The sequence below is a fragment of the Indicator indicator genome, chromosome 12, assembly GCF_027791375.1.
Source record: "Indicator indicator isolate 239-I01 chromosome 12, UM_Iind_1.1, whole genome shotgun sequence".
Taxonomy (NCBI): domain Eukaryota; kingdom Metazoa; phylum Chordata; class Aves; order Piciformes; family Indicatoridae; genus Indicator; species Indicator indicator.
The window spans coordinates 3960903-4104375 of NC_072021.1; the positions used below are offsets into that span (position 1 = coordinate 3960903).

At 49.3% G+C, this 143473-nt stretch overlaps 1 protein-coding gene across 1 annotated transcript; it reads right to left on the bottom strand.

The window, feature by feature from the left end:
• Positions 1–1676: 1676 nt before the first annotated feature.
• On the bottom strand, positions 1677–81759 carry SDC2 (syndecan 2). The gene is made up of 5 exons (XM_054385400.1): positions 81698–81759; positions 14294–14405; positions 7062–7195; positions 5372–5507; positions 1677–2820 (listed from the first exon to the last, which is right to left on the bottom strand). Exons 1-5 carry the CDS (start codon positions 81755–81757, stop codon positions 2657–2659), a joined length of 606 nt encoding a protein of 201 aa, XP_054241375.1. The 5' UTR covers positions 81758–81759; the 3' UTR covers positions 1677–2656.
• Positions 81760–143473: the final 61714 nt, after the last annotated feature.

Genomic DNA, 143473 nt, shown 5'->3' on the forward strand with positions numbered 1-143473 from the left:
CTGACAATTCTGTGATTCTATGATTTACAACAACATTCATCACACCCTTAAAGAAAATTCAGTCTAAAAGTGGCCTTCAAAAAAAAAAAAAAAAAAACAAAACCAAAACAACCAAACCAAACCAAAAAACCCCAACTGGATGTCAGACTATACAAATCAAGTATTAGTTTAGGCATGGTAGACTTTATTTTGGCACTTGAACAAATGCTTTTATTTTACAGCAGTGGCACAGCATTTGCCAGAAATGTTCTTTTCTTGGCATAGTTATTTCAAGCAGTTATTTTACTAATTGAGTTTCACTAAAATATTGCACAGTAAGATAAACCTGTTAAAAATTCTTACCCTGTTTTTTTTTTTTCTTTTTTTACTTGTTGAAACTTGGTATGGCTTTGGAAAAAAAAAACAAACAACAAAACAAACAAACCAAGAAAAAAACCCAACACCCAAAACTTGCCAGATTAAGTGATTTAAAAAGCAATATATTAAAATTATATATTTTAGCACAGGACAGAGTTCATTTGTTCCTAACTGACCACTGAGCTTGGGACAGCTACACATACAGGTTATGCAACCCTTATCTGAAGAGCCCCCAGCTCTTATTTACATTAAAGACATTGCCATTTCTGAGAAGCAAGTTCAGCTTTGATGTTCTGAACACTTCTGGTTTGGAAATCTTAAGAAGTTAAGAACTGAGGAGAGGTTAAACAGAGCAGAAGACGAAGCCATTTGTCTGTTACAAAGCATAATAGGAGGAGGCAGACTATCATCTTCTCCACCTGCCCCTCTACCCAACAACTACCTGCAGTCTAAGAGCCTTTTCTCTTCTACTTGGGACATTTCTTTCTTCTCTGATGAAGATATTCCACTTGTCTCAACTCTTCTGCTGGAGTCTGAGCAGAACAACCCCAAATTCTCCAAAAGGCCAGGGAAAAACAAAACAAAACAGAACAAACCCCAAAACAAACCAGAACAAGAAATTAACACCCCCATCCCCCCAATATACACAAGAAATGAGCCCAGGAACTCCTCTGAATTTTACAGTCCAGAAAACAACATTCTGAGGAAGAACACCTCTGTGGCAATACTGCCTTTACATATAAGGTGAAGGTCAAATGACTCAGACATCAGATGCAAGACTCACACATTCCTGCTTTTCTCTCTGCCACTCCAGCAAGAAACCTGCTCTGGAGGCTCAGCCTGCTCCTTTCCCCTCTTTTATTTGGGTGGAGGGGGAGAAGGGGTCTTAAGATTTCACCGTTCTCTGTGACATCAACACATGAAAGCAAAAAGCAGACAAACCAAAAAGCATAGAAAAAGTCTTAACCACGAGGGAATTTCTCAGTATTAGGCCACATGATTTATTCAGTAGTGTTTATGCTCCCAAATTACAATGAGGTCTATCCATGTAAGACTACAAAAGTTAACCATTTAGAATTGTCTGTGCTTTATAAAATACCAACATTTGGGTTGGTTGGTTGGATGGTTGGTTTCTGGTTTTTCCTGTCTGTTCTATACTCATTGACACCGGAGTTACAGAGAATCAGAGGCACTTCAAAGGCTTTAAAAGACATTTTGACAACTGAAATGCATTTTGAAAGAACAACAACAAAAAAAACAACCCACCCCCCCCCACCCCCCAAAAAAAAAATTTCAAACACCTCCCCCCTCCCCCCCAACTTGTACCTTCAGCTTGCAAAATAATTACCAAACACAGTGGCCATAGAAAGCTGCAGCAACTTCTCCAAAATACTGTTAAGAGTCTTTGGGTTTGCTTAGGTTTCTCAGTAGCTTACTCCCAAATCTTCCTCAGGAGGAGGTTTGTTTAGTAAGAAAGGAGTTTGTAGCAATAATCTGATTTTTTTTCTTTTTTTTTTTTAACCACACAGGAAAAATTTGCTGTTACCAATCTCACTCCAAGCTAAAGGCTGAAAAACAAAAGCAACAACAAAAAAAAACCAAACCCCAAAAACCCAAAAGCATCAAAGTGAGATTTCTGAGACTTGAAAATTACACAAAGTGGAGGTTAAAGTTGACAGAGCTGAAGGGAAAAAAAAAACCAAAAACAAAAAAAACCAAAAAACAAATTCAACAAATTCCATTTACACTCAAAGTTAGCTGAATGAGCTGAGGATAAATTGCACCAGGACAATTAGGGAAAGGAAAAGAAAAACAACAACAACAAAAAAACAAACAAAGGAGGCATTTTTGTTTTGTTTTGTTGGAAAGAGATAAATTAATGCAAGAAAAACTAAACCTCTGAGGGGGACAAAAATGAAAAACGATTTTCATTGCCCCATAGGATAAAAGCAATAAATTTAATTTTTTTTTCCTTCTTTTTCTATTAAAAAAAAAAAAAAAAAGCTTCAGTGGGTTTTTCCAAAAGAATTGCTTTGCCACTGTTCCTCACCACTGCAAATGTTAAAGGGGGGGAGGGTTTAATTTGACACTTTTGTCAAGAAGGGAGGGCAGGAAAAGCTTTAAATAGGATGGGATTTGCTCATATAGGATTTGCTCTGTAACGGAAGGGTGGAAACAAACAAAACAAAACAAAAAAAAAAATCTTCATTATTCTAGGCAAAAAGCTTTAAAAAAAAAAGAAGAAAAAAAAAAAGAAAGTTCAGTGATCTCAGAAATAGAGACACTAAAATAGGAATTTTTATGCATAAAACTCCTTAGTGGGTGCCTTTTGGTAGGCGGCGCAGGATGGTTTCCGCTCCCCGAGGTCGTAACTGCCTTCGTCCTTCTTCCTCATGCGGTACACCAGCAGCAGGATGAGGAAGATGGCAAAGAGGAACCCGATGACTCCACCAGCAATGACAGCTGCAAGCAAAGAAACACAGGGTCACAAAGGTGCTACAGGATCACACAGAATGGCCTGGGCTGGAAGGGACCGACGAAGGTTGTCTACTCCGACCCCCTCTGCACTCAGCAGGGACATCCCCAACTGGATCAGGTTCTCCAGAGCCCTGGTGAGCCTCATCTTGAATATCTCCAGGGATGGAGCCTCAACCACCTCCTTGGGCAACCTGTTCCAGTGTTCCACCACCCTCATGGTGCAGAACTGGTTCCTCACATCCAATCTAAATCTGCTCTTCTCCAATTTCATTGCCCATCATCCCGTCCCTACCACCACCTTCCATCAATGAAACACAGTCACAAGGTGTCATAGAATCACAGAATGGTCTGGGCTGGAAGGGACCACTGAAGGTCATCCAGTTCAACCCCCCCCTGCAGTCAGCAGGGACATCCCCAACTAGATCAGGTTGTCTAGAACTCTGTTGAGCCTCACCTTGAATATCTCCAGGGATGGGGCCTCAACCACCTCCCTGAGCAACCTGTGTCCCCAAAACAAGGCTACCAGCATCTTTCATCTAAGAAACACAGAGTCACAAGGTGTCATAGAATTGTCTGGATTCTCCCCAAAACAAGGCTACCTTCTCATCTCAAACAATGAGTTTGCCATGGACCTGATGGAGCAGAACCAGAGGAGGGCCATGAAAATGATCACGGGGTTGGAGCTCCTCAGCTGGAAGGACAAGCTGAGGGAGCTGAGGGTGTTCAGCATGGAGAAGGCTTCATGGGGGATCTTAGAGCTGCCTTCCAGTTCCAGAAGGGATCCTACAGGAAGGCTGCAGAGGGACTTTCCATGAAGGTGTCTAGAGACAGGCCAAGGGGGAATGGTTTGAAGCTGAGGGAGAGCAGGGTGAGACTGGAGCTGAGGAAGAAGTTCCTCAGTACAAGGGTGGGGAGACTGCGTTACATCCATCATGCACGTGCAAGTGTGTAGAAAAAATATCAACTCCAACTGGGTTCCAAGAGCAAATCTGCCTGCTTTTACCTTTGTGGATATTAAGACTTCTTCACATTTTGATGTTCATAAGAAGATGTGGTCCAAAACTGCATGATTTTAACATCTCCCTTCACCCCCACCAAGGACATGGGGGAAAACTACACTTGCAAACACTGCTCCTATGCCCAAAACCCCTGACGTGTAGTGAAAATATAGTGGTGGCCAACCTGTGCCTCCCTGGGTTATGCATGGAAATAGACTCTCTGCACCCACCACCTTCCATCCACCCACCCCTACATGGAGTTCCTCCCAGGCAGTGTCCACTTCCATCAGAACAGAACAGACAGTGCTGTGCTCTTGGGATGTGGGGGAGCAATAAAGGTCTGCACTGCAAGCACCAACCCCAGCTGCAGCTCCCTTTGTGAGCTGTGGAAGCTCCAGATACTCAGCAGACAGTTTCTGGGTGTCCAACCAACAACGGATTTCCCTATGAAGAAACCCCAGAAGCTGCCAGTCTTGTTCTCACTCAATCAACCACAGGCCACCTGCCAGGAAGATGTTCAAGAATCTACCAGCAGCTGAGTTTGTGTGACCTGAGAGGGATCCTCTCTGCTTTCTGTTCAACATCTTCATCAATGACATTGATGAGTGTCTGCTCAGAGTGTCTGCAGATGATACCAAACTGGGAGGCTTGGCTGAGACACCTGAAGGCTGTGAGGCCATTCAGAGACTTGGACAGACTGAGAGCTGGGCACAGAGGAACCTACTGAGGGTCAACAAGGATGAGTGCAGAGTCCTGCACCTGGGGAGGAAGAATAAACTGCAGCAGGACAGGTTGGGAGGGGATCTGCTGGAGAGCAGCCCCAAGGAGAAGGACCTGGGAGTGCTGGGGGGACAACAAGTTCTGCATGGGACAGCAATGTGCCCTGGTGGCCAAGTAGGCCAATGGGGTCCTGGGGTGCATTCAGAGGAGTGTGTCCAGCAGAGCCAGGGAGGTTCTCCTCCCCCTCTGCTCTGCCCTGCTGAGACCTCACCTGGAATATTGCATCCAGTTCTGGGCTCCCCAGTTCAAGAGGGACAGGGATCTGCTGGAGAGAGTCCAAGGGAGGGCTACAAGGATGCTGAAGGGACTGGAGCACTGCCTGGGGAGGAGAGGCTGAGAGCCCTGGGGGTGTTTAGTGTGGAGAGGAGAAGGCTGAGAGGGGATCTGATCAATGTCTATCAATAGCTGAGGGCTGGGGGTCAGGAAGGAAGGGACAGGGACAGCCTCTGCTCAGTTGTGCCCTGGGGTAGCACAAGGGGAATGGGTATAAACTACAGCAAAGGTTCCACCTCAACATGAGGAGGAACTTCTTCACTGTAAGGATTCCCAGAGCCCTGGAACAGGCTGCCCAGAGAGGTTGTGGAGCCTCCTTCTCTGGAGCCCCATCTGGATGCATTCCTGTGTGACCTGCTCTAGATTCTATGGTCCTGCTCTGGCAGGGGGGTTCGACTCAACGATCTTCGGAGGTCCCTTCCAACCCCTAGCATCCTGGGATCCTGTTTTTCTGGGCATATGGACCCTAGCCAATGCTGCCTCACCTGCCAGAACTTCTGTTCTCTGGAAGAGGTTTTCTGAGTGCTTCTCGGTGAACACGTCGGTGTCATCCCCCGGCTCCTCGCTCTTTTTCTTGCCACTTGTCTCAGCTCTTTCCTCTTTATCAATTTCTTCAGGTGTCTGCAAGCACAGAAAGGAAAACAGCATCACTGACAGCCAGGGCTCACCAGCAAGCAGTGCTGACTGCAGCCACGAAGCTGTGGCTCCACCAACACCAACAAACACAACAGCTGAGAAGCTTCCTGACCACAGGGAGCTGTGCCAGACCTGCTAACCGGATCTGTTTGTTGTCACCACGTCAGAATGACAAACACCACTTAAAAATCCCCCCCCAAATATTGCCTCTCTTTGTCAGAATGAGGGCATCTGAATTAAGTAACACTTCTGAAATGAATACAGAACTGTATGCATCTGAATCCAGCTCTATCTAAATACAGAACTGAACTCATCTGAAATGAGCACCTTTGAGGGGACCTCAGACAACGGTATGGTGGGAGAAATGGTGAAGAGGACCTGGCAAATGTTCAACTCCAGCCAAGCCAAGCAGTGTTCTGCATGAAACTGTCCTCCTCAAAGGAGAAGGTCTCAGTTGCTATGGAAAAGGTACAGCTCAGACTTAAAGGTATGGTGAGAAACTGCCTGGTGCATCAGGAGAGATTCTTTTTTGGCAACTGTCTTCTTTCTTGTGAAATCAAAAAGGAACCTAATGAGGGTCAGCAAGGAGAAGTGCAGAGTCCTGCACCTGGGGAGGAAGAATAAACTGCAGCAGGACAGGTTGGGAGGGGATCTGCTGGAGAGCAGCCCCAAGGAGAAGGACCTGGGAGTGCTGGGGGACAACAAGTTCTGCATGGGACAGCAATGTGCCCTGGTGGCCAAGAAGGCCAATGGGGTCCTGGGGTGCATTCAGAGGAGTGTGTCCAGCAGAGCCAGGGAGGTTCTCCTCCCCCTCTACTCTGCCCTGCTGAGACCTCACCTGGAATATTGCATCCAGTTCTGGGCTCCCCAGTTCAAGAGGGACAGGGATCTGCTGGAGAGAGTCCAAGGGAGGGCTGCAAGGATGCTGAAGGGACTGGAGCACTGCCTGGGGAGGAGAGGCTGAGAGCCCTGGGGCTGTTTAGTGTGGAGAGGAGAAGACTGAGAGGGGATCTGATCAATGTCTATCAATAGCTGAGGGCTGGGGGTCAGGAAGGAAGGCACAGGGACAGGCTCTGCTCAGTTGTGCCCTGGGGTAGGACAAGGGGCAATGGATGGAAACTCCAGCACAGGAGGTTCCACCTCAACATGAGGAGGAACTTCTTCACTGTGAGGGTCCCAGAGCCCTGGAGCAGGCTGCCCAGAGAGGTTGTGGAGTCTCCTTCTCTGGAGACTTTCCATCCCTGTCTGGATGTGTTCCTGTGTGACCTGTGCTGGATTCTATGGTCCTGCTCTGGTATTGGGGGTAGACTGGAAGATCTCCAGAGGTCCCTTCCAACCCCTAGCATCCTGGGATCCTATGAAATCCAGACAGCTCTGGGCAGACCTTCTACTGGACATGAAACACGTAATGGGTTGCAGTAACAGTAAGTAAAGTTCTTGGTAGCTTTTTAATCCACCTCAATCAAAGAAAGTTCCCATCAGGCCCTCAGTGGGGTCCAGCTGACCCATTTGAAGTGGAGTTGCCCTCCAGCCACACACCTTTGTTTGTGCAGGCACCTTGGTCTGCATCTTCACCGTGGTTGTCTCGGCCCTAGATGCATCACTCGTTGTTGGTAACTTTGGAAGTGCTCTGGATGTTGTTATCACTGAGCTATCCTCATCTTCTTCAGCACCTAAAGACCAAACAAAACACACACAAAAAAAGAAAAAAAAAACTAAAAGAAGTGACACTTCATTGACCTGGGAAATCCTTGCAGACCAGTTCCAGTTTTGATGATGCCACCAAGGTGCTTGCTTGCACAGCCCACCCTAGGGAGGTAGCCCTAGATGCCTGCTAAGATGAAGATGCAAGTGCAGAGTGCCCCAAGCTGCCAGGGGGATAGTTACCCCAGGGGATCCCAGGAAAGTGAAAGGGAGGCCATCAGCTGGTAACCAAGAAATCACCATGATCAGAGGGCTGGAGCACCTCTGATACAGGGACAGGCTGAAAGAGTTGGGGCTGTTCAGCCTGGAGAGGAGAAGAGCAAGGAGGCTGGGGAGGGGTTTGGAGAGTATTATATGAGGAGCAGCTGTGGGGGTTGGCATTGTTTAGTTTGGAGAAGAGAAGGCTCTGGGCAGACCTCAGAGCTGCATTTCAGTATCTGAAGGGGACCTACAGGAAGGCTGGGGAGGGACTGTTCAGAAGGGTCTGTGGGGACAGGATGAGAGGCAAGGGTTGGAAACTGGAGCAGGGCAGATTCAGGTTGGACATCAGGAGGAAGTTCTGCACAGTGAGAGTGGTGAAATACTGAACAGGCTGCCCAGGGAGGTGGTTGAGGCTCCATCCCTGCAGACATTCAAGTCAGACTGGATGTGTCCTTGGGCAGGCTGATGTAGTTGAGGTGTCCCTGCTGAGTGCAGGGGGGTTGCACAAGATGCCCTTGGAGGATCCCTTCCAGCCCAATGCAAGCTGTGAATCTCCCACAGTGGGGGAGTGTGGGCAGGGGGTCCTGCACACCCAGAGGAAGGGAGCTTGAACACCTCAGACATCTGGGGGGTGCACATAAGGCTTTGTGTGACTGTGGCACAGGGGGGGTCAGGTACAGGAGGGGAGCTGGGAAGCTGCAGTTGCATGTTACCATTTTGTAAGAGGCTGGTATGGTGGGTACCTGTTGCACTGATGCTGTTCAGCCTAGAACTATAGCTCAGGGACTGCCAGTTAATGACATCACATAAATTAAGCAATCAAAAAACATCTTTGATCCTGACTTGAATTAAATTCCCCATCTAAGCAGCTTCTCCCTGTAACACACTGCTTTAAACAACAAGATTTCCCCTGAGCAGCAAATCTGTTAAGCCCCAGACACAGAACCCCAAGTAGCTGCTACCCACAGCAAGGCATCATGTCATAACTTTGTGTGTCAGGCACCAGAAATTCATGGTTTTAAACTCCACATAATGCAGAAGGCACAGAAAACTCCCTAAAGATGACCTTAAATTTCATTTCCTCTACATTCAAAAAGCCCAAGTGGAGTCTGAGGGCTCCTTTAGAATAAGATAAGATAATAAATGTCCTGGAAGGAAGAAGACACAGGCAAGAGGCTAAATTATTGCAAGAGCAGAAAGCCCCTTCTTGGACCACTCCTTATGAATCTCAATGAGTTCTGCTCACTACAGACACAAGTTGGCCAAGGAACTATTGGGTAATAAGTGCAGCAACTGTGCACAAGAGTAATTCCTAACAAATAAAGAGACATCCCCTTACAAGAGAATGAGATGACTCCCTCCTTCTGCTCTGCTGAGACCCCACCTGCACCACTGCCTCCAGTTCTGGTGCCCCCAGCACGAGAGGGACGTGGAGCTACTGAAGAGGGTCCAGAGGAGGCCACCAAGATGATCAGAAGGCTGGAGAACCTCCCCTGTGGGGACAGGCTGAGAGAGTTGGGGCTGTTCAGCCTGGAGAAGAGAAGGCTCCAGGCAGACCTCAGAACAGCCTTCCAGTACCTGAAGGAGGCTACAACAGAGCTGGGAAGGGACTTTTGACAAGGGCTGGGAGTGATAGGATGAGAGGGAATGGATTGAAGCTTGAGGAGGGCAGATTGAGACTGGAGATTAGGAAGAAATTCTTTGCAGTGAGGGTGGTGAGACACTGGAACAGGTTGCCCAGGGAGGCTGTGGATGCCTCCTCCCTGGAGATATTCAAGGCCAGGTTGGATGAGGCCTGGAGCAACCTGGGCTGGTGGGAGATGTCCCTGCCCATGGCAGGGGGGTTGGAACTGGATGACCTTGAAGGTCCCTTTCAACCTAAACCATTCTATGAATCTTATTTTAGCAGGGAAAGAAACCAGGCTGCAAACGTGAGTGCAACAGCCAAGATTTGAACTCAGGATCAAGAATTACACACATTTGGAATCCAAAAGAAGGGCATTAACAAGACAATAACTAAACCAACTCTGTACTGTGAAAAAGGAGATTTGGAATCATTTAAAAAAAAAAAAAGAAAAAGAGATTAAAGCACAGAGTAATGCTGGAAAAACTTCCAGAGGTACCAAAATTACACAGTGCAACCTCCAGAATAAAGACCTCACACCAAGAATGAGGGATTTGCCTGAAATGCTACCCAAAATCAAAAAACCAACATCCTGCTTCAAAACAGAGGTGAGGAAAGACATCCAGCAGGAAAAATGCTCTGGCTATGCCTCAAGAGTTTTCCTTGGGAAACAAAAGCCCAAAGGATAACTCAAGCCTGCTTCACCTTCCAAAGCTCCTCCACGTTGCACAAGGCTCTCACAGCCAAGGAAATGAAAATTGGTGATCAGATTAGAGCTCTGATGAGCCACACTTGGAGAAGGCAGAACTGTATTTTCTCTTTATGAAATGATAAGTTCCATTTAAGCACAACTGCTCCTCCAGATCTGAAATGCCATCTTTGCTTCTGGCCACAGTTGTGTCTGCCAGAGAAAAGGATGAGCACTGCAGGTCTGAACCTCTCTGCCCACACAGGATCACAGAACCACAGAATGGTAGAGGTTGGAAGGGACCTCCAGAGATCATCCAGTCCAACCCCCCTGCCAGAGCAGCATCACCCAGGGCAGTCTGCACAGGAATGCATCCAGGTGGGCTTGGAAAGTCTCCAGAGAAGGAGACTCCACAACCTCTCTGGGCAGCCTGCTCCAGGGCTCTGGCACCCTCACTGGAAAGAAGTTTCTCCTCATGTTGAGCTGAAACCTTCTCTGTTCAAGTTTGTCTCCATTGCTCCTTGGCTTACTCCTGTGCACCACCCAAAAGAGCCTGGCCCCCTCCCCTTGACCCCCACCCCTCAGCTATTGATAGACATTGATCAGATCCCTCTCAGCCTTCTCTTCTGCAGACTAAACAGCCCCAGGGCTCTCAGGCTCTCTTCACAGGGGAGATGCTCAAGTCCCCTAAGCATCCTCCTGGCTCTCCCTTGGACTCTCTTCAGCAGGTCTCTGTCTCTCTTGAACTGGGCAGCCCCAAACTGGACACAGGATTGCAGCTGTGGTCTCAGCAGGGCAGAGCAGAGGGGCAGCAGAACCTCCCTAGCCCTGCTGGCCACACTTTTTGTGCTGCACCCCAGGATCCCATTGGCTCTCTTGGCCACCAGGGCACATTGCTGTCCCTTGCACACCTCCAGTCTTTCTACACCTGGTGACTAATCTAACTCCAGGACTTGTTACTAGTTCTGCACCAAAGGTACCCAACTCCCCTTCTGTATAACTCAGGGAAGTCCTGACAGCTCCAAGCCCACCAGGACACCTGTCCTTTAGGTCTGACTCAACACCTGGCTCTGACACCTGTCCTTTAGGCCTGACTCAACACCTGGCTCTGACACCTGTCCTTTAGGCCTGACTCAACACCTGGCTCTGACACCTGTCCTTTAGGTCTGACTCAACACCTGGCTCTGACACCTGTCCTTTAGGTCTGACTCAACACCTGGCTCTGACACATCCCAATGGTTGCTGCTTTCTCATTAGGTTCATCTGGACAGATCTCTGCTTGGCATGGAGTAGGTCTAAACAAGAGGAAAGCATCTCCCTTGCTAAAGAGACAGCAGCATTTTCAGAATTAGCTGTAAATAGGACTGAAGGAACAAACCCCATCCCCTCCCTAAAGCTCTGCAGAGCACAGCAGTACCATCACACACACTGTCATCTTCATGTGACACAGAATCCCCCCTCCTCCCTTAATCCTAAGAAGGGAGGTAAGCAAAAGCCTAGAGTGGCATGGATGTGATTTCCAGCTAGGCTGTTGGGAGGAGTGGTGTGAAAAGGGGGGGAGCACAAGAGCTTCTCTTCTTCCTTTTGAAAATACCACAGACTGCTCAGAAGACTTCTGGAACTGGCCAGCTTGGCTGCTGGTGCTGTCTGTTAACTGCCTGGAGTCCCTCAGGAGTAGACACTGGCCTCTTAATGAGGGCACCAGCATCACCCTGCCCTCATCAAACCACAGCCCTCTCCTTCCACCAGAGTGGAGGCCCTTGACCATCACATGCTGTCTTTTATCCACTGCAGCTTCTTCAGGATGCCCAAGTGCCAGCTTGGAAGGAGTCAGAGCAGCTCCAGGTTGTGCTGTAGCACTAGAAATGTCTCAGTTAGCCCTCAGTCTTGTGTTTATTAGTTGCCCCTTGGATTATGAGAATGCAAATGCTCCTTCACACTTTTGGTGTCAGGAGATCAAGACTGTGCCATCACTGGACACCACAAACAGTCTAAGGTGGTGAGCACTCCTACTGGCAAAAGAACTCAGGCTGAACACTTGGCCAACAGGGAGACTTGGGCTACAACAGTAGCACACAGCCTCACACAGAATCAAAGAATCAACAAGGGTGGAAGAGACCTCAGAGGTCATCAAGTCCAACCTATCACCTAACACCTCCTGACAACTAACCCATGGCTCCAAGTGCCATATCCAAGCTTGTTTTGAACACCTTTAAGGACAGTGACTCCACAACCTCCCTGGGCAGCTCATTCCATGGCCAATCTCTCTTTCTGGGAAGAACTTTCTCCTCACCTCAAACCTAAACCTCCCCTGGCACAGCTTGAGACTGTGTCCTCTTGTTCTGCTGCTGGTTGCCTGGGAGAAGAGACCAACCCCCTCCTGGCTACAACCTCCCTTCAGGTAGTTGTAGACAGCAATGAGGTCTGCCCTGAGCCTCCTCTTCTCCAGGCTAAACACCCCCAGCTCCCTCAGCCTCTCCTCACAGGGCTGTGCTCCAGACCCCTCCCCAGCCTTGCTGCCCTTCTCTGGACACCTTCCAGCATCTCAATGTCCTTCTTGAATTGAGGAGCCCAGAACTGGACACAGCACTCAAGGTGTGGTCTAACCAGTGCTGAGTATAGGGGAAGAATGTCCATGAGGACTTAAGAGGCTATGAAAGAGAAGAACCAAAGCAGGACACCATCACCTTTTTTTCTCCTCACAAAACACCCTCAGCCCATTTCCAGTGTCAAATGTGTCAGTGCTTCCAGTGATATGCTGATGCTACTTGCAGCCCTTCAAGGGCGTTCATGGTGCTGCTGGTAACTCCTGTTTACCTCCACAGGCCTGGTGGCAGCTAACAAATTCCACAGCAAAGAAAGAAGTCAGAATGCTGTCACCTTGGATGTGTTTGCATAGAGTGGAATTGCCAGCAAGAAAACCACTCTAGAGTAGAAGGGTTCTTCCTGCTGGGAACACTGCAGAAATCAGAATCAAGTCAAGAGAGACACATTCAAGATGATATGAAGGAATCTGATCATTGATACATCAACAGGACACTTCCTACTTCATAAAACTGAGCCAACAGGATGAGTAGGGTGGAGGGGATGCCAATTTGCTTCCCTCTTGAGAATTTTTTCTGAAGTGACTACAACTAGGCCCACAGAAGACTCTTTGAATTTAAGAGTTCTTCCTTTGTACAAGAGTATTAGATTGTGGTACTGTCATGTGAGCTCTTTGGAAGGGCACTCAGCTAGTTTCAGTCTACACTGAGACTTCTCCTCTTTTCCTGTAGGAAAGAAACAGAGCTTGCCAGAGGGAGCAGGAGTGTGTCATACAGTCCTGTTGGTTAAGTCTAAAGGCAGCTTCCGTCCATCTGGCTCCACTTTTACCACTGAGATGGGGTAATAAAATCTAAAGCCAGTTCTTACATATCCTTTTTCACTTCAAAAGCAGAGCTGCATTTTGAATCATCTATATTAGAAACAGCCAAACTCCACAGAGCGATGAAAAGATCCCCCCAAAAGAACAATCTCTATATGGTTGTTTATTGTCAACCTCTCTCCTTTCCTGACACTTACAAAGTCACCAGCATCAGAAGAAATAGAATTACAGATTTGTCAGGGCTGGAAGGGACCTCAAGGATCATCCAGTTCCAACCCCCCTGCCATGGCCAGGGACACCTCACACTACAGCAGGTTGCTCACAGCCACATCCAGCCTGGCTGCAAAAACCTCCAGGGATGAGGCTTCCACCACCTCCCTGGGCAACCTGTGCCAGTGTCTCACCACCCTCATGGGGAAGAATTTCTTCCTAACATCCAATCTGAATCTCCCCATTTCTAGTTTTGCTCCATTCCCCCCAGTCCTATCACTCCCTGACACCCTAAAATGTCTGTCCCCAGCTTTCTTGGAGCCCCCTTCAGATCCTGGAAGGCCACAAGAAGGTCTCCTCAGAGCCTTCTCTTCTCCAGACTGCACAACCCCAACTCTCTCAGTCTGTCTCCAGAGCAGAGCAGCTCCAGCCCTCTGCTCATCCTCCTGGCCCTTCTCTGGACACCTTCCAGCACCTCCAGATCTTTCCTGTACTAGGGGCTCCAGAACTGGACACAGAGCTCCAGGTGTGGTCTCCCCAGAGTGGAGCAGAGGGGGAGAATCCCCTCCCTGGCCCTGCTGGCCACACTTCTCTTGCTGCAGCCCAGGCTCTGCTTGGCTCTCTGGGCTGCAAGTGTTCACTGCTGGCTCCTCTTGAGCTTCTCATCCACCAATTAGCATTCTGCCATGGGAGAACTAAGCCTTCTCTAATCCTTATTTCTAAACTCTGGGGAGATCTACACAGAAACCAGAGAGACAGCAGAAAGAAAATAATGCAACTAAGGATTAAGAGGAAAGAGCAGAAAGTGAAAATTTAAAGTTAATATTTGAAGCCCAGCCCACAGGGATGCTCAGTGCTCTGTAAATAGAGAGCCAGGCACTCACTCAAATTAGCATCTCAGGCTTAAAAAGGAATCTTCCCCTCAATAATCACGTTACTTCTTACACTTTGTAAAATCAAATTGTGGCATGTTGTCTCACCTGAACCTGACCCAGAAGAATAATCATCATCATCAATTGGATAGACTCCTGATGCTTCTTCAACAGAGCTGTTGTCAAGGTATAAGTCCTTATCAGAGACCAAATCTGTTCTCTGCAAAACAGAGGAGAGGGAATGGTTAAACAGGTAACAGTCCTGCACTGAAGCACTCTCTTCATCTTTCCTCCTATTTCCAAAGCTCACAGAAACACACAATGTTAGGGGGGTTGGAAGGGACCTCCAGAGATCATCCAGTCCAACCGCCCTGCCAGAGCAGCATCACCCAGGGCAGTCTGCACAGGAATGCATCCAGGTGGGGTTGGAAAGTCTCCAGAGAAGGAGACTCCACAACCTCTCTGGGCAGCCTGCTCCAGGGCTCTGACACCCTCACTCTAAAGAAGTTTCTCCTCATGTTGAGCTGAAACCTCCTCTGTTCAAATTTGTCTCCATTGTTCTTTGGCTTATTCCTGTGCACCACCCAAAAGAGCCTGGCCCCCTCCCCTTGACACCCACCCCTCAGCTATTGACAGACATTGATCAGATCCCTCTCAGCCTTCTCTTCTCCACACTAAACAGCCCCAGGGCTCTCAGGCTCTCTTCACAGGGGAGATGCTCAAGTCCCCTAAGCATCCTCCTGGCTCTCCCTTGGACTCTCTCCAGCAGGTCTCTGTCTCTCTTGAACTGGGGAGCCCCAAACTGGACACAGGATTTCAGCTGTGGTCTCACCAGGGCAGAGCAGAGGGGCAGCAGAACCTCCCTAGCCCTGCTGGCCACACTTTTCTTGCTGCACCCCAGGATCCCATTGGCTCTCTTGGCCACAAGGGCACATTGCTGTCCCATGCAGAACTTGTTGTCCACCAGCACTCCAAGGTCTTTCTCCATGGAGCTGCTCTCCAGCAGGGCAGCTCCTAACCTGTCCTGGTGCCTGCTGTTGTTCTCCCAAGACTGAAGCCCTCTGTGAACATCTCAAATGGCAAGCCATGAGAGCACATGCCAGAAACCACCTCAGAGGTGCACCAAGCGAAACCTCATGAAAGTCAGACTGAAGAGCTGAGACTATAGAATAAAAAGGCTTCCAGGACAGTGCTGGTGATTAAGGATTCTGACACTTCCAGCTGGACCAGAAAGCACATCTCCAAAATTCTGGTCAGGCAAGATGCTCCAATTCCTATCTGCACACATCTCTCCTAAAATTCAGCTGTTGCTTCAGGAGGCTCAAAAGTTGCCTCCTTGTGACTTTCACCACATTGTTCTGTCTGCAAGTATTGCCCCACTGCAGAGAGACTCTGAGAAAATGAGCTGGTAACAGAACAAAGTATCAGTTATGCTTTCAGACTGACAATTGAGGGTTTGGAAGACTGGAAATTGTCATCTTCCCCAGCAGCTTGAGCTTTTTCAAGACAGCATAAAATTCCTGATGGGAGCCATGTAGCTGGAGAAGGCACCTGCTGCTATTCCTGCTCTTCCCTTTACCAGCACTCTGGGAAAGCCTCTTTGCCATATACTGTTGAAAAAAAAGTGGGACAGCTGCAAATGGAGTTTTCAGTCCAAACTGCACCTGTTCTGCAGCTCATCTAAGTGCTCAAACCTCACAGGATCTCACAGGATGCTAGGGGTTGGAAGGGACCTCCAAAGATCATCAAGCCCAACCCCCCTGCCAGAGCAGGACCATAGAATCCAGCAGAGACAACACAGGAATGCATCCAGATGGGTCTTGAAAGTCTCCAGAGAAGGAGACTCCACAACCTCTCTGGGCAGCCTGCTCCAGGGCTCTGTGACCCTCACAGTAAAGAAGTTCCTCCTGTTGAGGTGGAACCTCCTGTGCTGGAGTTGCCATCCATTGCCCCTTGTCCTAACACAGAGCACAACTGAGCAGAGCCTGTCCCCTCCCTCTTGACCCCCAGCCCTCATTTATAAATGCCCTCTCAGTCTTCTCCTCTCCACACTAACCAGCCCCAGGGCTCTCAGCCTCTCCTCATAAGGCATGCTCCAGTCCTTCAACTGTCCACATCAGATGAGAGGCTGTGGAGTCTCCTCCGCAGACTTTCAACCCTTGTCTGGATGTGTTCCTGTGCAACCTGCACTGGATTCTGTGGTCCTGCTCTGGCAGGGGGGTTGGGCTGGATGATCTCCAGAGGTCCTTCCCAACCCCTAACCTCCTGTGATCTGTGATCTGCTCTTTCACACAGTCTGTCTGGAACCGGCTGCAGCCCAAAGCAGAAATTCAAGACGATGTCTGGTCACCATCCAATGGCTTAATTCCTTTAAAAGGTGTCTCCAAAGGAAGGCCTGAAGTCCCTCAGTGAGTGTATGGGTGGTATTCTCCTTAAGAGGCAGCTGAGACAGCTTCCTCATAGGAAAACAACTCCCTGTCACAGGACAAATACGCTGCTGTTGATCAAGCTGCCACAATGGCCACACCACTTTGTCCTCCTTTACTCCAGCCACAGTCATGGTGCAAAACAACCCCAAGCCCTCACCACCAGGAAGGAAAAAACAAAACATATTGCAAAGGAAATGCAGGTGGCTGGCCATGAGTATAGAAAAAAACAGACAACATTCAAAAGGTAATAAATGTTATCCACTGCCAAGCTGGGGTGGGGGAGGGGGGGGGGGGGGGGGGGAGGAAATAAAGAATTGAAGACCCACCTGCTAAAATTTCCTAACAATGGGAATTACCAATAGCATTTGGCCACAGCTGAGGAAGAACCTGAGTTTGCAAATGCTAGTGAGTGCAAACCAGTCTTGATGAGAACAGAAGCATCACACATCCATGCTCAGAACTGTCAGGGCTGAATAAAGAGTTAAACTTGGTCATATTTATTCCCTAGGCCATTTCCCTCTTCTGTCTGCATCAGAATCACAGAATAAATGAGGCTGGGATAGACCTCTGAGAGCATCCAGTCCAGCCTATGACCTGACACCACCACACCAACCAGACCATGGCACTGAGTGCCACAGCCAATCTTGCCTTAAACACCTCCAGGGACAGTGACTCCACCTCCTCCCTGGGCAGTCCATCCCAGTGCCTAATCAGCCTTTCCATCAGGAAGTGCTTCCCAACATCCAACCTAAACCTCCCCTGGCACAGCTTCAGGCCATGCCCTCTCATCCTGTCACATGTTGCCTGGGAGCAGAGCCTGATCCCCACCTGCCTACAGCTTCCCTTCAGGTAGCTGTAGAGAGTGATAAGGTCCCCCCTGAGTCTCCTCTTCTCCAGGCTAAGCAAATCAAAAATAACCCCAAAACACCTTCTCCCATGAACAAACAAATCTCTTTTCTTCCTCTTTCCAGTCTCACAGCTCTAAGGGAAGACAGAAAAATGACCCCTGAGAGTTCTGAAGATACAGTTTTTGTGAGCCAGCGGAGCAGCTACCACCACCCAGCCCAAGCTGCAGGTGCCTGGGCAGCCAGGCTTCCCACCATCACATTCTCTCCCCTTCTTGCAATGAACTATAGCTTTTCAGCTGCCCAGAGCTTTCCTTTCTAGCTATGCTGAGATGTTCTTAAGACTTAAACCAGCCAAAAAAAAAGGGAAGAGGGTGGGGAGAAAAGCCGGGGTAGTTTTCTCTGCAGCAATTTGAGCATCTATTGTGTTTTGTTCTGAGGATGTAAAAAATAGGATGGAAAACATTCTTTAATACCTGCTGTTAGGGAAGGCACAACCCCAGCAGAATGAGGAAATTAGAATCAAAGAACCAGTCAGGGTTGGAAGGGACCACAAGGATCATCTAGTTCCAACCCCCCTGCCATGGGAAGGGACACCTCACACTAGATCAGGCTGGCCAGAGCCTCATCCAAATTACCCCTCACAGTATCATAGATCCAATACAATAATTACTATAGGGAGAAATACAAAGGGATAGTGAATCCCAAATGCATTCATACCAAACTAGCTCCCTCTGAAGAAGATGCTCTGCAGCTCCTCTGGCCAGAGCCCCTTGCTTCAGTCTGTTTCCAGTACAAATGACTTTTGTCTAGAGGAACTCAGGCTGGACAGGAGCAACCTCTCAGACCAAAGGGACAAAGGATCACACTCTAGCTTCAAACTCTCCAGGCATTTGCAATGATAAATGCACTCAGACTCTTTGCAAGCTGGCTAGAAGGAGCTGGCACCCCCCAAGGCAGGGGTAGCCCCCTCTACACCTCCAGCTTGCACCTCTTTGCCCAGTGGCTCAGAAGCACTTGGAATGAAAACTGCCTTCAGGTTAAGAACAAAAAGAAAAGCTCAGCAGTTAACCAAACCAAACTGCACAGGCACAAAAAATAATTCTGTGACAATGAAGCTTAGGAAAATCACAGAATTACAGAAAGATCCAGACCAGAAGGGACCTCCAAAGCTCACCCAGTCTGACCTCCCTGCACTCAGCAGGGACATCCCCAAATAGATCAGGCTGCCCAGAGCCCTGTCGAGCCTCACCTTGAATATCTCCAGGGATGGAGCCTCAACCACCTCCCTGGGCAACCTGTTGCAGTGTTCCAGCACCCTCATGGTGAAGAACTTCCTCCTGAAATCCAGTGTAAATCTGCCCTTGTCTAGTTTGAAGCCATGAGAGATGCTTAATGAAAAAAAAGAATCCCTCATGCTGCTTAACTGAGGATCAAGCATTGAATCTCTGCTTTGCAATTTTATGCCATGAAAATAAATTTCATATTTGCTCTAAACATGTTTTCTTGTTTGTCAGCAGGGAAGCCAAAGGGGCCCACAGACTGGTTTCAGGGTGTTCACAAAAGGTAGGAAGGAAAAACAAGTTTGCTATCAGCAGGCTTAGACAGTGTAAAGCCTGTACTAGCAATTCAATGTTTGGGGGAGGAAAAATAAAACAGTTTGCACATTCTACCTCCATAAACCCATTTGTGGCAATTATGAAGTTCAATAAGGATAAGAGCAGGGTCCTGCAGCTGGGGAAGAATAACAGCAGGCACCAGGACAGGTTAGGAACTGCCCTGCTGGAGAGCAGCTCCATGGAGAAAGACCTTGGAGTGCTGGTGGGCAGCAAGTTCTGCATGGGACAGCAATGTGCCCTTGTGGCCAAGAGAGCCAATGGGATCCTGGGGTGCAGCAAGGAAAAGTGTGGCCAGCAGGGCTAGGGAGGTTCTGCTGCCCCTCTGCTCTGCCCTGCTGAGACCACAGCTGCAATCCTGTGTCCAGTTTGGGGCTCCCCAGTTCAAGAGAGACAGAGACCTGCTGGAGAGAGTCCAAGGGAGAGCCAGGAGGATGCTTAGGGGACTTGAGCATCTCCCCTGTGAAGAGAGCCTGAGAGCCCTGGGGCTGTTTAGTCTGGAGAAGAGAAGGCTGAGAGGGGATCTGATCAATGTCTATCAATAGCTGAGGGGTGGGGGTCAAGGGGAGGGGGCCAGGCTCTTTTGGGTGGTGCACAGCAATAAGCCAAGAAACAATGGAGACAAACTTGAACAGAGAAGGTTTCAGCTCAACATGAGGAGAAACTTCTTTCCAGTGAGGGTGCCAGAGCCCTGGAACAGGCTGCCCAGGGGGGTTGTGGAGTCTCCTTCTCTGGAGACTTTCCAACCCCACCTGGATGCATTCCTGTGCAGACTGCCCTGGGTGATGCTGCTCTGGCAGGGGGTTGGACTGGATGATCTCTGGAGGTCCCTTCCAACCTCTACCATTCTGTGACTATGGAGGCCAAGTTTTTAAGGGACTATTTCTTATAGCTAAGAGTTGAAATGAGGGCCTTATTGCCACTGTTATATAACAGCCTTTTTTTCAGGCAGGAGCACCAGGCAAGGATGTCTCTGTTACCAGTCCTTTCCTCTGGCCCTGAAGCCACAAAACCTGCTCATTTCCTCTGGACAGAGGATTGCATTGTCCTCCATCCCTTTTTTATCCCACTGAACATTTTGATTCCAAGAATATATTGCTGAGACCTGAATACTTCACTTGCTACATGGCAATGATCACTGAGTCCTGTCTGCTTAATGACTACACTGGAATAAATCCAACTCTGGTGGACCTGGTGTAGATCAGCACCAATTAAGGACTACACAAAAGATATTTCCCTACTAGTGAGATGTTGTAGGTCGTTTATTTTCCTAAAGCCTACATTTGAAATGATTTTAAAATTAATGAATTGAGATGATCCAGGACATGTTTCTTTAAAGTTCTCCTTCTGACACTCAATGACAAAGAGAGCCAAAAAAAAGGGTTTTCTGGCTCATCATCTGATGAGAGGCACACATCAGTCAGGAAAGCTATGATGGCAAAACACTGAAAACAGTCTTCAGACAACAGCAAGGCTGACAGAGGGTGGCACAAAGTGCCCTGTCACAGCCATTCTCTTCTCAAGTGCTGCTCTTACAGCCAGACCTCCATTACATGCTGGAACACCTCTGCTAAGCAGACAGCCTGAGAGAGTTGGGGTGGTTCAGTTTGGAGAGGAGAAGCTCCCAGGGGACCTTCCTGTGGCCTTCCAGTATCTGCAGGGGGCTCCAAGAAAGCTGGGGAGGGACTTTTGAGGGTGTCAGGGAGTGATAGGACTGGGGGGAATGGAGCAAAACTAGAAATGGGGAGATTCAGATTGGATGTTAGGAAGAAATTCTTCCCCATGAGGGTGGTGAGACACTGGCACAGGTTGCCCAGGGGGGTAGTGGAAGCCTCATGCCTGGAGGCTTTTGCAGCCAGGCTGGATGTGGCTGTGAGCAACCTGCTGTAGTGTGAGGTGTCCCTGGCCATGGCAGGGGGGTTGGAACTGGATGATCCTTGAGGTCCCTTCCAGCCCTGACAATTCTGTGAATGATTTAGGAGTAAGAACACTTATGCCATGTGGATGAAGCCAAGCAAGCTGGTGTGAGGAGCAGTAAACCTCTACCATGGCTGCCATGGCTGTTTGAAAAATAAGGAAGAAGAGAAGTAAGTAACTGACACATGGAAGGAAGCATTTTATTGCTTCCAGATGTGCTCAAATATTCTCTTCTCTGCCTTTTGGGGTGTATGCATGAGACAGAGAATTTGAGGCTTGCAGCTGGGTTACTAAGAGTAGGTTGCTCCCCCTTTTTCTCCAGATGGAAATCTTTTAGCTGTAACCCTTCCAGTGTGCACAGAACCAGAGACTAATATTTCTAAAGTGATGTTACACCCCAAATAGAAAAGCCAGAGGGCTAGGAAAGTGTGCAAGCATCTCAGTTGTTGTTTTGGCAGAGATCACAGGATCCCAGGGGTTGGAAGGGACTTCCAACCCTCCTGCCAGAGCAGAACCATAGAATCCAGCACAGGTCACACAGGAACACATCCAGATGAGGTTTGAAAGTCTCCAGAGGAGACTCCACAACCTCTCTGGGCAGCCTGTTCCAGTGCTCTGGGACCCTCACAGTGAAGAAGTTCCTCCTCGTGTTGAGGTGGAACCTCCTGTGCTGTAGTTTATATCCATTGACCCTTGTCCTATCCCAGGGTGCAACTGAGCAGAGCTTGTCCCCTCCCTCTTGACCCCCAGCCCCAAATATTTATAAGCATTTACTAAATCCCCTCTCAGTCTCCTCTTCTCCAGACTAGACCCAATTTGCCCCAGCCACCTCCTGCACCACTGACCTTGGCCGGCTAAACAAAAAGTCTTTGGCTGTGGTGACTCTGGAGAGCTTGTTTGCAAAGGGGTTTTAACACGTTGGAGAGGACATTTTGCTGCCCTTCTTCAGGTAAGGGTGGCAGAGTAAATTGGCCCTGTGGGGTTGTCCCTGCTTGTGTTTTATGTTGTGTGCTTGCCCTGGGGACAGCGCCGGTGCCGGCAGCGGCGCAGCAGGCTGAGACCCTGCCTAGTGCAGCACAGAGCCACTACCAGGGCTGCAGCACATGCCAGAAAGATTATTCACGCTCCTTGGACCTCCTGCAGAAGAACTTCCTGATGCTGCACAAAACCATAGCTTCAGGGCCTTCAATCTCTCACAGCAGATAAAGAAAGGGGCCGAGTGCTCCTGGCTGCCAGGGAAAGGCGGAGAGCCCAAAATAAACACAAGGACTGCAAACTGCTTCTGCTACCACTAGCATCCAATGAGAGAGGAGGCTACCAAAGGAGCTGATTTACAGAGCCAAGAGGCACAATATGCTGGCTTAGGATGTGCACAGTCTGTTATGCCAGACTAATCACCAAAACAGGGCTGTGTTTGACAGGGACAGCAACAACAAACAGCTCCTGCTGGTGTCAGACATGTCAGCAGCCTGGATCATAGCATGGCTGAGGCTGGGAGGGACCTCACAGGTCATCCACCCCAACCCCCCTGCCATGGGCAGGAATGCCTCTCAACTAGACTCAGCTGCTCAAGGCCTCATCCAGCCTGGCCTTGAACACCCCCAGGGAGGAGGCAGCCACAACCTCCCTGGGCAGCCTGTTCCAGAGTCTCACCACCCTCAGAATGAAGAACTCCTTCCTCAGCTCCAGTCTAACCCTGCTCTCCTTCAGCTTCAAACCATTCCCCCTTGTCCTGTTGTTAGAGACCCTTAGGAGAAGTCCCTCTGCAGCCTTCTTTCAGGAACTGGCAGGCAGCTCTAAGGCCCCCCTGGAGTCTTCTCTTCTCCAGGCTGAACACCCCCAGCTCCCTCAGCCTATCCTCATAGCAGAGGTATCATGGCTTGCACCGAAGAAAATACACCACATCCACGGTGCTTGCAAGGAAAAACTCCAAGGTCACCATGGTAAGGAGATATCAACAAGCCATCACCACCCCAAGTAGCCACCACCACCCCAACTATCCTCCGCCACCCCAACAAGCCACCTCCACCACATCATCCACTGTTCATTTATGGACATGCACCAAAGAAATTACAGTGCTGCAGCTGACAGATCTAGACTGAAGTTCCCATGCTTCATGAAGCTGTTTTAACTTGTGTGCCTGTTTTCTAACAGCCACCTGAGGCTTTAGGAACATAACCACATGTTGGATAGTACATTATGTGATAAGAGAACTTCAAACAATAATAGGAGAACTTGGTCAAGCTTAATTGAAAATGGGTTGGGGGACTGAAGGGGGGTCCCCCATTATAATGGCTCACAGATCTGTGTAGCCTGCTTACAGCTTTGGAGTTGAGGCTTGTGATGCCTTGAAGAGAACAATAAACATCCTCTAAGGTTCTGGCCTGTTTGAGGTAAATTCCAGTGGACATAGTTTCTGTCTTTCTGCTTCTTTTCAGAGCTTCCTTTCCAGTTCTGCATCATTTACAAATAGGATCTGGAGATGCTGGAAAGTGTCCAGAGAAGGGCCACGAGGATGAGCAGAGGGCTGGAGCTGCTCTGCTATGGGGGCAGACTGAGAGAGTTGGGGTTGTTCAGTCTGGAGAAGAGAAGGCTCTGGGGAGACCTTGTGGTCCTTCAGGATCTGCAGGGGACTACAAGAAAGCTGGGGACAGACATTTTAGGGTGTCAGGGAGTGATAGGACTGGGGGGAATGGAGCAAAACTAGAAATGGGGAGATTCAGATTGGATGTTAGGAAGAAATTCTTCCCCATGAGGGTGGTGAGACACTGGCACAGGTTGCCCAGGGAGGTGGTGGAAGCCTCATGCCTGGAGGTTTTTGCAGCCAGGCTGGATGTGGCTGTGAGCAACCTGCTGTAGTGTGAGGTGTCCCTGGCCATGGCAGGGGGGTTGGAACTGGATGATCCTTGAGGTCCCTTCCAACCCTGACAAGTCTATGGTTCTATGATTTATCTCCTAGATGTACATAGAAACCAAACTTTAGTCTAGTGATCTAATCCTTTATCCAGAAGCTGTGTTGCCCATGGTGGGACAGAGGTTGCTGGATGAAGGAGGGAGGTAAGAAAGCCCTGCAGATCAGGCAGGTTACTGAGGAATGACTGAGGGGCAGGGACCTTCCTAATCCAGTCACCACACTCCAACATAATAAAAAAGTTACTTAGGAATGACTGGGGGGCAGGGCAAATCTGATGATACTCCAGCTCAAGAAGGAAGCACTGCTATGCTTTTTATGTGCCTCCCACCCCCCTTAATCTGAGACTCTATCACATTCCCTCACCCTGCACCAACAGGTCTGTCCTTGTACATGAAACCCAGAACTGCACACTGCATTTCAGTCCTCCCCTGTGACGGTTTTTACCTTCCAAACCCCAAGGCTGCTTAACAGCCTAGATAGGGCACGCAGCAATCCTTGCTTTCCACATGAAAGCAGAACTTGCATCCCAAAGTTTCTCCAGGAACGCCGAAACGAAAAGATCCAAAGGGCCTTTCCCTGGTGCAAAGAACAGTTTCTTCCCCAGCTCTGCCTTTGACGTCAGGCACGATACAACAGGGAAACTATTTTGGACGGGCTGCAGCTTCCACACCAGCCTCCAAAATGCTACTCCAGGCGCAAACACCAAAGGGCAAGGCGCGGGCGAGGCGGTATCAGGGGGCGGCGGCCGGCAGCGTTCGGCGCGGATCGATTCCCCGTCCTTAGCACAGCGACTGCCTGCACCGCTCCCCAGAGAGCCCCGAAGCCAAGATCACAAACCCCCGGCACGCAAACCGCTGTCGCAGCACAAAAGGCTGGTGGGTTTGGTTAAGGACAGGTTAAATTTAAGGCCCAGCCGTGCCCAAGAAGCTAAAGGCAGCCCTTTGAAAATGCTGAATGAAGAGAGGTCATCAGCCCGGCTTTGACTCCCCACTCACAGCTCTGACAGCAAGGGGAGAAGCAGAGAGCTTCTTTAGAGGTCATAACTGCATCTACCTGCCCTAGCGAGTATGTTTCAATCTAACAAGCACTGCCTCTTCCACACACATCTCCCCTCTCCTTTCATGTTTTACTGATGCTTATTCCCAATCAATCAGAAGAACTAACACTTATATTTTCCTCCCTCCTCTTGAGACTGTGGATGAATGATTAAAGCTGCCAGGGTAACCTCTTTGGCATGCATGCCGATAACTCCCCACCTCATAGCCTTCCCTCTGCCTCGCTGCCCTGGCCCACTGGTGATTACTGCAATCCCTTCAAGTGGTCAAATTGCAGGGCAGCCCCCATGGAAACCTATTTGGAGCTGTTGGAGCTCATAGCAAAGAATGATGTTTTTAATACAGATTGTTCTTTTAACCCCCTTACAATAGCAGCTGTAATCAATCGTGGCAGGAGCGCTGCAAACCTCCTTCACTCTCAGAAACCCCATATTGATTCCTTTCCACTCCCTGGACTTCAACAAAAATGACCCCATGTGAGGAACCAAGGAGCAAACTAACGTGAAACCATTTAAATGAAGGTATTTCTGCCATTAGAGGCAAGAATTGGCAATAAACTGCCTCAAATCAATTGCGTTCCTTTCACACGAGCAGGGAAATGATACAGACATCAAGCAGGCTATTAAGGTTACCTCAAGCACCAATTAAATATTACTAGCAAAGCTTATGGACTGCAGCTGAAGTTTGTCTAAGGTGTGGAGGAATCAGACTTCCCAGCTTCAAGAGTGAGCACTTCCAAGTCTTGAATGCTTAATCTGATATTCCATAGGGACTTCTGAGCAATCTGCTCTAGTGGAGGGTGTCCCTGCTCACTGCAGGGGGGTTGGACAAGATAACCTTTGGAGGTGTTTTCCAACCCAACCCATTCTCTGATTCTTATTAACTGAACAAGGTCCACAAATCTTTCTGGTGGACACCTCTCTGCCACCTGCAGCCAGCAGACTCTTGGTGATGTCCCACCAAAGCTCCCCACAGGTGGAAGAACCTGGTAGATCTAGAAATCTGTTTGAGCTTTTTAAAATTATGTGCTACCACAGCAGCTAGCTGAAGGAATTTCCCTCCCTCCCATGAACATATATAACCTATTTCAAAAGCCTGTAGTGACAGGACAAGGGGCAATGGCTTCAAACTAGAGAAGAGAAAAATCTAGACTGGATTCTAGGAGCAAGTTCTGCACCATGAAGGTAGTGGAACACTGGAACAGTTTGCCCAGGGAGGTGGTTGAGGCCCCATCCTTGGAGATATTCAAGGTGAGGCTCAACAGGGCTCTGGGCAACCTGATCTAGTGGAGGATGTCCCTGCTGACTGCAGAGGGGTTGGACTGGATGACCTTTGGAGGTCCCTTCCAACCCAACCCATTCTATGATTCTATGGTCATGAAGTGAAGAGGAATCCCAAGATCTGAAAGAACTGAGACAGTAACACATTCACATCCCAGGTCTGCTAGGTTCTTAATTAAGGAAAGCAAAGTTCCAGTATGTTTTAGGTGTGCTGAAATGAAACACCTTTGTATTACAGGGGTTGGAAGAGACCTCCAGAGATCATCTAATCCAACCTCTCTGCTACAGCAGGGTTGCCTGGATCAGGACTCTCAGTTTTCATCCAACAGAATATGCAGACTGTGCACATAACAAGAGAGGAAAGACTCAAGCAAAGAGCTTTTAAAATCCCCAACAAACAAAACCTCCCAAATCATCATCTTTGAGCTATTTTGGGTGCTGACAGAGATGTTGTGCTCAAAACCCTGACTGTCTAATGATGCCAAATGCAAACTGATCTGCAGCTCCACATGAACTTGGCCTTAGCCAAAGTGACCAGGTCCACCCATGTGAGACACCTCTTTGTATCCCAGATTCCCAAACACTAACACAACAAAGATGACTTCATTGCTGCTTCCAGGTGCCAGCTCCCACTCATCTCATTGGTCTACAAGATGCAGTTGCTAGATGCAGCATTCTGAACCTGTTGTACTTCACTGATTTTTTCTACAAAGCCTTGGTGTTCATACCCTCTTTATTGCATAGGAGGATAAGAAATTAGTTGCCTTCAGATAGGATAAAACTTCACTCTCAGTGCTACATGGCTTCAGGAGCTGTCTTCTGTCTGGTATGCTGCCCTTCAGGCATGGTTGCCCTCCTTTCATCAGGGAGAAGAAACTGCTACACCACAAGGCAAGACTGCTTGAATCCCAAAGCCAAAGAGGACAGCCAGGCTGGGCTTGGCAGGGAGCAGAGTGTGGATAAGACACCACAGTACCTGCCTGCAGTGCCAGCCAACCTCCTAGCCAGGTGCAGCAGAGGCAAGAAGGAAGTTTTCCCTCCTGCCTTCCTCCGGTCTTTGATTCTCCTGGCAGCTCCCCAGGGCTGCAGTGCAGCATCTGACTGGGCAAGGGAACCCAGAAGACAGTTTCTGCAGAAGTGTTGCATTCAGAACCTAGGTGGTTAAACTGAGCAGAACTGCTAAAAGACAGTTTGATTGCTATGGTTAGGAACTTCTCCCCACAGGGTTTTGCAGCTGGCTGACCCTCTACCAACTGCACAGCAAGAGAAAGGGAGGCAGAACCTCAGTCAGGCAGTCTGCTGTGAGCCTCCACACCTGCTGCAAGACAATTCTGCACCCTGTAATCATTAATGTGCCTTCATATTCCTGCTTAGAATCACCTAGCACATGACTGCAATTAAAAAACACCACACATAAATAGAAAGCATCAAGCTGAAGCCATGTAGTATAAAGTGCACTACCAAGAGTTCCTCCATCAGCAGCTGAAAGGCTGACACCTGATTTTCGACAGAGGTTTCCCCTCCTCTAATACAAGCCCAGCTCCTGTTCCTTTCCTCTGTGCTCCTCTCTCCCTACGAGCTGTGCAAATGGGTGTGGCAGAACATGGATCCAACAGCTGTGTAGATGAACACATGGGAATTTCTCAAAGTTTCAGCTGGAATTCCATCAGGGACCACCTTCAAACAGCACGTTAACATTTTTGGTTTCAATCAGAGTCAAGAAAGCTGCTGCTCAAATTGAAGGATCAGTGAACTGATGACATAATCTCTCCCACTTACCAGGAGTTGTCATTACCTTTAATGAAAAGTGGTTGAAATAAACTCCATATTGATTACCTTCAGCTGCTGCCTGAAAAAAAATCACCTAACAGAGAACCACCAATAGACAGAGTCATAAAGAGACTGGGGATAAATTAGGTACCCTTGACTCAAGGAGCAAGCAAGCCAGGTTAAGTTGTCTGACAGCATTTTCAGCACTCATAGATCTGACTGAAGAGTAAAACACAACAAAGACTTTTAATGGTATTAAGTATCTGTTAACAAAGAACAAGAAGCCTTTCTTTCTAGCAGTCATACTTTATAGAGTTCTGCTGAAGGGAACAAAGATTTCAGTTTATCTACAGCCAACTCCAAACCTTTAGACAACAGTCCCAGCACCATCGATACAGAGGTGAGCAGCACTCTGCAATCTTTGCTGCCTCATCAGCTGCCTAAAGCCTTTAAAAAAAAAATCCATATGCCCTACAAAACCTCCTGGAGCTGTTAAACATTGAGGATTTCACAGCATTATTGACCTGGGCGGCCTCTTTATCCTCACTAAGTTATTTTAAGCAACTTTCTGCCAGCAAGCAAGTCTCTTTGTGAGGCTTTGTCTGTAAAGCACTGCTCACAATACAGCTCAAAACCAGGAGCTACTAAACAGAAAAGCAGAAAAGGGTCTGTGGCAAGTTCCCTTTTCATTTAATTTTTTTTTCTTTTAAATTTATTTCTACTTTCCTGATAGGATTCTAATATCCTACAGATCACTGCCCTGCTGCCAGGAATTGGGCTGCTTCCTGAGAGGTGGCAATGAACAGCAGAGAAAAGAGACCAAATCCACCTATTTTCAGGGCCATGCTATTTAACTTGAACACTTTGTTGGCACTTAAATATATATATTTTTTTTCCCTATATATTTCTATAGATAAATATATATTTAAATATTGTATATATATAATACATATCAATATAATAGATTATATATACATATTATATATATTAAAAATATTATATATAAATAGAATAGATAATATAATATATATTATACAATATACATAGTATATAAAAATATATAATAGATATTATATAATATAATGTACAAACCTATATAATATAATATATATTAATTTATGTATATATATGTATAATATAAAAACATAATATAATATTTGTACATTACATATTTATATATAAATATAGAGATATAATATATAACATAATATTTATATATTAGATATATTTATACATGTGAATATACATTACATATATTTCCATATATATTATATATAATAATATATATAATATACAATAATATATCATGCATATATAAATATATGTTTATATAAATATACAAATATGAATATATATTTATATGCATATACATATATACTAAATTATATAAATATAAATATATACTCTATATATCCATATAAATATATACTAAATATGCATATAAATATACACTAAATTATAAATATATAGATAATGTATTTGTTTATGCACATTAAATTATATATATTACATTATATATATATCTATTTATATATGATCTATTTATAATATCTATTTATATATTATATGCATTATGACTCCTCCTTGGGGGTGCTTAAGACCAGGCTGGATGAGGTCTTGAGCAATCAAGTCTAAGCTGAGAGATGTCCTTACTCATGGCAGAGGGGTTGGAGTAGATGATCTCTGAGCCATTCTAGGATTCTATCAAATGATTTATATTAATTATGTAAAAAACAAAATAAATAAAAGATAAAATAAGAGGAATGGAAGCTAGCAAATGCATTCACCTGCTGAGTAAGAAAACACATCACTTGCCCTGCAGGGTGAGGAAGGGAAGGAGAAGAAGAAGGAAGGTAAATTTCTCATACTTCATACTCCAACACTGCTTTAAGCCCTCTGCCAGATAAAGGTCTCCAGCTTGTGGACCATATTGCTGTGGCATGGTAGGAAGAGCAAATCTCAGACCAACAGGCACCTGCACACATCAAAAAAAGCAATCCCCTGCCTTTCTGCAGGCTCATACCTGGAGGTACCAACCAAGAATGCCTGTCCTAGCACAGGAGTCTTCCCTGGATGGTGACTTCAGAGTAGCCACAGTACAGCCACATCCATGCTGCTTCTACTTCACTGCTTAGCAAAATATTGATGAGGTCATCCTGTTTGGGGCAGTAACTCTTGCTCAGCCTTTTACTTTAAGTTTCAAATCTTGAAAGCTTGTGTGGCCATAGTAGTCCTTGGTGTCATCAGAACTACTAAGCCCTGCTCGGTTTTAATCCAAGGGCATGCTTTAAAATGTACTCAACAGATTCAGATCTGATACCAGCTTCTGGAAAACAACTGACAGCTAGGCTCTCAGCTGAGGCCCGAGGCATCCAGAGGAAGCTGCCTAGAGAGAGGGTAACAGAAAAATTTAAACAACTAAATTGAGTCCAGAAAAACCTCTGCTAGTGATATTTTTGTTGTGAGATCAATTTCCTGTTGCCTTGTGGAGTGAATGGAAAGAACAGATGTTTTCTACGTTAGCAATTCAGTGAAGTTAGCTGTATCTACTTTAGATTGCAGATTAGGAAGAAATTCTTTCCACTGAGGGTGGTGAGACACTGGAACAGGTTGCCCAGGGAGGTGATGGATGCTCCCTCCCTGGAGGTGTTCAAGGCCAGACTGGATGAGTCCTTGAGCAACCTGGGCTGGTGGAAGGTGTCCCTGCCCATGGCAGGGGGGTTGGAACTGGATCATCCTTAAGGTTCCTTCCAACCCAAACCATTCTATGAACCTCTGAAAAGTTTTTAAGTGCCACAAACCCCCCTTTTAACAATGTCTTGTAAGAGCAATTAATTCAGCACTGGCATCTCTATGCTACTTTACATTTGTGCTTTATAGTCATTCAGGGCTGAAGGTTATTTATCCATTGTGTCTACTGTTATTTATTTATTTATTTGGTACTCTAAATATCTGCTCCTTATTTCTGACAGCTCTGCTTCAAAACTACACCACCTAATCTGCTCCAGCAATCATGGACAAATTCTTTTAAGGTTTCCTGGTGGATATGTCCAAAGCAATTGCATTTTACAAAGCTATCCCCAGATTAATAACAAAAGTTTAATTCAAGCCACAGGTTGTTTTTTTTTTCCTCAGTGAGCAATAAAAAAAGGTTGGTATGCTGGCAGCATCAGAAAGCTTCTTAGTTCCCATGCTGTTTGCTTCAGTAAAAGGGGCACTCAGGATTCAGAAATGGAAAAAAACAGAAAGGAGTTTCATCAGCCTAAGTGTTAGGGCTGTGGGCTGCTTAACAGACCTAACCTCACACAACCCTGCCCACCTGCCTGGGTGCTGGGAGCTTAAAAAACATTCCCAGGACAAAGAGAAGAGGTGTAAAGACTCTGCTTAGGAAGACCATTAGGCAAGACACTTAGGTCAGACACAGCAAGACAACACTGAACAGTTTTGCAATGTTCCTAGTCCACTTGAGTATCTGTAGCTAAGACAACAGAGTGGGCAAGGAATGTGTTTTAAAGAAGAGCAATGCAACACAAAGCAGCACTTTAACATCTACATCAGCCCAGCTAGATAGAAGAATGCACCTCTAATGTGCTTTCAGTAGTAAGTGTATGCACAATCATATTGTATTTAAATTCTCCTCAGATCAGACATTTGGACAGAGAACAAACCTCTCCTCCCAAGGCAGGGCATGGAAACTGTAAATCAAGTTTTCTGATAAACATACATGGAAAAATTAGAGTAAGACCTTGTCAATAAATACAGTACTGCAAATAATGCTCAAGTGGAGGCTGCTTATGTGGCATGCTCTGGGAGACAGCTCTAAGGAGGCAACTGCAACATATCCTACAGAGGCAAGCAGCATTACCTGGCTTTGACCAGACAGAAGAGATCCAAATGATTCATGGATTCATAGAATGGTTTGGGTTGGAAGGAACCTTCAGGATCATCCAGTTCCAACCCCCCTGCCATGAGCAGGGACACCTCCCACCAGCCCAGGTTGCTGAAGGCCTCATCCAACCTGGCCTTGAACACTTCCAGAGAGGGGGCATCCATGACTTCCCAGGGCAACCTGTTCCAGTGTCTCACCACCCTCACTGCAAAGAATTTCTTCCTAATCTCCAGTCTCAATCTGCCCTCCTCAAGCTTCAATCCATTCCCTCTTGTCCGATCACTACAGCCCTTGTCAAAAGTCCCTTTCCTGCTTTCCTGTAGCCCCTTAAAGGTACTGGAAGGTTGCTTTAAGGTCTGCCTGAAGCCTCCTCTTCTCCAGACTGAACAGCTCCAACTCTCTCAGCCTGTCCCCACAGGGCAGGTTCTCCAGCCCTCTGATCATCTCGGTGGCCCTCCTGTTTTTTATGCCATTTTCAGGTGCAGCAGTTGAATGAAGAAAGGCAATGACCAGGAAGCACTTGAAAACTGAGAAGCCAAAGCTCATTTCTGTTGAAAGCTCAGTTTGTGTCAGTAGCTGACACCTCTTAAAAGTCACTCAGAACTTCATTCAACTTCACCACAACATGACAAAGATCACCAAGCAGAAAAGCCCAACAGCTCCTGGCATTTTGATAGAATCACAGAATTAAGCAGGTTGGAAAAGACCTCAGAGTGCAACCTATTACCTAATACCTACCACCTCCTGACAACTAAACCATGGCTCCAAGAGCCACATCCAAGCTTTTCTTGAACACCTCCAGGGATGGTGACTCCACCACCTCCCTGGGCAGCTCATTCCAATGGCCAATTACTCTTCCTGTGAAGAGTCCTCAGCTCATTTCATTTCTTCCCCCATGAAAACCACCAACTGTCATCCAGTGAAATGTGTCTCTTCACTTCACTGGGCTCAGAGAAATTGGCTTAGCAAGTTAAACTGGCACTCCAAGAGTTTACTGGGCTCAGAAAAAATAGCTTAGCAAGTTAAACTGGCACCCCAAGAGTTTGCTGGGCTCAAAAAAAATAGCTTAGCAAGTTAAACTGGCACCCCAAGAGTTTGCTGGGCTCAAAAAAAATAGCTTAGCAAGTTAAACTGGCACCCCAAGAGTTTGCTGGGCTCACACTGCTCACTTCCCAGCCTGACAGAGCACAGACCCTTCTGGAGAGCCAAGGCCTTGGGCCAGCACCTGGCAGGGGCTGTCTTCTCTCCATTAATTACAGGTCATGCTGCAGCCCTCTGGGGAAGCCTCTGATGGGCTGCAAGAGCAGATTACCATGGGCTTAGGGCTCAGAAACAGCAGGTTATGCAACCAAAAGGCTTAACAAGCCTCCATTTCATTCTTTTAAAATTAATTTGAAAGGGGAAAAAAATAAATAAAATTAATGCCTGTGAAGAACACTAAAAAAGTGACAAAAACCCTCCAAACCCCACAAATCTGTGGGATAATGCCTCATTTTCAATCCTGGAGGTGAGGGCAGTGGTGGGAGGCTGTGCTGACAGCCCCTGCTGCCATGAGGACTGTCAGAAAGCCAGGACTCAAGCATCACCTCTTTTATGGACCTGTTTACAGCTTTAGAGAAGAAAGACTAAGCCAATGCTGCTTTGGAGGTCACAGAATCATAGAATTGTTTTGTTTGGAAGAGGCCTTTAAGATCATCAAGGCCAAGCTTTAAGCCAGCACTGCTAGGTCATCACTGATCACATCCCTAAGGACCACCTCTATGTGTATCTTAAATACCTCCAGGGATGGGGGCTCATCTGCCTCCCTGGGGAGCCTCAGCCAGTGTTTAATAACCATTTCTGTGAATAAATGATTCCCAACATCCTGTACCTCCCCTGGCACAGCTTTGCCTACTGCTTGTACCTAGAGAGAAAGGACTGAGCTTCCTCTTTGCAGGGAGTCATAGCGAGCAAGAAGTCTCCCCTCAGCCTTCTATTCCTCAGGCTAAAACCCCCACTTCCATCAGCTGCTCCAGACCATTCCCCAGCCCTGCTGCCCTTCTTTGGACACACTCCAGCACCTCAATGTCCTTCTTGGAGTGAGGGGCCCAGAACTGAGCACAGTATTTGAAGTACAGCCTCACCAGCACTGAGTACAGGAGCAGGATCACATCCCAGCTCTTGCTGGCCACACTATTGCTGATCCAAGCCAGGATGCTGGTGGCCTTCTTGGCCACCTGAGCACACTGCTGGCTCATGTTCAGCCAGCTGTCAACCAACACCCCCAGGTCCCTTCCCACCAGGCAGCATTCCAGACACTCTTCCCCAAGCCTGTAGCATTGCATTGGGCGGTTGTGATCCAAGTGTGGGACCTAGCACTTGGCTTTGTTGAACCACCACACAACTGGCCTCAGCCCATCAATCCAGCCTGGCCAGATCCCTCTGTAGAACCTCCCTACATGCCCATCAACACACCTGCCCAACTTGGTGTCATCTGCAAGCTTGCTGAGGGTGCACTTGATTCCCTCATGGAGATAATTGATAAAGACATTAAAAAGAACTGGCCCCAATCCTGAGGACACCACTAGTGACCAGCTGCCAACCAGATTAAACTCCATTCACCACAACTCCTCACCTGGAGCACTGTGTACAGGTCTGGAGCCCTCAGCACAGGAAGGACATGGACCTGATGGAGAGGGTCCAGAGGAGGGACACAAAAATGATCAGGGGGTTGGAGCAGTTCTGCTACTTGGACAGGCTGAGGGAGCTGGGGGTGTTCAGCCTGGAGAAGAGAAGGCTCCAGGGAGACCTAATAGCAGCCTGCCAGGAGCTGAAGGGGGCTACAAGAAGGATGGAGAGAGACTGCTTGCAAAGGCCTGCAGGGACAGGACAAGGGACAATGGTTTGAAATGAGGCCAGAGTAGATTGAGATTGGAAGTGAGGAACAAGTTCTTTACTATGAGGGTGGTGGAACACTGCAGCAAGCTGCCCAGGGAGGTGGTTGTGGCCCCATCCTTCGAGATATTCAAGGTGAGGCTCAACAGGGCTCTGGGCAACCTGAGCTAGTTGGGGATGTCCCTGCTGAGTGCAGGAGGGTTGGACTGGATGAGCTTTGGAGGTCCCTTCCAGCCTGGACCATTCTACAATTCTAACTCTTTGGACCCAGCCACCCACAGCCAATTTTTAACCCAGTGAAACATACACCTGCCCAACCCATCAGCGGCCAATTTCTGCAGGAGAATGCTGTAGGACACTGTGTCAAAGGCTTTGCTCCATCTTCTATGGCAGAGCATGGAGCAGGAGGGAGAGGAAAGGGAATGCCCAAGCCACCCAGCAGCCTCTGTGCCCTGGGTGCTCTTCACACACCGGCTTGGCAGCACCGACTTCAGGCTGGCAGCAAACAGCAAGCTGTGGCCTGCCTTGACAGACAACACAGAGTTTTCTTCATCAGTTTTCCCAGTAAGCCCAGTTGGAGGTGGCACACCATTTGCATTCCCAGGGAAAAGCCTCGCTCCGCCATCAGAAGGAGAAACGTTCAGTGAGCTGTCCCCAGACACATGCCTGCTGGATGTGAACTTCTCCCAGCACAGCTCCAGGCAGCAGGGCTTGGTTTTACTGAAACCCCGTTCTGTGAGGCTGAGCTGGTGGGGTGCTGCTCCCCTCTCTGCGCTCGCTGCAGCTGGGATTCCAAGGTAACACAAACTGGAAAGGGCTTGGGTGTGGAACAGCTAAGTGCAGCCCTCAGCATTTGCTGAAACAAAGTATGGAAGAGGCATTTAAAGCTGACCACAAAACCTCTGTACCTGTAGGCTGTGTGCTGAGGGACAGACTGCAAAACTACTGCCTGCTTTGCCTTGTCTTTTATAAACCAATGCAAGAGAGTCAAATAAAGGGAGAGTTTAGGATCCCTCATACCACTTCTCCACCTTTTACTACCTTAAGAAATCGACTTAGCACCCTTTCATTGATTTAGAACCACATCAGACAGTATCCTGTACACCCTAGGAAAAAAAATCACATCCTATTATCAATTTATAACTAGCTCTGTGATCTGAAAGTTAAAGTAACTCCTTGGCTGTCTGTGAGCTAACAGGAGCAAGCTTCTCTCTCTGGTAGTTTTAGGCTATGCCTCTAAAATTCTTCACAGATCTTGAGCAGAAAGCAGTAAAAATGTAAACAAATCACCACTGGCTGGAAAAATTAAAATAATGATTATTCTAAACAATTCCATTGGGGGCATATCTCCCATAAGGTTTGGTTCCCCAAATAATCTTTGTTCTCTTCTTGCTTCAGCCTGGGAGATACTAACTTGCTTCTGCTTGACCTTGGCCGCATCACTTTTATTTTGGTTAAGTTTAATATATCTCTGCCTCTTTTTCTCTTCTCTTTGTACAAAGGGGGTAAGGGGAAGGCAGGGAGGGAGAAGCTGTTTGCAGCTTCCCATGCCTTTTGGCCAGGGGGGTCCTTGTGCTGTTTTAATTGTAAATATCTGTAAATGTTGTCTTTCTGTACACATTCATTGCATTTCATTGTAGATTGTAGTTTTGCCTGTAAATACAGCTTCCATTTGCTTCCACTGAGCTGGGCTGGCAAAGTTAATGTTGGGGGAGAGAATTTTCAACCCACCACACTCACTTCCAAGCCTACTTCTCAGGATTATGCCACTAAAGGTTTCCAGCTTGCTGGAGAAGGTTGTCAAGTCACGACATTATGCAGCACTGAAGGAGCCCAACAGATTAAATGGACATAGAATCATAGAATTGTTAGGGCTGGAAGAGACCTCAAGGATCATCCATTTCCATCCCCCCTGCCATGGGCAGGGACACTTTCCACTGGATCAGGTAGCCCAGAGCCACATCCAGCCTGGCTGCAAAAAACCTCCGGGGATGAGGCTTCCACCACCTCCCTGGGCAACCTGTGCCAGTGTCTCACCACCCTTATGGGGAAGAACAACTTCCAAACATCCAATCTGAATCTACCCATTTCTAGTGTTATTCCATTCCCCCCAGTCCTATCACTACCTGACACCCCCAAAAGTCCTTCCCCAGCTTTCTTGGAGCCCCCTTCAGACACTGGAAGGCCACAAGAAGGTCTGACTTTCCTGTCTGCTATCCAATTGGTTTAATACTGAGCAGTGTTGAAATAGTACAACTGTCTGCAATTGCTGCTCTGTCATCTGGGAGCAATCAATCTCAGTGCAGAGCTTCCATCACTGCTTCTCCCCAAGCAGCTGAAAAACTTTTCAGGGCACACACCCCAATGCTAAAGGGGAGTTAAACACAGATTCAGTCTGGATTCCCAGTGATCCTGGCACAGGTCAACTACCAGACTTCCATTTGCAAAGCAAAGCAGCACAGAAGATACCCTGAAACCTCCAGTGATGGCTGCTATTAGTCACACTCCTTCCCCCCGGCTCCATCATCGCAATAAACCCCCTGAGGACTTGCCAAAGCAAAGCAGTGCGTCCCCCACCAGAGCCTTCATCCCCCTGCTCTTTAAAATCTCAGCACCATGGGGCCTGGCTCCTCCAGCTTGAAGCCATCCCAAGCAAGAACATTCAACTCAACAGGGCTTTCAGACTTGTTGCTCCATGTAGTGTTACACCTGCTGGATTACAACTGCCGTGCTGAGGACTCAAAGGCTTACTTCTTTTTAACAGGATAATCTCTGGTGACAAGTTCTGGTTAAGATGTGTTTCTCACTCTCAGAGCTACATGGACCCTGACAGCCAAACCTAGTGCATGCCAGCACCTGATGACCCTGCTCAAGGAAAGCAAAGAGTTTCCATTTAAGCAGGCGGCAAGCAAGGAGGAGGTGTGGGCACTCTGGCCCACGCATGGGATTCAGGTTGGAGTGAGGCCAGAGGTAAAGGCAGGTAGCTCCCAGAGGCTTGGAGCACCCTGTGATGGGGTCACAGCCGGATTACCCTGCTTCCCCAGCTGGATGTTGACAGGTCCAGGCCATTCCTCTTATGCAAGAGGTAGCTTCCAGAGTGGATTAATGCTAAACCTTTTCAATGTTCCTTTATTCTGTCATGCACAGGTTGTTGCACGGTGCTCTCTGACGTGGTGTATAAAGCACAGGACTAACATCTATCACATGCTTGTCCTTTCATCCCCTTCTCAAAGTCAGGATTACATGTGGCAGAGCCCCTTGCTGTATCTGGATCCCAGGATGTTAGGGGTTGGAAGGGACCTCTGGAGATCTTCGAGTCCAGCCCCCCTAGGCCAGAGCAGGACCATAGAATCCAGCACAGGTCACATAGGAGCACGTCCAGACAGGGCTGGAAAGGCTCCAGAGAAGGAGACTCCACAACCTCTCTGGGCAGCCTGCTCCAGGGCTCTGTGACCCTCACAGTGAAGAAGTTCCTCATGTTGAGGTGGATCCTCCTGTGCTGCAGGAGGACAGGAGCAGGAGGACAGTTTGCCCCACAAATGCAGAAGTCACATCGTTCAGTTTAGACACAGCAAGAGGGAAATCAGATGCTGGTTTCACGCCCTGCAGCTGACAAGTTTAAAGGTAGCTCCTGCCCCATCTATTCATTCATCAGTAAATTCTGAGTATCCACCAGGTTTCCAGCATGGTGGCTGGTCAGGACAAGGAGCCCAGCAGAAAGGCACTGCTCCTCACTGTGCCAGTGCTCAGCTCTGCTGCCCACTGCTCCACCTCCACATGAGGAAGAACTTCTTCACTGTGAGGGTCACAGAGCACTGGAACAGGCTGTCCAGAGAGGTTGTGGAGTCTCCTTCTCTGGAGACTTTCAATGTGTTTCTGTGTGACCTGTGCTGAATTCTATGGTCCTGCTCTGGCAGGAGGAGTGGACTCCAAGATCTCCAGAGGTCCCTTCCAACCCCTAACATCCTGGGATCCTGAGCACTGCAGCTACCCAATCCCAACAGTGCATCCTGCATGGGCTGAGGGTTTCAGACAGCCTGATGAAAAGTGCCATGGCTCAAAATACAACATCAGCCTTGGATGAAACCTGAGGTCTTTCCCCAGTGTTATCTGCATCTCCTATTACTCTTTCTGACCCTTGCTGCTCGGCACAGGGAGGCAAAGGATCAAAGTGAGTCCCCAGAGAGTCACAGGCACATTCCTTCTCCTCTCATTCTCTCTGTACAATTAGCACAATCACTACAGATAGATTTTATTTGTCATTTTGAACCCCCTGGCCTCACCCTGGGTTACTGAGTTCAGGGCTTTCATGCAGCAGCCCTCTCAGGAGAAACTAAGGAGGTGCTGAGACAGAAAGCCACTGTTGTATTTCAGGCACCTAACTTTACTTCAATTCAAAGCAACTACATGTAGGGCCCACAGTCCTCATACAGATCAATGGAGAGAGGAATACTTCTCTAAAGGGCTGCTCACAGTCCTGATGTCTGAACTCAGACTCAGCTGAACAGTCCTTCCAACACGTGTCCAGCAATGTCTGGCTGAAGTGGCACCTCTGACATCAGGTTCCAGGAGGCCTGAATGAGTTTTAGGATAACCCAGCAAAGAGGCACATTGCAAAGCCAGCACATCTGGATTCCCCAAGGGAACAATCGCTGTGCCAACAGCACATTTACAAGGCTTGGGAAGAAACCTCAGAGTCTCAGTAATGCCAAACCCACACCCCACAACCTCAGGCTGCAGACCTACACTTTTGCAGCTGATGGTTCCAGCAGACGACCTCTGTTTGTTAGTAATGACATGGTACAACCCAAGCAAGTAAGGGACTCGTCCCTGCCCTAGGACAGTGGGTACCCATTTCTCTGGATGCTTTATAAGGAAGGACAGAAAAGCAACTACAGCATAATTCCTGGAAGCTGTATTTCTCTGGCCATGCCCAGCAGCAGCTATTTCAGTTTTGAAGCAGACAAGCACCCAGACCATCATGCAACTTCATGTGCAGGCCTAGCTGTATAGAAACCCAGTTCTGCTGGCTAGCTAGCTCACTACTATGTGCCACAAAGTTCTTCCAGGTAAACCTTTTACCTCTTCTTATACTGCTTATAGTCACAGGATCACAGAATACAGCTGTTTGGAAGAGACCTTCAACATCATCCAGTACAACTTTCTGCCCAGCACTGCAGGGTCAACACCAAACCATGTCCCTAAGCAGCAGCTCCCCACATTGCTTGAACACCCCCAGGCTGGGATGGTGACTCCAGCATTGCCCTGGGCAGACCATTCCAATGGCTGAGAGCCCTCTCAGTGAAAGAAGTATTTCCTAGCATCCAGCCCGAACCTCCCCTGGCATGGCCTGTCCCTTGTCACCAAGGAGCAGAGGCTGTCCCCTCCTCACTCCAACCTCCCTTCAGGGAGCTGGAGAGAGCAATGAGGTCTCCCTCAGCCTCCTCTTCTCCACACTGAACACCCCCAGCTCCCTCAGCCCCTCCTCACAGCCCAGGGGCTCCAGGCCCTTCTCCAGCCTCATTGCCCTTCTCTGGATCCCCTCCAGCCCCTCAATGTCCTTCCTGCAGTGAGGGGCCCAGAGCTGAACACAACACTCCAGGTGTGGCCTCCCCAGTGCTGAGCACCCTGCTGCCCACCCTGCTTTTGACCCAAGCCAGGATGCCTTTGGCTTACTTGGGCACTGCCAACTTGTCAACCTGATGACTGCTATGGAAGTTGTATTGTTCCACACTTGGGAGCACTGCAGCTCCTCTCCAGTTGATAATTCTGCCCTGTGCAGCCACCAAATGAATGGTGACATCGATCAGATCCTTTCCTAGTGTCACTCAGTGTGTACAGAATGCATGCTGAGCATCATACTTCAGAAAGAAGACATTCCACAGGCCACTTTGAGGAATGGAAACCAAAGGAACAGCTGCCTTGTGGTGCAGTAATCCAAGTGTACAGGATGCACAGCTCCTCAGACCTCTGCTATCTGGGAAGGATGCAATGGTTTGTAAAATCTGCAGGCTGAGGATTTTCCTCTTCTCATGCACAATAAGAACCAAGGGTAATCTATGAAGGCTTAAAATCAAACATCCTATATCCATCATGGGGTAAGACAGAAACCAGTCAAACCAGTTCAAAAATTCACAGTTGTTTTCGATATATATATATATAAATAAAAAAGAGCACCTCTCAATTACAGAATAGGAGAAAAATTGACCTGAGGCCAACTTGTGAATGTGAGATGTGCTTGTGTTACAAAGTGCTTGAGATTTCTGGTAATTACACACCTTATCCTACCTACAGGCAGCAAGGACCAATTCCCTCAGCAGAAGACAGCACTCCAGTTCCTCCTATTCCTGCGTCATCATCATCTCTTTCAAGCCAGACTCCTGACAAATGCCCACACAGTATGAAAACCCCCCCAGGACACCTTGCATATAATGCACTTACAGACAATGGTGTCCTGGTTAGCAAGATGAAATTACCTTACAGTGGCTTAGAAAACCTTCCTAGAGGGACATATTGTCCTAATGTAATAGGAGGCTGTGGGAACAAACAAGCCAGAGAACAAAACAAGACAATCACACAAAAGCAACTTCCCTGCTAAGGGCTGAAAGGCAATTACAGGATATCACTGTGCTTCCTGGCCCCAAGCTGAAGGACCACTGCTGTTCCTCAGAGATAGGGGAAAAAGGAAAAGAGGGGAAAAAAAAAAAAAGGCACAAACAAGCATGGAGAATTTAAAACTCTCTCCCAAAGAGCCCCAGCTGCCCAGAGGGCCAGGCTTAAGGAAAGGGATTCAGCTCCAAAGACACTTAGGCATGCACCTGCCTTGAGCTCAGTGCTCCAAATCCTGTTTTGATCAGTGGAAATCTATTCACTGCAGTCAGACAAGCCCTGCTGAGCTTCCTGCAGGCAGGCATGCAGTGCTGCTTGGGATGCCTTGGGCACCCTGCCTTGTCCCACTGCCTCCTGCAGGTCCCATCACAGCTTCCCTGACTCTATGGATGTCTCAGTGACAGAGACACAAAAAGGGAAGGCTTTGTCTTCTGCCCTCTCAGCCTGGGACAGAGGAGTTGCAGGCAGAGGGAGGCTGACTCTAAATCTGTCACACTGGTCTGTGACATACAAGACAAAGGACCCTGAATGAAGGCTGCACAGCTGTCTGAAACACTTCTGGAATGCTCAGCTTTGTAACCTCAGCACATTTCCTATACACAGGTGCTGAATATAACATGAGCAAGGCCTGGCTTATCACCCTTCAGTGACAAGCACAGGGGGGCAAGCTTTGGAGAGTGCTTCAGGTTGTCACCCAACAAGTCTAGAGTCCACTTACAGCACCCAGAAAATCCTTGGAAGATGAGGTATGAGCCAAACCCCAAAACGCTCCTCGCAGCAGTGGCTGGCAGCGCAGACTTCTGTATCCCATGCATGCAAGATGATTGCACAGGCCACAAGGACACTCCAGAAGATTTTCTCTCAGTTTCCAAGCCTTCCAAAGCTGCAGGCAGCAGTTCTGAACTGAATCTTGCATTAGATAAGCAGCTGAAGAGGGGGAAGCGAAGTGTTCCCAGCTGCCTGTGCTAAAAAACCTGGAGGTCTTCTACTGCCAGAGCTTCTCATTGTCCAGCTCATCAGTCACAATTTATACAGAGATCAGCAGAACATCTTGGTGAACATCTCCTCCTTTCTTCAAGGCCAGAAAGACAGGTCCTGGCTGGATTTGCAAAGGCTGACATGTTTTTCCTGACGTTTCCCTCTTGCCTGGATGAAGGTAGGAATTGGCCAGGCAGGGAGGTGATGGCAACTCTGCCCTCTTCATCAAGGTGTTGATGAAAGCTCCAAATAAAGCTTCCAAAATAAATGCTACTCTGACATTTTGCAGGGTGTAGACACACCCCAAAAAACTCATAAAGCAACAAGAGGGCTTTTGTTCCCTTGACTGAAGGTCATGCATTGCCACATGCACAGCACTCCACTGAAAGCTAACCAGAAAGGCTACCCATTTATTTCCTTCCTTCCTCCCCAGGCTCTCCAAAACACTGACAATGGTATATATATATTTTTTTATTCAACCATAAATCAGACTGCACCATGGCATGTAGAATGTCATTTGCATAAGCAGCCCCAAAATAAATAAATAAATAAATAACTGCCTGTACTCTATACAGCACTCAATGCTATAAAAAAAATAGACATTTTTCTTTATTGCAGTCATTCTAAAGGGGATAAAGGGACAAATCCAAGAGGAAATAAAGAACTATACATAAGACAGCCACAAAAAATAAAACCTCACAAAAACCCAGCCACCACCACCAAGGAAGGAGAAGTCCTAGATTTTTATTCCTTTATATGCTGGAGGTCTGTGAGCAAGTTAAATATAGGAGCAATTAACTTTTGTGCAAGTGACATATAAGCTTTCCTGCATATACAGCTAGAAAGCCTTGACAGCTTCCTTCCTCCAGAACAGGGATTCCCACAGGGGCTTTTAATTACTTTTAAATACAAGGTGCCTCTTGTGAGGAACAGAAAACAATACACACACTCAACAGCTGGAGGATCTGTGGGGGACAGAAGGGTTCTCTTGCATCTTTATCAGGTTGCCTAGACTTCTAAACCTGATAAATGTTCATATCAAATGGAGTGGCTGCAAGGACAACACTCAGAGGTAACTACAAGTCATTGTAAGCTGCACACTCCAGGAAGGGTCTGTTCTGAAGAAAAGGCCTTGGGGGTGCTGGGGGAGGAGAAGCTCAAGAGGAGCCAGCAGTGAGCACTTGCAGCCCAGAGAGCCAAGCAGAGCCTGGGCTGCAGCAAGAGAAGTGTGGCCAGCAGGGCCAGGGAGGGGATTCTCCCCCTCTGCTCCACTCTGGGGAGACCACACCTGGAGCTCTGTGTCCAGTTCTGGAGCCCCTGGTACAGGAAAGATCTGGAGGTGCTGGAAGGTGTCCAGAGAAGGGCCAGGAGGATGAGCAGAGGGCTGGAGCTGCTCTGCTCTGGAGACAGACTGAGAGAGTTGGGGTTGTGCAGTCTGGAGAAGAGAAGGCTCTGAGGAGACCTTCTTGTGGCCTTCCAGTATCTGAAGGGGGCTCCAAGAATGCTGGGGAGGGACTTTTGAGGGTGTCAGGGAGTGATAGGACTGGGGGGAATGGGTCCAAGCTAGAGGAGGGCAAATTTAGATTAGACATTAGGAAGAAATTCTTCCTGAGGGTGGTGAGACACTGGCACAGGTTGCCCAGGGAGGTGGTGGAAGCCTCATCCCTGGAGGGTTTTGCAGCCAGGCTGGATGTGGCTGTGAGCAACCTGCTGTAGTGTGAGGTGTCCCTGCCCATGGCAGGGGTCTTGGAACTGGATGATCCCTGAGGTCCCTTCCAACCCTGACAATTCTATGATTCTGTGATTCTTTTAAGGCAGAAAACACATTCCCAATTTAAACTTGCTCAATGAACTCTGATTATCCAGACCTAATTTTTTTCCTATGTGAAGCAAGACATCACCAAAATGTTTCTACTGCTTTCAAACACACAAATAAGAGTTCTCTGTGCATTGCTGACACTGACTTCACCCAGTATAGCATTAAATCAAATGTCTTTTTAGGAAGCAATGAGCTTTATTTTCAAAATTGATACAGAATAAATTGCTAAGTATAGGTTAAGACTTACTTATTCAAGAGTAGCTTGCCCCAGTTACAAAATCCCAGAATGGCTCAGGTTGGAAGGGACCTCAGAGATCATCTACTCCAACCTCCATGCCACAGGCAATGACACCTCTCAACTAGACTCAGCTGCTCAAGGCATCATCCAGCCCTGTCTGGAATACCCCCAAGCAGAAGGCAGCCACAACCTCCCTGGGAAGCCTATTCCAGAGTCTCACCACCCTTGGAATGAAGAACTTCTTCCTCAGCTCCAGTCTAACCCTGCTCTCCCTCAGCTTCAAACCATTCCCCCTTGTCCTGTCTCTGGGCACCCTCAGCAGAAGTCCTTCTGCAGCCTTCCTGCAGGATCCCTTCAGGTACTGGAAGGCAGCTTTAAGGTCTCCTGAAAGTCTTCTCTTCTCCAGGCTGAACACCCCCAGCTCCCTCAGCCTCTCCTCACAGCAGAGGTGTTCCAGCCCTTGTGGCCTCCTCTGGACTCCCTCCAGCAGCTCTGTGTCCTTCTTCTGCTGGGGACACCAGAACTGGAGGCAGGATTGGAGGTGAGGTCTCAGCAGAGCAGAGCCAAGGGGCAGAATCCCCTCTCCTGCCCTGCTGCCCACACTCCTCTGGCTGCAGCCCAGCACACAGCTGCCTGCTGGGCTGCAGGAGGGCACTGCTGGCTGCTGGTTTGTGTGAAATGCTGACTGAGAGATGTCTAATCTTCAGCTCCTGTAATGAAGCCCACCTTGTGTGGGTTGAACCCACAGCACAGCTACCATTACTGCCCTTGGAAGAAGCAGTCTTAAATGATGGAAACCTGTTCCTGACCATTACTGACGAGGGAGCAAAAAAGCAAAATTTAGCTCAATTCATGCTTTACTTCATTCCTCTAAGGCTACAGATAGTTGAAACACTGAAGCAAAACAAGAAAGAGATTTTTTTCCCCTACCCTCAGAAATAATTAAACCCCATTAGAAAAATAACATTAAAAAGAAAAAAAAAAAGAGTAGAGGCAGCCTACAAATCTATCTTTTATATCAGACACTAATTGAAAACAATACAAACCCAAATAAGTTTAGGAAAACATTAACCTTAATTACCCTGTGAAAATCCATAGCCTGTTAAACAACCATCCACATCTGATCCTTACCTTATTATGTGCCTTAAGTAAATCTGGGAGCCTAGCTGGAGGGAATCTCTGCTTAAAAATTAAACATCAGCAAACTGCAGCACAATAAGCCTCCATGATTTAAAGGCAATGCTCCTTAAATACAGTCATGGAACAAAAGTCTTACTCCAGCATCTCATTTCAGACTGTGTCTAGAGAGCTACACCATTAGGGGAGCAAATCTCTGAGCAGAGAATGCAGCAGCTCCTGCCAAGCTGCTTGATAGAAACCAGGCACTGATCTAAGCTAATCTGTACAACTTCCCATTAGCAATACCACTTCCTAAAAGGAAGGCATTAAGGTTGAAGGGCTCTCATACAACAGCCACCACAATTCACTGCAAAAAGCAAAAGCAAAGCCAGCAGCATGACTCCTCCAGAAGGTAAAATGGTCACCCTGAGATGTCTCTCCATGTCAGAACTATTCAGTGTTCCTTACCCAAGACAAATTTGTAGCACCCTATAGAATTTGCAAGTAATTTAGGTATTTACTTTTTCCAGGCACTCAAATGGGACTTAGAATCATAGAACCATAGAACTGTCAGGGTTGGAAGGGACCTCAAGGATCATCCAGTTCCAAGACCCCTGCCATGGGCAGGGACACCTCACACTACAGCAGGTTGCTCACAGCCACATCCAGCCTGGCTGCAAAAACCTCCAGGCATGAGGCTTCCACCACCTCCCTGGGCAACCTGTGCCAGTGTCTCACCACCCTCATGGGGAAGAATTTCTTCCTAACATCCAATCTGAATCTCCCCATTTCTAGTTTTGCTCCATTCCCCCCAGTCCTGTCACTCCCTGACACCCTCAAAAGTCCCTCCCCAGCTTTCTTGGAGCCCCCTTCAGATACTGGAAGGCCACAAGAAGGTCTCCTCAGAGCCTTCTCTTCTCCAGACTGCACAACCCCAACTCTCTCAGGCTGTCTCCAGAGCAGAGCAGCTCCAGCCCTCTGCTCATCCTCCTGGCCCTTCTCTGGACACCTTCCAGCACCTCCAGATCTTTCCTGTACCAGAGGCTCCAGAACTGGACACAGAGCTCCAGGTGTGGTCTCTCCAGAGTGGAGCAGAGGGGGAGAATCCCCTCCCTGGCCCTGCTGGCCACACTTCTCTTGCTGCAGCCCAGGCTCTGCTTGGCTCTCTGGGCTGCAAGTGCTCACTGCTGGCTCCTGGTGAGCTTCTCCTCCCCCAGCACCCCCAAGGCCTTTTCTTCAGGGCTGCTCTCCAGCCAGTCCCTGCCCAGCCTATAGCAGTGCCTTGGGTTGCCCTGACCCAGCTGCAGGACCTTGTTATCCAGTCTCCTTCCTTCTACCTTAGCTCTTGGCTACGCTGAAAGCAATGCTGCTCTCACTTCTGGTTTAGATAAAGAGACCTCAGTGCTGTGGTGAGAAACACCCTGACACAGTGGGATCTGTATTTTATCTCTCTTCAACCTCACTTAGGATCACAGCTTGCTTTTAGATGGCTGAAGGCCATCACACTGAACTCTTGGTACTCACCTTCCTCAAAATTCAGATTACCAGGAAAAAAAAAAAAACAACCAAAAATGCTTCCCTTTTTTTTTGTGTTTTGCTATGAAATAGCTATTCATAAGATTCCTCAAATACCTGCAATTCTTTTCATTCCCTGCTAAGAAACTCTTCTAAAGCTTGATGACTTGCAGAAACATTACACACTAATAAAGGCAAGATGCTTCAACAAAGAGCAGGAATGCTCATTCAGCACCACACAGCCCTGAAGAGAAGGATAAAGGAAGTTAATGATACCAAAACCAAAATGAAGTATATTAAGTATATTTGATAAAAACACCCCACAAAATATATGGAAAGGATATAAAACCAGGATAAAAGCCCTCACTTTATAAACTTCCACAACAGCTCTGTGTCATAAGGAGTGTTGGAGTGAGTCCAGAGGAGGCCACAAAGGTGATCCAAGAGCTGCAGGATAGGTTGAGGGAGCTGGGGGTGTTCAGCCTGGAGAAGAGAAGGCTCCAGGGGGATCTTAGAGCTGCCTTCCAGTACCTGAAGGGATCCTCCAGGAAGGCTGCAGAGGGACTTTGCAGAAGTGTGCCCAGAGACAGGACAAGGGGGAATGGTTTGAAGCTGTGGGAGAGCAGGGTGAGACTGGAGCTGAGGAAGAAGTTCTTCATTGTGAGGGTGGTGAGACTCTGGAACAGGCTGCCCAGGGAGGCTGTGGCTGCCTCCTGCCTGGAGGTATTCAAGTCCAGGTTGGATGAGGCTTTGGGCAACCAAATCTAGTTGAGAGGTATCCCTGCCCATGGTGAAGAGGTTGGAGTAGATGATCCCTTAGGAAAAGTCCCTCTGCAGCCTTCCTGTAGGATTCCTTCAGGTATCAGAAGGCAGCTCTAAGGTCTCCCCAGAGTCTTCTCCAGGGTGAACAGCCCCAGCTCCCTCAGCCCATCCTCAGAGCAGAAAAACCACCTTGCCATGTAGCCCACATCAGTTTCTTCTACTTCCCAAGACGCCTTTGGTGCTGGTGAGGCAGGCTGAGGAGCAGCCCAGCCCTCCAATTCCCCAGACACACCTGCCCACAGGAGAAGCAGGTACCACAGCAAGCACCTCACACACCTCATATCACATATGAGCATCCAGGTGCAGGTCACTGCCTGCCAGCTACTCCTCCAACAGAGGGAAGCTCTCAGTAACAGCCAGCAAATGAGGTCTCATCACCTGAGCTCTGAGGCACAAGAGATAGGCTTTAAAAAGGAGAGAGAAAGGAAAAAATGAAAGGCTATACTAAGGCAGGTGTAAGAAAGATGCCACTTCCCAGGGGAGCTTCTCTTCACTAGAGTACCTCCAATTTTCCAGTAGCAAAGATGAGTGAGATAAAGGCTGAGTGAATGCAGAATCACACCGTGATGAATAAAGCCCTGATTGCAGGAAGGCAGCTTTTCAGCACTAATTTACCCCAAGAGGATAAATCCTGGTCCAAGTCCTGTTCCATGGAAATCCAGACACCTGGGAACTCAGGCACTCGTTGGCCAGATTTATTTTTAGTCACGTCCATCTGCCAGGCCCAACAGCAGCAAAGCCAAATCCTCTGCCATGGAGCAGGACTGACCATGGGGTTTGGAGGTACAACCTTAATGCACTGCCTACAGATCCTGTGCCTACAGATCCTGCCAGCTCCCCAGGCCAGGGCAGAGCAACCACCTTTGGAGGACAGCAGAGTGAGAATAGCTTCAGGCAAAGTATTCCAGCACGATCAGCTAGACCTCATTTCACCCACAGGGCATGACACCAAAGTTTCTCTGGCAGGAAACAGAACAGAATCAGAAACATAAACAACTTCCAGAGATAGATGGAGTGGGTCCAGAGGAGGCCACCAGGATGATGAGAGGGCTGGAGCACATCCCCTATAAAGACAGGTTGAGAGTTTGGGCTGGTCAGCTCTGGGCAGACCTTAGAGCTACATTTCAATATCTGAAGATCCTACAGGAAGGCTGGGGAGGGACTGTTCAGAAGGGCCTGTGGGAATAGGACAAGGGACAATGGTTTGAAACTGGAGCAGGGTAGATTCAGGTTGGACATCAGAAGGAAGTTCTGCACAGTGAGAGTGGTGAAATACTGAACAGGCTGCCCAGGGAGGTGGTTGAAGCCCTGTCCCTGGAGACATTCAAGGTGATACTGGATGTGTTCCTGTGCAGCCTGCTCTAGTTGGAGGTGTCCCTGTTGAGTAGAGGGGAGTTGGACAAGATGCCCTTTGAAGCTCCCTTCCAACTCAAAGCAATCTGTGAAGCTGTAAAATCCCCCTGCAAAACACCAGATTACAGCAGGCCTAGTTCATTAGAGCACAGAGTGCCTTGGTCATTATTTTAGTATGTCAGATCAGAGTCAAAGCTTCACTCAGACCCTGTGTCACACATGGCATCAGCCCTGGAGCACTCAACTCTGCAAGGTCACTGAGGTTCATGTGCACAACTTTTGCACTGCTAGACCAAAGCCTACAACTGCAGATTCCCAGGCACTGCAGTGCAATTCCAGCCCTTGCAGATATGCACTGCTTGTGCCACGTGGAATATCCTGAAGCAGGAGCAAGGCAGTGGCCATGCAACAGCCTGGGCTTCAGTCATACCTGGGCTGCAGCCCCAGAGGTAGGCAACATGCCACGGGTTCATCCCTATGCTGCTCAGCAGTTTGAGTTAGGGGTGAGGGTGAACATTTGGGAGGAGAGAAGAGCAGACTGCAAGGAGAGCTTGGGATGGGAAGGATTACTGAACTGAAATGGGGACACTGCACACATGCCTCACTTCAGAACAGGTAACAGCATCACACAGGCAGTGACAGCCACTGGTTTCCTTCACGTGATGCACAGAAGCAGCATCCAGCCTTCCATCCAGCACAGTAGAAATTTGTTCCAGACTCAGACTTCTGTCATTCCACAGAATCACAGAACATCAGGGCTTGGAAGGGACCTCTAGGGATCATCCAGTCCAATCCCCTGAGAAAGCAGGATCACCCAGGGCAGGTCACACAGGAACACATCCAGGTGGGGTTTGAAAGTCTCCAGAGAAGGAGGCTCCATAATCTCTCTGGGCAGCCTGCTCCAGGGCTCTGGCACCCTCACAGTAAAGAACTATCTCCATGTGTTGAGGTGGAACCTCCTGTGTTCCAGCTTGCACCCAGTGTTCTTTGTCCTGTCATCAGCAACACCATGAAGAGACCATCACCTTCAACCTGATACCCACCCCATGACCACTTTCAGTGAGCCATTTGTACAGGACAATCTTCTGGAGCCACTTCTCTTTTTCCACTGAGACAACTCCAAACCTGTCTGGAGTGATCTGCATCCCCCATCTCAGCTGCACTCCTAACCTGAGCTGCCAAGCACAGCACACAAACTACCTTTGCTATATAGAATTGATTCAATTTTGTTGTTGTGTTGTTTGCGGGGTTTTTTTGGTGTTTTTGGTTGGTTGGTTGGTTGTTTTGTTTTGGAAGCAACAGTTCCTAGGACAAACTTGCAAGGCAGTCAGATGCCTCTTCCCTGTGTCTGTCAGCTCCTCCTGATGCAATTCTTACAGAATCATAGAATTGTTAGGGTTGGAAGGGACCTCAAGACTCATCCACTTCCAACCCCACTGCCATGGCCAGGGACACCTCACACTACAGCAGGTTGCTCACAGCCACATCCAGCCTGGCTGCAAAAACCTCCAGGGATGAGGCTTCCACCACCTCCCTGGGCAACCTGTGCCAGTGTCTCACCACCCTCATGGGGAAGAATTTCTTCCTAAAATCCAATCTGAATCTATCCATTTCTAGTTTTGCTCCATTCCCCCCAGTCCTATCACTCCCTGACACCCTCAAAAAAAACAAAAACAAAAAACAAAAAAACAAAAAAACAAAACAAAAAACAAAAACAAAAAAAAAACAAAAAACAAAAAAAAAAACAAAAAACAAAAAACAAAAACAAAAAAAACAAAAAAAAACAAAAAACAAAAAAACAAAACAAAAAAAAAAAAAAAAAAAAAAAAAAAAAAAAAACACAAAAAAACAAAAAACAAAAAAAAACAACAAACAAAAAAACAAAAACAAAAACACAAAAAAACAAAACAAAACAACAACAAAAAAACAACAAAACAACAAAACAAAACAAAAAAACAAAAAACAAAAAAAAAACCAAACAAAAACAAAAAAACACAAAAAACAAACAAAAAAAAAAAACAACAAAAAAAACAAAAAAAAAAAAAAAAAAAAAAAAAAAAAAAAAAAAAACACAAAAAAACAAAACAAACACAACAAACAAAAACAAACAAAAAACAAAAAAAAAACACAAACACACAAACACACCACAAACAAAAACACCACAACACAAAAACCAAAACAAACAACACAACAAACACCCAAAAACAACAACACACCAACACAACAAACACAAACAAAACCACCAAAACACAAAACAAACACACAAACAAAACCACAAACAACAACAACAAACACCACACCACAAAACACAACACCAACAACACAAAACCCAACAAAACCAACACCCAACAACCACAAACACAAAAACCCACAACAACCAAACACCAAACACCAAACCACACAAAACAACCAACACAACCAACACCCCACAACAAACACAACCCACCACCACAACAACACACAAACAACCCACACCAAAACAACACCCAAACAACACAACAACACAAACAACACCACCAACCAAACACAAACACAAAACACCCAAACAACACAACAAACACCACACAACACCAAACAAACACACCAAACAAAAACACCCAACCACCCCACCCAAAAAGTCCCTCCCCAGCTTTCTTGGAGCCCCCTGCAGATACTGGAGGGCCACAAGAAGGTCTCCTCAGAGCCTTCTCCTCTCCAGGCTGAATATATTTAGAGTCTTAGCACTGAGATACCATACCAGTGTTAAGGCAACCTGTGCAGTGTTGGTCTCAGTGTTCATGCCACTGGGTGCTTAAGCTGAATTTTGTACCATCCTCTGCCCCCACCCCAGAGCACTCCAACTGTCCAGGTTATTTTTTAAGCTCACAAATAAAGGGATAGATCTCCAGCAGACCAAAGCAGCTCTGGGCTGTCATGGACCAACCCAAAACCGTGCAACCATTTCGTGGAGCATTTTAAGGAAGCCAGCAAACCCTGCAAGGAACACACTGGGTCAGTTTTGGCCTGGGGCTTGCCCACAAGCTGTGACTCTGAGGGTCTTAAAAGGTGGGTGTCAGGAAGGTGAAGCCAGATTGTTTTCAGTGGTGCCCAGTCACAGGACAAGAGATAATGGACACAAACTTGAACAGAGGAAGTTCCACCTAAACAAGAGGAGAAACTTCTTTATGGTGGGGGTGGTGGAGCCTCCATCTCTGGAATCATTCAAAGCCTACACCTGGATGCCATCCTGTGCAACCTCTTCTAGGTTGCTCTGACAAAGGGTTGGACTGGGTGGTCTCCAGAGGTCCCTTCCAACCCCTGTCATTCTGTGTGAGCTTGGATTTCCAGGAGATGCTCCCATGGGTGCCTCACTTCAGGCACAGCAACAGTCCCACCAGGGACCTTATCTGGGTTTGCTCAGCTTGCTTCACTTGGAGCCTGATCTTCAGACCTGGATTGCATCTGATGTGCCTTTTTCCCCACCCCCAACCCCTCCTTTTATTTTGAAATTCACACTGTGAAGGACTGCTCTGAAAATACAGTCATTTGTTATTTCATTTACTTGTTTACAACTCTGAAAAACTTATGGACACCACAGAAGCAAGTGCTTATACTTCAAACCCCTACAGGGTCTTTTTATTTGGTACTACTAACAACTGAAAGGTCCTAGAAAATGAGATACAAAGAGTAATACCTGGGATCCACCAAAACTGAACACCACCACCACCAGCAGCCTCTCCAGACAACATAGCAAATACCTGAAGCCAATCTAGAGCCAAGCTTGCACCCCTCTCACAGCACAAACAGTGTCACAGCTGCACAAAGTTTTATTTAAAGGTCAACAATGACCAAAAGCTGAAGGGAGCCAAGTGTGGTGATGGGTCAGCCACTCTTCACAGAACCACAAGATGTTAAGGGTTGGAAGGGACCTCCAGAGATCACACCAGGGGAGGTTTAGGAAAAAATTCTTTGCTGCAAGAGTGGTCAGGGATTGGAAGAGGCTGCCCAGGGAGGTGGTGGAGTCCCCAAGCCTGGATGTGTTTAAAGGTGGTTTGGAAGAGGTTTAGGGGCGACCCTTGCAGAGTAGGATTAATGGTTGAACTTGGTGATCCTGAGGGGCTTTTCCAGCCTGAATGTGTCTGTGATTGCAGTCAGTGCTTCCATCCTGCTTACTTGAATTCTGCTGTCAGCAGGGTGCTGAAGCTCTGGTCATTGACAACCTGCATTCCTCTTGCACAGGGTCTCTGTGGAGTACACCTCACACAGGCTGTCTAACCTCCTGGCTGGAGACAAGCCCATGCCATGGCATCCCACACCACATCACAGACTCACAGAATGTTAGGGGTTGGAAAAGACCTCCAGAGCAGGATCACCAAGGGAAGTCTGCACAGGAATGCATCCAGGTGGGTTTTGAATTATCTCCACAGAGGGAGACTCCACAACTCCCCTCCTTAGTGTTGCACAACCTAAGCTTCCTTCAGCAGTATCTGGTCCTAAGTAGAGACTGGGATTGCCCTAAACTGCAGCAAAATAAAGACCATCACCCAGCAGAGTGCTCACCTGTGGCCCACTCAAAGCAGCCATTGCCATTGACTGTATTGCATGGGTGCTTGCTAGCTGCAGGATGAATTTGGGACACCAGCAGCTTCTCTCTTCTCATCACTGAGACTCTCATATGCAGCTGGAGGACTGTACTCTTCTTCAGAGCAAGAGACTTAAAGTCAGGTTGCTGCCTGAGGGTGGGGAAGCAGCTCAGGGTATAAAACAAGAACCTTTTCAGTTTGTTGCTGGAGTTTCTCATTTAATGGAACTGGGGCAATGGGTAGCAAATTATAAGGGGGTGGTTTGGTTTAAATATTAACTCTGGTGGTACACAAGGCTTCATTCAAAGGGTAAATTCAGCTGCACAGTGACAGCTTACAAAACAAGTGTAAGGCAGGGGGAGCTAAGTTCTAATCATGCCCTTGGAAGTTACTTTTAATCCTCCAAGTTTCATAGGCTGTGGCCTCTAAAAAAAGAAATCAATGAACTGTCAACATGAAACACACCGAAAAAAATTAATACAGGATCCAGAGTTCCTCACACCAAATTGCTAAGAAGTGTTGACTTCTTTAAATGATAAAAGCCTATAACTAAATCTGGCTCCATAATCCATGCTGATCATGCTGATGCATGGAAATCTCTGAACTGCTGGGCAAGAGATACTTTTTCATTACGTCTCTTAACTTGATTTCTTAAGGCAATTCTCCAGCAAAACATCACTTAATGCATCAGCAAAACACTACTTAAAAGAATCACAGAATTGTCAGGGTTGGAAGGGAGCTCAAGGCTCAGCCAGTTCCAACCCCCCTGCCATGGCCAGGGACACCTCACACTACAGCAGGTTGCTCACAGCCACATCCAGCCTGGCTGCAAAAACCTCCAGGGATGAGGCTTCCACCACCTCCCTGGGCAACCTCTGCCAGTGTCTCACCACCCTCCTGGGGAAGAATTTCTTCCTAACATCCAATCTGAATCTCCCCATTTCTAGTTTTGCTCCATTCCCCCAGTCCTATCACTCCCTGACACCCTCAAAAGTCCCTCCCCAGCTTTCTTGTAGGCCCCTTTCAGATACTGGAAGGCCACAAGAAGGTCTCCTCAGAGCCTTCTCTTCTCCAGACTGCACAACCCCAACTCTCTCAGTCTGTCTCCAGAGCAGAGCAGCTCCAGCCCTCTGCTCATCCTCCTGGCCCTTCTCTGGACACCTTCCAGCACCTCCAGATCTTTCCTGTACCAGGGGCTCCAGAACTGGACACAGAGCTCCAGGTGTGGTCTCCCCAGAGTGGAGCAGAGGGGGAGAATCCCCTCCCTGGCCCTGCTGGCCACACTTCTCTTGCTGCAGCCCAGGCTCTGCTTGGCTCTCTGGGCTGCAAGTGCTCACTGCTGGCTCCTCTTGAGCTTCTCATCCACCAATCACTTACTAACCATTTTTGTTCAGAAGACACAGCAGCATATCCCAAGCTGTTTGTTGAGGCTGTCCTGCTAGATCTTGGCAAAAACCAGTAAGGATTTATGGTGAATCTTTTCTCTGGGTGGATATTCACTTAGCCTGTTGTTTCAGGGGGTGGGGAGGGTGGCTGACACCTGCCAGGCTGTGCTGCCATCCAAGCAGAGCTGCACAGGCTGAGAGCTGGGGGCAGGCAAACCTCATCAAGTTCAGTAAGGACAAGGGCAGGGTCCTGCAGATGGGGAGGAACAACAGCAGGCACCAGGACAAGTTAGGAACTGCCCTGCTGGAGAGCAGCTCCATGGAGAAAGACCTTGGAGTGCTGGTGGACAGCAAGTTCTGCATGGGACAGCAATGTGCCCTGGTGGTCAAGAGAGCCAATGGGATCCTGGGGTGCAGCAAGAAAAGTGTGGCCAGCAGGGCTAGGGAGGTTCTGCTGCCCCTCTGCTCTGCCCTGCTGAGACCACAGCTGCAATCCTGTGTCCAGTTTGGGGCTGCCCAGTTCAAGAGAGACAGAGACCTGCTGGAGAGAGTCCAAGGGAGAGCCAGGAGGATGCTTAGGGGACTTGAGCATCTCCCCTGTGAAGAGAGACTGAGAGCCCTGGGGCTGTTTAGTCTGCAGAAGAGAAGGCTGAGAGGGATCTGATCAATGTCTATCAATAGCTGAGGGGTGGGGGTCAAGGGGAGGGGGCCAGGCTCTTTCCAGTGGTACACAGCAAAAAGCCAAGGAAGAATGGAGACAAACTTGAACTCAATATGAGGAGAAACTTCTTTCCAGTGAGGGTGCCAGAGCCCTGGAGCAGGCTGCCCAGAGAGGTTGTGGAGTCTCCTTCTCTGGAGACTTTCCAAGCCCACCTGGATGCATTCCTGTGCAGACTACCCTGGGTGATGCTGCTCTGGCAGGGGGGGTGGACTGGATGAGCTCTGGAGGTCCCTTCCAACCTCTAATATTCTGTGATTCTCAACAAAGAAATACAATTCTGGCCAATGCTTTCTAGCTTCTCCTTGTCCTGTGTTTCCCCCCCTGCAACACAGGACTCCTCATAGATAAATGCTGTGAAACAGCCACAATGCACAGCTCAACTGTTTTCCTGTCCTCTAGAAAATCCTTCTCTCTTCACCTCAAACTCTGCATATGCACTGACATGGCCCATGGTGTCCTGGAAAATTCTATCCCTGGTGCACCCAAACTTGCCACCCCCAAGTCTAAAGCTGAATGAGCAACCTCAGATAGTCTAATGCTTTATTTCAGTACTGCCTTCCCACTTGCCACTTCTAGTCCTAAAAAACAAAACACACACACCCCCTCTCCCTCCCCCCATCAATTCTGGATCCTTAAGCTTCAGAGATGAGTATATTGACATTTAAGAGCATATTTTGAAGAGGAAAATGTGCACAGGAGCTCAGCTGTGTGACATGCAAAATATCCACCTCAATTCCCAAGGAGAAATTACAGCATGCCTTTAGTAGATGATCCATTTCAATCCTGCCTGCAAAGCGAACAAATTCACATCTCTAAGAGGATTTATCCTGGAGAACTGGCCCCTTTCTCCCTGCTGGCAACTGTGAGATCCCCACACCTCCATCCAGACTGAAATGGGACACTCCAACTGCAGCAGGTGGGAAAGGATGGCCCTTAATGTAGAATCACTGAATGGGTTAGGTTGGAAGGGACCTCCAAAGGTCACCCAGTCCAACCTCCCCTGCAGTCAGAAAGCACATCCTCAACTAGATCAGGTTGCTCAGAGCCCTGTTGAGCCTCACCTTGAATATCTCCAAGGATGGGACCTCAACCACCTCCCTCAGCAGCCTGTTCCAGTGTCCCACCACCCTCATAGTAAAGAGCTTGCTCCTCACATCCAATCTCAATCTGCTCTTCTCTCATTTCAAACCATTGTCCCTCATCCTGTCCCTGCAGGCCTTTGCAAACAGTCTCTCTCCATCCTTCTTGTAGCCCCCTTCAGGTCCTGGCAGGTTGCTCTTAGGTCTCCCTGGAGCCTTCTCTTCTCCAGGCTGAACACCCCCAGCTCCCTCAGCCTCTCCTTATAGCAGAGCTGCTCCAACCCCCTGATCATTTTCATGTCCCTCCTCTGGACCCTCTCCATCAGGTCCATGTCCTTCCTGTGCTGAGGGCACTGTGCAGAGAGAGCAGGAGAAAGATTCTTTCCCAGCTGAAGCTGCCTCCTGAAGAACCTCATTTAGCAGGCATGAATAAGTGCTATTTAACACCTAATAAATACCTTTTAGGTTAAAAATAAATGAGCCTTAATGAATTGTTGAAAATCTTACTACTTTGATGGAAAGCACCAAGTAATACTATAACCATTATGCACTGCAATGCATAACCTTTACCTTGGTTAACTCATATGCTGGAAGCCCTGAATCCCATAGAATTCCAAAAATGAAATTGATATAAAACACAAGCACATGAGCATAACAAGGCAGGAACTGATTTGCTGGTGTTGCAGCAGGAGCTAGAAACTTCTGGCATTCTGTTGGATTATTGACAGAGCAGCCACAGCACTTGGGGTATTTGCACATCAGTTCAGGTGTGAAAGAACACAAAGGGTATTTGGTTTGGGTTTTTTTTCCACCCAGACAGACAGCTCCAACCTGCCACTCTGCCTGCCTCTCTTAGTGGTAGCAGTCACAGAAACATTCAGGTTGTAAAAGACCCTCAGGATCACCAAGTCCAACCAAGTCCTCACTTCATCTTTCACTTCCCCAGAAAGTCCTTTTGTGGCACTTTATGGAGTCCCACACAGAAATCCACCCTCATCTCTCACAGCTTTACTTGCCACACTACCACACTTGCCTGAAGAAGAACCAGTTTGGAGGAGGTGAAGGCTCAGAGACTGGAGAGATGAGACAACTCCTTCACCTTCTAGCATCTCTGCTGGGAGTGATGGTGCCAGGTACCCACTCACTCTCCATCAATCCTTCAACATGGCTCTTGGGCAGAGCAGAGCCAAGAACTGACTGTAGCCAGATCCTCCATGTAATGAAAAGAAACCCCAAGATGAATAAAAGCCAAAAGTAAAAGGAACCAAAAGTTAAAGCAAGTGAGTTTTCTTGAGGGTTCTTCCTCCTTTTCAGGGAAAGCCATCTCTCTCCACGTGTCTGTTGCTGCAGCTACTTCCAAGGCAGAATTTTCCAGCCTGCTGTTAGTTGTGAGCAGTCATAGGATGATTTTCAGCCAGTCAAGTCACACTGTGGCTCTTCTCTCTTCTTTGTATCTCTGACTTGCTCCATAGCCACATGAGATCAGCAGCAACACAGCATTACTCCATCCCCTTCACCAAATTTTCAGCAAAATAAAGTTTGGCATTTCTCATCAACTCCGGGCAGAGCCCTCCACATCACAGAATGCCAGGGGCCACAAGGGAGCTCCAAAGCTCATCCAGTCCAACCCCCCTGCCAGAGCAGGATCACCCAGGAGCCCCAGGTGGGTTTGGAATATCTCCAGAGAAGGAGACTCCACAACCCTCCTGGGCAGCCTGTTCCAGTGTTCTGTCACCCTCACAGGAAAAAAAAAATTCTTCCTCCTGTTTCCATGGAACTTCCTATGCCTCAGCTTCCACCACTGCCCCTTGTGCTGGCATTGGGCATCACCCAGCAGAGCCTGGCTCCAACCTCTGGGCACTCCCCCTGCACATCTTTATCACCAGCAATGAGGTCACCCTCAGGCTGCTCCTCTCCAACTACAGAGCCCTCAGCCTCTCCTCATGAGGAAGATCTTCCACTCCCCTAATTAACAGAGGCTGGTAATCAGCTAGCTGACCTTCCATAGAAGGTGCTGAGACTCCACTGCTGGAGTTATGAGTATCTCATGCCCAACTTGTGCTAATTACAGTAGAAACCCAGACTGTGTGTGCTGAGCAGTAACCCAGACCTTCAGCCAGCCTGAGAGCTGGGCAGAGAGGAACCTAATGAGGGTCAGCAAGGAGAAGTGCAGAGTCCTGCACCTGGGGAGGAAGAATAAACTGCAGCAGGACAGGTTGGGAGGGGATCTGCTGGAGAGCAGCCCCAAGGAGAAGGACCTGGGAGTGCTGGGGGACAACAAGTTCTGCATGGGACAGCAATGTGCCCTGGTGGCCAAGAAGGCCAATGGGGTCCTGGGGTGCATTGAGAGGAGTGTGTCCAGCAGAGCCAGGGAGGTTCTCCTCCCCCTCTGCTCTGCCCTGCTGAGACCTCACCTGGAATATTGCATCCAGTTCTGGGCTCCCCAGTTCAAGAGGGACAGGGATCTGCTGGAGAGAGTCCAAGGGAGGGCTGCAAGGATGCTGAAGGGACTGGAGCACTGCCTGGTGAGGAGAGGCTGAGAGCCCTGGGGGTGTTTAGTGTGGAGAGGAGAAGGCTGAGAGGAATCTGATCAATGTCTATCAATAGTTGAGGGGTGGGAGTCAGGAAGGAAGGGACAGGCTCTGCTCACTTGTGTCCTGGGATAGGACAGGGGGCAATGGATGGAAACTCCAGCACAGGAGGTTCCACCTCAACATGAGGAAAAACTTCTTACTGTAAGGGTCCCAGAGCCCTGGAGCAGGCTGCCCAGAGAGGTTGTGGAGTCTCCTTCTCTGGAGCCTTTCCAGCCCTGTCTGGATGTGTTCCTGTGTGACCTGTGCTGGATTCTACGGTCCTGCTCTGGCAGGGGGGGTGGACTGGAAGATCTCCAGAGGTCCCTCCCAACCCCTAACGCCCTGTGAGCCTGTGACAATGTGATCATAGAATTAAAAAGGAATTTTAAACTCATGAAATATCAAAACAAAACAAAAACCAACAACAACAAAACAACACCAGAAACCAATGAAATAAAAATATTTGAATCCATGGAGTTTCCAAGACTGCCTGGAATTACAAACACAGTAATGAGACTATGCTGGGAGTGATCCATGGATGCTTGCAGAATGAGGCTCCTTACCAAAGCTCACACTGACTTGTTTGACCGTGATGCTGCCAAAGAAGACACCATGTCCTTCCAGGATCTGTTTCACAACTTACCCCAAACTTTGAGACCTTTGGGAACACCTGAGCATACAAACACAAGCAGGGAAAAAATACAAGGAAAACAAACTAATGAGAGTCACAAAATACCAGAGTTTCTTAATCATGGACTGCTTCTCCCAACATCAGAAAAAAAAAAAAACAAAACCACACAAAAAAACCCCAAACCTGCTCTGCTTGACTTGCCAGGATATTATTTCCAGTAAGCAGGAGGGATGAAAGAAAGTTCCCCCCCTTCATCTCCTAAACCCCAAGAGAAAATGAAGGAGTTCTTTCCAGAGCACACACTCAATGACCAGCCAGAGAAGCCTATTCATATTGTGGTCATGCTTCACCAAGTCCTGCACCACACCTAATGAACACAACTGCCTTCTTCTGATGCCTCTCATGCTGCCAGCAGGAAAGGATTAGAAATAATGATGGAAAAAAAAAGAAAAACAAAACAGCCCTAAAAAAATTCTCACTGCAACAACTCTCCCTTCAATCTGCTGGGTGTTTGCTCCTGCTCCCTTGGGAGAAGCTCTCACCTCATGTAAGAGTTCATCCTGAGGGCTGAGAGATTTGGAGTGGTTCAGTCTGGAGAAGAGAAGGCTCTGAGGAGACCTTCTTGTGGCCTTCCAGTATCTGAAGGGGGCTCCAAGAAAGCTGGGGAGGGACTTTTCAGGGTTTTGGGTAATGATAGGACTGGGGGGAATGGAGCAAAACTAGAAATGGGGAGATTCAGATTGGATGTTAGGAAGAAATTCTTCCCCATGAGGGTGGTGAGACACTGGCACAGGTTGCCCAGGGAGGTGGTGGAAGCCTCATGCCTGGAGGTTTTTGCAGCCAGGCTGGATGTGGCTGTGAGCAACCTGCTGTAGTCATGGCAGGAGGCTTGGAACTGAATGATCCTTGAGGTCCCTTTCAGCCCTGACAGTTCTATGAATTCCTCTTTCAGTGAGCACCTTTAAAATGGGAAAGAGCTTGTAAATGAGTTTGCTTTCTTTCACAGAGAAATTAATTCTTTAATTTACATAATATTGTCCATGGACCTATGTTAATTCATCAGTTAAAGCATAAGTGCCTTGATTTGCCTTTTGGATAAACCACAGAATGTTAGTGATGGAACAAGAGGGAATGGCCTCAAGCTATGATGGGATAGGTTTAGACTGGACAGTAGGAAAAGATTTTTCCCAGAAAGAATGGTCAGGCATTGGGATGTGCTGCCCAGGGGGGGGTGGAGTCCCCAAGCCTGGATGTGGTGCTTGGGGATGTGGTTTAGGGGTGATCCTTGTAAAGCAGGGTTCATGGTTGGACTTGGTGATCCTGAGGGGCTTTCCCAACCTGAATACTTCTTCCCAAAGCAGCTCCTGCTCCCCCACCATCCCCCCCCCCCTCCCAATTGTAGCTTCCTAAAGCAGCTCCCTTCCACACCATCCCCCCTTCATCTTCCCAAAGCAGCTCCTGCTCCACCCTCCTCCCACCTTCATCTTCCCAGAGCAGCTCCTGCTCCCTCTACGCCATCCTCCACCCTGCCTAAACAGCTCCTGCTCCACCACCACCATTCCTGCACCCAGCCCAGAGCTGGGGGCAAGATCCTCACCCAGCCAAGACACCACCCAGAGGAGCTCAGCCCCAGGAAGGAGCTCAGCCAGCACTCAGGGATGAGATTGGAGTTGTCCCCAACCCTCTCCTACCTAGCTGGGGGGCCACCAGGCCCCCCAGCCTTTGTCCCCCCCCAGTCACATGGTGTGCACCATGAGGACTCACCAGTGAGGAGAGGAGGATCCTCAGCCCAGATGGGCTCAGCTTGGGGCTGCTGCCTTGCCTGGGGCCATTAAATAAGGGAGTGGGCAGAGAGGGCAAAGTGGCCACAGCTGGGGTGGGAGGAGACTCCAACAGAGCCCAGGAGCTCTGGGGTTGGAGGGGAAAATGGGGAGGGTGGGGTGGAAAGGGGGCAGGTATGGTGGGAAAGGGAAGGTGGTGGTGAAAGGAGGGGATTTTAAAATAACTTTATTGTCCATAAATCTTTCCTAGTGCACAATGCAGTTCATGGTTTGCTTTTGCCTTCATGCAAAAAGAACAAAGGAAGTCTCTTGGGAAAGCCTAGATGCAACCACGGTCATGGTGGCCTAAAGAGTTGACTCTTCTGCCCATGGGAGATTTGTTCTTGAGGCACCTAGGGCTCCAGACCTTCTAAGAGTACTCTTGTGGGACAAAATCTCTGCCAGTTATTCATGCTCATGGCCCAGGAAGGAGCCTCTTGCAAAACCTGAAGCTGGAGTCTGCCACCTTCCCTCCTGCTGCAGCTCCCTCAGGCTTTTACAGACAGCTCTTGAAATGTGCCCAGAGAAACTCCTGGTGCATTTTATCAGATCTGTGCCAGTCAACTTCAATCCAGGTGACATTCCCAGAGTCCTTGTTCCTGCTTTTCCCAACCAGAAAGGGCATGTGGCAGTCAGCACCTAACAGCTAAAGCTACACTTCCATACAGTGAGGCTCAGCAATGAGAACACTCTTGTCTTTCCCCTCAGTTTCTAAATCTCTGCTGTCTTGACAGATTCAGGCTTTGCAGGTCAAGCTTCCTTTTGCTGATGCCATTTGTTGCAGCACAGGCCTGGGAAAAAGTCCCTCTGCCTCGAAGGAAACTGCTCCCAGAGCAAGCCTCTGGCAATCCAAACACTAAGGCACAGCCTGTTTTGTTGTTTTTTGTTTGGTTTGTTTTTTCTGAAGACCAGCCTGTTAAAAGAATGCTTTGTACCAGAGGATGATTTCTAAATCTTTAGTCACAGTCCCACAAAAAAAAAAAAAAGAAATATCACATGGAACTGGCCTTCGTTTCTCATTTTCTTTCACATAAACCTCTTCCCCACAGATGTTTTGTCTTTCATCACTGGAAACAAACTGCACTCAAAACCCAGCAAGGTATTTTTGTGGGTTTTTTTGTTGTTGTTGTTGTTGTTGCTGTTGTGTTTGTTGTTGTTGTTTGGGGTTTTGTTGTTTGTTTTGTTGGGGTTTTTTTTTGTTCTGGTTTTGCTTTGTTTTTTTTTTTCCCTGTGGCTAAGAAAGCTACAGGAGTTTTTGTATAAAATAAGATCAACTGGTATTCTTAGAAGGGAGGGATGAATAGAGCTCAGAGAGGGCTCCTAGCCTGCTCCTCAAACACTCTTCTCCCTGAGCAGCTATTTCAAGCAGCACCTCCCATTTTTCACTCCTGAGTGTCTCAAAGTGTGTCAGCTTAAGGAGCCAAAGAAAGAAATGGTGACTTAAGGGCAAGTGTAAATACCTCGGAAGGAATGGGAGGGAAAGGGAGTTGTGTTAACAGGTTGCTGGAAGAAGCAAGCATCCAGACAGCAGCTGCTGAGCTACAGATATTCCCCCCAGGCATCCTGGAGCCCACCCTTCCTCTTGCCCCTGTGCCATGCTCAGCACCTCCAGCAGGTGCACAAGCAGCCCAGAGAGGAACCACTTCCCTCCTGGTGCTGCCTGCCTTGAAACTGTTCCTTAGCACACAGAGACGTCTGGCACCCCGGGGATGGCAGCACTCAAGCTTTCCCCTCTGGTATCCATGGAAAAGGATCAGCACTCCAAGGTTTCATTAGCCAACAGCGCTAAGCATTCCACCAACACGTGGAAAGAGAAGCACTGAGCTTAAATTAATGTATTTGGGGAGGCTCTGGGAACACTTTGGGATATTCTGTTTCAGTATAGCACAAGGAAAGCAGCTGTCACCTTGGTTATAGAGCGCTCAGTAATGTGATACTGCAAAGCAGCCCAACTCCAGTCTGCTCCCCCTCCTCCTGAGCCAGGCCACTTACTGATCACTTCAACAGTCAGACTGGGCACACAAAAAGCGGTTTTGAAGTGATGCTGTAAGCCAGAGAAGCAACACCAGCTTCATCCTCTCCCCTCCCCGTTCACTTTGTGCCACCATTCTCAGCCTTCCAAGAGAAGGCACCAAAGGCTTTCAACGAAACCTGAAGGGCAGAGAGAAATCCAAGGGGCAAAAATCTGGCTCTGCACATTCAACTTTCCCAAAAGCAAAGGGGATGAGGGATGTGGTGCTCAAATCATCCATATCTGCTTAAACACTTGGTTCATGTGCTCCAGCATAGCCAAGACACAGCTGACGAGTCCAAGATGAGGCTAATATTCCTGGTACAGAGACTCCTCTCACTCCAGACCAGTCACCTTCAGGTTTTTCATGGAATCACAGAATTCTCAGGGTTGGAAGGGACCTCAAGGATCAGCCAGTTCCAACCCCCCTGCCATGGCCAGGGACACCTCACACTACAGCAGGTTGCTCACAGCCACATCCAGCCTGGCTGTAAAAACCTCCAGGCATGAGGCTTCCACCACCTCCCTGGGCAATCTCTTCCAGTCTCTCACCACCCTCATGGGAAGAATTTCTTCCTTACATCCAATCTGAATCTCCCCATTTCTAGTTTTGCTCCATTCCCCCCAGTCCTATCACTCCCTGACACCCTCAAAAGTCCCTCCCCAGCTTTCTTGGAGCCCTCTTCAGACACTGGAAGGCCACAAGAAGGTTTCCTCAGAGCCTTCTCTTCTCCAGACTGAACAACCCCAACTCTCTCAGGCTGTCTCCAGAGCAGAGCAGCTCCAGCCCTCTGCTCATCCTCCTGGCCCTTCTCTGGACACCTTCCAGCACCTCCAGATCTTTCCTGTACCAGGGGCTCCAGAACTGGACACAGAGCTCCAGGTGTGGTCTCCCCAGAGTGGAGCAGAGGGGGAGAATCCCCTCCCTGGCCCTGCTGGCCACACTTCTCTTGCTGCAGCCCAGGCTCTGCTTGGCTCTCTGGGCTGCAAGTGCTCACTGCTGGCTCCTCGTGAGCTTCTCATCCCCCAGCACCCCCAAGGCCTTTTCTTCAGGGCTGCTCTCCAGCCAGTCCCTGCCTTGAATTAGGGGTCTGGCCAGCAGTCCAGCATCCCCTCCCCACCAACAGCTTTGCCTGTACTTCAGTCACTCCCAACCACCTCCCTCCCTGCTGCCTCTTTCCCACTGCTACAAGCTGAGCGTGCAGGATTCCTGAGGGTGGGCAAAGGATCAGAGCAGGCCCAGATTTTCATCTACCTTTTTCTTCTGCTCTTGGATTTTGTACTTGCAACATGAGCCTGAGGAGCGGTGCCAATGCTAACAGTGACCTGGCTTGCCTGACAGCAGGGAGAAAGAAAATAGGAAAAAAAAAAAAGAAAGAAAACCTAATGAGGTTGGAAGCAGAAGAGATCACAGAGAAAAAGAGCAAGAGAACTTGAGATGCCAAATACATTTAAGTGCACTGTAGTTACCATGTACTGCACAGCACTGCTCAAAAACACCATTAGCACGAGTCACAAAATACACATGGAACCAAAACCAACATTCCTGCTAGGGAACTGGTAGTTTTACACCACCACTGCAGTGATAATGGCATAAAAAAAACCTTCCAAGTGACAGGTTAGAATTTAAAAGGCCTCAGTTCAGGTTGCTTGGCTTGTTTTTATCTTCTGATGAACACAGTCTACACCTACACAGACAATAACAAGGAGAACTAACTCAGCACAGCAGTGTGCTCTATGGCACCACCACTGAAAAAACCCAACTTTATCCCCCAGTTGCTTTTGAAGCAAAAGCCCATTGAGATAACATCATTACATCTGCTTTGAGGAAGGAGGGAGCCAGGCTCTGCTCAGGGATGTCCAATGACAGCTGTAAAAGGGGCACTGGGGGCAAGCTGGAGCAGAGGAGGTACCACAGGAACAGAAGGGAAAACTTTTTCCTTGTGAGGGTGGCAGAGCCCTGGAGCAGGCTGCCCAGAGAGGTTGTGGAGTCTCCTCCTCTGGAGACTTTCAAGCCCTGTCTGGATGTGTTCCTGTGTGACCTGCTCTAGGTGATCCTGCTCTGGCAGGGGGGTTGGACTGGATGAGCTCTGGAGGCCCTTTCCAACCCCTAACATTCTGTGAGTCTGTGATGTGGTGTGGGATGCCATGGCATGGGCTTGTCTCCAGCCAGGAGGTTAGACAGCCTGTGTGAGGTGTACTCCACAGAGACCCTGTGCAAGAGGAATGCAGGTTGTCAATGACCAGAGCTTCAGCACCCTGCTGACAGCAGAGATTAAAGTAAGCAGAAAGATGGAAGTACTGACTGCAATCACAGAAATATTCAGGTTGGGAAAGGCCCTCAGGATCACCAAGTCCAACCACTAACCCTACTCTGCAAGAGTTACCCCTAAACCATATCCCCAAGCACCACACCCAAACCACCTTTTAACACATCCAGGCTTGGTGACTCCACCACCTCCCTGGGCAGCCTCTTCCAATCCCTGACCACTCTTGCAGCAAAGAATTTTTTCCTAATCTCCAACCTAAACCTCCCCTGGCACAATTTCAGATCGTTTCCTCTCATTCTATCAACTGATACTAGAGAGAAGAGACCAATCCCCACCTCACTCCAACCTCCTTTCAGGGAGTTGTAGAGAGCAATGAGGTCTCCCCTCAGCCTCCTTTTCTCCAGGCTAAACACCCTCAGTTCTCTCAGCTGCTTCTCACCAGTCCTGTTCTCCAGGCCCTTCACCAGCTTTGCTGCCCTTCTCTGGACACACTCAAGCAACTCAATATCCTTCTTGGATATTGAGGGGCCCCAAACCGAACCAAATATTCACAGTGCAGCCTTGAACTGTGTTTTATTTTATGAAGCATTGATGAGTTTGTTCTTTTTGCATGAAGGCAAAAGCAAACCATAAACTGCAGTTGTGCATTAAGAAAGATTTATGGACAATAAAGTTATTTTAAAATCCCCTCCTTTCACCACCACCTTCCCTTTCCCACCATACCTGCCCCTTTTCCACCTCACCCTCCCCATTCCCCCCTCCAATCCCAGAGCTCCTGGGCTCTGTTGGAGTCTCCTCCCACCCCAGCTGTGGCCACTTTGCCCTCTCTGCCCACTCCCTTATTTAATGGCCCCAGGCAAGGCAGCAGCCCCAAGCTGAGCCCATCTGGGCTGAGGATCCTCCTCTCCTCACTGGTGAGTCCTCATGGTGCACACCATGTGACTGGGGGGGGACAAAGGCTGGGGGGCCTGGTGGCCCCCCAGCTAGGTAGGAAGAGGGTTGGGGATAACTCCAATCTCATCCCTGAGTGCTGGCTGAGCTCCTTCCTGGGGCTGAGCTCCTCTGGGTGGTGTCTTGGCTGGGTGAGGATCTTGCCCCCAGCTCTGGGCTGGGTGCAGGAATGGTGGTGGTGGAGCAGGAGCTGTTTAGGCAGGGTGGAGGATGGCATAGAGGGAGCAGGAGCTGCTCTGGGAAGATGGGGGGTGGGGGGATGGTGGGGAAGCAGGAGGTGCTTTGGGAAGATTAATCATAGAATCACAGAAACATTCAGGTAGGAGAAGACCCTCAGGATCACCAAGTCAAACCATGAACCCTACTTTACAAGGGTCACCCCTAAACCATATCCCAAAGCACCACATCCAAACCACCTTTAAACACATCCAGGCTTGGGGACTCCACCACAACCCTGGGAAGCTCATCCCAATGCCTGACCACTCTAGCTGGGAAAATTTTTTTCCTACTGTCTAGACTAAACCTATCCAGTTATAGAACAAGAGGGAATGGCCTCAAGCTATCACTAATATTCTGTGATTTAGCCATAAGGCAAATCAAGGCACTTATATTTTTAACTGATAAATTCACATAGCTCTGTCGACAATACTATATAAAGAATTCATTGTTCTGTAAAAGAAAGCAAACTTATTTATAAGCTCTTTCCCATTTTAAAGTTGTTCACTGAAAGAGGAATTCCTAGAACTGTCAGGGCTGGAAGGGACCTCAAGGATCATCCAGTTCCAACCCCCCCGCCACGACTACAGCAGGTTGCTCACAGCCACATCCAGCCTGGCTGCAAAAACCTCCAGGCATGAGGCTTCCACCACCTCCCTGGGCAACCTGTGCCAGTGTCTCACCACCCTCATGGGGATGAACTTCTTCCTAATGTCTAATCTGAATCTTCTCTCCTCTAGCTTGGATCCATTCCCCCCAGTCCTATCACTCCCTGACACCCTCAAAAGTCCCTCCCCAGCTTTCTTGGAGCCCCCTGCAGATACTGGAAGGCCACAAGAAGGTCTCCTCAGAGCTTTCTCTTCTCCAGCCTGAACAACCCCAACTCTCTCATTCTGTCTCCAGAGCAGAGCAGCTCCAGCCCTCTGCTCATCCTCCTGGCCCTTCTCTGGACACCTTCTATCCCCTCCAGATTTTTCCTGTACTAGGGGCTCCAGAACTGGACACAGAGCTCCAGGAGTGGTCTCCCCAGAGTGGAGCAGAGGGGGAGAATCCCCTCCCTGGCCCTGCAGGCTATGCTTCTCCAGGCTTTGCAATCAGTCACAAAAATTAGACCCAGCAAATAAAAATAATAAAAAAAAAATACTTAAAAAGGAAGCCTTAATGAAAGCTAGTTGAGAACTGCCAAGCCCAGGAGAAGGGCCCCTCCTCTGCTTACTTGAAGGTCATTTCTATTAAGCTGGATGCTGCATTACCTGGCTTGTAATGGCTGCTTTCATTGAAATGCTCTGGGATAAAGTATAGGCAGGTATGGGGGATGAAGGCTTGATCACTGAAACATTCTGTGAGAAATTAAGGGAAGGAGGGAGGATCACACACTTCCCCAGCAAAATAGGTCAGGATGCCTTTGAAGGGCTCCAGCTGAAGGCTGTGCCAGGCTGCAGATCAAATACTTTTTTAGTGCATTAGACCCAAAGGCTGGAGCAATGAACTTCTACACTGCTGGCAATTATTACTGCTGCTTGTGCATGGCTGCCCCCCCTCTCCACCTGTGGAGGGTTATAAATAGACTGCAGTTTCCAGCCCCTGACATATGCCACTTGGTCACAACAGCACTTCCCAAACCCATCCTTTCTGACCATGGGGGTCACACAGTGCAACCCTGACCACCGCACAGCTCTGCACTGATGAGGAAATTATGGCTTGCCTCTTAGATACTCTGAACTCCACACCTTGAATACGCAGGCAGGGCTAAGTGACATTAGCATCGGGGTAATTAACTGTGTGAAGCTGCCAAGTGCCAAGCTGCCCACTCAAATGCAAATCTGTCTCTGCCCTCTGGTGCCTACAGAAAGCCCTCAACCCTGCAGGCAGGGAGCATCACTGCCCAGGGCTGACAGCTCTCCACCAGCTCAGCTCCTGCTCCTATTAGGCTTCAGGGCTATCCCCCCCCCTGCCAAGAAGCATACCCCAGTAGTCAAGCTGGGAGGGCAAAAAGGCCAAAGAACTGTCCCTAAGCAGTTAATTCTACACCTCTCCCAGCCAGCCTGATGGCTTACACCTCAAGGAGTGAGCAACAGAGACCCCCAGCACCCACGACCAGTTGTGTCCCTGCTCATGGTAGGGGGGTTGGAACTAGATGATCCTTGAGGTCCCTTCCACCCCTGACAATTCTATCATTCTGCCAAACTTCATTAATGGATTAATCTGTACATTAACTACAACAACATCAACCCCTCCAAAACTCAGTGCTTTGAGGGGTTACACAGCCAAAACCAGTAGCTTTGGGGTGAAACTCTCCTTCTGTGGAGACTGGAAATGTGGAAAAATACAATGACATTTAAAAAAATAAGAAAACAAAAAATACCATGAAATAATTAATCAAATAAAATTAAAAATACAAAATAAAATACAATAAAAAAAAAGGAAAAATGGAATAAATAACCCCCCGAAAAATTAAAAAATAAAATAAAAATGAAAAAATACAAAATAAAAATTAAAAAAAATAAAATTAAAAAATAAACTAAATCAAAAATAAAAATTAAAAAATAAACATTAAAATGGAAAATAAAAATTACAAATAAAATATTAAAATAAACACTAAAATGAAAAAATAAAATGAAAATTAAAAAATTAAAATGGAAATAAAAAATAAAATTTAAATGAAAAAATAAAAATAAAATTTAAAATAATAAAAATAAGCATTAAAATGAAAAATAAAATAAAAAACTAAAATGAAAAAATAAAAATTAAAATATAAACAATTAAAAATATAAAAGTCGATTTGAAAATAAAATAAAAATTAAAATGGAAAATTAAAAATAAAATTTAAAAATTGAGATGTTTACAATTTTAAGTCCTTAAAACCTCAGACTTTTCCTTTTTTTTTAACCTCTCAAAAGTCCCAGCCAAGCTCATTCTAGCCAGCTTGGTTGTTGAGCTACACAGAGGCATCCACTTTCCCTACCACCCCTTGTTTTGGTGACACTACTAATTGTAGAGCTGCTACAGCAAGCTGCCAGAGCCAGCTCAAAGGAGGCTTTTCAATTCTGTTAGCTGAATTAAAGAGAGAGAAATAGCTTTTTCTGTGCATCTCGAGGAAGAGGAGAAATCCCCCCAAATCCTCCTGCTAATCCTCCCTTAGAACCCCTTCATCCCTGATCACTGATACAGCAATGAGATGTGAGCTACTCAGCTCCACAGGCATCGTGCCAGCCCTGACTGTGTGCAGCCACTACCTTCATGGTCATGGATCCTACCTATGTCTTTGGGAGACTGACTGCATCTGCCAGAAGTTTTTTTTCTCCTCAGCCTTCCTCAAGTCAAATACCTTTACATATTTCAGTCAGTGGAGATAAGATCCTCAGGTGTCTGTGGGAAATAGCAGGAAGTAACACAGTTGAAATAGTATCACAGGGACTTTTATCTCTGTTATCAAAGCACCACATTTCCCCCCCCCAAACTAAGGTGGTGTCAGTTTTGGTTTGTTGTGTTGTTTTTGTTTTGGTTTTTTTTCTGTCATAAAATTGTCAGGGTTGGAAGGGACCTCAAGGATCATCCAGTTCCAACCCCCCTGCCATGGGCAGGGACACCTCACACTACATCAGAGACACATCCAGCCTGGCTGCAAAAACCTCCAGGGATGAGGCTTCTACTACCTCCCTGGGCAACCTGTGCCAGTGTCTCACCACCCTCATGGTGAAAAGCTTCTTCCTAACATCCCAAAGCTGCCTAACTCCTCCAGTGCAGACAGAGAAGGTCAGAAAAATACAAAATGATTGGCACATGACCTTGGCAGCATCACTAAATATTAACAAGCCCAGAAGACTACTTTAATCCACAAACAAGATTCATGGCCCTCAGGAAAAAAAAAAAAAGGTATTAGGAACCCTTCATTATCTGGCTTTTGGTATAGGACAATTTATGCCACCAGGTGGAATACCAATTACAGGTGTCCACCAGAGAGACCTCCATCAAGGTGCCAAGTCACCAGGCTCTTGGTTGAGTGGTAGAGATACAGTCAAAGGAAGTAGCATTAGTGAAAGCACAAAATCCCAAGCAGCCATGGGCAGAATAAGCTTTTCAGGTTGTGAATCACAGTAAGAATAGGAACAAAAAGAAGGAAAGGTCATTTCCCCTCTCTAATGCCCTACAGTTACACAGCAGAGCAGAAGTGGCATTTCCAGCACAGCAGTGCTATTAAGAGTACTGTCTCAAACGATTTTAGACTCCATGATGTTGTGTTATTGGGAGCTCAGGAGTTCCCTCCACCCAGCAAACCCCAGCAGGAGGGCATGGACACACCTCTGCCTCCCCTACTCCAGCAGGAAGGCTGTTTCTTACTGAGCCTCACCAAAGGCAGAGAAATCCTCTCTTGCAGGGCACAGGGCATGGCTGCTTGGGCTAAATGCCACCAGAGAGAAAGAGCATCTCCAACAGGCAGCAGGACTGCAGACAGCCACAGTCAACTTCAACACCCTGTTCCCTCCAGCATGGCAAGGTGGCCACAGTGCCTACCTTCCTTGACCCTAGAAGTCAGGCCATTAGGCAGCAACTGAGGTTGGAGGTAAGGCCAGTAGCAGCAGAGTTTATGTCAGTTTTCAGAGTTGTCCCTTCTTCAGCATCCTTCCTATAATTCCTCTGAATGCTAACAAATGTTCTGGGGTGCTCCCCAAGATAAGACCACAGCTCCTACCAGAAGAGCAGAAACCATCTCATTATTTGCTGTAGGGCTTCCTCACCCACCTCCCACTCACTGCCAAACTCTCTGGGAACTCCTGGAGACCTCTGCCATGCTTTCACACAGCAGACAGAGGTGCCCAAAGCATTTTGGTCAAAAGGGATGAAAAGACAGTTCAGCTGACCTAGCTGAAACATGGCCATACAGGGGGAAATTTAATGAAATTCACCAAGGGCAAGGGAAGAGTCTGGCACCTGGGAAAGAACAATCCCAGAGACCAGGACAGGTTGGGGACTGACCTGCTGGAGAGTAGTGAAGGGGAAAAGGCCCTGGGGGTCCTGGTGGATGGGAGGGTGACCATGAGCCAGCAATGTGCTCTGGTGGCCAAGAAGGCCAAGGGCATCCTGGGGGGGATTAGAAAGGCTGTGGTTAGCAGGTTGAGAGAGGTTCTCCTGCCCCTCTACTCTGCCCTACTGAGGCCAAATCTGGAATATTGTGTCCAGTTCTGGGCCCCTCAGCTCAGGAAGGACCTCAGGGAACTGCTTGAAAGAGTTCAGTGCAGAGCCACAGAAATTACAAAGGCAATGGAACATCTTCTTGATGAGAAGAGCCTGAGGGAGCTGAGGGCTCTGTAGCTTGGAGAGGAGCAGCCTGAGGGTGACCTCATTGCTGTTGATAAAGATGTGCAGGGGGAGTGCCCAGAGGTTGGAGCCAGGCTCTGCTGGGTGATGCCCAATGCCAGCACAAGGGGCAGTGGTGGAAGTTGAGGCATAGGAAGTTCCATGGAAACAGAAGGAAAAGACACCTGTGGGAGCCACAGAGGATCAAACCATATTTAGGAAGGAAAAGTGTTAGGAAACTAATGTATCGAATCACAGGTGAAGAAACTTGAAGAAAAACATTTTGTGAAGACTGCTTTCTTTTTGAGGCTGCTTTCCCCCCCTGGTAAGGTCAGAGAAGCTGCTCCTCCCACCCTAATTCAGACCAAGAGGATTATTAAGGAAATTTTGAGAGCAATTTTGTCCTGTTTATTTAACCAGAGTCCTTCTCATGTTCTGTGGGGTATTTCCTGTCCTGAACAGATGAAAGATATACTGCCTTTAGGAAAAGACACACACACATAGAAGTGTATAAAACAAAAATACATATAAAATAAAGACCTAGGTAGAGTGAAGACCTCTCTAAACTAGTCATAGGCACCTAAAGTTTCAAAGACCTTCCAAGTTAAAACTGCAACAGCTGCAGAGAGCTCAGTGCTGAATGCTCAGTGGAAGATAAAGTCTCTAGGGGCACTTAATTTCAAATGTACTCCAAGAAGTTTCCTTTCATGCCATTTTAGATGTTACATTCAAAAGAAAAAAAAAAAATCAGCCTTCACAGACAAGAAATAATCAAAGAGCACATGGCTGAAGAATTCTAAGCAGCTCCAACAAAGACAAGAATTTAGAAGATTTATACAGCCTGGTAGTAACTTTTCCTATCTACCTCCAGGACTAGACCTCTTTCTTGCTCCACCACAGAGAGAGAGACCTGTAGGGTCCATGTGCTGCAGATGCTTAAGCCACTGATGATCCTAAAGCATTCATCTTTTACCATTGCTCTTGGGAATTTTTCACCCTCTTACAGTGAGACTGACACAAGCCACTTACTAACATCCCCAAATTTCCCATCTTCAAATCCCCTGGTCATGGACACTGCACAAACGCTTCCGTTCCCTGTGCTTGCACTGCCACCAGTGCTGACTGTTGAGTGCCCCTGTGCTCCCATCTGGGAGGAGACACAGTCCCACAGCCAGGACAGGACTGTGTCCAGTTTGGGGCTGCCCAGTTCAAGAGAGACAGAGATCTGCTGGAGAGAGTCCAATGAGAGCCATGAGGATGCTTAGGGGACTTGAGCATCTCCCCTGTGAAGAGAGCCTGAGAGCCCTGGGGCTGTTTAGTGTGCAGAAGAGAAGGCTGAGAGGGATCTGATCAATGTCTATCAATAGCTGAGGGGTGGGGGTCAAGGGGAGGGGGCCAGGCTCTGTTGGGTGGTGCACAGGAATGAGCCAAGGAACAATGGAGACAAATTCAAACATAGAAGATTTCAGCTCAACATGAGGAGAAACTTCTTTACAGTGAGGGTGACAGAGCCCTGGAGCAGGCTGCCCAGAGAGGTTGTGGAGTCTCCTTCTCTGGACACATTCAAAACCCACCTGGATGCATTCCTGTGAGGACTCCCCTGGGTGATGCTGCTCTGGCAGGGGGGTTGGACTGGATGATCTCTGGAGGTCCCTTCCAACCTCTAACATTCTGTGATTCTGTGAATATTCTGACACCCTCCTTCCACAGAAAATTCAGAATCTTGCTTCTAGCAACATTGTTTTACGCTCCTCCTTGCTGCAGGTATTATCCAGTATTATTATTTATGTAGGGCTATGCCATATCCGTTTTTATTTATGAAATGTCACAAATTTATATTCAAGGGAAGCTCAGTTTTCAGATGTTCCCATGATGGTATGTCTCCATTACTCTCAACTACCTTCACCTTTCTGCATTGCTTCCCTTGCAGGTTTTCATTTTGCATAATAAAGAACACCACCAATGTCACACCTCCACACCTGCACATTTGAACCCAGAAGTGCACAACACTTGAAAGAGATTCTAAAGGAGAGGCTTTGTGGAGGCTTTTCCTTGGTATAATTAATTTAAGTGACACACTGATTCTAGGATCTCCATATCAAGAATGAGCATGGATAAACCCAGCAGAGGAAGAATCTGTCTGCTAGACATCTCTCCTTGGAATCATAGAGTGGTCTGGGCTGGAAGGGACCTCCAAAGCTCATCCAGTCTGACCTCCCTACAGTCAGCAGGGACATCCCCAACTAAATCAGGTTGCCCAGGGCCTCGTTGAGCCTCACCTTTGAATATCTCCAGGGAAGGAGCCTCAACCACCTCCCTGGGCAACCTGTTCCAGTGTTTACCACCCTCATAGTGAAGAACTTGTTCCTAATATCCAATCTAAACCTGCTCTTCTCTAGTTGGAAGCCATTGCCCCTTCCCACAGCCTGTAAGCTACACCATGTATTCAAGTCCATTATCAGCCTTCCCCTGCAAACCCCAGTCCATGGGGCTTGGCTGGTCACAGCTGTGCTCTCCCATTGCTGTGTCCAGCCAGATGTTTCTGCAGAAACACCACAGCTGGAATTAGTGCAGCTCAGCCCAGAGAAAGAGGAAAGCTTGCTTCTACCTGTGTAACTAAGGGAGAGACAGGAGCAGCCATACCAGAAAGGATCCTGGGGAAGCTAGGAGTGATGGAAGACCTAGTTAGGTTATTCATCCATGTGGTAGCAAGTCCATTACATCCATTTCTTCTCTCTCAAAACTTCCTTGGTCTTGAGACCCCACCAGTCATGCACCCAACTGCTTCCTGAGATGTACTTCACCTCCCAGCCTACATTACTCCAGCAGCACCGTTCCCCACAGCTCTGCCAGACCAGTACAGTCAGAACTCTTGAACACACTTCAAAAAATAAGGATGGGCCACTTCACACTGATCTGAAAGGTGACAAGTGACTTCCATTAGTGTGGAAGAACCTCTAGAGAAAATTACCCTTTATTATGGTTAATCAAGCTGGAACAAAACACATTCTGACAACATAATATCTAAATACAGACAATGCATTCTGGCTGTTAATCACAATGCTGGTCTCTGAACACTTCGATTCGGTTCCTGGGTATACCACAGGCTGTTTGACCTTCTGCAAGTCCCTTTGTCTCCTTAATGTGAATAAGAGTACAAAGTATGTATTTATCTTCATGCTCACAACTCAAACATGACCAAGCAGGTTTCTATTTGAACTTTCCCAACTCAATTCACCTTTGGAACAAAACAATCCAGCTTTAGAAGGGAGATTTCTGAAGAAGCTGTTTATACAAAAACTAAAAATAGTGATTTCAGACGGAGTGTCCAGCTCAGGCTTTAGTTAAGCACAGTTTATGTGACATATTAATAGCCTATCTCCAGACAAGGCCGAGTCCTGCAGCTTCATCACTGCCGTATTAGCCATCATTTCACTTTAAATGCATCTCCTACTTAGGATGTCAACAACAAAAAAGAAATCATTTGTTCAGCACATAAGCACTTGTTGCAAGCAATTGTTTAATGCTGTGTTTGCTCCCACTGCAATCAGCTTCCCAAAAGTTGGGAGGATGAGATGCATTTTGCATTTCTGCCTCAATACCTGGTGCTTTTGAAAGCATCCCTCGGGGCTGAGCTAATCAAGAAAGCAGCAGACAGACACACAGAGCCCTGCCATTATCCCAGGGTCAGACACTAATGCAGTCCTTACACAAGAGATGGCAAATCACACCTCGATGTGAGCATGAGAAATCTTGTACCCACATCAGTGGCTGCTGCCCTGTAACCCAGGAATAAATGACTAGCCCTGAGAAGATTACAGACAGCAGTTTATTGTTGTCTTGGAAGCATGAACCAAAGATACCCAAACCAAACAACCAGCTGCTCACAGAACAGCCTGCAGCAATTCTCTCATGCTTGCTACAGGGCGGAGGGGGGGGGGGGGAGAGCAAAGCAACTTGAACGTGGACCAAAATCTCTTGCTCATGACTCGTGCATCCTCTCACTGATGCTGCAGCACAGAGGGCACCTTTATGACTCACATTCAAGTAGGGTCTTAACATGGGGCCTCCAAGAAGCTTGCCAGTCTCAAACACAACATTTCTGTCAAAAGCCGTTGTGGGTCAGATCTATTCAGAAGACAAAAGAGCACTTTTCTGTCACTAGACAAGAGCACTTTGTTCAGCCACTGAGCCTTCCTAAAGCCCCTAATTCTTTGCCATAAGGAAAATGTTTAAACTGGTCAATGGCAAAAGTCAATTTGGTGAGATAATGTAATTAATAAATGCCATCCATATGCCTCTGCTTGATGTTCTGTAAAAGACAATTGGCCATGAAGAGCAGGGCTCTGCAAACGAGTGGCTGCTCTGCAGGGAGCTCAGCTGCTGCAGGGAGGAGGGAGCTCTCTTCCAAGCTCAGGACTCCCTGCCAAATTGCCACGTTCCCCACTGAAGATGGCAGGTAGCTCTCCCCACCACGGCTGTGTGTTTGACCTGGGGCTTCTCATAACTTGCACCTCTGCTTGCCAAGAAATTAGGCCTTGATCTGGTCATCCTGAGATTACACTTAAGATTAGGACCACAGAGACTCAGAGCCATCAAAACTTCAAACAAACCCAAGGCTTACAGCTCATTCTCCAAAGTTCACCATCTTTATCCCATTAGCTGCAGCAACTGCCTCAAACCTACCACGGAGGTGTCAGCTACCCAAGAACCACAATCCCAGTATCTGACTTCAAACCCTGAGCTATTTGTCCTGACTTGTCCCTGAAGATGGAGTCTCTCATCTACTTCCTTGATAAGGATCTAGCAAAAAATGCAGAGAAAACATCTCTGCACTTTAGGCCTGAATATTAAAGTCAGTTCCAACACAGACCTCAGGGCTATGATATTAAAAAAAAAAACCAACACAAAAACAAACCCCCAAAAACCTGCTTCAGTGTTTGATCTTGGATCAAGAATTATCTGTTCTTTAATTTTTCAAAGATAAACTAACCTGGGAGGGAAACCTGTTCCCAGAAAGTGGCTCCTGAGACTATCCAGCTAAAGGGTGGCTTCACTGCAGCACCAGAACTGTACTACCCAAGTCTGGCAGCAAAACCCAGAGCTGCCCTGAATTCCCAGTGCAGGGCAGTGCAGGCAGCTTTGGGATGGGAGCACCCAGATGTTCAGCCAAAGCAAGGGAAGCAGCCATGGCAGATGCTGCTGGCTGATCACAGGCACTGCTAAGCCACAAAAGGCAGTGGACAGATATTTATTAACTCTACAGTGAGAAGAAAAGGCTCACGTGAGTTGGGGAATGATGGAAATAAATCAACACTGAGGAAAAAAAAGCTTCCTACCTTTCTTTGGAGCTTACTTGGCAATGCAGCTTTAACACATTTAGGAGAGACACACACAGCATGTAAATCTGAACCACCACCCATCTCTTCAGCCCTTCTGCTTGCTCTCTTCCCCTCTAATTGCCATCTCCAAAACCTTTTTAAAAATAAAACCCAAGAAAAACACCAACCCCAACATTCCTCCTCTCCGACACACTATTAATTTTCCAAATTCCAAAAGCAAAGCAACCAACTGCAGGAAAATTACAGCATCATGCTTCTAAAACACCAAATGCTTCTGAAAAAAAACACTCCAAATATTACTCTTGGATCATCCTTCACTAACTCCATTTATGCAAACAAATCAGAGCTCAGATACTTAAAGGAGAAACAGAAAGACCACCCACCAGTTGACATTGATGCCCCTGCGCTCTATTTTACTGAAAAGTCTGAAGCCCAACCCCACACTCATTGCACTGCTGAGATGAAGTCTCCAAAAACCTCACAAGGAGAGCTGTGATTAACCTCCTGTTAGGAGAGCAGCACCTCAGTGCAGGGCTACACAGCACAACCAGCTAGCTAGCAAGTTTCACAACAGGCACTGGACATGCAGAAAGGACAAGACCTTCACAAAAGCTCTGGAAAGCCATTCATCCCACCTCTGAGAAACAGGATGAAATGAAAAGGTTTGTCAGTCTCTTCCGAATGGGAGCTGACAAGTACAGCTGGACACTTGGTGCTGCTGCTTTCTGGTGCTACTGAAATCAGCAAGAGCTAATTCCTGGACCAAACCTTCTCCAAGGCTCCTTAGGCCTCTCACTTACAGAGTTTGCCTTTTTCCAGTGGCTTCATCTCACTCTCTTCACCCCTCCTCAAAGCAAACCAGGGAACTTTTAAGGTAGCTAAAAAGCACATATTTTACCATCCAGCCCAGGCTGGGTGACTGCCCAATACCCACTGGCATCACTGGATCCTGATCCAATCTGGCATCTCAGGTTTGCTGCACCGGCGACACCAAACAGCCCCCAAGCCCTGGCTGCCAGCCACCAGCTTTGATGTGGGCAATGTTTGCCACCACACATGAACACAATCACAGAATGTTAGGGGCTGGAAGGGACCTCAAGAGATCACCCAGTCCAACCCCCCTGCCAGAGCAGGATCACCTAGGGCAGGTCACACAGGAAGGCATCCAGGTGGGTCTTAATATCTCCAGAAAGGGAGACCCCCTGGGCAGCCTGTTCCAGTGTTCTGTCACCCTCACTGTGAAGTAATTCTTCCTCCTGTTTCCATGGAACTTCCTGTGCCTCAACTTCCACCCAGATCAGGCTCCTCATCACCCAGTGTATCCCCACGACATCCCCACAGGGCTGCTGCCCCAGGGGAGCTGGCAAGGTGCAGCAGAGCGCATCTGTGGTGTGACAGCCCACGTCAGGGCACACCAAGTGTGCATCTAGCACAGACAAACCACTCCCAGGTTCAGTGGCAGGTCTCATTCCCACTGCATTTTTAATCATGGCTCTGACATCTACCTTGGCCCACACCAAGCAAGATGTTTGCTGGTTACATGAAGTATAAACACACGAACACATATAAACACATGAAGTATAAAAGGGAATTCTTGCTTTAGGAGCTGCTGTTTCTCCTGTGCTCAGAAGCTCCTGGGTAATTTACCTCATTTTACCTTGCAGCTTTGCCCAAGTAATAATAAATAGCAGAATCAAACAAAAGGGAAGAAATTTAGAGCTGAAACCACTCGAGAGTACTCTGGATAGCTAACAAGTTTTTTCCAAACATCCATATAAAATCCCCCTTGCAACCAGGACAGCCTTCTACAGAGACAACAGACTTGGCATCTATCTTTTCCCAGAGAGTGGTCTACAAAATCCTACCATAAGGGACAATGTAGCTGCTGTCAGACATACTGAAAGAAAGGAAAAGAAAAAAAAAAAAAAAAAAAGAAGAAGGAAAGAAAAGGCAAAGAAAGAAAGAAAAGGGAAAAAACGAAAGAAAAGGAAAAACCCAGCCTCCTTTTACTTTTCCAGCCTCTCCACAACTTTCTGGCAGCAGTGAGGCTGCTGCACCAGAGCCAGGGTAGGCTTCCCCCTCCCTCACTCTCCCCACTGCCCTGGTACGCCCCAAGAACTCGCCTTGCACTGCCACAAATGTGTTCATCCTAAGGCAAAAACCCATAAAACTTAATACTTTACTAATTACTGCGGCAATTTAATAGTTACTACACCGCCAGAGAACTTCAGACGCAGAGCGTTTCTATAAAATTAAAGCCTATTGTACCTCATTAGCCAAGGGTGTTTGTGCAGCACTGTTAGGCTTAGCGGAAGCAGGAGCCCGTGTTCTACACAGCCCTTTTTTTAATTAGTCCTTAAGAAAAGCGTTTTGCAATTGTATCCTTAGAAATCCCTAACGATGAGCCAGATTTCAGGAAGGCTGTGACTGGGCTAATTTATACAATCGCCAGACAACTTCAAAAGTTAACCCAACCTAGTGACATTATTCAGTTCAGCGGAGCGGCTCATTTTAATTGGATTAAATTGTCATGGTTTTTTAATTTCATCCTGAAACCTCCATTTATAATTTCCTAATATCTGGTCAAACACCGCAACGGTGTCATTTGCATGTCTCTCTCCCTCGCAACAGCCTCAGACCCACCGATTGAAGCCCAAACCCCTCCGGATGGCCTTCCCGGGCTGGCTGCCGCGGAAGGTGGGCACGCATCGCCGGAGTGCCTTTTCCCTAGGTATGAATCCCGAGGTAACAACAGCATTCAGCAGAGGTCCCCGGCTAGCAAAGCTCTTGTGGCTCGGAAGAAGTGCAAACGGCAGCACTCTCTCGAGAACCTGGCAGCAAGAGCCTACGGGGAAGAGCCGGCTGGGGCTCGGCGGCCGGGACAGGCGGCTGGCCAGGAGGTGCACGGTAGAGGCGCAGCAGCGCGGCGTACCGGAGGGTTTAGAGGGGTCCTAAGTAGATCAGCCAGGAGTAAAAGCCACTGCTTTTGTTTGTCTTTTTCGCACACCGGCCGGGAAGGGTTGGTTTTGCAGGGAGACGCTCCTGTTTCCCAGCCCCGGTGCGGCGGTTCCCTCGGGCCGCCGCCCGGAGACCGCCTGCCTGGTACCCAGCGCTCGGCCGGGCCGGGAACAAAGCTCCCTGGACCCGACTCCGCGCCGCCGCAGCCCCTCGGGCGCCCCACGGCCGCCGGAAAGCCCCCCCAGTCGCCTCCTTCGGGGTGGCAGGAAGAGAGGTACCGGGTCGGAGGGTGCTCCGGTCCGGCAGGCGGCTGGGTCGCCGCGGCAAACTTCGGCTGAGGCTCACCGAGGCTCACCGGAGAGCGGTAGGGTGCCCCCCTGGGCTTCAGGGGGATCTTTTAAGGAGTCCCTGTTGTTTTGTTGTTTTTTTTTTCTTTTTAGGGGGAGGGGCGGTAGATTCTGCTTGCAGACCGCTCAGCTATCAACAGATTCCACCGCGGACCGCTCCGCTGCCCCGGCGGGCGGCGATGCCGCGGGGCAGGGCCGGGGCTGCGCGCCCCGCACTTGGCAGATGGAGCCAAAGCGGTCGCCCCCATCCCGTCCCTCCGAGCCCCGCGGGACTGCCGCGCCACCCACCCCCGCCCCGGCACTCACCGGCTGCCCGGAGGCGCAGGCCACGAAGCTGATGGTGAGCGCTAGCCACACGCCCCGCATTATTCCCGCGGAGCCGGCGCGGCGGCGACGGCCGCCGGGGGCCGGGCACAGAGGAGAAACCGGGGGTCGGCGGCGGCGCTCAGCAGCGCCGGGGGGAGGGGGGGCGCGGGGCAGGCCCGCGGGCGCCCTCCGGCCCTCCGCGCTTCTTCCGCTCCTCTCCGCGCTGCGCTCCGCTCCGGCGGGCCCGGTGCTGCGCGGCGCTCGGGCGCCCCGGGGGCTGCTTGCTGCGCGCTGCCGGCTCCGCCGTCCTCCCGCCCTCCGCCCCGAGTGCGTGGCGGCGGCGGCGCGGCTCCCAGTTAAACCCCGCAGAAATTCCTGCAGGATTACAACACAGATTGGCAGCTCCCCCAGCCAGTGGAAGGAGGCGGCGCGCCGCTGCCGCCGGCTCTCGCCCCTCGCAAATTCAAGCAACTTTCCCCCCCTCTGCTCCTCCGTTCTCGTCCGCCCCCCCCCCGCCCCCCCCCCAGTGGAAAACATGAGCAGCGCTGCGGGCCGAGCGAGCGAGAGCCGGCCCGGTTATAAGAGCTGGGGTGGTGAAGAGGCTGCGTCTCTCCAGGGGGAATCTGGCCACGGCCGCCTGGTTTTCAGCGCTCTGCCGCCGCGCTGCGCTCCGCTCGCCAGCCTCCCCGCTCCGCTTGGGTGCGCGGCACCGAGCGGCGGGGAGAAAACGGGACGAGGGCTTAAAAATCACGGGTAGTGGGAAATAGCCCCAAATGCCGACTCATTTTGGACTCCCGTTTGGCTTTTACCCCAAGATTATTTTTTTTTCTTTTCAGTTTTCTCCGTCAACAAGATGAAGACAAACTTTTAGGGGTAAGGGGGTGGCAAGTAAGAGACGGCTGAGATTTGCACCTAGCTACACGGATTCAGGAGCTGTGTCTTCAACACAAATATTGCAGGAACTTGCAGATCCAGAAGCCACAACCAAAAGTCTTGCTATGACTAGTCCGTGGTATTTCTCAACTGGGGAAAATGGTGGTATTGCAGAGCTTGGGAGCTTCAGCCTGATCCGGTTGCCTATGCCAGTGCATTTCCACCACTGAACGTGTCCCTGTCTTACATCAGTCCTTGGACATGGGAAAGGACCAATAACCAGGAGAGCAAAATGTATCAGTCTTGCCTGCAAACTACCACTTGTGACTTAATTCAGAAGGCTGTGGGCAGTATTTTATAGTCAAATGGTCTCAAGAACTCTAACGGTCTCTTTTGGTTTAGCAAAAAATCTGTTCCTCTTACAGAACCCGGGGCAAAGAGGAGCCCAGGGAGGTTTTTCTGTGCCCTTAGCCTCACTTGCCCTGTGGAGCATTTCTGCCAATGGGTGGTGTTGAGATCCCAACTGCCTTTGGTTCCTGCTCTGGTTGCCTTCCCATCAAAACAGGAATGCCATGTAAGAAAAGTCAATTTGGCTCAAGTGATCTCTTGCCTCACTCATCACTTTCCCAGCCTCTCCCAGGCAAACAAGCATCCCTGGAGATCCCTGTGCAATGTGGGTGCAACAGCTGGCTCTGTGCTGAGAAGCGGCAGGATCGTTGTCCCCGGAGCGGGTAGGTGGCCATGCCTGGAGTGCTCTCACTGCACACAGCCCAGTCCCAGGAACGTGATACCTCTCCACAGTTACCATGCTTGCTATTTCTAGACCCAACTTCTGGACATGCTGTCTCGTTGGGTTTTAGTCTGCCTTCCCCACTGAAACCTTAGCAGATTTTCAAAGGTCTGCTCCTCGTGGGTGTCACACACAGATTGTTTAATATATTCCTTATGTTAAACAGATTGTTTAAAGTAATCCTTCTCCGTCAAAGTATGTTGCAGATACTTAGGGCTCAATTCTGTGTATCCTGTTCCTTGGTAGGCAGCAGAATTGTGGTTGAACTAAGCAACAGCTTCAGCGCTGTTTGATGTGGGCGAGGGAAGGGCAGCAGAGCAAAACTCCAGCTGGGCCAGATCTGTAGCACCTCACACAGGCATGGGATCTTATAGGGATCCCTGTCTGCAGGAATGGGAAGGATTGGAAACAAGAAATATCATTTCTTATGTAGGCAGGATCCTCGACAGTGGGAAAGCAGAATGCCACGTTAGACACAAAGAACATAAAGTACAAAGGTGAAGACAGAGCAGCTGAGTACAGGAAGCAGCCCAAGGGGGGTCAGACCCCAGGGGGCTAGTGACTTCCTACAGCAGGCTGGGGTTTGAGTATTCAGACCTTTCAGGCACGTCTTTAACAAACCAAGCTCATCTTTTCTTTCATGTTACAATCCACAATGAGTTTGTAAATCTAGAATCTGTCAAAGCCCAAGGTATCACCTGCAACCAGCAAAGGGAAAATCCTTCCTCAGACAAAGGCAACAGCAGCTAGTGGCCTCCTCATGGACCGCAAATGTCCATATAGGCAATGTCCCTGAAGAGCTTGAGGCTAAGACCTGCAACAACTCCAAATACCTACACACATCCTTAAACCTGTTCAGGGACAATCTCTGATGCCAAGCATGAAGCTAAGTACACACACTAAGAAGAAGAAGCAGAACTAAAGACTGGAAACCAGACAGATGATTCGGAAAGCTAGAAATGAACATAAAGGAGGAAAGAAGAGAGAATAAATGATCCTTGTGGGACACAGAAGTAACAAAATACTGTCTTGGGACCTGTCTGCTACCTCCTGCCCCCCATGTCTGGAAGCACCATACTCTGTGGTGGTGGTCCCATGGAGAATGGCTTTTTCACAGCCAAGTGCTTCAGCACCTGCTCCTCTTCTCACCCAGGTTTTATAGACACTGAGGCAAGTAGAAAGCCCAGAAAGAAGCTGAACCCAAGTGTTTTGACCTAGAGGAATTGCATCAAAAGAACTGCAATGAGAGCAGTTGAGCCAGGCAATAAGAAAGAGTTGCCAAAAGAAGACTGCAAGCCTGGACATTTCTGATGCAGGCTTTCAGGCAATGATCACTGCACTGCCTCTGTGTCACCCCAAGTGCCCCCCAGCCCTCCAGTGGGCACTGACTACCCGATCACATCTCCAAAGTCAAGTCAAACCAGGCTGGAGCAGGATTAAGGAACAAACTTCCTCAGAGGCTTTTTATATATTTTTGTTTTCCTTCCCTCAAAATGTGCTGCATGCTGGAAAGATGCAAAAGGACCTTACACATAGCACATGCAATGTAGTTATCAACTACCAAAAAGTCCTAATGATAACCAAAATGTCCACCAAATTTGACAATTCAGCTCTGGGTCCTTGCTAAAGGGAAATAAAACTTTTGGATTGTGCTGCCTGCTCTGGCTGATTTACACTGTGCAGTCAAAGCACCAAGTGTACTTCACACAAACATTTCTAAAGGTAGGAGTACCACAGAGCAGAGATAGGGCTTTGCAGGACCCTTTTAGTGTTATGTACTGTGGGATTTTAGGGAAGAGTTGTGGTTAGAAAGATGGGAGCTGTACAAAAAGCAAGTCTGGGAATCTTGGGGAAAAAAAAAATATTTCCAGCCTATGGCTGCCAAGGTAGGTTAAGTGGACTTAAATTCCTGAGTGCTTCTCCATCATCCACGTCTATTGTGGCAAGGTCCTCCTGGTGACTTGCACAACCAGCAGAGCTAAGGAAAGAGATCTGCATGGGGAGGAGAGGTCCTAATCTTGCCATTTCTCCATTAATATTTGGCTAATAACGTGAGATGTGATTGAGAACACTTGGCCCAAAGCACTGGTGAGGAGCACAAAAGCCTGAGCCTCATGCTGCAGTTAAGTGGGTGATGAGGTGCTGCTGGCTGGAGCTGCTCTTTGTTGTATAAATGGTCACTGGCAGTATTTGTGCCCAGGCTGGGAATAGCCTTGGCATCACATTCAGAAGTTATAAGAAATAGTCAATTTTCCCCAATAGCTTATTCAAAGAGGAACAAAACCTGTGAAAAGGAAGAAAGCAGCTGATATTAAATGTGCCTGAACCCATACCAACAATGAGCTGAGAAATTTGCATTCATATTGTCTACATTTAGCCCATACCTGAGGCTAAACTCTAGCAGCTACTTTATTATCCATTGACCTCTCCCCATCAGGGAAGGGGAACCAGGAAAAGGAGAGAAGACCCAGAGGCTGAAATGAAAACAGAGTTAATGAAATAGCCAAACTGGTACCAACATCAGTACAAGAGCTGTAAAGTTCACAGCAAAAGTGCAGCAGTCACAATCACAGGATCACAGAATTATTGAGGCTGGAATAGACCTCTGAGATCATCCAGTCCAGCCTATGACCTGACACCACCACACCAACCAGACCATGGCACTGAGTGCCACAGCCAATCTCTCCTTAAACACCTCCAGGGACAGTGACTCCACCTCCTCCCTGGGCAGTCCATCCCAGTGCCTAATCAGCCTTTCCATCAGGAAGTGCTTCCCAACATCCAACCTAAACCTCCCCTGGCACAGCTTCAGGCCATGCCCTCTCATCCTGTCACAAGTTGCCTGGGAGCAGAGCCTGATCCCCACCTGACTGCAGCTTCCCTTCAGGTAGCTGTAGGGAGTGCTAAGGTCCCCCCTGAGTCTCCTCTTCTCCAGGCTGAACCCCCCAGCTGCCTCAACCTCTCCTCATCAGACTTTCCCTCCAGTCTCTTCCCCAGTCTCATTGCTCTCCTCTGGACCCACACCAGCACCTCAATATTTTTCTTGCAGTGAGGGACCCAGAACTGCAAGAGCACAGCACTTGAGGTAGGGCCTCACCAGTGCTCAGTACAGGGCAGAATTCCATCCCTATTCCTAGATCCCAGCATCTAGGAAGGCAGCCCTCAGGAGAAGGAAGAGGAGCAGGGTGAGTAAGAACTCCAAACAGGAAGCTTCCCTCTATGCAGTGAACTTCCCCTTTATACTGGGTGTGATGCTCATGGTCTGGGATGCACCTGTGGCAAACTGGAATCAGCTGTGCTGGCTGTCTCAGAACTCCTGATGGCCTGCAGCTCCTGCTTGGCATGGGATTCTGTTCCAGCAGCAGCAGGACGTGTTATAAACCCCAGAGAGTCCAACTGTATGGCCCCAGCAGTCCCACAACACTGAAATCTATATCTAATCTATATCTATATCTAATCTATATCTATATCTATATCTATCTATATATCTATATCATCTATATCTAAATCTCTCTGTCTCTCTCTAAATCTCTATCTCTCTATATCATCTATATCATCTGTCATTTATATCATCTATATCTATATCATCTATATCTAAATCTCTATCTCTATATGTATCTCTCTATATATATATCATCTATGTCATCTGTCATCTATATCTATCTCTATCTCTCTATCTCTATATCTAAATCTATCTCCATATATGTCATCTATGTCATCTATATCTATATATCTATACCTAAATCTCTATCTATATATCTAAATCTCTATATCTATATCATCTATGTCATCTATATCATCTGTATCTATATCTCTCTATCATCTCTATCTCTATCTCTATATATATCTCTATATCTATAGGTAGAACAGTTCAGAGTGAGAGTTATTATTACATCCCCAAACTCCCAAATGTTATGCTTCTAATTTAAGCATAATGGATCTGCCCACCTCTCCCATAAAAATGTCTCACTAAATCCTTGCAGACCATGTTCATTTCTGTCTTAAGACTCCATCTGGATGTGGCCCTGGGCAGCCTGATCTAGTTGGAGGTATCCCTGCTCACTGCAGATGACCTTTAGAGGGTCCCTTCCAACCCGATGGAATCTGTGATTCAGGGGCTGTGATGGGATGGGGCTGCTGCTCCTGGGACCACTGAACAACGTGAGAGTGGCAGCAATTTTTGGCAACACTCCACTGCAGGGTTCTTTTCTTCCTCAGTTCCTGACCATGTGATTATCTGGGCATGCACCCTCCTTCAACAGGCTCTTGTTTTAAGGGTACCTCTTCAAGCATCCCCAAAACACCCCCGGGGACGTCTTTGTTTCTCCTTGATTCGAAGGCTTCTTCTGCCCCACAGCTCCTGAATCACAGACTTCTGCAGGTTATTTATGTTGTATTCCATCTATCTCTTTGTTTTGCTTAGCTATGAGATACAAACTACGTCTGCACAGAACTGGGTGCCTCCTGATAGATGAAACACGAGCGTGGCAGCAGTTAAGGGCACCATTAAGCAACCAGTGCTTGTTGTGTCTGCTGTGGCACCACCAAGGGCCATGCAGCTGGGCTGTGTGCCATTTGTAAGGTGGTTTACAATGCTGGGCTTTAATGAATGCAACAGAAAGTCTGACTCTGGCCTGCAGCTTAGCTGAGCAACAACAAGGGGCAACAGAAAACGTGCAGCAAACAAAACTTCTTTTTGTTTATTTGGAATGGAAAAAAATAGTGGTAGGGAGGCCTAATGAAGAAGGAAATGATAGGCTGGTGTTAGAGGCAGAGCACAGGTGGCACCCTCCTGAGAGATGGTGACTTGGGTAAAGCAGCCCAGCAGCAGCAGCCTGAAAGTGAAGCTGGTTTGTGTTTGTTGTTGTGCAGCAAAAGGAGTGAATATTGATGCAAAGAGACAGAGATAAACTAAGGACAGGGATTGTGTTGCAGTGATGGCTGCAAAGAGGGGATCACAGAGGTGATCCTGCTCTGGCAGGGGGGTTGGACTGGATGATCTCTGGAGGTCCTTTCCAACCCCTAACATTCTGTGATTTATCCAAAAGGCTAATCAAGGCTCTTATGCTTTAACTGATAAATTCACATAGCTCCATGGACAATATTATATAAACTAAAGAATTCATTTCTCTGGAAAAGAAAGCAAACTTTTATTTGTGATCTATTTCCCATTTTAAAGGTGTTCACTGAAAGAGGAATTCATAGAATCACAGAATTTTCAGGGCTGGAAGGGACCTCAAGGATCATCCAGTTCCAACCCCCCTGCCATGCCCAGGGACACCTCACACTACAGCAGGTTGCTCACAGCCACATCCAGCCTGGCTGCAAAAACTTCCAGGCATGAGGCTTCCACCACCTCCCTGGGCAACCTGTGCCAGTGTCTCACCACCCTCATGGGGAAGAATTTCTTCCTAACATCCAATCTGAATCTCCCCATTTCTAGTTTTGCTCCATTGCCCCCACTTCTATCACTCCCTGACACCCTCAAAAGTCCCTCCCCAGCTTTCTTTTACCCCCCTTCAGACACTGGAAAGCCACAAAGGATGCTGCAGGTGAGGTGGGCAGGGGGGAAATCTGGAGTAATGTCCTGCTTGGTGAGAATGGCATTAGTGGGCTTGCCAGAATTAGGATCAGGAAGTCACAGCACCCTCCTAGAGGGGGATGTCTGCTCTAGTCACTCACCCAGCTTCAAAGGTGCAAAGGTGGCCCAGCTTTGGCAACACTCCTGGACCATTTGCTGCTATTGCCATTGCCCAAGCTTTTAAATCTAAAATTCATGGCTTGAGTGCCTTGCTGATTTGAGAGTCCAGGGAAGAAGCCTACTGAACACCATGAGCAAAGCAAATAACACAATAGTGGCAGTGAGGACCACCAAAAAAAAATGGGAAATTTGGCTAAAGAAACCTTATATGATATTCCCAGCTTTGGCTCTGGATGTTATGTCCTGTAAGAAATTCAGTGTCACTTCATACTGGCCTCCTGAACAGGGTAAAATTTTCCACTCTGCCATTCTAGCCAAGGCTATTACACTTCCTTTCATTGCTCCTTTCTCCTTTCCTTGCTTCTTTCTCCTTTCTCCTTTCCTTTCCTTTCCTTTCCTTTCCTTTCCTTTCCTTTCCTTTCCTTTCCTTTCCTTTCCTTTCCTTTCCTTTCCTTTCCTTTCCTTTCCTTTCCTTTCCTTTCCTTTCCTTTCCTTTCCTTTCCTTTCCTTTCCTTTCCTTTCCTTTCCCAAAATGTACCTTTAGAACACAAAAGAAAATGATTTATCTCTGCAAGTTTCATTTAGAGCCGTGGCTCAATATTTGCCAGAGCCATTTGCATACCTGCAGGGTTCTCATACCTGATGGTGATCCCTGCAAATGAAATGCATTGTGCATTCAGTTTATTATCCCCCTCCAAAAAAAAAAAAAAAAAAAAAAGAAAAAAGGATGGTATAGAATCCCCTCCTTTCACCACCACCTTCCCTTTCCTACCATACCTGCCTCTTTTCCACCTCACCCTCCCCATTTCCCCCTCCAATCCCAGAGCTCCTGGGCTCTGTTGGAGTCTCCTCCCACCCCAGCTGTGGCCACTTTGCCCTCTCTGCCCACACCCTTATTTAATGGCCCCAGGCAAGGCAGCAGCCCCAAGCTGAGCCCATCTGGGCTGAGGATCCTCCTCTCCTCACTGGTGAGTCCTCATGGTGCACACCATGTGACTGGGGGGGGACAAAGGCTGGGGGGCCTGGTGGCCCCCCAGCTAGGTAGGAAGAGGGTTGGGGACAACTCCAATCTCATCCCTGAGTGCTGGCTGAGCTCCTTCCTGGGGCTGAGCTCCTCTGGGTGGTGTCTTGGCTGGGTGAGGATCTTGCCCCCAGCTCTGGGCTGGGTGCAGGAATGGTGGTGGTGGAGCAGGAGCTGTTTAGGCAGGGTGGAGGATGGCGTAGAGGAAGCAGGAGCTGCTCTGGGAAGATGAAGGGGGGAGGAGGGTGGAGCAGGAGCTGCTTTAGGAAGCTAAACTAGGGGTGAGGGATGGTGGGGGGAGCAGGAGCTGCTTTGGGAATATGAATCATAGAAATATCCAGGTTGGAAAAGATTCTCAGGATAACCAAGTCCATCCATTAACCCCACTCTACAAAGGTCACCTCTAAACCATATCCCCAAGGATCATCCAGTTCCAACCCCCCTGCCATGGGCAGGGACACCTCATGTTACAGCAGGTTGCTCACAGCCACATCCAACCCTCCAGGCATGAGGCTTCCACCACCTCCCTGGGCAAGCTGTGCCAGTCTCTCACCATCCTCATGGGGAAGAACTTCTTCCTAACATCCAATCTGAATCTCCCCATTTCTAGTTTTGCTCCATTCCCCCCAGTCCTATCACTCCCTGACACCCTCCAAAGTCCCTCCCCAGCTTTCTTGGAGCCCCCTGCAGATACTGGAAGGCCACAAGAAGGTCTCTTGGGAGCCTTCTCCTCTCCAGGCTGAGCAACCCCAACTCTCTCAGTCTGTCTCCAGAGCAGCTCCAGCCCTCTGCTCATCCTCATGGCCCTTCTCTGGACACATGGGTATCATGGTTAAGGTTTGTATGGGGTACATCGGGGGAAGAAAAATGGAGAGGGGTTGAATTGAAATAGTTTTTAATTCTGCTGCTGAAGTTAATGAAAGTCAGAGGTACCTCTGGCTGCTGCTAACTGAATAGCACAAGTAATAACAGAGGCATCTATTCAATTCCTGATGAACATGAGTAATTTCCATTATCTTAAAACGTGTAGGAGTTGTAAATTATAGGTGCAGAGATTGCCCAACACTTTCTCATTATTGTACCTTGTTGTCAGTTGCTTACTCCTTTGCCAAAGCTGAATGCATCCAGCTGAAATTTGCTGTGCTGGGTATCAGCCACCAGCTGGCTTGGTTTGGGGGTTAGTTTTGGTTTGCAAGTTTTATCAGGAAGGGTGCATCTGTGTCCAAGAGCAAGGCTAGGGGAAGGAATGTTATTTTGTCTATGGCAAGCCAAATTCCTTCAGACATTCCTCTGAGAAGATGTTTTACCTCCATGCAAGGGAAGCAAAAAGCAAAACTCCTCTGTGAGAGGAGTTAACCAAACACCAGAAGTTTGCTTTTCAACAACGTATGAGAGATTTATTCCCCAACTGTGAGCCATGCATTACTCATGTGAGATGATCTCTGGGGTCCCTTCCAAGCTAAGCCATTCCATGATTCTGTGACTACTGTCTTTTGCAGTTTGTCCATGCTCTGTGGAGTCTTGATGAATTCTGCCCTCTGAAAACCCCAGCTAGGCCAGGGGTGTTCCAGCTCAGAGCCACAGAAATCCCTCTGGGGTTGGCCTGCAAATGAAAGGGCTGGCTGGAAGTTTCCTCTCAGCACTTGTAAGGCAAGGGCTGCTATGTGTGCCTGCACAGCAAGGGGGGAGAGAAGGGCATTTCATTCACTCCTGGAGGTGCTGTTGTGGAGGGTTGTGAGGGTTGGACAGCTAGAAGGAAGAGGGAGGATTTGGGGAGAGGGGAGCAAGGGTGGAGGAAGGTGTTGTCACAGAGGGTGAGCATAGGGGTGTCATAGAGCTGTCAGGGTTGGAAGGGACCTCAAGGATCATCCAGTTCCAACCCCCCTGCCATGCCCAGGGACACCTCACACTACAGCAGGTTGCTCACAGCCACATCCAGCCTGGCTGCAAAAACCTCCAGGGATGAGGCTTCCACCACCTCCCTGGGCAACCTGTGCCAGTGTCTCACCACCCTCATGGGGAAGAATTTCTTCCTAACATCCAATCTGAATCTCCCCATTTCTAGTTTTACTCCATTCCCCCCTGACCTATCACCCCCTAAAACCCTATCAAACAGTAGGTGGTGCATGCAGAAGCAGTGAGGGAGGAAAACAGGGTAAGGCAGTGTCTGGGGTGCCTGGGAGAAGAAAGAGAGTTAGGTGGTCATACCAAAGACAAGATGATGGCTGCAACATCACTGGGCAACTGTGTTCAGAGTCACAGGTTGCATTGGGTTGGAAGGGACCCTCAAAGGGCATCTTGGTCAAGCCCCCTGCAGTCAGCAGGAACAACTTAAACTAGAGCAGGCTGGCCAGGGCCATATTCACAGCAACATTCAGGTTGGAAAAACCCCTCAGTATCACCAAGTCCAACCATTAACCCTACTCTGCAAGGGTCACCCCTAAACCACATCCCCAAGCACCACATCCAAACCACCTTTCAACACATCCAGGCTTGGGGACTCCACCACCTCCCTGGGCAGCTCATTCCAGTGCCTGACCACTCTTGATGAGAAAAATCTTTTCCTACTGTCCAGTCTAAGCCTGCCCTGGTACAGTTTGAAGCTGTTCCCTCTTGTTCTGTCACTAATTCCCTGTGAGAAGAGACCAGCACCAACCTCTCCACAAGGTCCTTTCAGGGAGTTGTAGACAGCAATGAGGTCTCCCCTCAGCCTCCTCTCTTTCACACTAACCATCCCCAGCTCCTTCAGTCTCTCCTCATCAGATTTCTTCTCCAGGCCCTTCCCAGCTTCCTTACCCTCCTCTGCCCTGGCTCCAGCACCTCCACATCTCTCTTGGATTGAGCTGCCCCAAACTGGACACAACACTCCAGGTGTGACCTCCCCAGAGCTGAGTGCCAGAGGACAATCCCCTCCCTGCTCCTGCTGGACACAGCATTGCTGATCCCAGCCAGGATGCCTTTGGCTTTCTTGGCCACCTGGGCACACTGCTGGCTCCTCTTCAGCCACTTGGCCATCAGCACCCCCAGGTCCCTTTCTGCCAGGCACTTTCCAGCCACACTGCCCCAAGCCTGGAGCATTGCTTGGGGTTGTTGTGCCCCAAGGGCAGGCCCTGGCACTTGGCCTTGTTGAAGCTCATCCTGGTAACATTGGTTGTGGGTCCAATCTCTCCAAGTCCCTCTCCTGAGTCTGATCATGAATGTCTCAAGGGATAGGGCTGCAGCCTCATCCCTGGGCAGCCTGGTCTCTTCCAGACCTCGAGGTTGCCACTGCTGGACATAAGACTTCACCTTCCTCTGCTGCCAGCAAACAGTGATGGGAAGATGTCTGTCTGCCCCAGCACTCTGCTCTGGCTCTCAGCATGAATGCCAGGCTGCATGGGGAGAGAGATAATGTTGGCAGTAAGATCCACATAGCATTTTGTCACAGAAGCTGAAAGCTGTGGAGACAATGACAAAGATTACTGTAATTAAAGATGGTATCATAAAGGCATTAGCTGCAAGGACAACCTTAACTCTGGATGGTTCTCAGCTCCAAGCACTTTGCTTTGTAGCTGAAATGGTTTTTATAACAAAGGTTTTCAGTATGTTACCTTTGCAATATAATGCACCACAAGTCACCCTTGGGTTAACTCATCTGTGGTGTCTGGACCCATCTGAGTAATGTTTGCACACACACACACACAAAAAAGAAACCCCCCCTGGGATTAATTGATGCTACTTATCACCTCCTAACTTATGGGACTAAAGAGGTGCTGCAGGATTTGCCTATCTAATCTACTGAGCCTGCTCAAGTTAGCCCAGATTGGTGCATAGTTGATGCAGGTATTTCAGATCAGCATCAGCTGCCTCCTGCCTGCTCATGCTTTATTGTTCAGATAGAAATGTGTTTAAAATAAATAAACATTCCAACAGCAAGTGAGCATCTGTCTGTGTCAAGCCTTATCACAGCTACTTGGGCTTGCTGCATTTCTGTTTCTCTCTTGCTTGGTGTTGATTTTGCTTTAGAATCAGAGAATCATAGACTCGGTTGGAAAAGCCTTCAAAGATCATCGAGTCCAACCATCAACCTAACACTACCATGGCCACTGAACCATAGAATCACAGTGCATCAGAGGTTGGAAGGGACCTCCAGAGATCATCCAGGCTAACCCCCCTGCCAGAGCAGCATCACCCAGGGGAGTCTGCACAGGAATGCATCCAGGTGGGCTTGGAAAGTCTCCAGAGAAGGAGACTCCACAACCTCTCTGGGCAGCCTGCTCCAGGGCTCTGGCACCCTCACTGGAAAGAAGTTTCTCCTCATGCTGAGATGAAATCTTTGATGTTCTAGTTTGAACCCATTGTTCCTTGTCCTATCACTGTGCAAGGCCAAAAAGAGCCTGGCCCCCCACCCCTCAGCTATTGATAGACATTGATCAGATCCCTCTCAGCCTTCTCTTCTCCACACTAAACAGCCCCAGGGCTCTCAGTCTCTCTTCACAGGGGAGATGCTCAAGTCCCCTAAACATCCTCCTGGCTCTCCCTTGGACTCTCTCCAGCAGGTCTCTGTCTCTCTTGACCTGGGGAGTCCCAAACTGGACACAGGATTGCAGGATTGCCTCAGCAGGGCAGAGCAGAGGGGCCATCTCCCAAGGCACCATGTCCACACATTTCTAGAACACCTCTAGGGATGGTGACTCCACCACCTCCCTGGGCAGCCTGTTCCAATGCCTAATCAGCTTCCTCCATCCCAAAGAGCTCAGGAACTGGAAATGTTCAGGTTAGGGATAACTTTGGTTCTGTGTTTTCACTTCTCAGAGAAAAAGCCTCATGTCTAACCACACAAAAATCGCCATCTAGAGTCCTGTACCTCTTGATGTGACCCTGAGCAGCCTGCTCCAGTTGGAGGTGTCCCTGCTGACTGCGGGGGGTTTGGCCAAGATGCCCTTTGAGGGTCCCTTCCAACCCAGTGCAATCTGGCTGTGTGCCTCTATAGAGCACATGCCCCTAGCTGTCTGGTCCAGAAGCTACAGGAACGAGGAGCATTGCTAAACCTAAGGGGGGATTTTGAAACACCTGGGGGGCTGCAGTTCCAGAAGACACCACCAATTTCACAAGGCCACACAGCAGAAGGCCACCAGTGGCCCCTTGATGTAATCCCACATGGAAAAGCCTTCTCCTATGTCTTTCTGTTTAAAAGCATACACCCTGAAATTCCCTCCTTAGCAAGGTGTTGCTGGACACAGCCATTCCTGAAGCCTTCTCAGGATGAAACCGGAGCCCAAAGAGTAAAATAAAGATGTGTCCAGCTCCAGTATGGTTCTCAATTAGAATCACAGAATCATGGAATTATCAGGGTAGGAAGGGACCTCAAGGATCAGCCAGTTCCAACCCCCCCTGCCATGGGCAGGGACACCTCAAACTACAGCAGGTTGCTCACAGCCACATCCAGCCTGGCCTTAAAACCCCCCAGGGATAGGGATTTCACCACCTCCCTGTTTCAGCCTCTTTATTCCATTCTCAGAATATACTCCCTGTGAGCATCAAAGCAAATGAGCCTGCAGTACAAGGAGAGTCTACAGGCAGATTGTTTCTAGGAGAAAACGCAGCTGGACCTTTTCATGCTGGACTGGAAGCTTTGTGTGGCAAGCTTTTCTTCTTGAGTGTGACTGCAGACTCCCCAGGTATGTAAGAGAGGGGTGAAATGCAATAATCAGGGCTCAGTGTTGGGACCACTTCTGTTTAACATCTTTATTGATGACCTTGATGAAGACACAGAGTGTGTCAGCAGTAAGTTTGCAGATGACAGCAAGGTGAGTGGCACTGTTCATGAGGGCAAGGGAGGCTCTGCAGAGGGGCTTGGAGAGATTGGACCCACGACCAATGTTACCAGGATGAGCTTCAACAAGGCCAAGTGCCAGGGCCTGCCCTTGGGGCACAACAACCCCAAGCAATGCTCCAGGCTTGGGGCAGTGTGGCTGGAAAGTGCCTGGCAGAAAGGGACCTGGGGGTGCTGATGGCCAAGTGGCTGAAGAGGAGGCAGCAGTGTGCCCAGGTGGCCAAGAAAGCCAAAGGCATCCTGGCTGGGATCAGCAATGCTGTGTCCAGCAGGAGCAGGGAGGGGATTGTCCTCTGGCACTCAGCTCTGGGGAGGTCACACCTGGAGTGTTGTGTCCAGTTTGGGGCAGCTCAATCCAAGAGAGATGTGGAGGTGCTGGAGCCAGGGCAGAGGAGGGCAAGGAAGCTGGGAAGGGCCTGGAGAAGAAATCTGATGAGGAGCAACTGAAGGAGCTGGGGATGGTTAGTGTGAAAGAGAGGAGGCTGAGGGGAGACCTCATTGCTGTCTACAACCCCTTGAAAGGACCTTGTGGAGAGGTTGGTGCTGGTCTCTTCTCACAGGGGATTAGTGACAGAACAAGAGGGAACAGCTTCAAACTGTACCAGGGCAGGCTTAGACTGGACTGTAGGAAAAGATTTTTCTCATCAAGAGTGTTCAGGCACTGGAATGAGCTGCCCAGGGAGGTGGTGGAGTCTCCAAGCCTGGATGTGTTTAAAGGTGGTTTGGATGTGGTGCTTGGGGATGTGGTTTAGGGGTGACCCTTGTAGAGTAGGGTTAATGGTTGGACTTGGTGATCCTGAGGGGCTTTTCCCACCTGAATGTTTCTGTGATTTCTGTGAATAATGGCCAGGGAGCAGTCCCCAGGTGAGGAGATAGCTGAGGAGCAGGGCCACCACCTTGCCTGAAGAGACAATGCAGTGTGGGGCTTCCCCTGGGGGTTCTGAAATCCAAAGGTAGTCCACACTCCAAGGGACACATGTTTTCAACAAGGACCTGCTTCCTGATGACAGTAAAACGGGAATTATGCAGGGCTGCAAGCAAAGGATGAATCCTGACTGTGAGAAAAGGAGTTCAGAGCCTGGGGATTAAAGAGTGGTAGGCTTAAGGTCTTCATTCTCCTCTCCCACTCTGGCGAATCAGGAGTAACTCATTTGTAGTCAGTGAAGACAGAGAGATGTAAAATGGCATCAGAGGAGAATCAGGCCATTGTTCTCTGCAAATCTCACTGATAAGACATTAATTACTAGAGAGAAAATGCCATCAAAAGGATTTGAACTGCTTTGCAGAACTCAGGAGACAAACTCATTAAATGCTGCGTCGCAGGGGGAATTAGTTCCAAATCTGTGAAGGCTGCAGTGCAGACAAATGGGTGATGGCTCTGAAAGCCTTCCTCCCCAAGCCTGCTTCCCTTCAGAGGGGGAGCCAGCCCCACACGTTACACCCAGAGAGCTGAAAGCATTCCAGACAAAATAAATCACCCTGAACCTTGGTCCTCCTTGCACACTGAATCTCAGCCCGCTGCCGTTGTTTAAGGTTTGTAAGAGTTCACTGGACTCTGTTTCCTGCCCAGCCTGTCTCCCCTTCCTCCCCTCCACTCCCAGCTCTTGTCTTAGGGCAAGCCAGGCTTGGAGCAGAAAAGCTAAACACCAGTCAGCCAGCATCATGGGTGGTCTTTCTAACTGAACACCCAGTTGGAGCACTGCAAGTCCAAGTGGGGAAAACCCCAGCTCCAGGGACATGACAAAATCTAGGGCACAATTCTCATCTGACCCTCTAAGGGCAACATTTCACCCTCAGCCTCAGAGGGGGCCAAGCTCTTCTCAGTAGTGCTCAGAACTAAGACAAGGAACAACAAGGTTCAAACTTGAACATAGATTTCACCTCAACAGGAGGAGAAACTTCGTTCCAGTGAGGGTGGCAGAGCCCTGGAGCAGGCTTCCCAGAGAGGTTGTGGAGTCTCCTTCTCTGGAGACTTTCCAACCCCACCTGGATGCATTCCTGTGCAGACTCCCCTGGGTGATGCTGCTTTTGGCAGGGGGGTTGGACTGGATGACCTCTTGAGGTCCCTTCCAACCTTTAATATGCTGTGATAATCCCCAGGCAGTTCTGCAGACCCTGCTTACTGAGTTAAGGTGACCAAGAATTTGAAGCTTCTGATGCTTTTTAACAGAAGCCTGGAGGAGATGAAGCTTGCACAAGAAAGAGTAGCAGAAGAGTTAGCAGTGAGAAGGGAAAAACATGAGAAGGAAAAACATGATCATGTCACAGAATCAACCAGGTTGGGAAAGACCTTTGAGATCATCAAGTCCAAGCTATCACCCAACACCATCTAGTAACTAACCCATGACACTGAGTGCCTCATGCAGGCTTGTTTTAAACACTTCCAGGGGTGGTGGCTTCACCACCTCCCCTTCCCTTGTTCCTGTAGCTTCCAGCACAGGGAACAGTGGTGTGTGGCCCAGCTCCTGCATGTGCTGTGTCCTGCTGGGCGACCCTGGCTGTTGAGGCTCCTCATTCATGGACACCTTGAAGGGCCATTTTTGCCCTGGGCTTTAGCAGGATGAATGATTGCTCCACCTGTCCTTTGCTTTGGGAGTCTGGCCTCTCAGGGCTGAGGTCCACATCTGGCTGTGGGATGGGACAAGGGAAGCAGGACAAGAAGATGCACATGAGCCAGGGCAAGGTGGGGTTGGCAGCACAGTATCTCCCAAGCACATGACCTGTGCCCTGGGTTCCTGTCCTGGGATCTGTGTGAAGGAAAGAGTCCTTTTGACTGTCCCTGCAGCCCAGCTCTTCCTTATCACTCTTGTTCCAGCCCAGCCACTCGAGGCAGTGCCACTGGTGTCACTGTGTGCTGAGCACACTTGGAGAGGGGTGGCAGGAGCTCAAAAGGATTATTCACAGTTCCTTGAGCTGCCAAAGAGGCCTTCCACTGCAGGGGTGCTTCCCTGGCTCATGGTGGGTGTGCTGCCAGGACAGCAGTGCCCTCCTGTGCAGGATGTGCTGCCAGGACAGCAGTGCCCTCCTGTGCAGGATGTGCTACCAGGACAGCAGTGCCCTCCTGTGCAGGATGTGCTACCAGGACAGCAGTGCCCTCCTGTGCAGGATGTGCTGCCAGGACAGCAGTGCCCTCCTGTGCAGGATGTGCTACCAGGACAGCAGTGCCCTCCTGTGCAGGATGTGCTACCAGGACAGCAGTGCCCTCAGCTGCAGGATGTGCTACCAGGACAGCAGTGCCCTCCTGTGCAGGATGTGCTGCCAGGACAGCAGTGCCCTCCTGTGCAGGATGTGCTACCAGGACAGCAGTGCCCTCAGCTGCAGGATGTGCTGCCAGGACAGCAGTGCCCTCCTGTGCAGGATGTGCTGCCAGGACAGCAGTGCCCTCCTGTGCAGGATGTGCTGCCAGGACAGCAGTGCCCTCCTGTGCAGGATGTGCTGCCAGGACAGCAGTGCCCTCCTGTGCAGGATGTGCTGCCAGGACAGCAGTGCCCTCCTGTGCAGGATGTGCTGCCAGGACAGCAGTGCCCTCCTGTGCAGGATGTGCTGCCAGGACAGCAGTGCCCTCCTGTGCAGGATGTGCTGCCAGGACAGCAGTGCCCTCAGCTGCAGGACTTGACTTGTCATGCCCCTCCAGCCCTGGGCACCTGTGGTTCAGCCTGTTGAGTGACAAGAAGAGTAGCAGGTCTCTAGCTGTGGCTGAAGAGGTGATGAGTACCTCAGGGATCAGCACTGGGACCAGTCTTGTTCAACATCTTTGTTGGTGACATGGACAGTGGCAGTGAGGTTCCCTCAGCACCAAGCTGTGTGGTGCAGCAGACAGGCTGGAGGGAAGGGATCCATCCAGAGGGACCTGGACAGGCTGCAGAGCTGAGCCCAAACCAACCTCATGAGGCTCAACAAGACCAAGTGCAAGGTCCTGCAGCTGGGTCAGGGCAATCCCAGGCACTGATACAGGCTGGGCAGGGACTGGCTGGAGAGCAGCCCTGAAGAAAAGGCCTTGGGGGTGCTGGGGGATGAGAAGCTCACCAGGAGCCAGCAGTGAGCACTTGCAGCCCAGAGAGCCAAGCAGAGCCTGGGCTGCAGCAAGAGAAGTGTGGCCAGCAGGGCCAGGGAGGGGATTCTCCCCCTCTGCTCCACTCTGGGGAGACCACACCTGGAGCTCTGTGTCCAGTTCTGGAGCCCCTGGTACAGGAAAGATCTGGAGGTGCTGGAAGGTGTCCAGAGAAGGGCCAGGAGGATGAGCAGAGGGCTGGAGCTGCTCTGCTATGGAGACAGAGTGAGAGAGTTGGGGTTGTGCAGTCTGGAGAAGAGAAGGCTCTGAGGAGACCTTCTTGTGGCCTTCCAGTATCTGAAGGGGGCTCCAGGAAAGCTGGGGAGGGACTTTTGAGGGTGTCAGGGAGTGATAGGACTTGGGGGAATGGAGCAAAACCTAAATGGGGAGATTCAGATTGGATGTTAGGAAGAAATTCTTCCCCATGAGGGTGGTGAGACACTGGCACAGGTTGCCCAGGGAGGTGGTGGAAGCCTCATGCCTGGAGGTTTTTGCAGCCAGGCTGGATGTGGCTGTGAGCAACCTGCTGTAGTGTGAGGTGTCCCTGGCCATGGCAGGGGGGTTGGAACTGGCTGAGCCTTGAGGTCCCTTCCAACCCTGACAATTCTATCATTCTATGATGGCACAACCTCACCCCAGGGGCAGCTTCTGCACTGGCCAGAAGCTTCCCTGGCTGTGTGTCTCCTGGCTATCAACTTTCCTTTGCACCCTGGTAGCTCTTTTGCCACCAGATAGTTGAGACTTCTCCTGCCCCACATTGCCTTTATGTTCCCAGGGTTTGGCTGCACTCAGGCAGCTGTGGATCCTGTGGTGCAATTCTGGGCCACAGTGCAGACGATTCACCCACAGAATCTTTTTCATCTCTTCTCCTGCAGTCAAGGAGATCAATTCTGACCAAGTGACCACAGGGTTGAAGAGCTTGGGGTGATCTCATGGGGGATACAGGAGCTTGGGGTGACCTCATGGGGACTGGAGGAGCTTGGGGTGATCCTATAGTGGGTGCAACAGCTTGGGGTGACCCCAGTCTGGGTGCAGAGCTTGGGGTGACTTCATGCCAGGTGCAGGAGCTTGGGTGACAGCAGGTGCTGGCTGACAGCGGGTGGGTGGCAGGGAATTGAGCACCCCTGGCTGGAGAACTGTGCTGGAGTGATGAGGTTCTTCACTGCAGGTAGCCACTGGCTACCTGGGGCACGTCTGACCTGGCCTGTGCTGTGTGTGATCTGCCTGGGGCAGCAAGAGTGTGTGGTCATGGATCAGGGAAGGACCTAGAGCCAGAGAAACCACCCAGTGGGGCTGGGCAGGACCAGAAGCCAAGACATAGAGCAAAGGTCAGGAAAAGACTTAGAAGCAGCCTGAATGGATTTAATTGCAAGCACTGCCTGGAGCAGCTGATCATCAAGCTAGCCCTCAGCTCCAAGGCTAGCCAGGAGAGGGTCCTTAACCCAGGTCACAGATGGGGGAGCTCTAGCAGAAAGAGCATTTTCTGCTTGGTTGGTTGGTTGGTGAGTGATATATTTGGAAGTGATGTATTTTGAATCCCAATCTCCATGGGACACCCCTTTTAGTAATGAATTTATTCTGCACTGGGGAAAAACTTGGGAGACCTCCTTTTGGTGTGTTTTGCAAAGGCATCTTTTCAAATTCACAGATGACACCAAGTTGGGAGCAGGAGCTGATCTGCTAGAGGGGAAGAAGGCTCTGCCAGAGGGATCTTGCCAGGCTGGACAGATGGGCAGAGTCTGAGGGCATGAGGTTTAGCAAGTCTGAGTGCCAGGTTCTACTCATTGGCCACCACAACCCCAGGCAGTGCTACAGGCTGGGGACAGAGTGGCTGGAGAGCAGCCAGGCAGAGAGGGACCTGGGGGTGCTGGGAGACAGCAGCTGAACAGGAGCCAGCAGTGTGCCCAGGTGGCCAGGAGAGCCAATGGCATCCTGGCCTGCATCAGCAATAGTGTGGCCAGCAGGAGCAGGGAAGTCATCCTGCCCTGTGCTCAGCTCTGGTTAGACCACACCTTGAGTGCTGTGTCCAGTTCTGGGCTCCTCAGTTTAGGAAAGATGTTGAGATGCTGGAATGTGTCCAGAGAAGGGCAACAAAGATGGGGAGGGGTCTGGAGCACAGCCCTGTGAGGAGAGGCTGAGGGAGCTGGGGGTGTTTAGCCTGGAGAAGAGGAGGCTCAGGGCAGACCTCATTGCTGTCTACAACTACCTGAAGGGAGGTTGTAGCCAGGTGGGGGTTGGTCTCTTCTCCCAGGCAAGCAGCACCAGAACAAGAGGACACAGTCTCAAGCTGTGCCAGGGGAGGTTTAGGCTGATGTTAGGAAGAAATTCTTCCCAGAAAGAGAGATTGACCATTGGGATGAGCTGCCCAGGGAGGTGGTGGAGTCACCATCCCTGGAAGTGTTTAAAACAAGCCTGGATGAGGCACTCAGTGCCATGGGTTAGTTGATGAGATGGTGTTGGGTGAGAGGTTGGACTTGATGATCTCTGAGGCCTTTTCCAACCTGGTTGATTCTATGATTCTGTAAAGCAAGCCCAACAGTGGATTAACTCATGGAATAACCCAAACCCAACCAAAGGAGAATGACAGAGCCACCACCTGAGCCATGGCTGTGCTGCTGCAGTGCCCCAGCGCTGGGCATCAGCTTGCTGAAGCTCTCCAGCCCAGAGTTTAGTTCAAGTAGTGCACTGAAAACAGTAATTGAACAGATTCTGGGGATGCCAGCTGGCTCCCAGCCCCTGTGGAAGCAGCAGCATTGTGCAGACTCATGGTCAGGGATGACTTTGATCTTGGAAGGGCTTTGTAGTGCCGGAAGGAAGTGGGAGGATAGGAGGGAGGGAGAAGGGTGCAAGAAACAGGATCTAAAATAAGTAGCATGCACTGGTTCAGCCTGGAGAAGAGAAGACTCCAGGGGGACCTTAGAGCTGCCTTCCAGTACCTGAAGGGATCCTGCAGGAGGGCTGCAGAGGGACTTTTCCTGAGGGTGTCTAGAGACAGGACAAGGGGGAATGGTTTGAAGCTGAGGGAGAGCAGGGTGAGACTGGAGCTGAGGAAGAAGTTCTTCATTCTGAGGGCAGTGAGACTCTGGAACAGGCTGCCCAGGGAGGTTGTGGTTGCCTCCTCCCTGGAAGTGTTGAAGGCCAGGCTGGATGAGACCTTGAGCAGCTGAGTCTGAGAGGTGTCCCTGCCCATGGTGGGGAGGTTGGAGTAGATGAGCTCTGAGGTCCCTTCCAACCTGAGCCATTCTGTGCTTATATGATTTGTGGCATAGTTCTGGATGTGCCTTGGTCAGCGGTGAGCCTCATGCTCCCAAGCTGTGCTGGAGGGCTTTGGATACTGCTGTGCTTTCCACTTCAGAGATCCTCATTGCTGTTGCTCTACTGAAATTCTTCACAGAAGATGAAAGCTGCAAAGCTGCTCTAGTAGCCCAGGAAAGCTGGAAACCCTTGAAAATCCCTTCAAGAAAATAAATCTTGCTTTCTTTTCCAAATTTTTCACTGATGTTACCTGATGGCACTTACAATTCCTCATTTCTGTAACAAATGGCATTTTAAAGTCATTAACTTCCAACCCTGGAGCACATGGACACATGGAGCACCCAAGGGGGTGTGCTGTGACTCCTAAGAATGTAAAAGAATAAAGTCCTTAATGAGTTCTACCATGCTATGGCGTGCAGAAAAGGTGCTGTCAGTGAAAATCACCTTTATTTTAGCTCAAGGGCTCCAACAAGCAACCAACGTTGCATCAGCTAAGCTCCCAGAGGTCACAGAATCACAGAATTGTCAGGGTTGGAAGGGACCTCAAGGCTCAGCCAGTTCCAACCCCCCTGCCATGGCCAGGGACACCTCACACTACAGCAGGTTGCTCACAGCCACATCCAGCCTGGCTGCAAAAACCTCCAGGCATGAGGCTTCCACCACCTCCCTGGGCAACCTGTGCCAGTGTCTCACCACCCTCATGGGGAAGAATTTCTTCCTAACATCCAATCTGAATCTCCCCATTTCTAGTTTTGCTCCATTCCCCCCTCCAGTCCTATCACTCCCTGACACCCTCAAAAGTCCCTCCCCAGCTTTCTTGGAGCCCCCTGCAGATACTGGAAGGCCACAAGAAGGTCTCCTCAGAGCCTTCTCTTCTCCAGACTGAACAACCCCAACTCTCTCAGTCTGTCTCCATAGCAGAGCAGCTCCAGCCCTCTGCTCATCCTCCTGGCCCTTCTCTGGACACCTTCCAGCACCTCCAGATCTTTCCTGTACCAGGGGCTCCAGAACTGGACACAGAGCTCCAGGTGTGGTCTCCCCAGAGTGGAGCAGAGGGGGAGAATCCCCTCCCTGGCCCTGCTGGCCACACTTCTCTTGCTGCAGCCCAGGCTCTGCTTGGCTCTCTGGGCTGCAAGTGCTCACTGCTGGCTCCTGTTGAGCTTCTCCTCCCCCAGCACCCCCAAGGCCTTTTCTTCAGGGCTGCTCTCCAGCCAGTCCCTGCCCAGCCTATAGCAGTGCTTGGGATTGCCCTGACCCAGCTGCAGGACCTTGCACTTGGTCTTGTTGACCCTCATGAGGTTGGCTTGGGCTCAGCTCTGCAGCCTGTCCAGGTCCCTCTGGATGGATCCCTTCCCTCCAGCCTGTCTGCTGCACCACACAGCTTGGTGCTGAGGGAGCCTCACTGCCACTGTCCATGTCACCAACAAAGATGTTAAACAAGACTGGTCCCAGTGCTGATCCCTGAGGGACTCCACTTGGCCATGGACCCATTGACAGCCACTCTCTGGGTGCAGCCATCAAGCCAGTTCCTTATCCACTGAATGGTCCATCCATCAAACCCAGACTGCACCAGCTTGGAGACCAGGATGTGGTGTGGGGGAGACCAGGATGTTAATAACCATCTCTGTGAACCTCCTTACCTGCTCTAACTGCAGGGGGAGGTAACTCAGCGTGAACTGTGGTGGAAGAAGCATTTCCTCCCCAAGTGCATGACAGTAGATCAGTTTTGTGGCTGAGCCACCCGAAAACAAAGGGCTGGAAAAGCCAAGCCTCTTATTTACAGGAGAGTGTCTGGCCCCCACTTCATGGAGACCTTGAACTGGAATGTCAGTACAAGCAAGCTGTGAGTCAGGCTTGCACTTTATAGCAGTCAGATCCTCTGTGTAGACATGTTTAATTGACTTACAACTAATTAACAGAAAAGAAATTGGTGTAAATCACTTCTAAAGCAATTTAAGTGGTGCCCGGTGTCGCTCATCCCCTTAATTAAGATCCTGTTAATTCAGGCAGGTTTTGTGTTGATACCAAACATATTGTGAGGTTCTTCAGAGGGTACACCTTCAACTCCTACAACAACAATGGCCATGGCATGGAATCCCCCAGCAGTATGCAGAAGCAAAAATGCCATGCCCAGAAAGGAGGTGCTGCTGATTCTGTCCACGAGGGACTCCAGGTAATACCATTCCCAAAGTGTTTCTCCAATGTGCTTCACATCATTTGGGCATCTTTACTTTCAGAGTCTGCTTGGATGCTGAAGCAGGCTTGCAGAGAGGGTAGCAGGAACTCAGAGGCTCTCCTTGCTGCACCTTGGTTGGGGGACAACCCTCAGTGTAAGTCTAGGCTGGGGGATGAGAACCGCCCTGCAGGAAAGAACTTGGTGGTGCTGGTGGATGAGAAGCTGGACAGGAGCCAGCAATGAGCACTGGCAGCACACAAGGTCAATGGCAGCCTGGGCTGCCATCAAAAACAGTGTGGCCAGGGATGGAGAGAGGAGATCCTGCCCCTCTGCTCTGCTCTGGGGAGACCTCAACTGCAGTGCTGTGTCCAGCTCTGGGGCCCCCAACACAAGAGAGACATGGACCTGATGGAGCAGGTCCAGAGGAGGCCACCAAGATGATCAGAGGGCTGGAGAACCTCTGCTATGAGACAGGCTGAAAGAATTGGGGCTGTTCAGCCTGGAGAGGAGAAGGCTCTGGGCAGACCTTAGAGCTGCATTTCAGTATCTGAAGGGGACCTACAGGAGGGCTGGGGAGGGACTGTTCAGAAGGGTCTGTGGGGACAGGATGAGGGGCAAGGGTTTGAAACTGGAGCAGGGCAGATTCAGGTTGGACATCAGGAGGAAGTTCTGCACAGTGAGAGTGGTGAAATACTGAACAGGCTGCCCAGGGAGGTGGTTGAAGCCCTGTCCCTGGAGACATACAAGCTCAGACTGGATGTGTTCCTGTGCAGCCTGCTCTAGTTGGAGGTGTCCCTGTTGAGTAGAGGGGAGTTGGACAAGATGCCCTTTGAAGCTCCCTTCCAAGCCAATGCAATCTGTGAAGCTGTGAAATCCCCCTGCAAAACACCAGATTACAGCAGGCCTAGTTCATTAGAGCACAGAGTGCCTTGGTCATTATTTTAGTGCTGTGACAAAATCCTTGCTGTAAAAGCTGGGAAGGAAGAACAGCTCTTGCTGCTGTGGCACGAAGGACCACAGCAGGTCAGCAGCCACTGCTGGAGGAGCAGCCTCTTCCCACAGGGCTCCAGACTCCCCCTGCTCCCAGGGGGAGCCAGAGGTTCTGCCACGTCCTCGACCTGGCACCAGATTAGGAGCCAGATCTGACCTCATGCTTCTGCTGTCCCAGGAGCACCCAGTATGAGGCTGAGCCTTCAGGTAGCTCAGCTACAGGTGGAGAGGGCAGAGGTGGGAGCACTTCTCCACTGCACAGGAAGAAATCAGGACAGTTCACTGGACCACAGAAACATTCAGGTTGGAAAAGCCCCTCAGGATCACCAAGTCCAACCATTAACCCTACTCTGCAAGGGTCACCCCTAAACCACATCCCCAAGCACCACATCCAAACCACCTTTAAACACATCCAGGTTTGGGGACTCCACCACCTCCCTGAGCAGCTCATTCCAGTGCCTGACCACTCTTGATGAGAAAAACTTCTTCCTACTGCCCAGTCTAAACCTACCCAGTCACAGCTTGAGGCCATTCCCTCTTGTTCTGTCACTAATCCCCTGTGAGAAGAGACCAGCACCAACCTCTCCACAAGGTCCTTTCAGGGAGTTGTAGACAGCAATGAGGTCTCCCCTCAGCCTCCTCTCTTTCACACTAACCATCCCCAGCTCCTTCAGTCTCTCCTCATCAGATTTCTTCTCCAGGCCCTTCCCAGCTTCCTTGCCCTCCTCTGCCCTGGCTCCAGCACCTCCACATCTCTCTTGGATTGAGCTGCCCCAAACTGGACACAACACTCCAGGTGTGACCTCCCCAGAGCTGAGTGCCAGAGGACAATCCCCTCCCTGCTCCTGCTGGACACAGCATTGCTGATCCCAGCCAGGATGCCTTTGGCTTTCTTGGCCACCTGGGCACACTGCTGGCTCCTCTTCAGCCACTTGGCCATCAGCACCCCCAGGTCCCTTTCTGCCAGGCACTTTCCAGCCACACTGCCCCAAGCCTGGAGCATTGCTTGGGGTTGTTGTGCCCCAAGGGCAGGCCCTGGCACTTGGCCTTGTTGAAGCTCATCCTGGTAACATTGGTTGTGGGTCCAATCTCTCCAAGCCCCTCTCCTGAGTCTGATCATGAATGTCTCAAGGGATAGGGCTGCAGCCTCATCCCTGGGCAGCCTGGTCTCTTCCAGACCTTGAAGTTGCCACTGCTGGACATAAGACTTCACCTTCCTCTGCTGCCATCAAAGAGTGATGGGAAGATGTCTGTCTGCCCCAGCACCCAAGCCCCTCTGTAGGGCCTCCCTCCCCTGGTGCAGGTCCACACTCCACCTCACTTGGTGTCATCTGTGATTACTGCTGCCACACTCTGTCACCCTATGCTCACCAAAGCCTGGGGGGCTGTCACATGGCAGGAGCACTTCAGCACAGTAACTGCAGCTATGCTTTGCTGGAGGGCCCCATATGTAGGGCTCTTGAAAGTGTTGTCCTGTGCAGTTAGAAACTCCCCTAGCATCCCACTGGAGAGCTAGACAAAGCCTTATCAAAGAAGAATTCCAATATGAGCTTTCCTTACTTGGTTCAGGATTATTTTCCAAAACTCTCGATGAAACTGGAGTCACCATTTTCCTTGGCAAACCAGCTTGGTGCTACCCTTATCCTCCTGGAGTGCTGCTCTGCCCAAGTGAGAGTTGAAAGGGAGTTCCTAGGAGGTATTAGTCAGAGCTTAAACAGAACTCGCTCTTTCAGTTCAGTTTAACAGCTCACAGAAAGTTCCTCCTCCCTTAATGAGTCCCTGGGGACCCAGCTGTGTATTTTTTCAGGCTCTCTGCTGCACATATCTATCTGCCTGGCATCCTCCCAAACCTTTCCACAGATAAAATGTGAGGTGAACATCTGCTTCACACTCTTACAGCCTTTATTAAACACTGATATCTTCTCCAGAAAAGCACCATCTGCCCCAGCTCCAGCCAGCCTTTCCTTCCCAACATGGATTTTTTTTCTTCAGAAGCACACAGTGAAATAAGTCTTTGCCAGTTAGAGTCCCCAGAACTTCCTGGCAGTGAGAGTGGCAGGCTCCAAGAGCTGCTTTGCTGTGAAAATCCTCAGTGAGCAGCAGTATTAGCAAGGGGGGTAGCTCCACCTTACACTGCAAAGGCTTCACTTCAGCATTTTGATAAACTCATTGCTGAAGGCTTTGGTGCTGTTTCAGCAGCTTGATAGTCACAGAATCACAGAACTTCAGGGGCTGGGAGGCATCTCAAAAGCTCATCCAGTCTGACCCCCCTGCCAGAGCAGGGTCACCCAGGGCAGGCCACACAAAGCCAAATTCCTTAGCACTTATTTCCCAGCAGTTTTCACTTTCAAAGGCTCCTGCCTGCAGGCAGGGCAGGTACAGAAGGGGAACTCAAGGCACAGGGCACTCAGTCTGGCCAATGGGAGGAGGTTCAACAAGGCCAAGGGCAGGGTCCTGCACTTTGGCCACACTAAGCCCATGCAGGGCTGCAGACTGGGGGTGAGTGGCTGGAGAGCACCTGGCAGAGAGGGACCTGGCAGTGCTGGGTGACAGCAGCTGGGCAGGAGCCAGCAGTGTGCCCAGGGGGCAGGGAAGGCCAATGGCATCCTGGCCTGGGTCAGGAAGAGTGTGGCCAGCAGGAGCAGGGATGGAATTCTGCCCTATCCTGGGCACTGGGTGGCCTCACCTGGAGCACTGTGTGCAGCTCTGGGCACTCACTGCAGGAAGGATCTTGAGGTGCTGGAGCAGGTCCAGAGGAGAGCAACCAGACTGGGGAGGGGGCTGGAGGGAAAGGCTGATGAGGAGAGGCTGAGGGAGCTGGGGGGGTTCAGCCTGGAGAAGAGGAGACTCAGGGGGGACCTTAGCACTCCCTACAGCTACCTGAAGGGAAGCTGTAGGCAGGTGGGGATCAGGCTCTGCTCCCAGGCAACTTGTGACAGGATGAGAGGGCATGGCCTGAAGCTGTGCCAGGGGAGGTTTAGGTTGGATGTTGGGAAGCACTTCCTGATGGAAAGGCTGATTAGGCACTGGGATGGACTGCCCAGGGAGGAGGTGGAGTCACTGTCCCTGGAGGTGTTTAAGGAGAGATTGGCTGTGGCACTCAGTGCCATGGTCTGGTTGGTGTGGTGGTGTCAGGTCATAGGCTGGACTGGATGCTCTCAGAGGTCTATCCCAGCCTCAATAATTCCGTGATTCTGTCACACAAACAAGAACAGGAATGAGAAGAGTCTGACCAGACCCAATCCCAGTGCCCTGCGGGGGCTGATGAAAGCCAAAGTGACGAACTCCAAAGGTGTGCAGTGAGTCACTTGTGTGAGCTGCTTCCATGCACTGAGCCAGGAGATGACAGGAACTTGCTGCACTGGATACTTCCAGCAGGGCATGAGGAGTTTCATCCCATTGCCCAAGGGTGGTTTGATTGTTAGGGTTTCTTCAGCACACCACCTGGACACAGCTGGTAGTCTACAGCAGAACCTCTCTTGTAGCCTTTCATGCCCAAATAGCTCATCCCTGAAACCTATTTTCATTTCACTCAACAGAGACCCAATTCCTGGGATTATTAAACAGTCTGGCTAACATAATCACATTTCCATGATCACTCTGCAAACCCTTTCAGAAAGCCCTAAAAGCCCTGTTCTGACTCTGCAGGGAATTCCCAGCCCATCTAGAATAAAAATAAATCAAATGCTTTTAATTCAGTCAGAAGAGTAAACAGCAGGTTTTGGTTTTAGCTAGTCCAGGGTTTTTTGAGCCACAAGCAGCTTTCCAAGGGAGTGGTTGGGGGAAGGGGGAGGGTTTGTAATGCAAGGCAAAGCAAACAGTGGGAATATAAAATCACACTTGTTCAAACAGGATTAGAGAGTTTATTCTAGCAGAGTTTAGAAGGATTTCAAAGAGAAAATAGCCAATTTTATATAAATATATAATTATATATAATATATATATTATAATATATATAATAATATATTATATATTTATATATATATATATATATCTATATATATGGTTATAAGGTTATATTAGGTTAAAAAGGTGGGAAAAAAGTATGTGATGCCTGCAGAGGGATTGTGCTTGGTAGCATCCCAGAGGTGCCATGCAGCCTGTGCTCCCCACACCATTCATTTTTCACATCCTCTCAGCCCTCTGCAGCTCGCTTTGGTTTTGCCTTTGCTCAGCAATCACTTTCACTCTCTTGTGCTAACACAAACTGGAAGCCAGCAAAGGACTCAAACCTCTTTCTGGCATGTGTACAGCAGTTGGTGAAAGTCACAGACTCACAGAATGGTAGGGACTGGAAGGGACCTCCAGAGCTCATCCTGTCCAACCCCCCTGCCAGAGCAGGCTCACCCAGGGCAGGTCACACAGGAACACATCCAGCTGGGTTCTGAATGTCTCCAGAGAAGGAGACTCCACAACCTCTCTGGGCAGCCTGCTCCAGGGCTCTGCCACCCTCACAGGGACAAAGTTTTCCCTTCTGTTCCTGTGGCACTTCCTCTGCTCCAGCTTACCCCCAGTGCCCCTTGTGCTGTCCTTGGACATCCCTGAGCAGAGCCTGGCTCCATCCTCCCCACACTGCCCTGCACATCTTTATCCCCAGCAATGAGGGCAGCCCTCAGGCTCCTCTGCTCCAAGCTCCAAGCCCCAGCTCCCTCAGCCTGTCCTCATAAGGAAGATGTTCCACTGCCTTCATCATCTTTGTGGTTCTGTGCTGGACTTTCTCAAGCAGTTCCCTGAGGGCCTTCTTGACCTGAGGGTCCCAGAACTGGACACAATATTCCAGATGTGGCCTCAGCAGGGCAGAGCACAGGGAAAGGAGAACCTCTACTAACCACAGCCCTTCTAATCCACCCCAGGATGCCCTTGGCCTTCTTGGCCACCAGGGCACCTTGCTGGCTCATGGGCATCCTTCTATCCACTAGGAAACACACCTCCTCCATGCTTCCTCAGAATGCTTTTCACAGGCCATGTGTAAGAGTTGATGATGAGAATGGGAGCAGTTTCCTTGCCCTGGAAGGTGAGTGAGAGCCTGTGGTAGTTTTGGGCTAGTCCCTACCTCAGAAAACTCAAGCCATAACATGGCCATACAGAACACAGAGTGCCTCAGCCCTTGCTTGGGCAGCAGCTCCTACTTGCATGCCCATGCTGCTGAATGCCTCCCTGCAGCCCTTCTCCCTGGCCATCTCTCTCTGTGCCTCCTGCAAAAGACTCTGGTACCTTTTGACATCGTTTTCCAACAAAACTTCCTGCCCACTGCTGGAAACATCCAAAAGCAGGAGGGAAACCTCCTCCCTCCTCTGCTTTCAGCTGTGTTGAAGCAGATGGAGGCTGGCCATCCTTTTGCCCACAGCCCTGTTCCTCAACGTGGAGGCACATCAGAGGGTGTCAGATGACTGCAAACCCCATGCCAGATTAAAAACATTAGGCAACCCTGAGAGCCTCTGCAGGCTCCCCTAGGGAGTTCTGGTGCAGGAGAAGCTGAACATGAGTCAGCAAAGGGCACTTGCAGCCCAGAAGTGGCCAATGGCAGCCTGGGCTCCATTGAAAGGAGCAGGTTGAGAGAGGAGATTCTGTCACTCTGCTCTGCTCTTCTCCAGGACTTTTCAAAGATGATGGAGAGAGGTTCAGCAAGAGTATCAGCCAGCTCAGCACTCGTGGATGCATCCCATCAGGGCCCATGGATTTGTGTGGTTTAGTGCTCGCTTAACAGCCCCCAAATCCTTGGCAGACCAAATGGAAGACCTGAGGTTTTATTTGTTATTGATCTCCTTAATGTCAGTGTTCAAGCAGCTGATCAGAGGGCTGGAGCACCTCTGCTACGAAGACAGGCTGATTCTGAAGAGCTATCAAAGATTTTTGTCACGTGGGTGGGAGGATTTCCCCACCCAGTTTGCAAGATGGTATTGCAGTGAAGCTACATATAAGGGTAACAGTAAGCCAGTGGCAGCCTGAGCTGCATCCAATGCAGTGTGGCCAGAGATGGAGAGAGAGGATTCTGCCCCTCTGCTCTGCTCTGCTCTGCTGAGACCTCACCTGCAGGGCTGTGTTCAGCTCTAGGGCTTCCAACACGGGAGAGACATGGACCTGATGGAGCAGGTCCAGAGGAGGGCACCAAGATGATCAGAGGGATGGAGAACCTCTGCTATGGGACAGGCTGAGAGAATTTGGGCTCTGCAGCCTGGAGGGGAGAAGGCTTCAGGGAGTCCTTAGAGATACATTTCAGTATCTGAAGGGGACCTACAGGAAGGCTGGGGAGGGACTGCTTAGAAGGGCTTGGAGTGATAGGATGAGAGGCAATGGTTTGAAACTGGAGCAGGGCAGATTCAGGTTGGACATCAGGAGGAAGTTCTGCACAGTGAGAGTGGTGAAATACTGAACAGGCTGCCCAGGGAACTTCTTGATGTCCAACCTAACTCTACTCTGCTCCAGTTTCAAACCATTGCTCCTCATCCTATCACCACAGACCCTCCCCAGCCTTCCTGGAGGTCCCCTTCAGACACTGAAATGCAGCTCTGAGGTCTCCCTGGAGCCTTCTCTTTTCCAGGGCTCCTTTTCACCTCGATGATCTAATAACCACATTCATTTGACCAAACTCAGAAGGATGTGCTTAAAATAGGGCAACTGAAGGCTTCCACTGGAAAATTTAGATTCTGAAGAGCAATCAAAGATTTTTGTCATCACATGGGTGGGAGGATTTCCCCATCCAATTTGCAAGATGATATTGCAGAGAAGCTGCAAATAAGGGTAATATTAAGCAATAGTCATATTTTAAGCAACATGTTAAGCAACTGAGTAGCTGGAAGTAAGGAGAGAGGGAGAATCTCTCCCACATGATTCACACTGTAGGATCTGCTTTGTAGGCCAGAATTTGGGGTGCTTTCTGCTCCCAGCAGTTATTTCTGCAGCAGTTATTTCTGTGCCACTGAATCATTCAGCCCCAGCCTGTGGTGCTTCCTCATCAGCGAGCATCCTTCTCACAGCCTCCTTAGAAACCCAGCTGCAGTGGCAAAGCTTTCACAGCAGGAGCTGCAGACTGTGCCTCAGCCTAGAAAATATCCTTGTCCATCAATCCCATGGTGAGGAAGTCCTGAACAACAGCTTTGGCTCAGCTGGCTGCCTGGCCAGCTGGTCAGGTGGTGCTGGGGGGACATGAGAAACATCATGACCTTAAACAGTGATCACAGAACAGCTCAGGTTGGAAGGGACCTCAGAGATCATCTTCTCCAACCTCCCCACCATGGGCAGGGACACCTCTCAACTAGACTCAGCTGCTCATCCAGCCTGGCCTTCAACACCACCAGAGAGGAGGCAGCCACAACCTCCCTGGGCAGCCTGTTCCAGAGTCTCCCAAACTTCAGAATGAAGAACTTCTTCCTCAGCTCCTGCCTCACCCTGCTCTCCCTCAGCTTCAAACCATTCCCCCTTGTCCTGTCTCTAGACACCCTCAGGAAAAGTCCCTCTGCAGCCTTCCTGGAGGATCTCTTCAGCTGTTGGAAGGCAGCTCTGAGGTCCCCCTGGAGTCTTCTCTTCTCCATGCTGAACACCCCCAGCTCCCTCAGCCTCTCCTCACAGCAGAGCTGCTCCAGCCCTTGGATCATCTTTGTGGACCTCCTCTGGCATCACTCCAACAGCTCTGTGTCCTGCTGGGGACACCAGAACTGGAGGCATGGAGTGAATTAAACAGTGCTGGTTCTCCCACTGGAAATCTCTTGCAGTGGTTCACTCCCTCTTGTCTGGCTATTTTACTTTAAGTGCAATCTAAATTAATAATAATAAAAAATAAATTACTGAGCATTTTGGAAACAGATTTCAAAACTTTATCAGCAGATGAATTAGTTCTTTGCCAAACATGGAAGCAATGAGGTTGTCACTGTGTTTGTTGAGAAAGGGAGGGCTAAGACATCTATGGAATTCATTTTTGTCTTACCAAAACCATGAGTACTTGGGGTCAGCTGTTGACTCTGTCCTTACCTTGGGAGCAAAACTAGAAATGGGGAGATTCAGATTGGATGTTAGGAAGAAATTCTTCCCCAGGAGGGTCATGAGAGACTGGAAGAGGTTGCCCAGGAAGGTGGTGGAAGCCTCATCCCTGGAGGTTTTTGCAGCCAGGCTGGATGTGGCTGTGAGCAACCTGCTGTAGTGTGAGGTGTCCCTGGCCATGGCAGGGGGTTGGAAGTGGATGATCCTTGAGGTCCCTTCCCACCCTGACAATTCTGCCATTCTATGATTACCCTGTGGGGCTGCAGTCAAACAGTCCCTCTTCAGCCTTACTGTAGGTCCCCTTCAGATACTGAAATGTAGCTCTAAGGTCTCCCTGCAGCCTTCTCTTCTTCAAGCTGAACAGCCCCAGTTCTCTCAGCCTGTCTTCATAGCAGACGTTCTCCAGCCCTCTGATCATCTTGGTGGTCTCCTCTGTCTCTCTTGTGCTGGGGGCCCCAGAACTGGACACAGCACTGCAGGTGAGGTCTCAGCAGAGCAGTGCAGAGGGGCAGGATCTCCTCTCTCCATCTCTGGCCATGCTGCTTTGGATGCAGCCCAGGATGTGATTTCCCTTCCGGGCTACCAGTGCCCATTGCTGCCTCATGTCCAGCTTCTCACCCACCAGCACCCCAAGTCTTTTCCTGCAGGGGCTGCTCTTAACCTCATCATCCCCCAGCCTGTAAGCCACATGGGAAGCACATGAAAGAAATGAAACCCTTCCCTTCTGCAGCTGGGTGCTGCAGCTGAAGCCTCCAGCCAAGCTTGGCAATTCACTGGAAACAGATCAGTGGTGGACACTGGCAACTAGTTAGGCACAATGTGATAGCTTCTAATTCCTGCCTATTATCATCTTATCTCATCACCTGGCCATCACTGAGGCAGCATTTTATTGGCCAGCCCGTGAATAACACCATGTAGAAAAGTGGTGTGAGAAACTCAACAGGAGAAGCTGAACAGAAGCCAGCAGTGAGCACTTGCAGCCCAGAGAGCCAAGCAGAGCCTGGGCTGCAGCAAGAGAAGTGTGGCCAGCAGGGCCAGGGAGGGGATTCTCCCCCTCTGCTCCACTCTGGAGAGACCACACCTGGAGCTCTGGGTCCAGTTCTGGAGCCCCAGGTACAGGAAAGATCTGGAGGTGCTGGAAGGTGTCCAGAGAAGGGCCAGGAGGATGAGCAGAGGGCTGGAGCTGCTCTGCTCTGGAGACAGCCTGAGAGAGTTGGGGTTGTGCAGTCTGGAGAAGAGAAGGCTGTGAGGAGACCTTCTTGTGGCCTTCCAGTATCTGAAGGGGGCTCCAAGAAAGCTGGGGAGGGACTTTTGAGGGTATCAGGTAGTGATAGGACTGGGGGAATGGAGCAAAACTAGAAATGGGGAGATTCAGATTTGATGTTAAGAAGAAATTCTTCCCCATGAGGGTGGTGAGACACTGGCACAGGTTGCCCAGGGAGGTGGTGGAAGCCTCATGCCTGGAGGTTTTTGCAGCCAGTCTGGAGACTGGGACGTTTGCTTTTCTGTTTGTTGGTTTGTTTGTTGTGGCTGCTGCAGGTTGTGTTGTTCCTTTGCAGTTAAAATCCCCAAGAGCAAGGCAGCCCCAGAAATCCAGCGCTGAAAGAGGAGGATGTAGCAGTTTCAAGTGAGTGTTGTTCACAGCCTCTTCCTTAGCCAAAGAACCCTGCTGCTTAAAGGTGACTAATGGCTAAAATAGGAATAAAGATTAAGCTACAAAGGCTAAAAAGGATTATTTAGAGCACTTCCATTATGCAGAGTCCTGACATTAATATTTAGACCCTGGTGAACACTTACATAAGCAGGGCTTATTTTCAACGGTCTTCTGTCCTGCTTTGTTAACAGGCTGACAAAATGTGATTTAGGGCTCTGAGCTGGGAGCCCCACATGGAGAAGAAAAGCTTCTAATTCACATCGTGCTCTGGCTTTTAAGACTTAGGAGATGATGGCAATTGTGTGGCAGAATGCAGCTCGCAGGGCAATATCCATTTGCAAGCCGTTCGAGACTCCCCCAGGCTATGTGAAGCACTGCAGAGGACATCATGGGAGGGGAAAAGGAAAAAAAGGAACGGAAGGAGATGGTTTAGTTACAACTGCACTGACATGATGGCAAATTAATCCATAAGGTAAAGGAGAAGAAAAGGAGCCCTGGTTCCATCCTTGTGGCTGTGCACCAGCTGACTCAGGCTTCATTTCCATCAGTTCAATTTTCCTCTCTTTCCCTTGGTATCAAACCAGAGGAAGGGGGCAAAGCATCAGATCAGCATTTCCCAGGCTAACAGAAAGTTAAAGTGGAGCCAGCATCAAACAAACAAACAACAAACCCCCCCCACCAACTTGGTTTTGTGGGTCCTAGGAAATCAAGATTATCAGCTAACACTTGTTTTCTCCTCATCCAGTCTGGAGTTAATAATTAAGCCTGTGTGAGGAAAGGCAAGGTTAGGGCTTGACCTGTGTTAAGTGCAGTTGTCACCAGTAATTAGCCAGGGCTGTACCTGAGGAACACCTCATGTTGCCCTGGAACACTGTCACCCACACTGGGGATGCACTGTGGGTGACCATGTGGGATGTGCAGCTGCAGCACCTGAGTGGTTGATCTGCCTCTGATTTGCATTGCTGCAGGTATTTTGCACTTAGAGGCAGCCCTGAAGGCCTTAGCAGGTCCCTGAGGCAGACCCCATACACGTCCCCTGGGTGTGCTCAGGCTCTGAAGTGTGAAAGCAAAGTGCTGCTTCCTGCTGCCTGTGCTGCTCTAGTCCAAGGAGCTGGGCACACAGGGCTGGGGACACTGAGGCTCCCTTGTGCTAACAAGAGCTGGAAGCCAGCAAAGAACTCAAACCTCTTTCTGGCATGTGTGCAGCAGTTGGTGAAAATCACAGACTCACAGAACGGTAGGGGCTGGAAGGGACCTCAGAGATCATCCAGTCCAACCCCCCTGCCAGAGCAGCATCACCCAGGGCAGGTCACACAGGAACACATCCAGCTGGGGTTTGAAAGTCTCCAGAGAAGGAGACTCCACAACCTCTCTGGGCAGCCTGCTTCAGGCCTCTGCCACCCTCATGGTGACAGAGACTTCATCATCTTTGTTGCTCTGTGCTGGACTCTTTCAAGCAGTACCCTGAGGTCCTTCCTGAACTGAGGGGCTCAGAACTGGACACAATATTTCAGATGTGGCCTCAGCAGGGCAGAGTAAAGAGGGAGGAGAACCTCTCTTGACCTACTGACCACAGCCCTTCTAATCCCCCCCAGGATGCCCTTGGCCTTCTTGGCCACCAGAGCACATTGCTGGCTCATGGTCACCCTCCCATCCACCAGGACCCCCAGGGCCTTTCCCCCTTCACTGCTCTTCAACAGCTCAGTCCCCAACCTGTCCTGGTCCCTGGGGTTGTTCTTCCCCACATGCCAGACTCTCCCCTTGCCCTTGGTGAATTTCATTCAGCCTGGCTACGTATGGCTGAATGGTAGCAAACTCTCCTGTGTCAGCCACTGCTCCCAGTTTGGTGCCATCAGCAGCTCTGTGCCCTCATCCAGGTGGTTGATGAATATATTAAATAGTCCTGGTCCCAGTACTGACCCCTGGGGGGCCTCCTTCCTGATTAGACCCCTCAGGATCTGGTATCCTCTGAGGAGCTGAGTAGGAATCCCATCTCTTTGCGACGAAAGGCTTGTCCTGTTTGTCTCCAATTTCATGGCCACATGCTTTGGCCTTCAATCTATGTGCACAAATCTATGTGTCTTTATTCCCAGGCTGGCAGAGGTCAGCTCTGTTAATAAGCCAAGGAATGTAAAAGGAAGATGGAGACAGAGAGATGGCAGCACTTTGTGCACTGCCATCAGAGGCAAGGTCTATTGCTGCACCATGCTCCCAACTTCCTTCTCAACTAAACTGCCAGTGGGGATTTCTGGTGGCTCTTGGATACGATCTCTAGGGAAGACCTCAGACATTGTACCTCTCATCCTCCTGCTGGAGCTCCTCAGGGAACAGAGTGAGGCTCTGGTTCAGTTCCAGCTTCTCCTTAGCCAAGCCCCAAAGCCTGGGCTGCTGGGACAACCTCTGCTGTACAGATCATCACCAGTGGGGAACACCTTCTACTCTAGGCAACCTGATCCAGTTGAGGATGTCCCTGCTGACTGCAGAGGGGGTTGGACTGGATGAGCTTTGCAGGTCCTTTCCAACCCAGACCTTACTGTGATTCTGTGTGATGCTGAGTCTTTAGGGAATAACAAAGTTGGGATTGGGTCCATGAACATCCTCTGAGTCCAGTTCTTCAGGATTCTTGTAGGACAGTTTTGCCTTGGATTTCATCAGAGATGTCTCAATGCTCTCTGGGTCATTTCCTCACCTGCTGGTGTCAGGGCTGTGGCTAGAGGCAAATGGATTCTTTGATGTCCTTGCAAATGAATTTAAAAATCATTTCCAATACAGCTGAGAAAGGTTTTTCAAGCTCCTGTGAATAGCCACTTCTCAATCTGAGGTGATGCTGTCTGCAGTTCTTTTCCTTGAAAACAGACCTGCAGGAACCCATAAAATGATCTGGGCAAGACTGAAGGCATAGCTGCTGCCATAATAAAGGATCAGTCTTCTGAAGGGAACTTAGCATTAGCTCTGGTTTAATTTCCAAAAGAGGAAATTAGATGAAAGAAGAGGATGGAATGACTTTTCTAACACAGATATTACAGGACTGAATTTCCCAGGATGTCCCTGCTGACTGCAGGGGTTTGGACTGGATGACCTTTGGAATGGTGACTTTCAGAATGGCTGTGGTTCCTCTTGATTTCAGTCCAGCCTTTGACACTGCCTCCCACAGCATCCTCACAGCTACACTGAGGCAGTGTGGTCTGGATGGTCAGGGAGTGAGGTGGATGGGAACTGGTTGAAGGGAAGAAGTCAGAGAGTTGTGGTCAATAGGACAGAGTCCAGTTGGAGGTCTGTGTCTAGTGGAGTCCCTCAGGGGTCAGTGCTGGGACCAGGACTGTTCAATATATTCATCAATGACCTGGATGAGGGCACAGAGAGCACTGGCAGCAAGGTTGCTGCTGGCACCAAACTGGGAGCAGTGTCTGACACAGGAGGGTTGTGCTGCCATTCAGCCTGACCTGGACAGGCTGAGAGCTGGGCAGGGAGAAAGGGAAGGAAATTCACCAAGGGCAAGGGGAGAGTCTGGCACCTGGGAAAGAACAACCCCATAGGGAACTATAAGTTGGGGACTGAGCTGTTGGAGAGCAGTTGGAGAGCAGTGAAGGGGAAAAGACCCTGGGGGATCCTGGTGGATGGGAGGGTGACCAGGAGCCAGCAATGTGCTCTGGTGGCCACGAAGGCCAAGGGCATCCTGGGGGGGATTAGAAGGGCTGTGGTCAGTAGGTCCAGAGAGGTTCTCCTGCCCCTCTGCTCTGCCCTGCTGAGGTCACATCTGGAATATTGTGTCCAGTTCTGGGACCCTCAGTTCAGGAAGGACCTCACAGAGTCCAGCACAGAGCCACAATGCTGAAGGGAGTGGAAGATCTTCCTTATGAGGAGAGCCTGAGGGAGCTGAGGGCTCTGTAGTTGGAGAGGAGCAGCCTGAGGGTGACCTCATTGCTGTTGATAAAGATGTGCAGGGGGAGTGCCCAGAGGCTGGAGCCAGGCTCTGCTGGGTGATGCCCAATGCCAGCACAAGGGGCAGTGGTGGAAGCTGAGGCATAGGAAGTTCCAAGGAAACATGAGGAAAAATGTTTTCCCTGTGAGAGTGACAGAAGACTGAAACAGGCTGCCCAGAGGGGTTGTAGAGTCTCCCTCTGGAGAAATTCAAACCCCACCTGGATGTATTCCTGTGTGACCTGCTCTTGGTGACCCTGCTCTGGCAGGGGAGTTGGACTGAATGATCTTTCGAGGTCCCTTCCAGCCCCTCCCATTCTGTCATTCTGTGATTCTGTGCCCTTTGGAGGTCCCTTCCAACCCAAACCGCTCTATGACTCCCCCTCCCTTGTGCACACATGGAGTCCCTCCAGGTGAGCGCTCTGTTAACAAGAGGAAAACCTAACTCCCAGCTCTGGTTGTGAGCAACCCCAGGGATGCTGCAGTCCTTAGGCCATTGCTGTTTGCCTCAGGATGTGCAGGCTCTGACTGCTGGAGGCTCATTTTCCTTTAGAGCAGCAGCACACCACTGGAGTTTCTGTGCGTGTTACGTATGTGTGTGTGGACCAGATGCAGAGCTCTGTGGACCCCAGAGAATCCCAGTGCTTGCAAAGGATGTGATGTAAAATTCTGTACACTAAATTTATTCCTTCCCATGCAACTGTGTCCAATCAGTTCTAATAGGAACTAGACACTTCCTGCACGTCTGGTTTTTTAATGGAATCTGCTAAGTTTTATAAGAGCCATATTTAGCTGTACATCCTTCCAACTGTTAACTGTATTAGCCTTTTAAGGAAGTCATTAACTGCTCACTAAACACTCTTCCTATAGTGCAGGCACACTGAGATGTGGTTCTCTGTGGGCTGAAGAGCTCTTCATGCTGAAAGGCTCAGTGCATGTGGCTGTGACTAGAATAAATGAGAAGGACCTGGGAAATGGGTGGCACAATTTGCAAGTAATCATAGAATCAGAGAATTGTCAGGGTTGGAGGGGACCTCAAGGATCAGCCAGGTCCAACCCACCTACCATGGGCAGGGACACCTCACACTACAGCAGGTTGCTCACAGCCACATCCAGCCTGGCTGCAAAAGCCTCCAGGGATGAGACTTTCACCACCTCCCTGGGCAACCTGTGCCAGTCTCTCACCACCCTCATGGGGAAGAATTTCTTCCTAACATCCAATCTGAATCTCCCCACTTCTAGTTTTGCTCCATTCCCCCCAGTCCTATCACTCCCTGACACCCTCGAAAGTCCCTCCCCAGCTTTCTTGGAGCCCCCTTCAGATCCTGGAAGGCCACAAGAAGGTCTTCTCAGAGCCTTCTCTTCCCCTGACTGAACAACCCCAACTCTCTCAGTCTGTCTCCAGAGCAGAGCAGCTCCAGCCCTCTGCTCATCCTCCTGGCCCTTCTCTGGACACCTTCCATCCCCTCCAGATCCTTCCTGTACTAGGGACTCCTGAACTGGGCACAATGCTCCAGGGGGGTCTCTTTCTTCTTCTCTGCCCTCCAACAGCTCCTAACACAAACTTCATATATTTATTATCATCCCTCCTCCCCCCACCCCCCCTTTTTTTTTACAGCTGGTCTGAGGGCTATTGCTCATACTGCCCAGAAATGATATTTTCAGCTACATTTTCGTTTCAGCTTGAGGGAGAGAAATGATTTTCACATCCTGCCTGGTTCAGCATTTGCAGCTGAAGCTGTTTTCTTCCTTGCGTCATTCTGGACCTGCTCCTACCCTTCATCTCGTGCTGCTCTGTTACGCTTTCCATGTACAAAGTGGAACCAACAACTTTCAGCCTTAAAAGGTCTATTTTAAGATGAAGGGGAAACAAAATGAGGAAGATCCTAAGTGCAGCCTCAGCAAAGGAGTGCACTGTGCTTCCTCTTTATGGAAACAAGCTGGAGGCTGCCCCTGGCAAGCCCAAGGTTTGTTCTAATGGAACTCCACGAGTGAAGACCGTCATCCTTGAAACTGCCACAGTCCTGCTCTGTGAAGTCTGTGCAGAGTTTACATGGGAGTTATAAAGCAGAAAGAGTAAGCACTGAAATAAATGCTCTCTACTTCCTGTGGGCACTGTGCTCTGCCAAGCTGCAGCTTAGGTTTTTACTGTACCCCTTGTTGCAGCTTATTTTTTACTGTACCCCTTGCTGCAGCTTAGCTTTCTGCTGTACCCCTTGCTTCAGCTTAGCTTTTTCTGTACCCCTTGCTGCAGCTTAGCTTTCTGCTGTACCCCTTGTCACAGTTTAGTTTTCTGCTGTACCCTCTGCTGCAGCTTAGTTTTTCCCTGTACCCCTTGCTGCAGTTTATTTTGCTGTAGCCCTTAGGCACCTGAATAATCAAACGTCAAGAAATTAGAAACCTGATTCCTTTCTTCATTTCCTTTCTTCTTTTACCTGCTTCTGCTTCCTTTGCAAAAGCAAAGCCCCTCCCAGCACTTCTTACATTCCATTGTGTATGTTTTTGTCCTGTGGTTTGTGGTTCTTCCTCCCCCCAACCGAGACTGGTGGAACTATGTGAGCAGGTGCCCAAACAATTCCAAGCATTTCCACATTAGGAAAACTTCCCTTTCCCACTCAGTGGGACTTTGCAGCCCCTGGAGCTGTGTTGGTGGTAATGAGAACTGTTGCACAGGCTTCCAGAGTCACAGAAGCAATCACAGAATGTTAGGGAAGGGACCTCCAGACATCATCCAGTCCAACCCCCCTGCCAGAGCAGCATCACCCAGGGCAGGTCACACAGGAACACATCCAGATGGGTTTTGAATGTCTCCAGAGAAGGAGACTCCACAACCTCTCTGGGCAGCCTGCTCCAGGGCTCTGGCACCCTCACCATAAAGAAGTTTCTCCTCATGTTGAGGTGGAGCTCCAGCTTGTACCTGTTGTTTCTTTTCCTATGACTGGGCACCAGCAAAAAGAGACCATCACCTTCATCCTGACCCCCACCCCTCAGCTATTGATAGGCATTGATCAGATCCCTCTCAGCCTTCTCTTCTCCACACTAAACAGCCCCAGGGCTCTCAGTCTCTCTTCACAGGGGAGATGCTCAACTCCCCTAAGCATCCTCCTGGCTCTCATTGGACTCTCTCCAGCAGGTCTCTGTCTCTCTTGACCTGGGCAGCCCCAAACTGAACACAGGATTGCAGCTGTGGTCTCAGCAGGGCAGAGTAGAGGGGGAGGAGAACCTCCCTAGACCTACTCTGCTATCCACTTCTGCAAGCCTCTTCCCCCACACCAGTGATAGACTGGAGACAAAAATAAATGGCAGAAAAATAATTACTCCAGATTATTTTATTGTGAGCATTTTGGTGTTTTTGTTCTTTTCCCCTTTGTGATCCAGTCATGGAGAAGGCAAGCATGGATGGGGTGAGAGTCTCGGTATGGTAACAACACGCCTGAGGTATGGACACACAAATCAGACTCACTATCCCAGCAGGCTGGCACCCTCTCCTTCTCTGGACACATTCAAAACCCACTGGATGTGCTCCTGTGTGTCCTGCCCTGGGTGATCCTGCTCTGGCAGGGGGGTTGGACTCAATGTTCTCCCTTCCAACTCCTAACGTTCTGTGATTCTGTGTCATGCTATGATTTGAAGAGCCATGGAAGGTGGAACTGGCAATGTGTGTGCTCAGAACAGCCTAGCAGTGAGCTTTGGGAAGTTATCATGAGTCTACACATGGCAGAGGAAAGGAAGAGAAACATGAGCACCAACAACAGCTGAGACCAGTCCAGCAGGACCATATTTCCCAGGCACTTCCCCAGCCCAGCCATGCAGATCCTTACAGTCAGCACTGGAAATTTTCAGCTCATCCCTCATGCTGGTGGCATTGAGACCTCAGACTGACTTGCAACCACTGTGCCATGCTCTGCTCAGTGGGGGGCATGGGGGAGAAGGGAGGTAGTAGGTCTTGTCTTCATAGAATCATAGAGTGGTTTGGGTTGGGTTGGGTTGGGTTGGAGGGACCCCCAATGGTTGTCTTGTCTTCACAGAATGATTTGGGTTGAAAGGAACCCCCAAAGGTTGTCTTGTCTTCACAGAATTATAGAATGGTTTGGGATAGAAAGGACCCCCAATGGTTGTCTTGTCTTCATAGAATGGTATGGGTTGGAAGGGACCCCCAAAGGTTGTCTTGTCTTCATAGAATCATAGAATGGTTTGGGTTAGAAGGGACCCCCAATGGTTGTCTTGTCTTCATAGAATGGTATGGGTTGGAAGGCACCCCCAAAGGTTGTCTTGTCTTCATAGAATCATAGAATGGTATGGGTTAGAAGGGACCCCCAATGGTTGTCTTGTCTTCATAGAATGGTATGGGTTGGAAGGGACCCCCAAAGGTTGTCTTGTCTTCATAGAATCATAGAATGGTATGGGTTAGAAGGGACCCCCAATGGTTGTCTTGTCTTCATAGAATCATAGAATGGTATGGGTTAGAAGGGACCCCCAAAGGTTGTCTTGTCTTCATAGAATCATAGAATGGTATGGGTTAGAAGGGACCCCCAAAGGTTGTCTTGTCTTCATAGAATCATAGAATGGTATGGGTTAGAAGGGACCCCCAAAGGTTGTCTTGTCTTCATAGAATCATAGAATGGTATGGGTTGGAAGGGACCCCCAAAGGTTGTCTTGTCTTCATAGAATCATTGAATGGTTTGGGTTAGAAGGCACCCCCAAAAGTCGTCTTGTCTTCATAGGATCATAGAATGGTATGGGTTGGAAGGGACCCCCAAAGGTTGTCTTGTCTTCATAGAATCATAGAATGATTTGGGTTGGAAGGGACCCCCAAAGGTTGTCTTGTCTTCATAGAATCATAGAATGATTTGGGTTGGAAGGAACCCCCAATGGTTGTCTTGTCTTCATAGAATGGTATGGGTTAGAGGGGACCCCCAAAGGTTGTCTTGTCTTCATAGAATGGTTTGGGTTGGAGGGACCCCCAAAGGTTGTCTTGTCTTCATAGAATCATAGAATGATTTGGGTTGGAAGGAACCCCCAATGGTTGTCTTGTCTTCATAGAATGGTATGAGTTAGAGGGGACCCCCAAAGGTTGTCTTGTCTTCATAGAATGGTATGGGTTAGAGGGGACCCCAAAGGTTGTCTTGTCTTCATAGAATGGTATGGGTTAGAAGGGACCCCCAAAGGTTGTCTTGTCTTCATAGAATGGTTTGGGTTGGAGGGACCCCCAAAGGTTGTCTTGTCTTCATAGAATGGTTTGGGTTGGAGGGACCCCCAAAGGTTGTCTTGTCTTCATAGAATGGTTTGGGTTGGAGGGACCCCCAAAGGTTGTCTTGTCTTCATAGAATGGTTTGGGTTGGAGGGACCCCCAAAGGTTGTCTTGTCTTCATAGAACGGTTTGGGTTGGAAGGGACCCCCAAAGGTCATCCAGTCCAACTCTTCCACAGTGAACAGGGACAGCTCTAACTGGATCAGGTTGCTCAGGGCCCCATCAAGTTTTACCTTGAATGTTTCCAGGGATGGGGCCTCCACCACCTCTCTGGGCAGTCTGGTAAAGGACACCTTGTGCTCTCTCAGGCTCTATGAAGCCAAGGGGCCACACCACATCCTCCTTCCCAAAACTGCAAATCCCAGGAGTTTGATAACTTGGAAAAGCCACAGCAAAACATGAAGAAACTCCTAGAGAGTTTTCCTTTCCTCTGCATTTTTAGGAAGCATGAGCAAGCTCTCAAGGTTGTTAGCCTAACATTTGGCAATCCATTTCACAAATATTTATTTTTAACGTTCACAAAGGCAGGATCTTTGTTGGTTGTTTTTTGTTGGGGTTTGGGTTTTTTCCCCTCCTTTCTGAAAGAAAAAAATAAAATAAAATTGACTGACACATTTCCAGGAAGCTAACAGAGAGCTAAGAGTGTGCACAAAGCTGTATGTGCCTGCTCCTCAGAAAGCTCTGCCATGCTCAAGTGTTTGTAGGGCTTGGTCCTTTATGAATGAAAGCAAAAGGAATTCATCTGACTCAACATGCCACAAAACAAAGATTCCTGCAGGGATAATGCCAGAGCAATGAACATAGGTCCATTTTTACAGGAAATAATGGAACACATACCACACACCCCTATTTTTCAACATAAAACACTTCTGCTATGAGGATTGACTGAGGGAGCTGGGGTTGGTCAGCCTGGAGAAGAGAAAACTTCAGGGGGACCTTAGAGCTGCCTGCCAATAGCTGAAGGGATCCTGCAGGAAGGCTGCAGAGGGACTTTTCCTGAGAGTGTCTGGAGATAGGACAAGGGGGAATGGTTTGAAGCTGAGGGAGAGCAGGGTTAGACTGGAGCTGAGGAAGAAGTTCTTCAGTGTGAGTGTGGTGAGACTCTGGAACAGGCTGCCCAGGGAGGCTGTGGCTGCCTCCTCCCTGTGGGTGTTCAAGGCCAGGCTGGATGAGGCCTTGAGCAGCTGAGTGTAGTTGAGAGGTGTCCCTGCCCATGGTGGGGAGGTTGGAGTAGGTGATCTCTGAGGTCCCTTCCAATCTGAGCCAGTCTATGAAAATCCCCAACCTGCCTTTCTAGAACTAGTCAGAGCTTAGTTGTTCAGAAGTTGTTTTGCTTCTTGGGGACTAATCCCTCCCCAGGGCAAGCAGAATGCCAGGGTGGCAATGTGTGCAGCAGACACAATGTGAGCCATGCACTAGGGCTGTCATCTGCACGTTAGGCTTTCAGTGGGATCCCAGGGGCCTCATTCACAGCTTGGACCCCACCAAACAAGGCCCTGCATAAAGTCCCTGAGACATGCACAGCCAATTTACTTTTAAGAGCAGCAGCATACAAGGAGCTGTTATTAATGTGCGATAGGAAACGGATGCGGGAGGTATGGTTCTGATTAAGGAGCAGTTTACCTCCGCTGCATGCAGGAAGAAATGACTAAGCAGAGAGTGGGGGAATGGGGAGCAGGCTTTTTGCTGGAGAACTTCAGCCTGAAAGTCAAAGTCTGGTGTCTGGAGTAAAAGCAGACCCCAGCATTACAGAGGTAGCGAAGGAACCTCTGTGTGCTGCCTCTTGGCTGATGCAGAGAATCAGAGCAGCTTGCTGGGACTCCTTGACCAAAGGCTTCTGACAAAACTCCTAAGCCTGAACCCTGGGGAAACTGCAGGTTTGCTTACAACAGAGGAAACAACCCAAAACATAACTCTTTGTAGTGGAGAAAAGTCACCAAGAGACTTTTGCAGTTTCTGCTGGGACCCATTGGCCGGCAGACCGAGAGAGGATTCTGCCACTTTGCTCTGGTGAGACCTCACCTCCAGCACTGCATCCAGGTCTGGAGCCCTCAGTACAGGAAGGACATGGACCTGATGGAGAGGGTCCAGAGGAGGGACACAAACATGATCAGGGGGTTGGAGCAGCTCTGCTATAAGGACAGGCTGAGGGAGCTGGGGGTGTTCAGTCTGGAGAAGAGAAGGCTCCAAGGAGACCTAAGAGCAACCTGCCAGTACCTGAAGGGGGCTACAGGAAGGATGGAGAGAGACTGTTTGCAAAGGGCTGCAGGGACAGGACGAGGGTCAATGGCTTCAAACTAGAGAAGAGCAGATTGAGATAGGATGTTAGGAACAAGTTCTTTACTATGAGGGTAGTGGAACACTGGAACAGGTTGCCCAGGGAGGTGGTTGAGGCTCCATCCCTGGAGATATTCAAGGTGAGGCTCGACCCGGCTCTGGGCAACCTGATCTAGTTGAGTCTGCCCCTGCTGACTGCAGGGGGGTTTGGACTAGATGACTTTTGGAGGTCCCTTCCAGACAATTCTATGATTCTGTTGTTCAATAGAGTGATAAAAGACCTAGACAGGAAGTGTGCAGCAAGGTGAGAAGTTTTTCTGTTGGCAGCAGGGATCCAGGCTGGCAAGGCACTCTGCTCTCCCCCAAGGCACTCTGCTCTCCCCAAGGCACAGGTAGAAAGTTCAACCTGATGCACAAAACACCCCTCCTGAGTGTCAATGCTCAGTAGCTCTAGACTGCCAGTGGCATGTCCTGTGTACGACTACACCATAATGAGTCTTATTTCAGTTTATCTTTGCACTAAATTTGTGTCTGTAAGATGCAAAAAATAAAAGAAAAACAAAACCCAAGCCCAAACACTTCCTGGGGACACAAAGAGCCCTGCCAGATGCATTGACATTCTTCAGCTTTGAATCAGAGCTCGTGGTTAGTGACAAAGTATGATCAAGAAACACTAAAACATCTGGAAAACAGCTGATGATGATGATGATGATGATGTGTGTGTTTCTCCCCACCCCAAACCCCTCGACGGACACAATCAAAATACACTGCAAGAATATTTTTGTAGCAGAAGCAAAGGCAGCATTGCACAGAGAGAAGTTGTTTTGTATTTGTTTTCCCCTTGGGAAAACAAAAATGGTCCTTATCCAAAAGGGGTTTGTTTTTGTTTGTTTGTTTGTTTTCCTCTCCCCATTAAAATTTAGAAGGGAAGGGAAAAGAAAAAAGAAGCAATTCCTCCTTTTTACTTATTTTTGGGGGGGGACAATGAAAATACATGCTTACTAATATTTCCATGTTTAGCCAGGCCAGCATACTTGGGGGATACAGTCACTCCTTTGGTATCAAAGAGCTTCTTTGTTTGCAGGAGGAAAAAATAGCATTGGAACAACTCTGGTGGAGGCTTCTGCCTTCAGGCATTAACGTGGCTGTACTACAGAACTGCAAAGTGATTCAACCCCCCTTTGAAATCAAGATCCAGCCCTTTAGAAAGCTGCTTGCAGAGGTTTGGTCTGAAGAGGTTTGCAGGGTTGTTAGGGGAACGCCAGCCAAGTCCCATCAGGTTCATCCCCTAGAGCTGTGCTCCTGGGGCTGTGCTCCTGAGGCTGTGGCCATGGTCGGCAGCCCCCCAGCAGCACAGCCCTTGAGAGCTTTGCCTTTCTTCATTGAACAGAGACAGAGCTGCAGATCAGAGCTTCTTTCCATGAAGGAAGCCACTGCCACTGCCATCTTTAGGGCCTGAACCCTCTGAGGAGACCTCGCCAGGAGTACTGTGTGCAGATCTGGAAGCCTCAACGCAGGAAGGACATGGAGCTGATGGAGAGGGTCCAGAGGAGGGACACGAAAATGATCAGGGGGCTGGAGCAGCTCTGCTATGGCATCAGGCTGAGGGAGCTGGGGGTGTTCAGCCTGGAGAAGAGAAGGTTCCCAGCAGACCTAATAGTGACCTTCCAGTATCCAAGAAGACTGCAGAGGGACTGTCTACAGTGTGCCCATACAGTACCAGCTCTGCTCCCAGCTGATGGCATTTAGTCAATCACTGCCTGCACTGTGGCAGCAAAAAGGTTCCCTCTGGTTCCCAAGCGTGAGCACTGCAGAGCTCTCTGCTATTTCTAGGGTATTTTTCTCCACATTGAATGACTTTAAAACATTTTTTTTCCCAGCATGGTGTTTTCCCCATATGTCTTGTGGGCATCTGTTGCCATTACTACCTCTTGTGCTTGCCTCACAGAATCACAGAATTAACCAGGTTGGAAAAGCCTTCAAGATCATCAAGTCCAACCTATCACCCAACACCATCTCATCAACTAACCATGGCACTGAGTGCCTCATCCAGGCTTGTTTTAAACACTTCCAGGGATGGTGACTCCACCACCTCCCTGGGCAGCTCATTCCAATGGTCAATCTCTCTTTCTGGGAAGAATTTCTTTCTCACATCCAGCCTAAACCTCCCCTGGCACAGCTTGAGACTGTGTCCTCTTGTTCTGTTGCTGGTTGCCTGGGAGAAGAGACCAACCCCCTCCTGGCTACAACCTCCCTTCAGGTAGTTGTAGACAGCAATGAGGTCTGCCCTGAGCCTCCTCTTCTCCAGGCTAAACACCCCCAGCTCCCTCAGCCTCTCCTCACAGGGCTGTGCTCCAGACCCCTCCCCAGCCTTGCTGCCCTTCTCTGGACACATTCCAGCATCTCCACATCTTTCTTACATTGAGGAGCCCAGAACTGGACACAGCACTCAAGGTGTGGTCTAACCAGTGCTGAGCACAGGGCAGGATGACTTCCCTGCTCCTGCTGGCCACACTATTGCTGATGCAGGCCAGGATGCCATTGGCCTTCTTGGCCCCCTGGGCACACTGCTGGCTCCTGTTCAGCTGCTGTCAGCCAGTACCCTCAGGTCCCTCTCAGCCTGGCTGCTCTCCAGCCACTCTGTCCCCAGACTGTAGCACTGTATGGGGTGGTTGTGGCCAAAGTGTAGAACCCAGCACTCAGATGTGTTAAACCTCTGCCCATCTGCCCAGCCTCCCTGGGATTGGTTTTTCCTCTCATGGGAGCATTAAGCTAATGCCACCCTGCCATTCCCTGCAGGGTTTCCAAGGTGAGTCTTGTTTTGGTGAGATCTCAGAAGCAGGCATGCTGGACTGCAGCAATTTCTGGCACATGGCAAGTGCCACATTCTGACTTGACCAGCAGCAATCAGCTCCACAGCAGGGTGAAGTTAGCCTCCCAAACAAGGTACAGTAAGTAAGAAAATGGCAAGGAAATGGGAGAGCTGCATTCCAGCATTCCAGGGAGTCAGGAACATCTGAGATCCCAGGCTGTGAAGGGTGGGTGAGAACTCTGTTAGTAAGGCTGCGTGACTCAAGGCTTGGGTCCCTCCTCACATCCTCCTGCAGCTGTGCTGCAGTCCAGGAAGCACAGGGCCTGCTCTTCGAGGCAGAATGCAGCAAAGGGCAATGAAAAAAAAAGTCATTCCCAGTGCTGATGCTGCCAGACCCTGACACCTGCTCTTCTGGGGAAAGGCTGCATGCAAAATCAAGAGCAACAGAATCACAGAATGTTGGGGGTTAGGAGGGACCTCCAGAGATCATCCAGTCCAACCCCCCTGCCAGAGCAGCATCACCCAGGGCAGGTCACACAGGAACACATCCAGCTGGGTTTTGAATGTCTTCAGAGAAGGAGACTCCACAACCTCTCTGGGCAGCCTGCTCCAGGGCTCTGCCACCCTCACAGGGACAAAGTTTTCCCTTCTGTTCCTGTGGCACCTCCTCTGCTCCAGCTTGCCCCCAGTGCCCCTTGTGCTGTCCTTGGACATCCCTGAGCAGAGCCTGGCTCCATCCTCCCCACACTGCCCTGCACATCTTTATCCCCAGCAATGAGGGCAGCCCTCAGGCTCCTCTGCTCCAAGCCCCAGCTCCCTCAGCCTGGCCTCACAGGGAGATGTTCCACTGCCTGCAGCAGCTTTGTGGCTCTGTGCTGGACTCTCTCAAGCAGTTCCCTGAGGTCCCTCTTGACCTGAGGGGCCCAGAACTGGACACAATATTCCAGATGTGGCCTCAGCAGGGCAGAGTAGAGGGGCAGGAGAACCTCTCTGGACCTACTAACCACAGCCCTTCTAATCCACCCCAGTCAGATGTTCCAGTCAGGGCCAGTCCATGTGGCTCTGGCTACTTGGAGCCTCAGGATATTTGCCTGAGCTTCAGTAACCAGGAGGTGATGGGAAATGTGATCCCAAGGAATCCAGCCTTGGTACCTTTCCTATTTACTTCATAAGCTTCTTTGTTTAGCTTTAGCAATTTCCTGTGCTCTACAGCCCATTTCCAGAGAGGAAACTCAAGTGCTGCTGTACAATTGCTGTCTGTAAGCACCACCAAAGACAAGACAATACACAAACCACTTTCATTTGTTCCACACTTGGGAAGTAATCCCCCTCCTTGGCAGCCATATGCCATTTACTCCAAGCTCCCTGCGTACTTCCCCTTGACACAAAGTAATTTTCTGCTGCTAAAATTAACATTTCACAGAGTCACAGAATGTTAGGGGCTGGAAGGGACCTCCAAAGCTCATCCAGTCCAACCCCCCTGACAGAGCAGGATCACCCAGGGCAGGTCACACAGGAACACATCCAGGTGGTTTCTGAGTATCTCCAGAGAGGGAGACTCCACAACCCCCCTGGGCAGCCTGTTCCAGGGCTCTGGCAGCCTCACACTGAACAAAAATTTCCTCCTGTTTCCATGGAACTTCCTATGCCTCAACTTCCACCACTGCCCCTTGTGCTGGCATTGGGCATCACCCAGCAGAGCCTGGCTCCAGCCTCTGGGCACTCCCCCTGCACATCTTTATCAACAGCAATGAGGTCACCCTCAGGCTCCTCCTCTCCAAGCTCCAGAGCCCTCAGCTCCCTCAGGCTCTCCTCATAAGGAAGATCTTCCACTGCCTTCATCATCTTTGTGGCTCTGTGCTGGACTCTCTCAAGCAGTTCCCTGAGGTCTTTCCTGAACTGAGGGGCCCAGAACTGGACACAATATTCCAGATGTGGCCTCAGCAGGGCAGAGCAGAGGGGCAGGAGAACCTCCTTGGACCTACTGACCACAGCCCTTCTAATCCCCCCCAGGATGCCCTTGGCCTTCTTGGCCACCAGAGCACATTGCTGGCTCATGGTCACCCTCCCATCCACCAGGACCCCCAGGGCCTTTTCCCCTTCACTGCTCTCCAACAGCTCAGTCCCCAACCTCTCCTGATCCCTGAAGTTGTTCTTTCCCAGGTGCCAGGCTCTCCCCTTGCCCTTGGTGAATTTCCTTCCATTTCTCCCTGCCCAGCTCTCAGCCTGTCCAGGTCAGGCTGAATGGCAGCACAAGCCTCCTGTGTCAGACACTGCTCCCAGTTTGGTGCCAGCAGCAACCTTGCTGCCAGTGCTCTCTGTGCCCTCATCCAAGTCATCACCCTCACCCCTTCTCTTTTCCTTGCTTCCACGCTGCCCCTGCACATGCTGCCATCAAGACAAGTGGTCCCTGGCCCGTGGCAGCCAGTGCTGATGAGGGACCAAGGGGAGCAAGCAGAGCAGTCTCCACCTGATGGGGAAAATCTTATCCAGATGCAAGCAATGTGAGGCCAGGTCCAGCCCTCCCCACACCATGATAAACAAACAAGATGCCTAATGCAGGTCTCTTGGGAGTGGGCTAGGAGCAGTTTAGCTACCTTGAAGCTTTAGTGGGCTGGTGGGGATGGTGCCCAGCCCAGCAGGTGCTGCCTCTGTCCAACTGGGCAGCCACAGGCAGTGCCTGGTGGCTCAGAGGTGGGGCTCAGGCACAGGACTGGCCTGGAGATTGGGGAAATATTGACAGATGGATGGACTTTAATTTGTGCAGCCCAACTGTTGTGTCATGCAGTGAACTGAGTGTGTACTGTTCCTGCTTTTCCCGTTAGTCTGAGGTCATGGATCCAGAACTGACCAAATAACAGAGCCCAGGGATTGTGATCAATGGCACAGAGTCCAGCAGCAGGTGGTGTTCCCCAGAGGTCAGTGCTGGGTCTGGGCTTGTTCAGCATTGGATGATAGGATTGTTTGGGTTGGAAAAGACCTCCGAGATCATCGAGTCCAACCTTCAACCTGACACCACCTTGGTCATCAACCCAAGTCCCAGAGTGCCATGGCCTCCTGTTTCTTGAACACCCCAACATGAGGAGGAGCTGCTTTGCTGTGAGGGTCCCAGAGCCCTGGAACAGGCTGCCCAGAGAGGTTGTGGAGTCTCCTTCTCTGGAGCCTTTCAAGCCCCATCTGGATGTGTTCCTGTGTGACCTGTGCTGGATTCTATGGTCCTGCTCTGGCAGGGGCTTGGACTGGAAGATCTCCAGAGGTCCCTTCCGACCCCTAAGATCCTGGGATCCTCACAGCTTCACTGCTACAGCCTGAATCTCAGCTGAGACTTTCCAGCCCTGTCTGGATGTGTTCCTGTGTGACCTGTGCTGGATCCTGTGGTCCTGCTCTGGCAGGGGGGGGATGGACTCAAAGACCTCCAGAGATCCCTTCCTATGATCCACCACCTCCCTGTTCCAATCCCTGTGTCCACTCTTGCAGGATAGATATTTTTCCTAATACCCAACCTACACCTCCCCTGGCACAATTTCAGGCCCTTTCCTCTTGTGTGTCACCAACATATTCATTGTTGACCTGGATGAGGAGCCCAAGTACACCCTCAGCAAGTTTGCTGATGGTACCAAACTGGGAGCAGTGGCTGACACCCTGTCAGGCTGTGCTGCCATCCAGTGGGACCTGCACAGAGCTGGGCAAAGATGAAATTAATCAAGTTCAACAAGGATAAGTGTAGACTCCTGCACCTAGGGAGGAACAACACCATGGACCAGTGCAGGTTAGGGGTTGACCTGCTGGAGAGCAGCTTCACAGAGAAGTACCTTGGAGTCCTGGCTGATAGTAAGTTCTCCATGGGACAGCAATGTGCCCTGGTGGCCAAGAAGGCCAATGGTATCCTGGGGTGCATTAAGGAGAGTTTGGCCAGGAGGTCAAGGAAAGTTCTCCTCCCACTCTGCTCAGCCCTAGTTAGACCACATCAGAATATTGTGTCCAGCTCTGGGCTCCCCAGTTCAAGAGGGACAGGAGTTCAACAGAGAGCTATGAGGATGTTTAAGGGACTGCAGTATCTCTCTTATGAGGAAAGGCTGAGAGCCCTGGGGCTGTTCAGTCTGGAGAGGAGAAGGCTGAGAGGGGACCTGATCAACATCTACAAACACCTGAAGGGTGGCTGTCAGGAGGATACAGCCAGGCTCTTTTCAGTGACACCCAGGGATAGGATGAGGGGCAATGGAAGGAAACTCAACCACAGGAAACTCCATCTCAACATGAGGAGAAAATTCTTTACTTTCCATTGCCCCTTGTCCTGTCCCAGGACACAAGTGAGCAGAAGCTGTCCTTTTCCATTCCTTCCTGAGCCCCAGCCCTCAGGTATTGATAGACATTGATCAGATCCCCTCTCAGCCTTCTCCTCAGTATTCTCAGTCTGGAAACACCTCCTCCCTCTTTGCCTATGCCTTGGGAGATGCTACTTGAGAAGAGCTGGTGGGAAGCAAAGCCTGGCCTGTAAGATGTTAGCAGGTACTGGCTCCAGAAGAGAAGCTACAGTGACAAGGAGACTGGGCCACTGACAAGGGAGCAGCTTCATCAGCCAAGCCAGAATCAGATTAGCCAAAATGAAAAGTCTGCTGCCTGGCTCACAGCTGAGTTTCAGATGTTCCTGTTGTAAGTGTACCAAGAGGAATTGCAATCACATTATCCAAACAAGGGCCAAAAGCCCAAATCAAATGCCAGACAGATTAAACACCGACTTCCTGAGTCCTTCCTACCACGTGCACCCAACTGGCTGCTGAGCACACAGCCAGGCACTGCCCCTCCTCAGACACCTCCTGCTGCCTACTGCCTTCAGCAGTGTCTGAATCAATTCACAGCACCCAGCCTTCACCTCCAGGTGGAAAGACAATGTAGATGTAAACTGAAGAGTCTTGTTGGTCTCTGGAGCTTCCCCACTCTTTGCACTCTTCTGTTGGTTGCATTTAATTCAACAACAAATTTCATTCTTTGCTGGACAGCTGAGCCATGCTCAGGGGTGGGCACAGAATCACAGAATGGTTTGGATTGGAAGGGACCTACAAAGCTCATCCTGTCCAACCTCCCCGCAGTCAGCAGGGACTTCCCCAACTAGATCAGGTTGCCCAGAGCCTCGTTGAGCCTCACCTTGAATATCTTCAGGCATGGAGCCTCAACCACCTCTCTGGGCAACCCATTGCAGCATTCCAGCACCCTCATGGTGCAGAACTTGTTCCTAACATCCAATCTAAATCTTCTCTGCTCTAGTTAGAAGCCATTGTCCCTCCTCCTGTCCCTGCAGGCCTTTGCAAACAGTCTTCATCTTTCTTGCATTCCCCTTCAGGTCCTGGCAGGCTGCTATTAGGTCTGCCCAGAACCTTCTCTTCTCCAGGCTGAACACCCCCAGCTCCCTCAGCCTGTCCTTGTAGCAGAGCTGCTCCAACCCCCTGATCACTTTCATGGCCCTCCTATGGACCTGTTCCATCAGGTCCATGTCCTTCCTGTTTTGAGGGCTCCAGGGCTGGACACTGTACTGCAGGTGAGGTCTCACCATAGCAGAGCAGATTGGCAGAATCCTGTGGTCAGACATTTGTGTTCCTTGGTATTATTGCAATTTCACTAATCTTCAGCCAAAGTTTGCAGAAGTGTTCAGGCCAAAGAACAAATACCTGCATATGAAAGATCTGATAACCAACAGAGCTCTAATTGGCCTAGGTTTAGGAACAAGCCAAAGTAAACTCTTTAAAGACATTGCCCACCATCTATCTGAGGCCAGCAGTGGGGCAATAAAGACTGAAATTCTGTACACAGGACCTGTTGTGGCATGGAACATGTTGGTGCAGGCTGAATTCAAACACATGAAAGAAAGGAGTATTTGGTGCAGGAAGTGAGATGGAAGGGCCATGAGTGAAGACAGAGGCTGAGATGTGAGATGGAAGGGTCATGAGTAAGGAGAGAGGCTGAGATGTGAGATGGAAGGGCCAGGAGTAAGGAGAGAGGCTGAGATGTGAGGTGGAAGGGCCAGGAGTAAGGAGAGAGGCTGAGATGTGAGGTGGAAGGGCCAGGAATAAGGAGAGAGGCTGAGATGTGAGGTGGAAGGGCCAGGAGTAAGGAGAGAGGCTGAGATGTGAGGTGGAAGGGCCAGGAGTAAGGAGAGAGGCTGAGATGTGAGGTGGAAGGGCCAGGAGTGAAGAGAGAGGCTGAGATGTGAGGTGGAAGGGCCAGGAGTGAAGAGAGAGGCTGAGATGTGAGGTGGAAGGGCCAGGAGTGAAGAGAGAGGCTGAGATGTGAGGTGGAAGGGCCAGGAGTAAGGAGGAGAGGGCTGAGGGGAAATGTCCATCTGGAGTGCATTAGCCCAGCCCCGAGCCGAAGCGCAGAGCTCAGCTTTTGATCCAGTCACGCACGACTGACATGAAAGCCCAGGGCCATGGCCTCTTATCTGATCAGCAGAGAAGACTTTGCAGCACATGGGAGTGAGGACAACCACTGCAGGGCAGCAGCTGAGGCCACCTCTGCCCCACCAGCACCCCAAGTGTGCCAGCCACAGGTGTCCTTGTGTCAGCTGCTCTGTCAGGACCAGGACTTCAGAGTAAGCCTGAGCTGGGCTTATGTTTGAACTGCTCAAACCACCCATCCAACCTTCACAGCTCTGCTGCTTCCACAGGGTTAGCAGCTGAGCCATATGGCAGGGCAAGCTTTAAGCCTGGCTCTTTGTGCAGCTGGAAGAGGCAGGGTGGCTTTGTGGTGCCCTGTTCTGCCAGGGCAGGGACACCCACACAGGGAGCCAGAGCAATCAGGCAGCCAGGAAAATCATAGAATCAGAGAATTGTCAGGGCTGGAAGGGACCTCAAGGATCATCCAGGTCCAACCTCCCTGCCATGGCCAGGGACACCTCACACTACAGCAGGTAGCTCACAGCCACATCCAGCCTGGCTGCAAAAACCTCCAGGCATGAGGCTTCCACCACCTCCCTGGGCAACCTGTGCCAGTGTCTCACCACCCTCATGGGGAAGAATTTCTTCCTAACATCCAATCTGAATCTCCCCATTTCTAATTTTGCTCCATTCCCCCCTGATTCTCCCTTGCTGAAGTCTGGTAGAAACCAGGATGAGTGTAATGAAGTTACACTGCTAAATATGAGAGGATAGTTAAGACCACAGTATCACTGAATCACAGAATGTTAGAGGTTGGAAGGGACCTCCAGAGATCATCCAGTCCAACCCCCCTGCCAGAGCAGCATCCCAGGGGAGTCTGCACAGGAATGCATCCAGGTGGGCTTGGAAAGTCTCCAGAGAAGGAGACTCCACAACCTCTCTGGGCAGCCTGCTCCAGGGCACTGTCACCCTCACTGGAAAGAAGTTTCTCCTCATGTTGAGCTGAAACCTTCTCTGTTCAAGTTTGTCTCCATTGTTCCTTGGCTCATTCCTGTGCACCACCCAAAAGAGCCTGGCCCCCTCCCCTTGACCCCCACCCCTCAGCTATTGATAGACATTGATCAGATCCCTCTCAGCCTTCTCTTCTCCACACTAAACAGCCCCAGGGCTCTCAGTCTCTCTTCACAGGGGAGATGCTCAAGTCCCCTAAGCATCCTCCTGGCTCTCATTGGACTCTCTCCAGCAGGTCTCTGTCTCTCTTGAACTGGGCAGCCCCAAACTGGACACAGGATTGCAGCTGTGGTCTCAGCAGGGTACCAAGTGGTCTTGCAGTCAGAGCACAGCATGGAGCCAGGACACAGAGGCACCTGCTGAAGGCCCAAGCAGGAGTAAGCTGCCTGTTGGTTTGGTGATGAGCAGCACAACTGCTTGGATGAGGAGAGGGCAGCGCTCAGGCAAGCAGAGATTTCTGGAGGCAGATTCTGATTCATTTTCTGCTCACTCAGGAACTGGCTGGGATTTCCACAGCTGCTTCAACCACAAGCTGGCCCAAACTGTCTTCTAGCAGATCCCTGCCTGGAGCGGGGGAAGAAGAAATGCTGTGGAATCCAAGGAAATCATTTTTCAAGATGCTGTTGTCAGCTGCCAGCTTCTTGAATAGCTTTTCCATTCCTCCCATGCTGCTCAGCTCTGTGCTGTGGTTTAGCCCTGTGTTTAATGTCCTGGGTTTGGGAACAGGCAGAATGTAAAGTCAGCTCTTCTGTGCTGAGGGCAACGAGCTGGATAACAACCTGGGAACAGCTCTGTGACCCACAGCATCCTATTACAGCTTCACAGACTGCACTGGGTTGGAAGGGAGCCTCAAAGGACATCTTGGCCAACGCCCCAGCACTCAGCAGGGACACCTCCAACTAGAGCAGGCTGCACAGGGACACATCCAATATCACCTTGAGTGTGTCCAGGGATGGAGCCTCAACCACCTCCCTGGGCAGCCTGTTCAGTATTTCACCACTCTCACTGTGCAGAACTTCCTCCTGATGTCCAACCTGAATCTGCCCTGCTCCAGTTTCAAACCCTTGCCTCTCATCCTGTCCCCACAGACCCTTCTGAACAGTCCCTCCCCAGCCTTCCTGTAGGTCCCCTTCAGATCCTGAAATGCAGCTCTAAGGTCTGCCCAGAGCTTTCTCCTCTCCAGGCTGCACAGCCCCAATTCTTTCAGCCTGTCTTTAATCACAAAGGTTCTCCACCCTCTGATCATCTTGGTGGCCTCCTCTGGACCTGCTCCACCAAGGCCATGTCTCTCTTGTGCTGGGGAGGCCCAGAGCTAAATTATCTGGTTTATCACATAAATTATCTAATATTTTTTCTTTATTTGTTTTTCCAGCTCACAGAGGAAGTAAATACTTTGCAAATACCCATGAGGGTATCAGAGCCCTGGAGCAGGCTGCCCAGAGAGGTTGTGGAGTCTCCTTCTCTGGGGACATTCAGAACCCACCTGGATGCATTCCTGTGTGACCTGCCCTGGGTGATGCTGCTCTGGCAGGGGGGTTGGACTGGATGATCTCTGGAGGTCCCTTCCAACCCTAACATTCTGTGATTCTGTGATTTTCTGACATCACATCAACATCAGAAATTCCCATGGAGTGTTTTTCCTTTATTTCCCAAGCTCAAGTCCAAACTTCCCAGAGCTGTCTGCCTCACATGTAGGTCACCTGATAGCTTTTCTAGGATAGAGATGATCACTCCAGAAAAAAAAGAGGGTGTCAGTGCCTGCCAATTTTGGGAGAGAGTGGGAAGCTTTTAAAAATGAAATTTTCAAACCCTTGAAAGTTATTTGTGGAGATGGAGACAGTGGCAAAGCTGGCTGAGGAACTGAGAGCTGTCTCTGCTATGCCTCCCTTAAGGCTATCAAAAACTCTTCTATGAGTTCTTATGACACAGAATCACAGAATCAACCAGACTGGAAGAGATCTCCAAGATCATCAAGTCCAACCAATCACCCAACCCTATCTAATCAACCAGACCATGGCACTAAGTGCCTCATCCAGGCTCTTCTTAAACACCTCCAGGGATGTCAACCCCACCACCTCCCTGGGCAGCACATTCCCATGGCTATACTCTCTAGGAAAAATTTCTTTCTAAGATCAAGCCCAAGCTTTCCCCTGCACAGCTTGAGACTGTGTCCTCTTGTTCTGCTGCTGGTTGCCTGGGAGAAGAGCCCAACCCCCACCTGGCTACAACCTCCCTTCAGGTAGTTGTAGACAGCAATGAGGTCTGCCCTGAGCCTCCTCTTCTCCAGGCTAAACACCCCCAGCTCCCTCAGCCTCTCCTCACAGGGCTCTGCTCCAGACCCTTCCCCAGTCTTGTGCCCCAGACCCCTCCCCAGCCTTGCTGCCCTTCTCTGGACACATTCAAGTATCTCAACATCTTTCTTGAATTGAGGAGCCCAGAACTGGACACAGCACTCAAGGTGTGGTCTAACCAGTGCTGAGCACAGGGCAGGATGACTTCCCTGCTCCTGCTGGCCACACTATTGCTGATGCAGGCCAGGATGCCATTGGCTCTCTTGGCCACCTGGGCACACTGCTGGCTCTTGTTCAGCTGCTGTCTCCCAGCACCCCCAGGTCCCTCTCAGCCAGGGTGCTCTCCAGACACTCTGTCCCCAGCCTGTAGCTCTGCATGGGGTTGTGGTGGCCAATGTGTAGAACCTGGCACTCAGACTTGTTAAACCTCATGCCCTTGGACTCTGCCCATCTGTCCAGCCTGGCAAGGTCCCTCTGCAGAGCCCTCCTACACTCCAACAGATCAACTCCTGCTCCCAGCTTGGTGTCATCTGCAAACTTACTAATGATGGACTCAATCCCCTCATCCAGATCATCAATAAAGATATTGAACAGGATGGGGCCCAGCACTGATCCCTGGGGGACACCACTAGTGACAGGCTGCCAGCTGGATGTGGCACCATTCACCACCACTCTCTGGGCACAGCCCTCCAGCCAGTTCCTAACCCAGGGCAGAGTGCTGCTGTCCAAGCCATGGGCACTCTGGCCACAGTGGATGCTCTCTGGCAGCAAGCAGCAGTCCAGTGAAGCTAGGTGCTCCCTTCCACTTGGGAAAGTTTGTGTGCCAGGCCCTCACATTCAGAGCAAAGACACAGCCACACAGGGAGGGCAGCTGGAAAAATATCCTACCTCTCTGAATAACAGCTCTGAGTCCTGACAGCTCCCTTGTTTAAATCCAGTCTCCAAGTTGGAAAAGGACTTGACACAACTTTTCTGTCCAGGGCTGTATCCATCACTGTCCTGTCTGTCCTCTCATGGAGGAGGTCTTCCCATTTTCCTCAGCTGCTGGCAATAACATTCTTGTCAGACAGTATTTGGGGTCTCAGAGAGGCACAATGAAGCCTAGACAAGGAAGAGTACAGAGGGCTTTCTTTTTAAGTTTGGAAAGGCACGCAGGCTGGGGGTCAGATCTGGAGAGCAATGTGGTAGAAGTCCACAGCTGTATTTCTTTCCCCTGAGCCTTGCCTGTGGTGTGTCCTTCACACCCTCCCTTGTTACAGAGGTGCTGGTAGCATGTGGAAGTGGTGTGAGCATTTCATAGAAGCACAGAATTGTCAGGGTTGGAAGGGACCTCAAGGATCATCCAGTTCCAACCCCCCTGCCATGGCCAGGGACACCTCACACTACAGCAGGTTGCTCACAGCCACATCCAGCCTGGCTGCAAAAACCTCCAGGGATGAGGCTTCCACCACCTCCCTGGGCAACCTCTGCCAGTGTCTCACCACCCTCATGGGGAAGAATTTCTTCCTAACATCCAACTCAATCTACCCACTTCTAGTTTTGCACCATTTTCCCCCCAGTCCTATCACTCCCTAAAATCCTCAGAAGTCCTTCTCCAGCTTTCTTGGAGCCCCCTTCAGATACTGGAAGGCCACAAGAAGGTCTCCTCAGAGCTTTCTCTTCTCCAGACTGCACAACCCCAACTCTCTCAGGCTGTCTCCAGAGCAGAGCAGCTCCAGCCTTCTGCTCATCCTCCTGGCCCTTCTCTGGACACCTTCCAGCACCTCCAGATCTTTCCTGTACCAGGGGCTCCAGAATTGGACACAGAGCTCCAGGTGTGGTCTCCCCAGAGTGGAGCAGAGGGGGAGAATCCCCTCCCTGGCCCTGCTGGCCACACTTCTCTTGCTGCAGCCCAGGCTCTGCTTGGCTCTCTGGGCTGCAAGTGCTCACTGCTGGCTCCTCTTGAGCTTCTCCTCCCCCAGCACCCCCAAGTCCTTTTCTTCAGGGCTGCTCTCAAGCCAGGCCCTGCCTATATCTGTGCCTGGGATTGCCCCAACCCAGCTGCAGGACCTTGCATTTCACCATTTTTTTGAGAATATTCACAATAGTCCCCTGGAAAAGAGGATCCCTGCCCTGTCCCAAGCTCTCAGGCTTTCCCACACAGCCTGGCCCACCCTCCTGCACTCTCCCTCTGCCAAGCAAAACTATACAGCCCAGAGATAAACAGCAAGGGGAAAGATTTATTTTATTTTATTTTCCTGAGAAATGGTGAATTTTCAGAGCAAATCCCATATTCATATTTTCCAGGAACAAAAAGTACAGTTTATGGCCTCGTGCAGCTGAATATCAATTAGTTTGCACAGCTGACTTAGCCTTCATCCCTGCTGGGGAGGAAAGATTTGGCTCTTTAGGGTTGCTCCAGGTAGCTCCATGGACTCCTGCTCTGGTCCTTTTGGTCACACCATGTCCTCTTGCCACCAGTACCTCTGCAATCATAGAATCATAGAAGATTGTTACTCCACATAGAGGTACCCAAAAGAAGAATTAACTCAGCCTGCTCAGCCAGTATGGGTATAGAATCATAGAATCATAGAAACACAGAAACATAGAAACATAAACTCATAGAAACATAGAAACATAGAATCATAGAAACATAGAATCATAGAATCAAAATCATAGAATCATAGAATCATAGAAACACAGAAACATAGAAACATAGACTCATAGATACATAGAAACATAGAATCATAGTCATAGAAACATAGAATCATAGAAACATAGAATCATAGAATCATAGAATCATAGAATCAGAATCATAGAAACATAGAAACATAGAATCATAGTCATAGAATCATAGAATCATAGAATCATAGAATCATAGAATCATAGAATCAGAATCATAGAATCATAGAATCATAGAAACATAGAATCATAGAATCATAGAAACATAGAATCATAGAATCATAGAAACATAGAATCATAGAATCATAGAAACATAGAATCATAGAAACATAGAATCATAGAAACATAGAATCAGAATCATAGAAACATAGAAACATAGAAACATAGAATCATAGAACATAGAATCATAGAACACAGAATCATAGAATCATAGAAACATAGAATCATAGAATCATAGAAACATAGAATCATAGAATCATAGAAACATAGAATCATAGAAACATAGAATCATAGAATCATAGAATCAGAATCATAGAAACATAGAAACATAGAAACATAGAATCATAGAAACATAGAATCATAGAAACACAGAATCATAGAATCATAGAAACATAGAATCATAGAAACATAGAATCATAGAAACATAGAATCATAGAATCATAGAATCATAGAATCATAGAAACATAGAATCATAGAAACATAGAATCATAGAATCATAGAATCATAGAATCATAGAATCATAGAATCACAGAAACATAGAATCATAGTAACATAGAATCATAGAAACATAGAATCAATAGAATCAGAATCATAGAAACATAGAATCATAGAAACATAGAATCATAGAAACATAGAATCATAGAATCATAGAATCATAG

Excerpts from the sequence above, each read along its gene's own strand:
- SDC2 (XM_054385400.1), bottom strand. The coding sequence starts at position 81,757 with ATGCGGGGCGTGTGGCTAGCGCTCACCATCAGCTTCGTGGCCTGCGCC. Across the intron at positions 7,196-14,293 it reads TTCTTCTGGGTCAGGTTCAG|GTGCTGAAGAAGATGAGGAT; the intron begins GTGAGACAACAT and ends TTTGGTCTTTAG. Across the intron at positions 5,508-7,061 it reads AGGTGCCTGCACAAACAAAG|ACACCTGAAGAAATTGATAA; the intron begins GTGTGTGGCTGG and ends CTGTGCTTGCAG.